At 57.8% G+C, this 130,757-nt stretch overlaps 9 protein-coding genes across 17 annotated transcripts in view; 2 read left to right on the forward strand and 7 right to left on the reverse strand.

Annotated features, from left to right (window-relative positions):
• FBXO46 (F-box protein 46) overlaps window positions 1–2,017 on the reverse strand; it is a 19,029-nt gene extending 17,012 nt beyond the window's left edge. The window contains exon 1 of the mRNA XM_084906008.1: window positions 1,928–2,017. The gene's annotated coding sequence lies outside the window, so the exon portion shown is untranslated. The remainder of the gene's footprint in view (window positions 1–1,927) is intronic.
• A 3,356-nt stretch (window positions 2,018–5,373) lies between these two features.
• MEIOSIN (meiosis initiator) lies at window positions 5,374–31,622 on the forward strand (the record flags this gene model as incomplete). Its single annotated transcript, XM_084906838.1, is given in 16 exon segments — window positions 5,374–5,444; window positions 16,038–16,122; window positions 21,945–22,056; window positions 23,772–23,882; window positions 24,717–24,804; window positions 24,806–24,829; window positions 24,831–24,901; window positions 24,904–24,921; window positions 25,856–25,955; window positions 26,748–26,842; window positions 27,718–27,873; window positions 28,246–28,319; window positions 29,602–29,805; window positions 29,875–30,107; window positions 30,767–30,856; window positions 31,454–31,622. Coding segments are annotated over 16 exon segments (1,701 nt in total).
• Window positions 31,623–32,254: 632 nt separating this feature from the next.
• SIX5 (SIX homeobox 5) lies at window positions 32,255–36,410 on the reverse strand. The gene is made up of 3 exons (XM_084905941.1): window positions 35,540–36,410; window positions 33,841–34,646; window positions 32,255–33,555 (listed from the first exon to the last, which is right to left on the reverse strand). Exons 1-3 carry the CDS (start codon window positions 36,337–36,339, stop codon window positions 32,936–32,938), a joined length of 2,226 nt encoding a protein of 741 aa, XP_084762067.1. The 5' UTR covers window positions 36,340–36,410; the 3' UTR covers window positions 32,255–32,935.
• An 805-nt stretch (window positions 36,411–37,215) lies between these two features.
• On the reverse strand, window positions 37,216–47,362 carry DMPK (DM1 protein kinase). 6 transcript variants are annotated; one of them, XM_084906002.1, is made up of 15 exons: window positions 47,038–47,362; window positions 44,756–44,847; window positions 44,451–44,534; window positions 44,270–44,365; window positions 43,681–43,829; window positions 43,373–43,466; window positions 42,891–43,097; window positions 42,555–42,803; window positions 41,867–41,952; window positions 39,957–40,068; window positions 39,140–39,297; window positions 38,954–39,051; window positions 38,740–38,786; window positions 38,370–38,455; window positions 37,216–38,038 (listed from the first exon to the last, which is right to left on the reverse strand). In XM_084906002.1, the coding sequence occupies exons 1-15, from the start codon at window positions 47,195–47,197 to the stop codon at window positions 37,879–37,881; spliced, it is 1,878 nt and encodes a 625-aa protein (XP_084762128.1). In that variant the 5' UTR covers window positions 47,198–47,362; the 3' UTR covers window positions 37,216–37,878. The 6 variants fall into 6 exon arrangements, with proteins under 6 accessions (XP_084762128.1, XP_084762126.1, XP_084762129.1 ...); XM_084906000.1 differs by having other exon boundaries at window positions 42,540–42,803; XM_084906003.1 differs by having other exon boundaries at window positions 38,370–38,459; window positions 47,038–47,361.
• A 1,097-nt stretch (window positions 47,363–48,459) lies between these two features.
• DMWD (DM1 locus, WD repeat containing) lies at window positions 48,460–55,541 on the reverse strand. 2 transcript variants are annotated; one of them, XM_084906976.1, is made up of 5 exons: window positions 55,008–55,541; window positions 53,651–53,833; window positions 50,569–51,831; window positions 49,753–49,824; window positions 48,460–49,457 (listed from the first exon to the last, which is right to left on the reverse strand). In XM_084906976.1, the coding sequence occupies exons 1-5, from the start codon at window positions 55,446–55,448 to the stop codon at window positions 49,410–49,412; spliced, it is 2,007 nt and encodes a 668-aa protein (XP_084763102.1). In that variant the 5' UTR covers window positions 55,449–55,541; the 3' UTR covers window positions 48,460–49,409. The 2 variants fall into 2 exon arrangements, with proteins under 2 accessions (XP_084763102.1, XP_084763103.1); XM_084906977.1 differs by lacking the exon at window positions 49,753–49,824.
• Window positions 55,542–58,845: 3,304 nt separating this feature from the next.
• Window positions 58,846–75,818, reverse strand: RSPH6A (radial spoke head 6 homolog A). The gene is made up of 6 exons (XM_084905971.1): window positions 75,209–75,818; window positions 71,825–72,059; window positions 66,198–66,968; window positions 64,245–64,389; window positions 62,265–62,382; window positions 58,846–59,133 (listed from the first exon to the last, which is right to left on the reverse strand). The coding sequence occupies exons 1-6, from the start codon at window positions 75,709–75,711 to the stop codon at window positions 58,896–58,898; spliced, it is 2,010 nt and encodes a 669-aa protein (XP_084762097.1). The 5' UTR covers window positions 75,712–75,818; the 3' UTR covers window positions 58,846–58,895.
• A 203-nt stretch (window positions 75,819–76,021) lies between these two features.
• Window positions 76,022–111,070, reverse strand: SYMPK (symplekin scaffold protein). The gene is made up of 28 exons (XM_084905805.1): window positions 110,935–111,070; window positions 105,565–105,641; window positions 105,012–105,132; window positions 104,800–104,865; window positions 103,580–103,633; window positions 103,419–103,492; window positions 102,473–102,599; window positions 101,123–101,372; window positions 99,295–99,465; window positions 97,641–97,880; window positions 95,784–95,938; window positions 94,411–94,561; window positions 93,338–93,542; window positions 91,827–91,977; window positions 89,448–89,683; window positions 88,429–88,510; window positions 88,077–88,190; window positions 87,074–87,221; window positions 86,033–86,193; window positions 84,030–84,138; window positions 83,624–83,724; window positions 82,413–82,503; window positions 81,417–81,518; window positions 78,083–78,270; window positions 77,045–77,221; window positions 76,752–76,847; window positions 76,294–76,620; window positions 76,022–76,180 (listed from the first exon to the last, which is right to left on the reverse strand). Exons 3-28 carry the CDS (start codon window positions 105,114–105,116, stop codon window positions 76,037–76,039), a joined length of 3,825 nt encoding a protein of 1,274 aa, XP_084761931.1. The 5' UTR covers window positions 105,117–105,132; window positions 105,565–105,641; window positions 110,935–111,070; the 3' UTR covers window positions 76,022–76,036.
• A 74-nt stretch (window positions 111,071–111,144) lies between these two features.
• FOXA3 (forkhead box A3) lies at window positions 111,145–119,304 on the forward strand. 3 transcript variants are annotated; one of them, XM_084906169.1, is made up of 2 exons: window positions 111,145–111,224; window positions 117,540–119,304. In XM_084906169.1, the coding sequence occupies exon 2, from the start codon at window positions 117,570–117,572 to the stop codon at window positions 118,560–118,562; it is 993 nt and encodes a 330-aa protein (XP_084762295.1). In that variant the 5' UTR covers window positions 111,145–111,224; window positions 117,540–117,569; the 3' UTR covers window positions 118,563–119,304. The 3 variants fall into 3 exon arrangements, with proteins under 3 accessions (XP_084762295.1, XP_084762293.1, XP_084762294.1); XM_084906167.1 differs by lacking the exon at window positions 111,145–111,224 and adding an exon at window positions 111,265–112,053; XM_084906168.1 differs by lacking the exon at window positions 111,145–111,224 and adding an exon at window positions 114,738–115,425.
• A 7,638-nt stretch (window positions 119,305–126,942) lies between these two features.
• IRF2BP1 (interferon regulatory factor 2 binding protein 1) lies at window positions 126,943–129,563 on the reverse strand. Its single transcript, XM_084906022.1, has one exon. The coding sequence runs from the start codon at window positions 129,099–129,101 to the stop codon at window positions 127,335–127,337; it is 1,767 nt and encodes a 588-aa protein (XP_084762148.1). The 5' UTR covers window positions 129,102–129,563; the 3' UTR covers window positions 126,943–127,334.
• Window positions 129,564–130,757: the final 1,194 nt, after the last annotated feature.

Below are 130,757 nucleotides of genomic sequence, written 5' to 3' on the forward strand. Positions count from 1 at the left end.
CCCAGGGGTAGAGGATGGGGAATGAGAAGCCAGGACATGGATGCACCTGGGAGAGAAAAGGAAGGAGGCAGCCCTAACAGGTTTGGCTCAGTGGGTAGAGCGTCGGCCTGTGGACTGAAGGGTCCCAGGTTCAATTCAGGTCAAGGGCATGTACCTTGATTGCAGGCACATCCCCAGTAGGAGGTGTGAAGGAGGCAGTTGATGCATGTTTCTCTCTCATCTCTCATCGATGTTTCTCTCTATCCTTCTCCCCTCCTCTCTCTAAAAAATATCAATAATATATATATATATATATATATATATATATATATATATATTTTTTTTTTTTTTTTTTTAAAGGAAGGAGGCAGCCTGGTTGATGTCTCACTCACTGGTCCCTCTCTACTGCCTTCTGTATTTCCCATTTGCGTTAAAAGAAAGAGAAAAAGACACTCTTGTACTGAGCACTTACTCCAAGCACTTTACCCATGTACCACCATGAACCCCATAACCTGGGGTTCCGGATCCCATTCTATAGTTGAGTGGGGGGCAAAAGACTTGCCCAAGGTCACACAGCAAGTAAAAGGCAGAACTAAAATTCAAGCGGAAGAAAAGTCTCTGTCCCACTCATGACTCTACTCATGACATCAAGGAGATGGGACTAAATTACGGTGGTGAAAGCCAGACTCTGAGCCCGGATGCCTAGGTTGGAATCCTAAATCTACCACTTAATGCTGGATGACCTTGGGAAAGTTGCTTCACCTCTCTGTGCCTCTGCGGCCTCTCTGTAGAATGGAAATAGCAGCGCCTACACCGTAGGAGTGTTGTCAGAATCAAATGAGTTCATGTGCACAGACAGCTAAGAACAGGACCAGGCACTTCCTGAACAATAAGTGTTAGCTTGTAATCTAGTAAGTGCTAGCTGTAACAGACAGAAGGGAGCCCCTGCGTGCTTCCGAGCCAGGGTGTGCCCAGATCAGTGTCAGGTTTACAGAAAATGCCCCCGGGGGCTGGACTGAAAAGGAGGGAATCCATTAGCACCTGTGACCCAGTCACATTCCTGGGGTGGGGAACTTCTCACCAGCAGCTCCGAGCCTGCGGACGCCTTGCCAGCCAGGGCGCCTCCCCTCTTCTCAGCGGCAAGCTGTTCCCACAATACAGATAAAAGGGCACACTGAGTTTCAGAGCGGGGACGCTTGCACGGGCCACAAAGGAGTGGCAGAACAAGAGATCTGAATGCTGGAGTACCCACACCCAAACACCACTCCACTTTCCTAAATCCCGCTGGAGAAATAAGAATGCAAAAGCTTGTCTCGAGGACCGGTCTGGTCCTATTACCTTACAGTTCTGACTGTCCAGTTGATCGGGAGTCGCTGGCTGGACTACAAAAACTATCGCTCCATCCAGGCTCCTACGAATCTCATGTTCCCATCCCAGCCCCAGTCCTGGAGCCCAGCTCACACACCACTCCTCCACCAAGGATTTCTCTTTTCCACTATCTGAACTTGCTCTCTGGTTCCCAATGCGACCCAGAGGCCCACGTTCATCACCGGCCTCTCCCTCGAAACCTCCGGACCCCCTCATTCATCTTAGCCCCGACCACCCATGCTTTTTCATATCCCCCAGGTTAACCCCCTCAAAACTGCCCCCATCAGGCCCTCTTGCCTGGACGCCTAGTCCTATCTCCAATTCAGGACTCCCTTCCCGAGCTCTGAGCCCCCTTACAGTCAATCCCAAAGCTCGACTCCCTCACCACCTCCAACACCCAGCCCCAGCCCCCATTCCTCTACTCCCTCCGGCTCCCATTCCCCCGAACCCCCTCCCCCCAGCGATTTGCCTTCGTCCAGCCCTTTCTTTAGCCCCTACCTCTTCCGTCTCGCCACCCGGTCCCGAACCCCCGCCTCGGCTTTTAAGTGCCCCCCCCCCGGCCTCCGCTCAGGGTTCTCACCATCTCCCCGCGCCGAAGCTCCCTCAGCTACGCGGGTTTCCCCCCACTCGCTCCTCTCCAGCCTCCCCTTCCGGGTTCCCGCCCCGAGGCCCGCTGGGAATTGGAGTCCGTGCGGCCGCGGACTACACTTCCCAGTAGGCAGCACGGTCAAGTTTGGAGGTGGGGAAGGAAGCAAACTGGGCGGGCCGAGGAAAAGAATGACTCTAAGTCTCTGGAGGCAAAGAGAGAGCGCTTGGCAGCGCAGGCGCAAAGAGCGCCCCCGCCAGGCGCTCTGGGAGATGGAGTCCAGCCTCCTCCATTTTGGCCCGGGGCCCTTGGAAAGAGAATTGAGAAAATTGCAAAGGGACGGTTGTGAGAGGTGGAGAATTTGGAAAGGACAAGTTTATCGATTCACTTAAACTGACTAACACAATAGTTTACAGTACCCTGTATTTTGTCAAACACTTTCCCATCCATTTCCCCCCCTGGTTTTCTTATCATCACCTCCTAATTTACAAATGAGAAAATTAAGCTTTAGAAGGGAAGATACCCTATGCACTAGGAACTTGTCCACATCGTAGGAGGAATACAAGCTCCACGAGGACAGGCACCTTTGTGTATCTTGCACAAACACCCGGAGTAGCGTAAATAAGCGTAAAAGCAGTGTAAATTCCCAACTTACCGCATGTTAATTTTATATATATATATATATATATATATATATATATATATATATATATATATATAACATATATATTTATATATGTATATGTATTTAACATATATATTTATATATGTATATAATTAACACTCTACAGACAATCCTACTGAGAATTATTCCAAAATTATAAATATGGCAAAAAGAGGTTAAACCTCTTCTCCATGGCAACACAGTGAGAAAGTGATTGGCACTGAAATGTGTTGGGACACCCGGGCCTCTATCCTGCATTTCCTTTCCAGGCCATCCTCCTCAATGGCCCTGAGTGAGCTTTCTAAAATGGAGAGTTTGCTATATCAGAGCACATATCGGGAAGGGAACTGCTATGAAGGCCCCATTCCAATGGTCCCCTTCTTTGAATGGCTTTCTCCATGTATTGCACTTCAATTAGGCCCTGCCTCGCGGTATTAAGCTCTGTGAGCCTTCCAGACAGATTGGGAAAAGCACGGCCAAATCCCCAACTTGCCGCATGGTGCTTGGGAACAGTAGGCCCTGGTTAGCTCTGAAGGGAGAAAAGATGGAAATGGGAGACTGAAGGGTGACAGTCCAATCCAGAGGTGGCAGTTGAGAAGACCCCGCCTCCTCTCCATTAGGATCCAGGGGCCCTGGACCAGCTAGAGCCCTTAGGGGGCGTGGTCTGCCGAGGCGTCGCCAGGCAGGGGGCGGGGCCCGCAGCACAAGCGTGCGGCTGACTGCGCGCTGATTGGTCAGCACTTTGGCGCGCTTCGGCGAGAAGTGTCAGGAGGCTCGAGGCCCAGTTCGCGCCTTGCTATTAGACAGGGCGCGCATGCGCATGTCCCCTTGCACCTGCCCTTTCCCGCTTCCCATCTCGTGCCCAGCACTCTTGGCGGGAACTGGGGGGGCGTGGCTTGTCCTCAGGGGGCGCACGCGGCTCGGCCTCAGGGGCGCACGGGGCTTGTCCTCAGGGGGCGCACGCGACTCGGCCCTAGGGACGCAGGCTTGCTCTCCTCAGGCCTCACACAAAGTCGCGGCGCCAGGCCATCCGCGCCTACCCCACGCCTGGAATGGGAGCGAGGTGACAGAGGCCGGCCTAGGGCCCGCACGCACCGCACCGCCAGCCTCCCAGGACCCGCAGGAGACGCAGTTTGATCCGGTTCCCAAGTGTGGGGCTGGCTCTAAACCAGAAGGGGTGCCTCACGCCATTTTGCACGTCCTGAGGCGGGTGTTGGAGGCGGAGGGGAAGTGGGGTGGGGAACTGACCGCGCTACCGGCCTAGCTCCGCTCAGGAGCAGCGCTTTGGGGCGGCCTCCCTCTGGGGGCTCCTGGGGGCGGAGAGGCCGGCGCCCACGCTCCGCCCCCCGCGCGCCTTGCAGGTGGCGGGGGAGGCGGGACGGGAGCCGCAGCGCGGGGTTGGGGTGTGAGGCTGGGCCTCGGTTGGGGAATCCGGGTGCACTTGACTAGGTTTGGGGGTCTGGGGGTCTCGGGATTTGTGTCTGGATGTAACAAGTTTTGGAATCTCAAGGTCTTAGATTTCGTGACTGGAAGCTTCCCTGTTGGAATCCGGGGGTCCTGATTTGGGGGTGTGGAAGTCGTCGTTTTGAGTTCTGGGGTGACATTTGGAGGGCCTGGGGTCGGATTTGGGAGGATTGAAATCTCAGTGTAGATTTGGGGTCCAGAGTCTCAATGTCGAGTACAGGGTGTGAGATTCAGGGTCTGGAGTCACAGGTTGGAACCTTGAGAATTATGTTTTAGGGCCTGGAGTCCCTAGAGTATGGGGCTGTAATTTTATTTTATTAATTAATTAATTTATTTATGTTGGGGGGGCTTCAATTTTAGAGTCTGGGTCTCAGAGTAGGACTCACATGCGCGATCTCTGTTTTGGGTTGGGGTCATAACATGAGGATCTGAAGCGACATTTTGACGATCTTGAGGTCTTTTTTAGGATCTGAAGTCAATTTGGAAGGGCTGAAGTTTGCTTTGCGGGACTTAGATTTCTTTAGGATTTTGGTTCTCATAAGGTTTGTGGTCTGCTATGTTAATGTTAGGATTGGGGTCATATTTCTGGATTAGAAGTTGACAGTTGATGGGTTTAGGGCATCTCAGCCTTAGGATGTAGGGTTTTTAAAGTTTGGAAGGGCTTTTTTTGGGGTTCTAAACCCTCACTTTGGGAGTTCAATGTCACATAGTTTTAGTGTTTTAGTATCAGAGCTTATGGATTTCAGGCCTGGCGGTCTCTGTTTCAGGGTCTGACATCTCACTCTTTTTTTTTTTTTTAAATATATTTTATTGATTTTTTACAGAGAGGAAGGGAGAGGAATAGAGAGTTAAAAAAATCGATGGGACAGAGACATCGATCAGCTGCCTCCTGCATACCTCCTACTGGGGATGTGCCCGCAATCAAGGTACATGCCCTTGACCGGAATTGAACCTGGGACCCTTCAGTCTGCAGGCCGATGCTCTATCCACTGAGCCAAACCAATTTCGGCTGACATCTCATTCTTAAGACTGAAATTCTGAAGTCATCGTTTGGGAATTTGCTCTTTGGTTTTAGCTCTGAATCATGACTTAGAGGCCCCCAACTTACAAAGTGGGGTTCACGGGCTTCAGTGCAGAGTTTTGGGGTAATAATTTGGTTTGGGGGCCCATATTTGTGGGGCTTTGGAACACCACTTTGGGATGCCTGGTGTTCAAAGGAGGACCGAGGGGAAATGAAGGCTGCCCATCATGCCGCCCCTTCCTCCTGGAATCCCGAGGTCACTAACAAGTCTTTCTCTTTCCCTCTTTGCAGATGTGGGGTGCCAGCAGATATTTGTGTTTCCCTGAACGCCCCAAAGCCAGTTCTCGGAGTTCCTGTGACAGGTAACCATGCCCCCTCCCAATCTTCCTTACAGCTCCAGCCACTCTTGTGGACAATAATATAAATAATGTTTACTGAGCTTTTTGTTTTGCTAGTCTTTGCTAAGCCTTCTGTTTCTTTGATGTGCTTTCTTTTTTATATGCTTTAGCTCTTTTTAAAATATATATTAAATATATTTTTATTGATTTCAGAGAGGGAGAGAGAGATAGAAACATCAACGATGAGAGAGGATCATTGATTGGCTGCCTCCTGCATACCTCCCACTGGGGATTGAGCCCTTGGCTGGAATCGAACCAGGGACCCTTCAGTCTGCAGGCCGATGCTCTATCCACTGAGTCAAACCAGCTAGGGCCATACGCTTTAATCCTAACAACAACTCCACAGGGAATATAACTACCATTTTCAAGGTTAGAGAAGTCTGAGGTGGTTGGCAAAGATCATCCCTAAGCCCTTGCAGGCTTTGGCCTTCTGAGTGTCTTAAATGCCCTTCCTTCCTTTCTTTTATTCACATATTCACTCTTCCATCAAGTACGTACCAAATGTCAGGGATCTTCTAGAGGGGATTTTCACAGCCGATTGAGGGTTGGATCACTTTCTCCTTCCCTCCAAAGTCAGGATAAAGAAAAAACAGCCCGCTGGCATGGCTCAGTGGTTAGCATCAACCTATGAACCAAGAGGTCACAGTTTGATTCCTGATCAGGGCACATGCCTGGGTTGCAGGCTCGATCCCTAGTGTGGAGCATGCAAGAGGCAGGCAATCAATGATTCTCTCTCATCACAAATGTTTCTATGTCTCTCCCTTCACCTCTGAAATCAATAAAAACATATTTTAAAAAAGAAAAGAAAACATAGTCTGCCCTTGCTGGTATGGCTCAGCTAGTTGAGCATCATCCTGTACACCAAAAGGTCACCAGTTCAATTCCCATGCAGGGCGCATTCCTGGGTTGTGGGTTTGGTTCCCTGCAGCTGTTCAATGTTTCTTTCTCCCTCTCCCTTCCTCTCTAAAATCAATAAAAACTTAAAAAAAAAAAAAGGCCCTGACCAGTTTGGCTCAGTGGATAGAGCGTCGGCCTGTGGACTGAAAAGTTCCAGGTTCAATTCCAGTCAAGGGCATGTACCTTGGTTTCGGGCACATCCCCAGTAGGAGGTGTGCAGGAGGCAGCTGATCGATGTTTCTAACCCTCTATCCCTCTCCCTTCCTCTCTGTAAAAAATCAATAAAATATATATATTAAAAAAAAGAAGAAGGAAAAAATAGCTAGAGGTCATTATATATGCCCTACTGTTCCCACCTCTCCCCATGACTTTCTGTCCATTCATCTCTTCATTTATTAACCCCCCAAAAATAAGTGTCTACTTTGTTCAAATTCTCTACTTAGGTGCTGTGCTCAGAAGGAGCACTCTGAAGAAAATGAAGAGTGCCTGTCCCGCAGCCCATTCCTCCTGGAATCCCAAAGGTCACCAGCAATGCATTCTGTTTCCCCCTTTCTACATGCGGGGTCCTTGTGTTAAGAAAGACTCTTAGTTGCAATTAACAGAAACCTAGCTGAAACCAGCTTGAGCCTAATAGGGGATTTATTGGATTCTTTTTTTTATTATTATTGATAAATTTTTTATTTTTATTTATTTATTTATTTATTTATTTTATTTTATTTTTTAAGTGGAGAAACTTTAGCAACTTAAATTGGATTCTTTAAACAAAAAATTCAGAGGCATCAGGCTTCGCTGGCTCCAGGTGGAGGTTAATGTTTGTTGACATGAAACTGCCTTTCACAGCTCAGCTATGGTCCATGCTGGCTTCCTTCTCAAGCAGGCTCTCCCTTTGTTAGGATAAGAGCGCTTCCGGCAGCTCTAAATCCAGATCTTGCTAACTTGACAACCCCAGCACAGTCTCACTCCAGAATCCAGGGACTCTAATTGGCCAAACCGAGGTTCGGACCCCAATCCTGAACCAATCGGCTTCTGTGCTCCCGAGTGAAAGAGGAGGTTGATGTTAGCCTCTCTGAACCACGTGGACTGAGAGAGGGGCAACGGTGTTCCCCCAAAGGAAACTATTACCAGAAAAAGGGGGGATCGGATTTTTGGTCAACCCAAACAACAGGCTTATCAATCACAGTCATACAATAAATACCTCCTCCCCATTCCCTAACATCCTTTATCCCTAAATCATTCTGACAAAAGACTGTTTCCCTTCTGTCTTGAACTAATCTTTCGTGAGCACTCCCTATGTTCCAGGCACTATGTTGGACACCTTCCTGACAAGATCAAACTTCCTAGCCACCTGCGTTTTATAAATGAGTTCAAAACAGGCTCAGAGAGAGGAAAGCGATTGCCAAAAGTCACACAGCCAGTGGCAGAGCTGGGATTCCAGTCTGGGTCTGTCTGCTTTAAACGTTGAAGCTTATCGCCAATTATTATGCTGCCTCTTGGGATTGCTCCCTGATTTGTTCCACTTTGGGGCAGCTCTAACCCTTTTTTTTTTTTTAATATTTATTTTTTTACAGAGAGGAAAGGAGAGGGATAGAGAGATAGAAACATCGATGAAAGTGAAACATCGATCAGCTGCCTCCTGCACACCCCCTACTAGGGATGTGCCCGCAACCAAGGTACATGCCCTTGACCGGAATTGAACCCGGGACCCTTCAGTCCACAGGCTGATGCTCTACCAGGGGTCTTCAAACTACGGCCCGTGGGCCACATGCGGCCCGCAGAGGAGTCTGATCTGGCCCGCCAGGTTTTTTGGGCAGTGAGCGCAGCCGAGGTGTTACAGTAGGAATTAGTAGTTCATATAGTCCGGACCCCCCAGCTCTCTGAGGGACCGTGATCTGGCCCCCACTTTAAAAAGTTTGAGGACCTCTGCGAGCCACTGAGCCAAACTGGTTTCGGCATGGCAGCTCTAACTCTTAAATTCCTGTGGGTGTTAGAGCAAATGTAGGATCAGGCCTGGGTTTTCCCACGCCTTACAGAAATTTGAACTGGCTCTCAGTTAAGGCTCCTTCCAGCTCCCATAAAATAAAGGAACTAGGAAATGTTTAGGTTATTTAGCTCAGGGAAGAGGAAACACAGGAATTAGAGTCATTTGTCATTTCAAAGCCCAGGAGGCTGTCACAAGGCAGAAGAAGTATTCATTAATGCAACAGTTTTTATTGAGCACCTACTAAGTGCTGAGCATTATTCTAAGACCTGGGGATCAAGTCAGGGCCACATTATGACATTCATGGCCATAGGCAATTTTGTCTTCCTGAACCCCTTCCCCTATTACAGTGGTCGGCAAACTTTGGCTCACAAACCTCATTTGCCACTCTGTTGACTAGAGTTTGCCGACCACTGGGATAGAGGCTTAATCACAAGGAACAACAACAGCCTATAATTATTGGAGTCGAGAGTCTAGGCCAGTGGTCGGCAAACTCATAGGTCAACAGAGCGGCAAACCGCGGCTCTCGAGCCGCAGTTTGCCAACCACTGCCCTATCAAAAGCACATTAAAAGTTATAGTTAATGACAGCATTGATATAAAGATGAATATAATCCAAGTTGGATTGTATATACATTTTTTCTTCTGATTTAAAATAAAATATTTTCATAAGCCCCTAAAGGTAACACGGGCCCTACTATGCCTACGGGATGTCAGCCTGAGATAAATAAAATAAATAAAAAAACAAAAAGCCTTCCCATTAAGGGAGGGTTGTTTATAATAAGATTTTGTATGCTAATAAATGATATAGCAAGTAACAAAAATATGCTTATTTAGATTGAGTGGTCAGGAAAGAACTTTCTGAAGAGGTTACATTTTAAAAAATATATTTTTATTGATTTCAGAGAGGCAGGGAGGAGAGAAATAGAAACATCAGTGATGAGAGAGAATCATGGGCCGGCTGCCTCCTGCATGCCCCAGACTGGGGATCGAGCCTGCAACCCAGGCATGTGCCCTGACTGGGATGTGAACTGTGACCCCCTGGTTCATAGGTTCAACCACTGAACCACGTCAGCCGGACAGTTACATATTTTTTAAATCCTCCCCTGAGGATAGGTTTATTGATTTTTAAATTTTTTTTTAGAGAAAGAGAAACATCTATGTAAGTTCAGTTGCTTCCCATACATGCCCCGATTGGGGATCGAACCCGCAACCTAGGTATGTGCCCTGACTGGCAACACTCCAAGTAACTGAGCCACTTGGCCAGGGCTAAAGAGGTTACATTTAAGATCAGCGGTGATTGGGGAAAAAAGAAACCATCTATGCCAAAGTCAGAGCAAAAGAACATTCAAATGGAGGGAATAGCCGAAACCGGTTTGGCTCAGTGGATAGAGTGTTGGCCTGGACTGAAGGGTCCCGGGTTCGATTCCGGTTAAGGGCATGTACCTTGGTTGTGGGCACATCCCCAGTAGGAGGCGTGCAAGAAGCAGTTGATTGATGACTATCTCTCATCGATGTTTCTAGCTCTCTAACTCTGTCCCTTCCTCTCTGTAAAAAAACAATAAAATAGCGGAAACCGGTTTGGCTCAGTGATAGAGCTTCAATCTGTGGACTGAAAGGTCCCAGGTTCAATTCCGGTCAAGGGCATGTACATTGGTTGCGAGCACATCCCCGGTAGGGGGTGTGCAGGAGGCAGCTGACCGATGTTTCTCTCTCATCGATGTTTCTAGCTCTCTATCTCTCTCCCTTCCTCCTCTCTGTAAAATATCAATAAAATATATATATTTTTAAAAACCAATAAAATATATATTTTTTTTAAATGGAGGGAATAGTAAGACCCTGAGGCAGAAATAAATTTGGCAGTTTAGAAAAACGGAAAAGGGATTCTTGTGGTTGGAGCTGACCTGTTCCCCACAGACCCAGAGGGCAGAGCTGGGGTAAGTGGGTGAAAAGTAGAGACTATGAAGAAAGAACTTGACTAAAACCATAACCATCAGCAAGGAAAGGGGCAGCCCCGGGGGGACTATCTGGCTCCCAGAGGCCCCTGTGAGCAGAGCCCAGGTCACACCGATTCAGGACGACTGCCCAGCAGATGCCAGGGTTTTATGATTCTTAATCACCCTTTTCTTCCTCTAAAAAATGTTTGCAAAGAAGGCTTTCTTGGTGCTTTGCAAAACCCAGAGGAAACACCCAAACCCTTTTGTTTAGACATGGCCAAATGTCTGACACTGGGCCTGCATATTTTTTCTTCCTTGCTTCCTGTGTTGCTCCTCTCGGCTCCTCTAGAATGGAAGAAAAGCGATATGCAAAAAATAAATATCAGGGCCAGACAGCCTACCCAGTTTTCCTCCAAGGATAGAACCCCAGACCCCCTATGGTGAATACCAGGAGGTAACTAGAGACCAATTGCTGATAGATTTTTTTCTTTCATGCCTTCATTGAATCAACTGATATGTATAGTTTTATGTATTCATAGTGGTTTTGAGGAGATGAACTAATGATGTCATCCCCTGTGTAAAGCCCTTTAATGGCTTCCTGTTGGTCTTTGAACAAAAGCAAAACTCTGTGAGCCTACAAGACCCTGCCTCTCTGGCCTCTATCTCCTTCCGCAGTCTTGTCTCACCCTACAGGACTCTTTACTTTCTATGCTGCAGTCACTACGACTTTATTTCTTTCGGATTCTCCATGCTTTCTTGTGCCACAGGGCCTTTGCACATGTTCCCTCTCTCTGAAATGTTTTCTTTTGCTCTTTACCTATATATTTCCTCTAACCCTTCAGAACAGGTTCTGGCCAGGTTTACTTCTTCAGAGAAAACCTCATTGATTAGGTGAAAGCCAATAGTCAAAGCTATGCCCTGGCTGTTTTGGCTCAGTGGATAGTGTTGGCCCATGGACTGAAGGGTCACAGGTTCGATTCCCAGTCAAGGGTGCATGTCTTGGTTGCAGGCTCTTAATTGTTTCTTTGTTTTTGGAAGAACAAAAGCTAAAATTCATTTGATTCATTCAGGTTCATTAATAGCCCATTTTGCCCTAGCTGGTTTTTCTCAGTGGTAAGAGCTTTGGCCCGTGGACTAAAGGGTCCTGGGTTCAATTCTGGTCGAAGGTGTTTACCTCAGTTGCAGGTTTAATCCCCGGCCCCTGTCAGGGCTTGTGTGGGAGACAGCAAATCCATGTCTCTCACATCAATGTTACTCTCTTTCGGTATCCTCTCCTCCCTTCTACTTCTCTAAAAATCAATAAAAAAAAATATTCTCAGGTGAGGATTAACAAAAACAAAATGCAAAACTAATTCAAGCTTCCATAACCTCGCCTTTGTCTCCATCGGATCCACTTCATGGACATGTGACTCATGTAGTCACAGGGTCCTGAGCTTAGAAGAGGCCGATGCTTGGTTTAGCGCTCTGCTCTCACCATCTTAAATTATCAGCTTTTGAACAAGGGGCCCTACATTTTTATTTTATTTTATTTTAAATATATTTTATTGATGGTTGTTTTTTTTTTTCAAGAGAAACATCAAAAGTGCTTTATTCAAAGTAATCTCCATCCCTAGCTACACATTTCTCCCATCTTTCAGGTAATTTGTGGATACCATCCCAATAGAACTTTTCTTGGTTTTTTTTGTTTTTTTTTTAAATATACATTTTATTGATTTTTTTACAGAGAGGAAGGGAGAGAAATAGAAAGCTAGAAACGTCGATAAGAGAGAAACATCGACCAGCTGCCTCCTGCACACCCCCTACTGGGGATGTGCCCGCAACCAATGTACCTGCCCCTGACCGGAATCGAACCCGGGACCTTTCAGTCCACACTCCACCACTGAGCCAAACCAGTTTCGGCAGAACTTTTCTTATTTTGAGGCAAACCATTCAGACACCTAATTTTCTACTTCTTCATATGTTTTGAAGTGCTGCTCTGAAAGTGCGTGTGCCATTATTGATGTTTTTACAGAGAGGAAGAGAGAGGGATAGAGAGTTAGAAACATCGATGAGAGAGAATCATCGATCAGCTGCCTCCTGCACACCCCCTACTGGGTATGTGCCCACAACCAACGTACATGCCCTTGACCGGAATCGAGCCCGGGACCCTTCACTCCACAGGCTGATGCTCTATCCACTGAGCCAAACCGGTTTCGGCGGGCCCCACATTTTTATCTGTACTGCTGCTCCCCAAGCAAGTTAGGTAGCTGGTTTTGGTCCTACTTGCAGTTTTATGTTTGTTTTCGTGACAGTTTGATTAATGCCTTTATCCCTGACTATACTGTGGGCCCTAGAAGGGGCTGTGTTTGTTTTTGATATTTTCACTGGAGGCCGATGCACAAAATTCGTGCAAGAGTGGGCCTTCCTTCCTCTGGCCGCTGGCACTGGCTTCCCTCTGGCACCGGGACCCGGGCTTCCCTCGCAGCCCTGGCTTCGTCTGGAAGGTCGTCCAGTCTAATTAGCATATTATGCTTTTATTATTATAGATTCCTGTCACCTATCACAGTTCCTAGCATATAGTTGGTGCCCAATAAGTAATTGCTGAATGGATGAGTGAGAAAGATATTTTCAGGAGGTCAGAGTTTGGTTAGGGGGATAGTGTGTCCCCGTTTCCTCAAGGACAGAGACAGCGACTCTTCTCCGTTTCCACGGTGTCCATCCAGCCCAGGGCCAGGCAGGAAGGCAAGGGAGGATGGGGCAGGTGACGTTTGACCTAGGCTATGAAGAAAGGAGAAAAAAAGATTAATGGAGCTGAAACTGATTTGGCTCAGTGGACAGAGCATCGGCCTGCGGACTGAAGGGTCCCGGGTTCGATTCTGGTCAGGGGCATGTATCTTGGTTGCGGGCACATCCCCAGTAGGGGGTGTGCAGGAGGCAGCTGATTGATGATTCTCTCTCATCGATGTTTCTAACTCTCTGTCCCTCTCTCTTCCTCTCTATAAAAAATCAATAAAATATATATATATTTTTTAAAAAAAGATTGATGGAGACAGGTGTTTGGGCATGCCTGAAGGAGTAGCAAAAGCAATGGCATATGTGTGTAACTTAGGAGACAGGCTCCAATGTCTTTGTGTCTCCATCTGTTAGGAGAGGGTATGGGGTGTGTGTGTGTGGGCATATTATGAATTATTAATTCAGGGATTAGACCCCAGAAGTTCTTCATCTGCCCAGGAGTCAACTGCTTTCATGCCCTTTTGTTATTGTTAATCCTCACCAGATAGTATTTTTTCCATTGATATTTAGAAAGAGTGGAAAGGAAGGGGAGAGACAGAGTGAGAGAAACACAGGATTGGTTGCCTCCCAAACATGCCCTGGCCAGGAGGCTCGGGCCTGCAACCAAGGTACGTGCCCTTGACTGGAATTGAACCCACAACCCTTTAGTCCAGGGTCTTCAAACTATGGCCCGCGGGCCACATGCGGCCCGCAGAGGAGTCTGATCCGGCCTACCAGGTTTTTTGGGCAGTGAGCGCAGCCGAGGTGTTACAGTAGGAATTAGTAGTTCATATAGTCCGGCCCTCCAGCTCTCTGAGGGACCGTGATCTGGTCCCCACTTTAAAAAGTTTGAGGACCCCTGCTTTAGTCTGTGGGCTGACACTAGCCACTGAGCCAAACCAGCTAGGCCCTTCCACAAAATACCACGTGCGGGCGCTCACATACAGTGCTATTGAAACTTTGTGGCCCAGGCGCAGAAGTCGGTGTTTGGCCTGGGCAAGTCTATTTTGAAGAAAGGGCGTTAGAACACTCAAGGGGCCGAAACCGGTTTGGCTCAGTGGTAGAGCGTCGGTCTGCGGACTGAAAGGTCCCAGGTTCAATTCCGGTCAGGGGCATGTACATTGGTTGTGGGCACATCCCCGGTAGGGGGTGTGCAAGAGGCAGCTGGTCGATGTTTCTCTCTCATCGACGTTTCTAGCTCTCTATCTCTCTCCCTTCCTCTCTGTAAAAAATCAATAAAATATATATTAAAAAAAAAAAAAAAAAAAAGAACACTCAAGGGGCCAAAGAGCCGCATGTGGCTCTCGAGCCGTGGTTTGCTGACCACTGAACTAGGGCATGCCTTTTTTTAATCGTTCATTTAGCAAACATGCACTGAGTTCCTGTAGTGTAACAGGCCCTGTTCTAGGTACCAGACCCTGTTCTAGATGCAGCTCTCAGCCCAGGTCAGGGGTCAGAGATCATGAACCCTGAGGCTGGGAGACCATATCAAAATACCTCACCTTCCTGTGGAGTTAGGGTCAGACAATGGGAGAGAACCAAAGGAAGTAAAAGAATGGCCAGCCAGGCCAGCCCATGAGGGGTATTGTAAGCCACATTGAGAGTTTTTGTGTTAAAATATTATTTATTAAATTGATTGGGGTGGCATTGGTCAACATGAGCATATAGGTTTCAGGCATGGGTTTCTATGTCATAACTTCTGTATATTGCACGGTGTGCCCACCCCCCAAATGTTGAGGGTTTAAACTTGATCCTTAATAATAGGATGGCATTGAGAGATTTGAAGCACCCATTAAACAACTAATGTGTCAGGTTCTGTGCTGGGCGATTTCACACGCTCTAATTTATTTAGTCCTGTTGCTAATCCTCTGACCCTGAATGAATATCCTCATAACCATTGCACAGATGTGAAAACTACGGTCAGATTCGTATTTAAGAAAGATCACTCTGGCCGAAACCGGTTTGGCTCAGTGCATAGAGCTCGGTCTGCGGACGGAAAGGTCCCAGGTTCGATTCCGGTCAAGGGCATGTACATTGGTTGTGGGCACATTTCCAATTGGGGGTGTGCAGGAGGCGGCTGGTAGGTGATTCCCTCTCATCAATGTTTCTAGCTCTCTGTCCTTCTCCCTTCTTCTCTGTGAAAAATCAATAAAATATATTAAAAAAAAAAAAAAAGAAAGAAAAGAAAGATCACTCTGATTCTACTAGACAGTATGGAGTGGAGGAGGACAGGTGGGAAGCTGGGAGACCATTAGTATGTCAGTAAATGGCCTAAGCCAGGAACTGCAGGGATGGAGAGAAGGGATCAGAGGAGGAATGGACAAGATTTGGTGACTGATTGGACAAGGGCTTTAGGGATGCTGTCCAGATGATGCCCAGCACTCTGTCTCAGGTGCCTGGGGTGGAGGACATACCTGAGATGAGGAACAATGAGACAGGAGGTTTGGGATTCAGATACCAAATTCCATTTTGGATGTCCTAATCAAAACCTGTTTTTGGCCCTAATCGGTTTGGCTCAGTGGATAGAGCTTCGGCCTGCGGACTCAAGGGTCCCAGGTTAGATTCCATTCAAGGGCATGTACCTTGGTTGTGGGCACATACCAAGTAGGGAGTGTGCAGGAGGCAGCTGATTGATGTTTCTCTCTCATCGCTGTTTCTAACTCTCTATCCCTCTCCCTTCCTCTCTGTAAAAAATCAATAAAATAGCCGAAACTGGTTTGGCTCAGTGGATAGAGCTTCGGCCTGTGGACTGAAGGGTCCTGGGTTCGATTCTGGTCAAGGGCATATACATTGGTTGCAGGCACATCCCCAGTGGGAGGTGTGCAGGAGGCAGCTGATCGATGTTTCTAACTCTCTATCCCTCTCCCTTCTTCTCTGTAAAAAAAAATCAATAAAATATATTAAAAACAAGATTATTAATGTTGAAAAAATCAATAAAATATATTTTTTTAAAAAACAAAACAAAACAAAAAAAACTGTTTTTCTCCCAAAACAGGAAGCAAAGAAAAAACCACACCAGCAAGCTCCATGAATTGGCATTGCTGCTACCGCTGGCCCCAAAGACCAAGAAGCTTACTAAGGTACGTGGACCGAAGGAGTGGAGGTGGATTTGGGGGGTAGATTTTAAAATGTCGGTAAGCTGGTTAACTTCCCTTGTCCTGAGAAACCTGCTAGTAGACAGACTCTTTCAGTGACAGCACTGAGATGGGACTGGGAATTCCTGGGAGTCCGAGCACATGACTGCAAGATTCTTTCTCACAAAGGAGGCAGGAGGAGCTGGGAGGGGAAGACAGGCAAGGAGCCAGGTAGAGGTCATTGCTTTGGGTTTGAGCCCTCCAGCCCCATAACTGCAGAACCCTGGGCAGGTCACGCAGGGTATCAGCCTGTCACGCTTTGCGTTTCTGAGCTGTAAAGTGAATAAAGATAACTCCTTCTACCCAGAGATATTGTGAAGCCAAAATGACATAATAACCATGACAGGCCCTGAATAAATGTCAGTTCCCTCCCTGTTCTGTGACCTGTGGGTATCATCTCCACCCGGTAGAAACAGACCAAGCTTCTCTGCGTGTCCCCGTTGGCTATTCAATAAATGTAGATGGTGCTGAGCTAACACCCCACTCCCAGGGGGAACAACTTATTGGGAGACTCGGAGATCCTGAAGGCTTGGCGTGATGTTTTCTTTCTATAGTTTATCTCGTTCAGTCATTTATTCATTCAGCAGCCATTTTATGGAAAGATTATTGGGTGTCAGAGCTTTTTTTTTTTCTTTCCAGTTTTTATTTTATTTTATTTTATTATTGATTATGGTCTCACATAATTGTCCTTATTCCACCATTCCCATCCCAAACCCCTCCCTAGATATGCCCCCCCCCAACCCCCGTTGTCCATGGCCACTGGCTAGGCCCATATGTATGCACATAAGTCCTTGGTTGATCTCTCCCCCTTTACCCTCCTTTTCCCTTACTTTCCCTCTGAGGTTTGAGAGTCTGATCACTGGTTCCCTTTCTCAGGGTCTGTTTATGCTGTTCATTATTTCCTCTAGATGTGTGAGATCATGTGATCCAAGAAATTGGGTGTCAGAGCTTTTATGATTATGACAAGGAGAGGGAAAGAAATTTGAGACCCAGTCCTCATCCTCTGAGAACTCAGAATTTGGCAGGAAGATAAAGCTTTGAACACAGGAGTAACTGGTCCCAGCTAGAGCGTGCTACTTGCCTCCAGAGAGGGTCAGAGGAGCAGGTGTTTTGGAAAGATTAGCCAAATCCCAACCCTAAGCTTCTCCCTGTCTGCCACATTCCATCAATCCCTAGTCATGTTGCTTCTCCCCCTAAATATCTCTCAGTCGTGGGTGCTTATTTTTATTTTATTTTATTATTATTTTTGTTGTTAATCCTTACCCGAGGATATTTTTCCATTGATTTCTTAGAAAGAGTGGAAAAGAGAGGGAAAGACAGAGAAATATCGATGTGAGAGAAACACATACATTGGTTACCTCCTGCCTGTGCCCTGACCAGGGAGGAGCCTGCAACCCAGGTACATGCCCTGGACCAGAATCAAACCCAGGACCCTTTGGTCCACAGGCTGACACTCTGTCCACTGAACCAAGATGGCTAGGGCCTTATATTAGTTTCTTGTTGCTACTGTAACAAATTACCACAAATTTACTGGTTTCAACCAACACAAGTTTAGTCTCCTACAGTTGTGGAGGTCAGAAATCCAAAATTAGTCTCACTGGTCTAAAGGCAGGGTGTCAGCAGACTTGGTTCTTGGAGGCTCCAGGGGAGAACGTGTTTTCTTTCCTGTGCCAACTTCTAGAGGTCACCTATGTCCCTTGGCTCACAGCCCCTCCAGAGCCAGAAGAGTAGTATTTTCAAACCTCCTCTTCTCTCTCTCTGCTTCCGTTGTCATTTCACCTTCTCTGCCTTTGACCTTCCTGCCTCTAGCTTTTAAGAAACCCTTGTGATTATCTCCTGGGCCCACTGAGATAATCCAGAATAACCTCTCCACCTGACGGTCCTAATTCAGTCACATCCAGCACATCTGCCAAGTCCCCTTTGTCATAGAAGGCAACACAATCACGGGTTCTGGGGACGAGGACATGGATGATTTGGGGAGAGGCATTACACAGAACACTATGGTGCTCAAAAATACTGGAGTATTTGCTACACAGAGGCTGTCCTAAGCTCTTGGCAGGAAGGCCAGAGATGTCTGGGACGCGGTCCCTGCTCTGGAGGAATGACCTTGTCATCAGGGGACAGGCCTAATTTTATCACTGACCAGATGGCCACATCTCCTCACGGAATTCTCCCCAGGCCTCAGCCTACTTTCTTTACCATTGATTTTCTACTACTTTAATAACCCCCCCGTCTCCCCCATCTTCATCCTTCCTTAAGTTCAGTCCTGGGACCCTGCTCCACATACAACCTGAGTTCCTGTCAGTCCCCAACTTCACACTTGAGCAGTCTGCTTAAAGTACGTCACAGTTCCTCAGGGCTATGTGACCTGCTCAGTCTGCTGCTCGGGGAACTAATGTGGGCCATCATGTGTGGCCTCTCCTGCATCTGAGACGGGCTGCAGCTCAGATCTGTGACACCCTAACGCACCATTCTGGCTGGTTAAGCGCCCCCTGCCCTGTATGATGCTGTAGCTTCTTCCTCTGGCCACCAAAGCCTTCAGCATATTACTGCTTGTTTTCGTATCTCCTATCCCCTTTACATGAAGAGTTCTGGGATGGCAAGGACCATAATAGATAAATCTCTATCCCCATTGCCCCACAGGGCCTAGCATAGAGCAGATAATAACCATTGAACAATTGATCCCAATGGACTGAGAGTTCTAGGTGTCAGACCCTTAATGCCAAATGTTTTATGTACATTTTCTTACTTAATCCTCCCCACAAGGCTTTTTTGAGATGCATATGTTTATGCTCATTTTTTGGTTTGAGGAAACTGAAGCACAGAGTGGTCATATTGTGCAGAGGAGCACAGCCGGCTTACAGTGAGAGAGAGGCAGATGTGTCTCTTTCCAAAGGTCCACATCCTCAATCACTCTGTCATTCAGTGCTCAATAGATGTTCGTTGAATGAATGAATGAATGAATGAATTTCATCTGTTGAGGAAGTTGCATCTTATCCTCCGAAGATCTCTGGTATTTGAACCTTTGGTGCAGTTCCCAAAAGAAATTTTAATTGCTGAGCCTCTGTCCTGAAATCAGAGATGAGGCCCAATACCCTCCTGCATAAAACCTTTAAACTAGTAATAATAAGTAACATTTTATATTACTTTACGGTTTACAAAGACTTCAGCTTAATGAGTGCCCAACATGTGCCAATCCTGGTGTTGGAGATACTAAGCTAAAAATTTAGTATCTGCTCTGGAAAAAAAACCCTGGTCTAGTTATAAAAAGTTAGAAAAGGTTCTCATTTAATCCCCTGAGAACTTACTGAAAGTACTCTCCTTGTCATCAACTAAACATTTATTAGGCAACTAACGTATCAGGCTCTGTGTTGGGCAATTTCACACACACTAATTTATTTACTCCTAATGATAATCCTCTGAGCCTGAGAGAGCATCTCATCCCCATTGCACACATCAGTAAACTGAGGCTCAAAGAAGTAAAACAACTACTCCGAGTACACAGCCAGGAAGTGGCAGTTTGGAACCAGGCCCTTCCAAAGTAATAGTCCCTTGCTTATGTCACATGTATTCCTTAGTTAGATCATAGCTTTCTTTCGTGAATCAGGTTAAATAATTTCAGTGTTTGCTGTATCATGTTTCATGGAACGGTTTCACATAAGTCCCCTCTAGAGACCATGTTTGGGTTTGGAAGATTACTACTAATGGCTTTATTGTTATTCTTAGGGGTCCAGTACGATTCAAAAAATACTTATTGCCAAAACCGGTTTGGCTCAGTGGTAGAGCATCGGTCTGTGGACTGAAGGGTCTCGAGTTCGATTCCGGTCAAGGGCATGTACATTGGTTGCGGGCACATCCCCGGTAGGGGGTGTGCAAGAGGCAGCTGGTCGATGTTTCTCTCTCATCGATGTTTCTAGCTCTCTATCCCTCTCTCTTCCTCTCTGTAAAAAATCAATAAAATATATTTTTAAAAAATACTTATTAATGTTCTTCCCTCATGTCTTTTTTTTTTTTAATATATTTTATTGATTTTGTACAGAGAGGAAGGGAGAGAGATAGAGAGTTAGAAACATCGATGAGAGAGAGTCTTCGATCAGTTGCCTCTTGCACACCCCCTACTGGGAATATGCTCGCAACCAAGGTACATGCCCTTGACCGGAATCGAACCTGGGTCCCTTCAGTCCCCAAGCCGACGCTCTATCCATTGAGCTAAACTGGTTTCGGCTTCCCTCATGTCTTGACGAGACTAACTTCTTCATTCTTCAGGTCTCAATTTAAATGCTGCTGCTTCCAAGGGGACTTTCTGGACATCTAAGTTTAATTGCAGAATCCCTTGTTATACTCCTTTATTCATAACTAGAGGCCCAGTGCACGAATTCATGCATAGGTGGGTCCCTCGGCCTGGCCCAGTCCTGATCAGAGCTGGCTGGCCTGGGGGAGGGACTGAGGGAAGTTGGCCTGCTGCAGGAGGTTGTTGGCGGGACTACACTGACCACCAGGGGGCAGCTCCAGCATTGGGCGCCTGCCTCCTGGTGGTTATTGCACATCACAGCAACTGGTCAACCTGTTGTTCGGTCAACTGACCATAATAATTGCTTAGGCTTTTATATATTGTATATAGATACTTAATGATAATTTTGTATGATTTATGAGTTTATTAATAACTACTGCCCTCACTATAGGGTAAGTTCCATGAAGGAAAACAAAAGCATGTCTAGGTCCTCCTTACATGCTTGGCCCTTAGTGGGAAGTAGTCTTTTTTTGTTTGTTTTGTTAATCCTCACCAGAAGAGATTTTCCCACTGATTTTTAGGGAGAGTGGAAGAGAGAGGGAAAGATAGAGAGAAACATTGATGTGAGAGAAATACATCAATTGGTAGCCTCCTGCAGGTGCCCTGACCAGGGTAGGACCATACAACCCAGGTAAGTGCCCTTGACCAGAATTGAACCTGGTACCATTTGGTTTGCAGGCTGACGCTCTACCACTGAGCCAAACTGGCTAGGGCAGGAGTAGCTCCAATGCCAATACCAATACTAATACCGATGCCCATACAAATCAATGTTTTGTGGCCGGACGGGTGATGCCTGGTGGGCAGGAGCCTTCGCACTTGGTGCTGTGGGGGATATTCACTGCTTCAGCAGTCATTGGCTGAGCCACCTCTCGATTCTGTGTGCCTGAGATATAGAAATCAACTAGTTACAGTCTCTGCCCTCAGCTAATCCAAGGTCAGCGGAAGAGAATGATGTGTAAACAGATAATTATAAGACAGTGTGGCAAGTGCCTTGGTGGAATCAGGCCCAGGGTGTTATAAGAGTGCCTAGGAGGGACCTCTGACCCAGTGTGGGCGAGAGGGGTGGGGAAGGAGGGAAAGCTTCTGGAAGCTCAAAGGAGGAGATGCCGGGGAGGGAGTATGTGGGAAGAAGAGGAAGGCTTTGCAGAAAGACAAAGCAGCGTGTGCAAAGGGCCGGGGTGGGAAGCTGAACAGTGTACGAAAAACTGGACCTGGGTTTAGATCCCAGCCTGGCCATGTCCTCTCTGTAACCTTCGCAAATGCCGTGACACCCTGAGCCTCAGTTTCCTTACTTGTATCGCTACCTTGCTGGGCCACAATGAGAACTAAAGAGCAAAATAGGGACGTGTCTGTGAATGGAGGAATTGTTGGGGTGGGGTTTGGGGTCCTGGAGCCTTTCTGCCGCTGGTCTCGGGCAGCTTCTCGTTGTCTCGGGCCCCCACTCTTGTGCATAACCCCGTCTTTCTTTGATGGGCAGAAGGAGATTCTGCAGTACATCCTGCACTACATTCAGTACCTCCAGAGGAACATCGATGTGGCCAAGGCTTTGCTCAAATTCCACGCCATCAATGGGGAAGGTGGAGCTGGGGGTAAGTCTGTTTCCCAGGGCCTGCTACGTAAGCATTGTCCTGCTGTCAGGGACCCTGAGTGCCTTCAGCCATCCCAGGCCCTCCAGGATCACACAGCCTCGCACAGGGGCACAGTCAGAGGAGGGCGCCTGGGAAGACTGTGGGGGGAGGGGTCCTGGCGCTGGGCCTTTGAGGACAGTAGAAGGGGGAGCCCTGCCAAGTTGAAGAAACAATCTGAGCAAGAGCGTGCAGGCATGAGAAGACACGTGTGGAATGTTCGGGGACCGCCAAGCAGATGGGTGTGGCTGAGGGGCCATGTAGCATTGGAAGGACAAGTGCAGGCTCTTGAGCCAGACCCTGACTCAGATACACGTTTCCATAGCCTCTCTGTGCTTCTGCTTCCTCGTCTGCAAAACGGTACTTCCCTCCTGTGTTTGTCGTGAAGATTAAATGAGTTAATACAAGAGGAGAGTATTGTTGCACAAAGCCTAGAACACGCCAGTCATCCAGTACTGTATGTGCTGGGTGCTGGCATTACTGGTGTAAAACATACACAGGCAAGAAGGGTAGGAAAGAGGAAGAAACGAGAGCCTGAAGGCCTTCGAGCACCTGCCTGAAGAGGGAGATGAGGATGAGACTTACTGATGGACGTTCAGCCAGGGCAAGCCAGGATCAGGATTGGTTTTTTTGTTTTTGTTTTGTTTTGTTTTGTTTTATTTTGTTTTTTTAATGTTCTCTGTGAAGATCTTTGACATATTTTATTTTATTTTTTAATATATTTTATTGATTTTTTACAGAGAGGAAGGGAGAGAGATAGAGAGTCAGAAACATCAATGAGAGAGAAACATCCATCAGCTGCCTCCTGCACACCCCCTCCTGGGGATGTGCCCGCAACCAAGGTACATGCCCTTGACCGGAATCGAACCTGGGACCTTTCAGTCCGGAGGCTGACGCTCTATCCAATGAGCCATCTTTGACATATTTTAAGTATATTTTTTATTGATTCAGAGAGGAAGGGAGAGGAAGAAAGATAGAAACATTAATGATGAGAGAGAATCATTGATCAGCTGCCTACTCCATGCCCCCTACTGAGGACCGAGCCAAAAACCTGGGCATGTACCCTGACCGGGAATCGAACCAGTGACCTCTTGGTTCCTGGGTTGATGCTTAACCACTGAGCCACACTGGGCTGCAGGGTTTTTGTTGTTGTTTTTGTTTTGTTTTTTAGAAAGAGGTCCCTAACATTTAGTGTGGAGGATTGGTTATTAAGTGAGAAACTAGAGTCAGGGAGATATCAGTGAACATATGTTCAGGAATGGTCCAGTCAGGAGACAATGCAGCCCCATCTGGCATGACAGCTGAGTGTAGACAGAAGAGGGAACGTCTGGGAGATGTTAATGGGGAAGAATTGAGAGGCTGAAGGAGACCTAGTGACCAGGATGGGTGGTGGAACCCTCGCTGTCTTGAGGAAGGTGGGAGGAGGAATTGGTTTGGGGTGGGGGAAATGGGGGCCAGTTTGGGAAGCACTGAGTCTGTCTTCCCTCTGCCAAGGCCCAGAATGGCCTGGGGAAGCCCCAGTGTTCGCCCTGCACCTTTGTCTGCCTGCAACCTCAGACAAGTCTGATCTCCTCCCGTGGACTGGGGCGGACCACTCGCACCCTGCCTTCACTGGGAGGCATTGTCTGGGAGGGAGGACTTGGGAGGACACGACCTCTCTCCTTCTTTGTCCTGTGCAGGGCTGGGCCGGAACGCCACTGTGGGCTCAGCAAGGCAGAGACACGTCACCCCATCCGGCTGCCCACACTCTTGTTGGAAACCTAGGAAGAAGAAGCTGACCCGAGCGTCAGGTACAAGCTGTCAGTGGAGGCAGACAGGAAGTTGGGTTCAGACGGAAGTGGGGCTCCTTCTCCAGGGTCGTCATACCCCTCGGAGGCCCAGTCAGCAATCCTGAGCCCCTAACGAGGCTTCAGAGTCAGACACGCCTGGGTTCAATTTCTGGCTCCTCCTCTTACTAGCTCTGAGACGAGGGTGCACTGTCCTCTGAGCCTCATCCTCCTCATCTGGAAATTGCAGTGCCTGCCAAAGGGAGGTCGTGAGGATTAGGAGCCTGAAAATGCCAGTTCCCAGTGAAGGGAAGCTACTGTCAGCGTTTATTGTCTTTATGGCCAGTCACCCATCCCCGGCCGGAGGATCAGGGAGCATGCACATCAGGGAGGAGAGACCTAAGAGTGAAAGACCAGTGTCCTGGGCCCAGCCTCAGCCTTCCGACATGTCCTCTCCCTTTTGCGGGCCTCGGTTTCCATGTCTTTAAAATGGGAGTTGGACCTAGTCAGTGATTTCAGCCCTGGCTGCACATCTGAATCATCCACTTGCCTTAAAAAGTGCCTGTGCCTGTGTCTCACACCAGAAGGTCGGGTCTCAGTGGTCTGAGGTGCACGCGGGGCTTCCGTCTTTTTTCCGAGCTGGCAAGATGATTCCAGCCTATTAGCAAGGGAAGAGAGTGTCGGACTGTGGCCTCTAACTAAGGACCCAGGCTTATCCAGGAGGCGCTGATGAGTGACGGCCAGGCAAAGCTTTGAGGCGGGTGGTCGGGCCCAGAGCAAAGAGGACCTCCCACCTGAGCCATCCTCTGGTGGTACTCAGGCCCATCCCCATCCGATGCCATCTCTCTGCTGTCCCAGAACGCCAGACCCGGGCCCAGAACCCTTGTTGCTGTCTGGCCCTGGACAAGCCCAAGATGCAGGTGACCCCTCCCCCAGACCAGAGGGGCCAGCACTCCTCCAAGATGCTGCATTGTCTTTGCCTTCAGGTGACAGAAATGGAGGAAGGTTCTGGCTGACATTGCTGGATGTGCCTAAGAACAGCGTTACTGTGACATTCAAGCTGGTCTCACCATTCATCTAGCCAGGCACTTGTACACCCCTTATTAGGCATCCCCAACATCCAGACACAGCCCTGGTTAGCTGGGTGGTCAACGCCTCTCACTTCATACAGCTATGGTCTCTTTCCCAGTTTTCTGTTCCCTTCAGGCTCTGCTGTGGGTGTGAGGGCGGAACAGAGTCAGTGCCACCCTTGTGTGAGGGCTGCAAGTGGCAGAACTCTAGGGACTTCCTGTCTCTGTACCAGCTTCAAAAGGCGTGATGGCTCACTCAGCAGAGTCAGGCGAGAAAGCGGGCAAGGGAAGACATGGCCTGAGCCAGTCCACCTCTTCATTCAGCCCTTACTCTCTAAGCACTGCCTCGGCCAAGCCATGTGCTGGGTGCTGGGACAGTCCAGTGAAGGAGTCACACACTATCACTGATGGTCCAGAGTGGTCCCAACTTCTTGGGCTTGTCCAGGGAGCGTGAGGGCCCCAGAGGAGGCGCCCAGCCTACCTGGGGAGGGAGGGCTTCCCAGTTTGGCTAGTTATATGGCTTTGGGCAAGTTACTTAATAGCTCAATGCCTCAGTTTACTTAACTGTAAAATGGGGGTAATGATGCTACTCTTTCACAAAGGGTCAGTGACTAGTATGTAGAATACTTACAGCTGCGCTGGCCATGGTAAGCTCTCTGTGCTTGTTGGCTATTATCATCTTCACCGTCATCATTCCACTTAAGGATTTTATCTTCCTTACACCTTCTTTTAAAGGAGTGGAGTTCCAGAAACCCAGTGCTGATTTGGGTGGCCCCTGAGCCTCATGCAGAGGTCCCAAAGCTTGAGGTTTTGCCTAGGGTGGGGAAGGGGAGGCTGTGGCAGACCCTGGCGCCTCTTCATCCCTGCATCTGTGAGTCTGGACTCCATTCCAGACAGAGGAGTGATCATCCTAAATCGCCTCCTCAGGCAAACACAATGTCCAGGATGATGCGCCTTCCCCTGCCTTCGGGGCCCAGCAAGAGGCCGAGAAGACCCGTTTTCTCTATAGAACACAGCCGTGTCCCAAGTAAGGAAAAGCCAAGGGCTCTAGGTGGAGGAGACTGTGTTTGGTCCTGAATGGCTGAGGGGCAGTGGGAAATGAGGCTGATTTACACCTGATGGTGTCTGTGCCATGAGCACAGCTGTGGGCCTAGCTTTCCACAGGCATCATAAGCTTTAAGGAGAGATGGGCCCCAGCCTCTCACCGGTGTCCCTGTCTCCCCTCTCACCCTTCTAAGCCATCCTTACTAGTCACACAAACTTTGACCATGTCAATTTGTGGCTTAACGCCCTCCCTCAGAGCCCAAATATCTTCATGGGCATTTGAGAACTTCTCTGGCCTCAGCTCACCTTGCCAGCACCCTCTCCTGCCCCTCATCCATGAAACTTACCCTTAACACCTGCAAATACTCACCCCTCCCCCTGGGAGCCATGCCTTTGCCCCCTCTGAGCTCTTCCTACTCCCATCCCTCTTCCCAGCAAGCCTGGTCCCCTCATCTACTTGGAAAACTCTACCTCCTTCAGGCCAAGCTCAGTGCTATCCTCCCTCCGGCCCTGCCCACCTGTCTGACCTCCCCAACCCCATCACTGTGTGGTCAGCGCCTGATTACAGCTGTCTCTCCTCACAAACCTTGAAGCTCTATGAGGACAGCGCCTCAAGCTGACAGCTTGCTGCCCCCAGCTCTCCCCAGCAGCCAGCATGGAGCGATCCCTGTCTTACCTCACAGTGGGCAACACTGAGCTACCCAACGGGGGGACAGCTCACTCAGGGGCACAGCAATGGGCTCCGGCTCTGCCTCTTGAATTCCACCTCTTGCAGGTACGAGCTGGTGTTCTACGATTCCAGTGAGGAGATGGACAAGGACGCCCCAGACCCTTGGCTTCCTGCCTGGACCCCAGAGGGCAGCCCTGATGGTGACTGGAACTCTGTCTCTCTTCCTTGCAGGCTGGTGTGGGGCCTTCTTGGTACCTGCCTTCTGAGGCTTTCAGTAGAAGGGGGAAAGTGGGAAGGTGACTAGATGTCCGCTAAGTGCAGGGATGGCAAGCACACGGTCACTAGCCATTGGTTGCCATGGCAGATATTGTTAATCAAGCATCACTGCTTCTGGTGATCCCAGGCACTACCTCAGAGTTCTTCTTCTTCTTCTTCTTTTTTTTTTTTAATATATATTTTATTGATTTTTCACAGAGAGGAAGGGAGAGAGATAGAGAGCTAGAAATGTCGATGAGAGAGAAACATCGACCAGCTGCCTCTTGCACACCCCCTACTGGGGATGTGCCTGCAACCCAGGTACATGCCCTTGACCTGATTCGAACCTGGGACCTTTCAGTCCGCAGACCGACACTCTACCACTGAGCCAAACCGGTTTCGGCTCAGAGTTCTTCTTAACACAGCTCTAGGTAGTGCAATCATTCTGTCAGATCTGACACATTATGATACTGACTAGAGGCCCGATACACGAAATTCGTGCAAGAGTGGGCCTTCCTTCCCCTGGCTGCCGGCACCGGCTCCCTCTGGCACCGGGAGCCGGGCTTCGTCTGGAAGGTCATCCAGAAGGCCATCCGGTCTGATTAGCATATTATGCTTTTATTATTATAGATTTTATTTTTATTGTTTTGCCCTCCATGGTATAATGACAGGCGTTGTGCCTCTTTAATGTCCTCCACCAAGCACTCAAAATGAGCAGTTGACAGTCATCTTTCCCCAGTGTCTGGCAGCACCTCCTCAAAGCCAGCTGGGGCAGAGGGCAATCTGTGACCACACGCCAAGCTTGACGTTTCCTTTTCAGGAAGCCCGCTGGCCTTGGGGCCTCCCCAGATTGACAACTGGAGTGTGACGGGCCAACCGAGCGAGATCCTAGGTCTCAGTCCTTCCCTCTTCAGCTCCCCAGGGAAACTGCTGACAGAACAGTTCTTGGAGGATGGCAGCGAGTACCTGACCCAAGGTGAGCATGCAGGGCTGGACCTGACCCTTGGTTCATTCAGAAAACACACGGAGATGCCCACCGAGTAAGTGTGCAGCCTTGTGCTGGGCAGTGCTGGATGCCCAGGGAGGAATGCTGTGTGGTCCTGCCTCGAAGAGCCCCTAGCCTAGTGGAATGTGAGGGAGCCCCAAGCCAGCGTGGGGAGCAGGAGGCGCCAGAAGCCTGCAGCAGGGACCAACTCCCTCTGCCTAGGGTGAAGGTGGCCCCAGGGAGCGGCCTGGGAGCTAGATTTGAATATGGCGGAGGAGATCCCGAAACCTAGGGAGTGGCGCAGAGCCCTGGTGCCATGAGGGAGCCATTTTCATACCAACCTCTGGCTTCCCTCCCGGACAGCTCTCTTTGAAGAAGTTTTCTTAGATCCTGTGTCTTCACCTTCTGCCTGCGGGCTGGACGTCCCACTGGAGAAGGTAGGCATCTCTCCACCCCTCCATCCACAGGAACGGCCGTCCTGCTTTCCATGAGTCACTCGCCTGCTCAATTCACTCATCCATCCCCTCAGCGTTTCCAGAGACTCATCTGCTCATCCTTTGAATGCTCACTGTTGGCCACCAGACGCCCACCCCATGCTGGGCACTTGGAATGAACTAGACAGAAGGGATGAGAGCTAAAAAGCTGTCAGGGCCTGGCTGGTGTGGCCCAGTGGTTGAGCATCAGCCCACAAACCAGGAGGTTGAGTTTCAATTCCTGGTCAGGGCACATGCTCAGGCTGTGGGCTGGTCCCCAGTAGGGGGCGTGCAGGAGGCAGCCGATCAATGATTCTCTCTCACAATTGATGTTTCTCTCTATCCCACTCCCTTCCTCTCTCTAAAAATCAATAAAAATACACATATTTTTTTTTTTTAAAAAAAACTGCTAGGTGCCCCTAAAAGACCCCACATAATATTACAACTGCTCTATGAAACCAGCGTCTCTGGGACCCCCATTTGACAGAAAATGAGCAACCTCAGGAATCCTCAGTGGAAAGAGCTCCCTCCCAAGCCCCACCCTGACCTCTGTCACCACTGTCTGCTCCAGGGGTTCGCTGTCCATCTGACAAAGGGGCAGCCCTCACCTGGTCCCCAAACCATTCTTCCTCCAGCGTGTGTTGGCGGGGGGCATGCCTCAGTGAGCAGTTGAATGGGAGTAGTAGGAAAATAGATGCCCTTAGCAGAGGCTTCAGTAAGTGTCAGGCACTGTGCTAGGTGCTTCTCAGCCCTGCAAGGCATGTAATGAGACTAGTCTGTAAATGACGTGGATGCTCAGAGAAGTTAAGACTTGCCCGGGACATCATGGCTACCAGGTGAGGTGGTAACTGATGAGATTAAGAGATATTGCCCCCAAATTAGGCAGAAGAGCCGAAACCGGTTTGGCTCAATGGATAGAGCGTCAGCTTGGGGACTGAAAGGTCCCGGGTTCGATTCCGGTCAAGAGCATGTACCTTGGTTGCGGGCATATCCCCAGTAGGGGGTGTGCGGGAGGCAGCTGATCGATGACTCTCTCTCATCGATGTTTCTAACTCTCTATCCCTCTCTCTTCCTCTCTGTACAAAATCAATAAAAAATATATATATACAAATTAGGCAGAAGAGCTCAGCCCAATAGAGTCCCCCTCTGACCCCCGGGGGAACTTGGGAACATTTGTTTGAATGTCCAGAGGGTGTTTGCATGAGGCTGTCTTGAATCTGAGACGTTTCTCACGCTCATTTCCTAGGAAAGCAGTGAGTTGGAGCATGAAGGGCCACGGATGTCTGCTCACATCCCCGCCCAGGACACACCCGCCGAGGCCCCCGAAGACCTCTGTGACTCCCACAGCCTGTGCCTGTCCTCGGCGTCACTGGGCCACCTCTCGCTGAGTGAGGACAGCTCCGAGGGCCTGGTCACCGACATGGACACCGAGCGGGTGTGGAGGCAGCAGGTGAGGGGGACAGCCCTCGAGGTGGGTCCCGCTTCTCCTGCCAGCTCTCATCTCTCTGCCCCCACCCAGGACAACCCTGCGGACCCGAAGTCCGCCAGCGACGAGGACGGAGACCACACCTGGACCCCCACCCGGCGGGCGTCCGCCTTGCCCGCGGCCAGGAGGAAGGGCAGGAGGGGCCGGGCAGACGGCCGCCCCGTGAAACTCAAGAACAAGAAAGCCCCCTGCTCCACGCAGCCGAAGAAGAAGTGTGTCAATGGCTTCATCATGTTCTGTAGGATGAACCGGAAGCAGTACATCCGGTGGGTCCTCTTTGGCTGCCCGCCTCTCAGAGCATGTTGCCCGCTGCTAGCTGACCCATGGGCACTGTCCTCAGCCACACTGTCCTCCCCCAGAAAATGGCTTACATAACCCCAAAAAAGACGGGTAGATTAGGTGCCGAGGAGGGCCCAAGCGCCCACCAGGTGCTGTCTAGAGTCCTTGTCCCATTCTTGGTGCCACTCTCTCCCAGATGGCTTCCGCCTCAGGCAGGGGGGGCGGCTGGGCGGGGCCGGTCCTGGAAGGTCCAGGCTCATAATGTCCTAGCCCCATCCTAGCAGCCTTGTGGGAGGAGAGCTCCTCACTCCTAAGGTTGCAAGACAAAGTTCTTGGGTCCGACTTGTAGATCAGGAGCCCAACCCAGAACCCATCATTGCCAGCCTGAAGCCGGGGGGTGGGAGGCCTCCCAGCCACAGGGCAGAAGAGCTGGTGCCTTACGGGAAGATGCAGGGCTGGTATTGGGAGCAGTGGATACAGGGGCGTCTTTCCAACAACCATTTATTAAGCGCCCCCTTTTGGTGCCTCAGCTCCAGGGTGTGTAATAGGGTCCTTTCAAGGTATCTAACCCAGGAGGGCACGGGTCAGGTCAGAGCTGGGTCTCTGCCCACACAGGCCTCCCTTTACCGCCTCCCTCCTGTCCCAGGGCCTGCCCGGGCACTGCGTCCACAACTGCCACCAAACAGCTGGCCCAGCTCTGGCGGGAGATGACGGAGCCGGAGCGGAGACCCTACAGGTGAGCGGCCCCGCGGCCTGCTGGGGCGGAGGGCCTCCCGCCACGCCTCACCCTGCGTGGCTGTCAGAGCCTTGAGCTTCGTGAGATCGGAAACAGGCTGGGAGTTTCCTGGGGAGGGAGTTTGGATGTTGCAAACTTTTATGAAATATTCGGGGTGACAGGTAGAGAGGTGCTCTACCTTGGAGCTTAGAAGGACAAGTACCTTAATTGGGATTGGCCCCGCTGCCCTAAATTTCCTTTGCCCTCTCTGCCGCAGGGCATTTCTCAGAGCTGGAAGCGGGAAACTGGGTCTCCCCTTTCGCTTGGCCTCCTCCCTCTCTCCCTCCTCCCTCTCTCCCTCCTCCCTCTCCCCTCGCTTCTGGAAACCACCCCCTCTTCACCTGCCTGTTTCCCAGCTGGCCCTCAGTGGGCAGAGACTGACAGGGGTGTGGGGCTTCAGCAAAGTGCCCCTGTGGAGTCCCGTTATATAGACCGGGCCAGGGGCTCCCCGCCCTGTGGGACCAGGGAAAGCCCTGGCCACTGCGGGCCAGAGCACTGTGGTGAGGCAGAGCCCCCGAGGCCGGTGAGGAACCGCCCGCCCCCTGCCTCTCCCCCCAGCATCAAAGCGCGAAGGTTCAGCCGCCAGCACAATCGGATTGTGAAGCAGGAAAGCTCCAGCAGCGAGGATGAGGACTGGGGGGTGCCCAAGCCCTTCTACCAGCTGCTGGCGGACCGGGCCCAGGGTGCCTCACAGCCCGCCGCTCAGCTGCCTTCTCGCCACAGATGAGCGGTAACCACTTCACCTCTCCTCCCCGCCCAGCTCCGCGGCCCGTCTGAAACCTGGAGCCAATGAGGAAGAGGCTGCCCCCTCCTGGGCCTCAGCCCTGCTGGGCAGGTCTCCTTGGCCAGTTCCCGCAGGCTGGGAGGGGGGATTTATTGACCCCGTGCTTTGTGTGTTTGCCTTGTATGTGGGCAGCGGAGCTCTGCCCTTGTCACAGCTCCTTCCTTCCCCGGGGATGAAATGAGGGAGAAGCTGAGGAGACGGGGCTCCCCTCTCACCTGCCTTTGTCTACCCCAGAATCAAATGGTTCCAACCCCGTTCATGCTCACCTTATCCTACTCCTCCCTCCCCTGTTCTATTTATAGGTTATTTATTGTTGCCAACAAAACAAAGTGGAACCCTTGTTACCAGCAAGGGAGGCTAGGCAGGCGGCCCTGGTCCCCCTAGCCCTGGGGGTGCGCCTTCCACCTGGATCTGGAGGCCCCAGGGCCCGCAGTTTGAAAGAAACCACACTCTCCCTCCGCACCACAGACCCGATTCCCACCCGGGCCCCTCAGGGTGCAGGGATCAGAAAGCCAGAATCTGGAATTGGGTTTTGTGTGGCTCAGTTTTGCTTTGGGAAAGTTGTTTGGAAAGTAACCCAAACTCCTGGAGCTTTTAGTTGCCTGTTAACTTTATTTTAATGAAATGTAGGCATAACATGTCCTAGAAAAATAAAGATTTAGGATACAAACTAGACACGGGGTCAAGGCTGCCCCTCGGGGGAGGGGATCTTTGGTCTGGGGTTGGACGCGATGATGCGGGCTGCGGTCCAGGGGCGGCACCCCGCCCAGGCCTCCCCACACCTGCATCGCGCTGCAGCTGGAAGAGCCCAGCTGGGAGGCTGTCCGTCCCCGGGCCAGCACTGCCCGTCCTCCACCCGATTTCCAGGCCGTTCTGAGAACTCTGGAGGTCAGAGGAGCTATTAATAGTGTTTTCGGGAGTGATAGGGATAGGGCTCAAGGGGGTTGCAAATCCAGCCATTCTGCAGGGTTTTCAGCTCACGGCTCGTACCAGGTCAAGGGGGGCAGAGCCCCTGAGTCAGGACCCCCCAGATCTCCCCACATATATGGGGCAGAATGAGGAGAGGCTGTAACAGAGGAGGCTTCCCATGCACATGGGTGAGCCCCACACGTCCAGGGCTTGGAGGTTAAGCAGCCGGGAGAGGGTGTAGTGTATGTGGAATCTTCAGATCAACAACTGTTCCTGAAAGGTTCCCTGCTCCCAGCTGTCCTGGATCTCAAGCACCATTGTCAGGAGAGGCGAGAGGCCTGGCGGGGTCACAGTTCCAAGGGCTCTTCCACGGGCACCGACTGCAGCTGGGTCAGGACCTTGGTCTCAGCTTCCAGCCCCTCCTGCACCTCGCCCCCTGCTGTGGCCCCCAGGAGCAGCCCCTCGGGGTCAGGGTCCGGGAGCCTCAGCACAGCGTGGGGGGCCTGCGTCCCCAGCCCCTTCTCCGCTTCTAGCAGCCCCTCTGTGCCCGTGCTCAGTTCCAGGCCCGAAGGCCAGATGGGCACGGCTGCAGGTGACAGCATGAGGCCTTCGGGTGGGGGCGCCGGGAAGCCAGCCAGGAGGCAGGAGGAGTCTGGGGAGAAGGGCAGGCTGGCAGCAATGGTGGCGGCAGGGGCAGCTGGTGGCTGTGGCAGCTGCTGGGCAGAAAGGGCGCCGAGGGCGTGGGCCTCTGGGAGAGCGGGGCTGGGGGCCACGGGGAGGGCTCCTTCGGGCACGGAGATGGCCGCGTCTGGCTTCAGGGGCAGGGCCAGGCTGGGGGCGGGCGGCAGGACCTGGGAGACCAGCATGCTGGTGGGGAAGGTGGCAGTGAGGATGATCTTGCCCTGCTGCACGGCCACACCCGTCACGATGGGGCTGCCAGACACGGGGTTGGCCAGGAGGAAGTTTCCTACGGGGAGAGACGGGGAGGCACAGGGTTAGAGGGGGCTGCTGGCCGGGAGCAGAGGTGGCAGTTAAGCTGCTGGAAGGCGAGAGGAGGGAGATTAGCCAGAGGCAAACTGATCCCCTTGGAGTGGGATTAAGTCTGGGTGGTTTGAGCCTCCCCACAACCTGGCACAAAGGGGTGCTGGGACATAACAGGGATGAGCTACCCTAACCCAAGCCCACCAACAGCACTCTTCCTCCCTGAGATAAACCCCCCCCCACCCAGGCTGGACGGAGGCAGAAGGGGTACCTGGGGCCGTGGCCGGAGGCAGTTGCAGGGCCGTCACGCCCACTCCGGAGTTTATCAGATGCACATTAGCAGGGCCCGCTGCAGCCGCCACCTTCACGGGGCTGCCTGGCCCAGCTGCCAACAGCTGCAGTGGCCCCACAGCTTGTGGCAGAGTCACCACCTGGGAGGTGGGCACCACCTGGGGCAGATTCAATAGCGGGGAGGTGGGGCCCAGGCCCGCAGGGTACCCAGGGGGTGGGGAAAGTGGCACCACTTGTGGAGCAGCCACAGAAGCCACTGGGCCTGGGGGCGGAGGAAAGGCGGCAGCCGGCGGGGGCCCAGGCACCACCTGGGGCAGAGGCACTGGCCCCTCCTCTCCAGGCGGTCCCAACGCAGCCGCCACCGGGGGCCCCTTGGTCTCCGGGGCCTCAGGCTGAGCTTCCTCCAGCCGAACCTCCCCGGTCTGAGGGTCCAGGACCAAGGAGGCCTTGCCCTCGCTGGGCCCCGGGGGGCTAGGCTGTGGTGGCGGGGCGCCCCCACCCCCTGTGAGCAGCAGGGGGCCCAGGCCCGAGGCTTCCCCCAGGGCCAGGCTGTTGATGATGACGGGACTCCCGTTGAGAAGCACGGCTGGTGAGCTGCTGGCCGCCAGGAAACTCCCGTTCACCAGGATGGAGGAGGAGGCAGGGCATGGCGCAGGCGGGGCGGCCCCAGCCAGGAATATGGAGCCCTGGGCAGGGGCCTCTGCCGCCACTGGAGCCACCCCCCTCTCCAGGTCCTCAGGGCTGCGGCTGGACTCATCCTCAGTGGCGGGGTTCCCGTCAGACTCGCTGTGCAGAGAGAGGATTGTGAGCGGCCGCCCTGAATGCTGGTCCCCCCACGGGCCAGCCAGCTGCACGCACAGAGCTGCAGGAGCCTCCCCATCTTTCCCAGCCCAAACTTTTGGGAACAATGGGGGGGGGGTGCTGGTGCGGGAGGATGAAGCCTCCTCTCTGAGACCACCTAAGGACCCCATGGGCAGAGCCTCTGCAAGCCCTGCTCGGGCATCACTGCAAAAAAGCCAGAGCTGCCCCAATCCGGAGTGAGGAGGCCGGAGCAGGGAGCACCCAGGCTGCCGGTCCGGGGTCAGGCTGAAAGCAGCCCGGAGGCTGCGGAGAGCCGGGAGGTGGCCGCCAGCTCAGCTCTCGGTGCCCTCCCAGGGCGTCAGAGGCGGGAGGGAGGGAGAGGCTGGCGTGCTGGGTGGGAGGGGAAGGGCTTGGGTTACAGGGAAACCGGAGCTGGGGAAGGTTCACGTTTCACAACAAAGACAGACGACCGACCACGCCGTTTGGGCCCCGGAGGGGGCGGGGGGGGGGCGGGGAAGGATGAGTGAGAAAGCCGGGGTCGGGGCAGGACCGGGCAGCGCAGCGGCCAGAAAGAAGCCCCGAAGCCGAAGCCGGGTGCGGGAACAAAGGCCCCTCCCTCTTTCCCGGAGCCCCCTTTTCTCACTGTCTCCCGGCCTAGCCTACAGGGATGGGGATCCAGGATGGGGTCCTGAGTGGAGCAGAGGGAGAAGCGGCCGGGACGTGTGCCCGTGGCATCCGCACTGTCCCTCCGGCCCGGCGGGCGCCGGAGGGAGGGTGCGAGCGGGAGGCGCCGGAGGAGTTGGCGCCGGCTCCAGGAGGGGGCTGGTGGGCAGCAAGCTCCCGGGGAAGCGGGCCCCGCGCTGCCCGGGTCCCCTCACCTCTTGCAGGGCGCGCCGCCGCCGCCCCCGGTCCGGTCGCGCTGCCGCCGGTTCTTGAACCAGTTGCTGACCTGCGTGAGCGAGAGGCCGGTGAGCGCGGCCAGGCGGCGCTTCTCGTCCGGCGTGGGGTAGCGGTTGCCGCGGTAGCAGGCCTTGAGCGCGGCGCGGGAGCGCTCCTTGAAGCAGTAGACGGTCTCCTCGCCGTCCCAGATGGTCTTGGGCAGCGGGAACTTCTTCCGCAGCCGGTACTTGTCCACGGCGCCCAGCGCGCGGCCGCGGGCCCGCTCGGCCTCGTGGTAGCGCGCGCGCAGGTAGAGGTCCTGCAGGAAGGCGTGGTGGGCCGCGGGGAAGGGGCGGCTCTCCAGCAGCCGGTACAGCTCGGCGTACTCGCCCCGCTGGAAGGCCACCAGGGCCCGGGCGCGCAGCACCGGGTCGCTGCCACGTAGGCGCTCGGCCGGGGGCAGCGCTCCCAGGAAGCGGCTCAGGCGGCCGGCGTGGCCCGCCTGGAGCAGCGCCTCGCAGACGCACGCCACCTGCTCCGGCGAGAAGCGGAGGCCCGTGGGCGGCTCGGCAGCGGCCTCGAGGGGCGACCCGGGAACGCCCGGGGACCCCGGGCCCTCCGCTCCCGCCGCCGCGTCGCCCGCCCCGGCCCCGGCCGCCGCCGCCGCCTCACCCTCCGCCGCCTGCAGCGTCTGCAGGAGCTGGCGCGCTTCCTCCTCCTCCTCTTCGGCCGCCGCCGCGGCCACCGCCTCCCCCCCTGCAGCCGGCCCCGCGCTCGGCTCGGCAGGCAAGGTAGCCATGTTTTGCAACTTTGGGAAGTTCCTCCCTCCTTCTCCTCCTCCCTCGGGCTTTCCCCAGCCCCCTCCCCCGCCCGTCCCCCCACGCCACCCCCCCCCCCCGTTCGCGCTTCCCGATCTTCTCCCCCTGTCCACCCTGCGAACCCCCCAGTGCCTGGCCCCGCGCCCCAAAAGGGTCTCCCAGGGTCTGTGTGTGCCCGTCCCCCCCTCCTCGTCTGTCCGTGATTCTCCCTTTGTTTTCCCTCCGCCTCAGGCCGCTCTTTTGGCCTCCCCCCGCGTGTGCCTCTTGCTCAGGGCCTCAGTTTCCCATCGGGACAACGGAGAAGGTAACGGGCCGTCCGGGAGGGCTAAGGGCGCGAAGCCACCTCCGCCCCGAGACTGCGCTTCTGCACGCCTCCGTCTCCAGGGTCCTCTGAATGCCCCCACACTCCCCATCTCGGCCCGCGCTCCGCCCCTCGGAATTCCCGGCTCCACAGGGGGGCGGGTCTGGCCCGGAGAAGGGGCGGGCGAAGCGGGCTAGAAAGTTTGCTGTAACTTTTCTGCAGCGCAAGTCCCTGGAGCGGATGCGCGTGGCCCGCGCAGGCGCAGTGGGAGGAGGGTGGACGCACGCGCGGCGGGCGCTGCCCACTTCTTCCCCTCGAGCCGCTCGCACAGCTGGGCCACAGCTGGACAGCGGGCGGTGTCTCGGGGGCGGGTTGCCCGTCGGCCTCCTCCATTGGTTGAATTGTTAGGCCACGCCCCCTGACGCCCGCCCACGCCCCTGATTCGCCCGCCTCGGCTAGTCCCCGGCGCGCCATTGGCCGCCTCCGCCCGTCTTCTGATTGGCCCGCCGAGCAACCTCTTTCCCGCACCGCAAACAGCAGGCACTGAGCTCCGAGCTTTGGGCAGACAAGGGAGCCTTTTATTCATCGGGGTCGGGGGTGGGGTTCCTAGGTGGGGAGAGACAATAAATACCGAGGGAGGTCGGGGTTTCAGTGCATCTAAAACGTGGGTTAGGGTGCAGGGTCCTGGAGCTTTCAGCCGGTCGGAGGACAGGTCAATAAATACCCAAACCGCCCAGGCGGGAGGAGCCGGCGGAGGCTCCGAGAGCAGCACACGTGAGCTCTAGCAGCGGGGCTCGCGCGAGACGTTCCCTCGGAGAGAACGGGCGAGCAGGGCTTCATGCACAAGGACGGGTGGTTTTCGAGCCGATGCGGGTGGGGTGCGTGGAGGGTGAAACACGGATGGCTGAGCAGCTCTGGCCCTGATGCCTTCTCTAGATCGCAGTTTGCCGATCTACGTCGCGGCCTCAGCCAGGCCGGAGGAGGTGGTCCGCGTTTCCACACTCCGGGTTACAAGCCTCCTGTCAGCCCCGCGCTCCGGCCCTGGGCCCGGCTCCTCCCTCCCCGGCCGCCAGGGGGCGGGCCGGATCACAAGGCTACCGCTGGGGTGGAGACCCGCACTTGGAGTGGGGTGAGCCGGGAGGCGATGGAAGTGGCTTCTGGGCCGAGCCCGCGTCACCCAACCCTCCAGCGGGGCCCGAGTGGAGGACAGGCCTGGGCTCTAAAGTTCAGGGGACGAAGACGGCTCCCGGGCGGCGCCAGGTCCGGGCGGGGTGGCCGGCGCTGGCCACCAGCCCAGGGCAGCCCAGGGCGGCGGCACCAGCCAGAGCAGCGGCGAACAGGAGCAGGGAACGCGCCTCCGATAGGCCAGCCCTAGGGTCCTGCGGGGGGAGAGGGCGGGATCAGCACCGTGGAAGCGGACGTCTGATTGGTTGCTGGGGCTCGCCCCGCCCCCTTCATAGATGGTTCCTCGTTCTTCCCACCCCCAACGCCTCGGGCAGCGGTGGTTGCTCGGCTTGCAAGCCTCTAGTCTTGTCTGCCCGCTGTCATTGGCTGCTTTTCTGGCGGCCTGTGTTGATTGGCTCCCAAAGCACCCTCCCCCGGAAGAAGCCCCGCCCACAGAGGTGCGGCTAAGCACAGGCGGCTTGGGGCTCGTTGAGGAGGCGGGGGACGCGGAGGCGGCGGTGGGTGGGTGTAAGCAGCCGGACGTACCCTGGCAAGGAGCAGCAGGTGGCGGCGGTGCATGGGGCCTGGCCCCACCAGCGGGCACTGGCCCAGAGCCACGGCCGGGGGGCCATCTAGCTGGAGAGAGAAGGGACAGGTGACCCAATCGGAGCCCTGGCCACCTCAGTGGGGGGGAGGGGGGAGGGAAGACAAGGAACTGAGGTCGGGAAGGGAATCGAGGGATGTGGTGAGAGGCCCGAACCGTGGGAGAGCTGGTGGGTATGGGGCTGAATGGAAGGTTCTGTTGCCTGGAACCCCAAAGGAGTAGGTGAGCCCTCAATCTGGATGGGGAGACGGGGGACAGGGTCCGCAGAGGAGGGCAGCAGGCTTTGACGCAGGGGAAAAAGAGGGGTCTTACATGGGAAGGTGGATCCGTGGCCCGGGGACTGGGGACCCCCGTGACAGCTGGAAGGAGAAGAGAGAGGTGTAGGGTGCGTGCAGTGACTGAGGAGGACAGTGGCGGGCGCGGTGTGCCTCAGCCTAGGCCACTCTCCCTCCCCCAGGTGTCCACACACCCCGGAGAGCCCACCTCCCCTGGTGCCCCGGGGGGAAGAGGCGAAGGAGGGACCTACCTGCCGCTCCCTGCGCCTGCAGCCCCTCCATCCGCTCTTGCAGCTGCTGGATGTGCGCCTCGAGGTCTCGGTTCCTGGCATCAGCCTCCCGGAGCTGACTGAGGGGAGGTAAGGACCGTGAGCCCTTTGGGGTGCCCGGGAGAGGCTGCTAAAGGTAGCGACAGGCCCCTGTGCCCTGGCCCCGACCTGGCGAAGTTCTGGTTGGCCGTGCGCATGGCCTCCAGCTCCCTGCTCAGGCTCTCCCGCGTTAGCATCTCCTCCTCCAGGGCCTCCTGGAGCTCCTGCAAGGTCACCGCGGCCTCTGCCACATCCGCTGGGATTGCCACCGGAGCCGCCACTTCAGCCTGCACACAGGGACTGGGCTTAGGGCTGCCTGTGGCTCCTGGGGCACTCGAGACTCGGGCAGAGAGTCGTGGGATCCTCTCTTGCCTTCTGCACTCCTAGATCTTTCTGGAATCCCCACAGTTCCTGCAATGATCCAGGCACCCTCCCTCCCTAACCCACCTCCCACCCTGGTCTCCAGCCTGTCATCCACCTCCTTGCAGGAACCAAAGGGTTGTTCCTAAAACACTGACAACGTGACCACAGCTCCTTGTGCCAGCAGGAGAAGGCCTGCTGCGCCAGAAGGCCCCGTTTGGTTTGGTTTGGTTTGGTTTGTTTTGGTTTGGCCTCTGCAGCCTCCCTCCCCTCACCCTTCACCCCGCTTCTGGCTTCTGCTGGAACGGTTCAGCTTCAATGCCCTCCTTTCAGGGTCAAGAACAAGCCAGCTGGTTCCCACCTCAGGGCCTTTGCCCTGAAGCTCTTCTCTGCTAACCAGTGGGCACTCCTCTTCCCACGGGTGGTCCCCGTCCTGCAGGGCTCCGCCCGCCCAGAGAGCCCCCTGAACACACACTCCACGCCCTCTGATGGCCTCTGGCTGAAGGAACATGTTTTCCACCTGTGAGTCAGCCCAGAGGGCTCAGTGCTTGTGGCACGCACCACCCTGGGATGTCCCGCAACTCACCTTCTCCTCCGGCGGGGGCGCCGCGGGCTCCAGGCTGGGCACTTGCAAAGGCGGCTCAGGCAGTGGCTCGGCCTCCAGTTCCATGGACACGGGGCCCTGGACCTCCTCGTCCCTGGGGATGGGGGGAGAGCCAGGACTCCCTAGCCTCTGGTCATGGGCAGCTAGATCCAGAGACCCGTGGTTTGCGGGGGGGCGGGCAGAGGGAAGGGAACAAGGTGCTGAGTGGGTGTGACAGGTCTTCCTGTTGGAAAGAGCCTGCCCTTTGCATGGCCTCGGCCCCCGGGAGCTGCCCGCCGCGCCGTCTGTGGGAACTCGGGGCACAACACCCATGTTCCAGGGCCCCTCCTCTCCTCCCTCTCCGTGTGACCTTTGCAGATCCCTCTCCTCAGGGCCTCAGGACAGTGAGGGGACCTCTGAGTGGAACATTGCCCGGCTCTGGCCACCTCCAAAGGCAGAGTTTTATGGTGTGTGTGGATCCCCCGTACCAGCCACCGGAGCGGGTCACGCTCCCTACCAATACCAAGTGGCAATAAAAGTTGTTTCTCCTCCAGCAAGCCCCTCATGGAACCATGTCTCTACCTAACCATCGGCACCTGCAGGCAGCCTGGCTTAGGGCAGAGGACAGGCTGACTGAGCCCTGGCCTGCCCACTAAGCAGAGTGTACACAGCGGGTCAGGATCAGGTTGTAGTTCATTCATAACAAATGGTGTTTGTAATGCATTGTCGGGTAACAAAACAGGCTAGAATGCAGCAGGTTCTCGGGGCTGTTAAAAATGTGTGTGTTGGCCGGGACCGGTTTGGCTCAATGGATAGAGCGTCGGCTTGGGGACTGAAGGGTCCCGGGTTCGATTCCGGTCAAGGGCATGTACCTTGGTTGCGGGCATATCCCCAGTAGGGGGTGTGCAAGAGGCAGCTGATCAATGACTCTCTCTCATTCATGTTTCTAACTCTCTATCTCTCTCCCTTCCTCTCTGTAAAAAATCAATAAAATATATTTAAAAAAAAAAAAAAAATGTGTGTGTTGCCGAAACTGGTTCTGCTCAGTGGGTAGAGCGCCAGCCTGCAGACTGAAGGGTCCCAGGTTCGATTCCGGTCAAGGGCATGCACATTGGTTGCGGGCACATCCCTGGTAGGAGGTATGCAGGAGGCAGCTGGTCGATGTCTCTCTCTCATTGATGTTTCTAACTCTCTATCCCTCTCTCTCTTCCTCTCGGTAAAAAATCAATAAAACATATATTTTTTTTAAAAAGTGTGTGTGTACACATGAGCCAGGGATCATCGCTGATGATGGGCTTCCTTTTATCCACATATTATAATTTACTAATGCCAAGCAATGTATTATTAGTGGGGTTCATGTTTTATTTTTTTATCAATTGATTGATTTTAGAGTGAAGAGAGAGAGAGAAACATCAATTTGTTGTCCCACTTATTTATGCTGTCATCAGTTGATTCTTGTATGAGCCCTGACCAGGGATTGAACCCACAACCTAGGTATTTTGGGGTGACGCTCACCAACTGAGTGAGCTAGCTGACAAGGGCTAGAATTAATGCTTTAAAAGGCTTCATGTGAGTGACTCATTGAATTGGTGTTGTCCTCAGACTGATTTTAAAATTCTAAACATTTTGCTTTCTAGGATTCTGAGGTCCCATGACTCTGCACTGGAAATCTCAAAGTGGCTCTGAGGTTTCACGATTGAATCTTAAAATTTCAGAGCACTGTGATCTGAGGCTTACGGCCCTACAACTCTGGGTTCCTGAGTCCTTGGTCCCAAGTCAGTAAGGTTCCAAGACCGATCCTGCAATCCTACTGGGCGCGGATGGGCTGGTGCCGTAACCCTGAGCGGCCCCCTGGGGCCTGGAGGCCGGCACCCCCAGCCCGCCCCCTCAGGCCGCTCGGGGGCGGCTCTTACCTGAGGGCCATGCAGGAGTATGAGTAGCCCACAAAAGGCAGGTGGATCCCCAGCGGCATGCCTTCACGCATGTCTGACAGCGTCTCCTAACACGAGAGAAACAGGCAGGAGGTGACCACCGGTTGCCTGGACTGGCCCCTCACCCCTTACGTCATAACTTAAATTTTCCCCAAACCCACCCTTAGGGCTCATGTAAAGTGGTGAAGTACTTTATCGTGTCCTGCTTCCCCCAGGGTGCCCGTAAATACGGTATCAGTTTATACTCCTCCCAACCGGAAGTGGGTGCGCGACCAGGGCAGTGCCCAGCACAGGGCACCAGGACGGCTAGTGTAAGTGCTGAGAGAGAGGCGGCCTCGGGAGGAAGAGTTTCCTATGTGCTTTCCTGCCTTCCACCTCCTCCTTCCGGTTCGGCCCTGAGAGTGCCCTTCTCCAGGAGGCCCTCCCCCTGGTCTCCTCCATCCCAGCCCTGATTTCTCCGGGTGTCATTGTTTGGGGACTCCTGTGTGTCCCCCGTTGGACTGTGAGTCGGGCAACCGCTGGCTTCCCAGCCCTGGACAGGCCCGGAGCAGTTGTTCAGGAGAAGAAATGATGTCAGGACCCTTGGCGGTGGGCACTGTGGTCGCCCGAGCTTTATGGGGAAGGGGTGAGGGGAGCAGGGCTCGCAGGTACCTACCCCGCCCCCGCTCACCATGGCAGTGAGCCCGTCCTCCACCACATCGAAGTTGCACGTGTCGGTGGCACCCTCAAAGTCCGGGGTAAACGGGGGCACGCTGTCTCGGAGGCCATCCCAATCGAGGCCGAAGAAGAAAGGATGCTTCCGGAAATCGCCCGCTCCGTTCCGGCCCAGCCGCGTCTCCGGCGGACACAGCAGGCGCTGGATGAGGTCGCGAGCCTCCTCGGGGACCCCTGCATCGGCCAGCGGCAGAGAAAGGTGCTCCTGCCCAGAGGGGAGGAGAGCGGGGCGTCAGCCTGGGAGCAGGTGCGGGGGGTTGGGATGCGGTCAGGGCCCCGGGGCTCCGCTCACCTTGTAGTGCACGATCTTGCCGTAGGTCTCCGCCGTGGAGTCGGCGTAGAAGGGCGTCTGCCCGTAGAACATCTCGTAGGCGAACACGCCCAGTGCCCACCAGTCACACTCGGGCCCGTAGCTGCCCGAGCCCGGCCCGCCGCCCACGGCCTGCAAGATCTCGGGGGACAAGTAGTCGGGGGTGCCCACAGCCACCAGCGACCGAACCTGGGTCAACAGAGTCAGAGTTGGGCTCAGCCCCACCCCCCGAGCCCTGGCCCCGCCTCCTGACCACGCCCAGCGCTTGGCCACGCCCCTGAGCCCTGGTCACGCCCAGTGATTGGCCACGCCCTTTGTCCGTCCTGACTGAGCCCGCCCAGCCTGAGTGGCTCCGCCCCGTCGCCCCGCCCACTCCAGGCCGGCGTCAGCCTGCCCCCCCGCTCCGCCCCGCACTCGCCCGGGCCCCACCCCTCCTGGGTGGCACCGGCGGGCGCACCGCTCACCATTCCGTCCGGCCGCAGCTTGAGGCAGGAACCGAAGTCGGCCAAGCGGATGTGGCCGCAGCGGTCCAGCAGGATGTTGTCGGGTTTGATGTCCCTGCCCGGCGGGAAGATGGGAGCGGAGGGGGCAGGTGAGCCTCCCTCCCGCCACCTCGCAGGCTCAGGCCCCTTTCTCTTGGGGACTAGACCCCCACCTCCCAGGCCTCCAGGCCTCGCCCTCAGGCTGTCTGTCTCCAGGCCCCTCTCCAGGCGCTGCCCCGCTGGGCTCCACCATTGGCCCAGGCCCCACCCTCAGCCCCCGAGGCGCCCACCTGTGCACGTAGCCCAGCCGGTGCACCGAGTCTATGGCCATGACGATCTCCGCCAGGTAGAAGCGCGCCATCTCGGCCGGGATCCGCTCCCCGAACTTGCTCAGCAGCGTCAGCAGGTCCCCGCCCACGTAGTACTCCATCACCAGGTACTGGGGGGCGTGTTCCGGGGGTCAGTAAGCCCCAGGTGACCTGGCTGACAGGCCTGCACAGACTCCCAGAGACACAGTCCTGGGCAGCAGCAGCCCAGAGGTCTTCCAGGCCAAGTCAGAGACCCTCCTCCCCTCCAACCCCCCCCCCCCCACATCCTTCCAGATGTCTCTAGGCGGCGATTCACTCCCCCGGAGAGAGAGAACCCGGGGCCTCCTGACGCTCAGTGTAGACACCCCACACAGACCCTGCCGAGCCCTCCCATCCCAGGTCAGGCCCCCCAAAGGCGGCAGCCCTCTGGAGCCCCAGCATCAGCCCTGGGGACGGACAGGAAGGAGCACTCCCCGCCCTAGAACCTCTCCCCGCCCCGCCTCCTTGGTCCATAGCCTTGGGGTGGAGGTTCGACCCCCTGGTCGCCGGGCCGGGCCGGGCCGGGCCTCACCAGGTAGTTCTCGTCCTGGAAGGCGAAGTGCAGCTGCGTGATCCAGCGCCGGTCCCCGTTCACCAGCACGTCCCTCTCCTCGCGGAAGCACGACACCTGCGGGCAGCGGGGGCTGAAGCGGGTGGGGTGAGCGGGGGGGGGGGGGGGACCCCGGGGCCCCGCGCGGCCCGCACGGCCTCACCTCGCCTCTCTTCAGCATGTCCCACTTGTTCATGATCTTCATGGCGTACACCTGGCCCGTCTGCTTCATCTTCACCACCGCCACCTGGGGGCCGGAGCGGGCTGGCTGGGGGGGCGGCGGTGGGGAACCCCCCAAAGCCCAGACGGGACTCCCCGAAACCCCGCCCCCGCCACGCCCATCGCCCGTAAGCTCCGCCCCCGCCGGTTTTAGGCTCGGAACTCATTCATCAATTCCTCGGGCCCGGCCCCCAGCCCCGGGGCCGCCCCCGGCGGGGAAGGTCCGGGCTCCGCGGCGGCGGGGCTCACCTCGCTGAACGCCCCGCGTCCGATCACCTTCAGGATCTCGAAGTCCTCCCGCTGCAGCCGGGCCTCCTTAAGCCTCGCCGCGATGGGCTCCACTGGGGGCGGGGCGGTGAGAACCGGGGGTCACCGGGACTGACAGTGGAGACGAGGAGGAAGTCCCCACGCTGTTCCTCAGCCTCCCCTCTCTGAGCCTCACTCTCCGCCTCCCCTTCTCTCGGCCCTTTTCCCTTCATGACTGTTCGCCTCCCAAAGCTTCCCACGTGAACACGGTGAGGTTTGGGGGATGCAAACTGCCCTCCTGCAGAAGTGGGGTGCCTGGGAACCCCTTTTTGGGACAAGGCGTGGGGCCAGAGGGCTCTTGTGGAGCAGGGGTGGGGTCCGGGGGACACAGGTCTGCAGAAAGGAGCCCCAGAACAGAGGGAGGACAGGCCCAGTTCTAGCTCCCTGGGCTTCAGGCCCCCACCCCCAACTGGGGTGAGGGGAAAAGGGTCAGGACGTGCACTTTCCCCGGCCCCTCCAGGCACAGAGGCGGGTGGCTCTTGGACCACACTGAGGGAAACACTGATTTGGGGGGCGGGGCTGGGAGAAGGAGCTGAAGAGGGGACAGGGCCATGGTGGACCCGCATCCACGGCTCCGGGCCCAGGTCAGACGTGTCCAGTCCTTGCAACCCAGGAGCAGCGCTCGGGACTCCCTTACTGACAGGTGTGTGGGGGGGGGGAGGGGGAGACACTCAGGCTCAGACAGATGGACGCATTGCCCAAGGTCCTATAGCTAGGAGTGCTAACCCGAGCAGTTTCGGGGGTGGGGGGAGAGGCAGAGATGCAGGGGCTTGTGAGAGGGAGGTCTAGAACCCCAGGGGTGGAAGCCACGGGAGACCTCGGGGTAGGGTGGAGAGGGGATGGGGGTGAGCAGGAGACACAGCGGTGATGGAGGGGAGCTGGGCGTCCGGATGGGGTTCGGGGAGAGTGGGCCAGCAGGGAAGCAGCAGCGAGGGCCCAGGATTGGGGCGGGAGGAGAGAGCCAAGACATTGAGCCCTTTTAAGGCAGTGGGAACCCAGGCCCCCTCCCCCGCCCCAGCCCGCAGGGGAGGGGCCCAGGATGCTGCTCGGGCCACAAAAGGAGCGCTCCTCCCAGGAGAGCCAGACCCCTGCCCCCACCACAGGCCTCAGTTTACCCTGCGGGTTAAACGTCATCCTCTGCAAAAAAAACGTCTAAGAGAGCTGCCAGGGGCTGGGGGGAAGCGGGGTGTAAGGTCCTTCCAGAGGCTGAGGGGCCCTGACCTCCACCTTCCCATCTGCAAACTGGGAAGCAGAAGGAGGGGAGCAGGGCCTGGGTTCTGAAGAGACGGACACAGGAAAGGAGGAGCAGGAGAAGGCAGAAAGGGGAAACTGAGGGACAGACAGAGCCTAAGGACCAAGAGCAAGGGAGGGACAGCCCAGTGGAGGGACAGCGTGGCGGACGGTCACAGAGACAGAAGCCCCAGTGAGCCTGAGTCCCGGGCCAGGAGAGGGTGGGGGCGGACGGGGCAGGAGGCGGGGGTTCACGCATCTTTCCTCTGGAGGCTGGGACCTATTTCTGGGGAAGATTTAGCAGAAGGGGCTTTGTGGGAGCCGCGGAGGACGGAGGTCACGAAGGAGAAGTAGCGGGTCTGTGAGCTGGGGTCAAGGCTGCAGACATAAAGGGACCGAAATGGATGGGGTTCCCCCTCCGGGGGGCAGACAGGGGCCTGGATGGCTCCTGTCTCAGAGCTGGCTGTCCCCTGGGGCCTGCCTGAGTCACTGGGCCTGTCAGGGCCTGGGCACCTGTTGGGGCAGCTGGAGAGGCTGGCGCCTAACACCTGCCCGCGGACCGCGCCCCTGGCAGCTGCCCGTCCGTGTCTGTGCTGGCCGCTGTGCTCGGGGAGCCGGGTGGAGGCCACAGGGCCCATTTTGGGGTGTGTGGGCACCTAAGACACAGGACTCCCTGCATGTCGCTAGGCCTGGACGTGGGGAAAGAGGCGCAGGGGGCCATGAGAGGCTCTTCCCAGCCCAGTCTACCATGGCTCCCAAGTCGTGGCTCTGAGTCCTGGCTGCCCTGGTCTCTGCTGACCCTGCTCTGCCCGGCTGGAGTGGCACGGGGGTAGGGGCATGTCACCCCAGACCCAGGCCCATGCTCTGGGCCCCTGAACAGGGAGCTCGTCCCATGGCTTTCCTGCCCTCCAAGAGCCACCGGTGCCCAACCCCGTCCCCTGCCTCTGCCCTGCCCCCACCGCCAACGGGGCCGGGGCGTGCTGGCGGGCACTCACCCCACTGCAGGAAGTCCGCCACATACTTGTCCTGGGCGAGGTCGGAGGCCCCCAGCTCCTGGTGGACGCCCAGGAGAAGGTCGAGCAGGGGCTCCAGCCCCAGGAAGCCGGGGTCCAGCACCAGCTGCTGGAGCCGCCTCAGCCGCACCTCGGCTGACATGTCGGGCAGGCAGCACCATGGCCCCCTCCCCGGGCCAGGGCCTGGGGTCCTCTCGTCACGGGGCCTGGCAGCCCCTGGTCAGGTCCCGGGGCCCTGGCTGCATGTCCGCCTGTCCCTGGCTGTCCCCTGGGCCTCTGGCCACTTCTCTCTGCAGGATGCAGAGGCCTCCGCCCCTTCTCCCTCCCCTTGGCCGGCCCCTCCCGCCTACCAGCCTTAACCCCTCACAAGCCAGGCCCCCCCCCCCCAGTACACTCCAGTGTGAGACTGGGGGGCAGAGAATCCCAACCATTCAACAACCCTCCCCCCCCCCCCCCAATAAAAGGCGGGGTACAGGGGAAGCCAAGACAACAGGTGGGACCGGCCGGAGATGCGCCCTCCCACTCCTCCGAGCCCCGGAGCCCCGGAGCCCCGGAGCGGGGGCGGAGCAGGGGGAGGCCTCGGAAGGGGGGCAGGAGGCCAGGACGGCTTTGTGGGTGACTCAGCTGGGACTCAGACTTTGGGACAGTTTAAATTTAGCCCGCAGGCCTTCTGCCTTACACTTTTTTTTTTTTTTTTTTTTGGCAGGAGGTGAGGAAGGGGTGGTGAGAGAATTGGGAAGGGAGGCCCTCAGGAGCCAAGACCAGGGGTGACTCGGGCCAAAGCTGGGGAGGCAGAGGAGCCCCCAAAATAGCTCCTTGGGCCCCGGCCGGCGGCCACATTCCTGCCCAGGCCAGAATTAGTAACAAACATTGGGGGGGGCGGGCGGGCCGAGAGCCGCCAGGAGGGATTTCGTTGTCCTTTCCCGGCGCAGCCTCACCCTCACCCTCCGGAGGAGGCTGGTCCGGGGCAGCGGAGGCCAAGGCCCGAGCTCAGGGGTGCTCCCTGCGGGGCTGACCGGGAGCCCCCGTTAGGGAAGACCCTGTAACGTGGAGTCAGAGTTTGGGCATTTTGGAGCCAGGCTGCAGACTCCCACTGAGGACTGAAGAGGGGGCCTGGTGGCTCTCTTCCCTCCAGGGTTAGGGGGTACTCTCCTCAGCCAATGGCCCTGAGCACATCCCTTCTCCCACCTGGTTTTCCCAGTAAAAGGGGGCGGGAGGCGGCAGGCCTGGCTGCCCCCCGCCCCCCATTAAAGTGGACTGACAGGCCCATGCTCCCCCGTGACACCCACTCCGACCTCCTTTCCAAGCGTGCTGCCCCAGGCTCCGAGGCCCTTCTCTGGCCTTGGTAACGCTTCCTGCGCCAGGCAGCCAGCTGGCTCACTTCCACTTTTCTTTTTTTTAAAAAATATATTTCATTGATTTTTTACAGAGAGGAAGAGAGCTAGAAACATCGATGAGAAACATCGATCAGCTGCCTCTTGCACCTCCCACTAGGGATGTGCCCACAACCAAGGTACATGCCCTTGACCAGAATCGAACCCGGGACCTTTCAGTCCGCAGGCTGACGCTCTATCCACTGAGCCACACCGGTTTCGGCTCTTCTCTTTGTTACTTTCCTAATCTTCCCGGAGGACAAGCTGAGAGGGAGGAAGACACTGATGGGCTGCCACGGGCCCCATCTCCCTGCCCGTGCTGACCGGGTCAGACCAGCAGCTCAGTGCACTGGGGATGCCCACCAGCCCAGCCACCCGGCCAGGGCTCTGCACCTTTCTCAATAAACTTTATCTTAAAAAAAAAGACTGCTGTAGCACACAGTGAAAGCACACACACCCCCGCCACACCTCCAAGGAAGGGACAGAGACGCCGTGAAAACAGGGAACTTTAGTATAAATAAGAGGTGCCGGGGACAGGAAGGCCCCAAAGGGCTTCCATAACTTAACACTTTTCAAAAGCACGAACACCAGCGGGGGTGGGGTCTGGGTCGCCCGCAGCCTGAGGAGGGGCGCACTGCGGAGCTGGGGCCTGGCGGGCGGGAGCTCCCCCTCCCCCGCCCACGACCAGTCACATGCTGGGGACAGGCAGGAGGGAACACTGACGTTCCAGCGAAGGGGTCGGTGTACTTGGCAGTGGGTGGGGACAAGGCTGAGGTCACATGAGCCACTACGTCCCCCCAGGGTCTAGGCCAGTCTGGGGGGAGTCTCTGCCCCCCAAATTTGTGCAGGGTGGGGGGCCGGAGCAGCCCATCCGTCGTAGTTAGTCTTGTTAATAGGTTGGTCCGTGAGGCCGGCGGAGGGTGATGGCGGGAGGCGAGGCGGGGCAGGGAGCCAGGGTCCCGGGCTCACACTGCCCCGGGCTCACACCACGGTGCCGCTCGGGGAGTTGCCCGGCTGGGAGGAGATGCCCTGGGGAGAGGAGGGAGACAGCGGGGTCAGAGAGCATCCGAGGCCCCACCACCCAGGCTTTCCCTTCAGTCCACCGACACCCCCCCCCCAGGAGGCTGCTCTGGCTTCTGGAACTTCATCTCCACTAGCTTCCCCCGCCCAACAGGCGGCACTTTCAGGCAATGATTCAAGTCCTCGGTGATGGAATCCTGAGCAGAGGAAGGGGCACGGGTGGAGGGGGGGAGGAGGGGAAAGCTGGGGTCCCTTTCTGAGGGGACCTGAGGTTCCGGGGGAGGGAACTCGGGGACAGGCCTACCTCTACCACTGACTCGCTGGGTGCCCTGGGCCAGCTTCCTTCCCCTGCCTGGGCCTCGGTCTCGTCAGTGAACTAGGGAGACAGACGGGTCTCCTTCAGGACTCGGACTCCCCAAACCCCACCCTCACCTGTGAGGCTGAGACTCGCTCTAGGCTCTAGGGACACAAGTTCCCTCCCCAGGGCCCTCAGATGTGACAGCTGGGCGCCAAGCCAGACCCGAGGAGCCGAGGCATCGGAGTCACGGGCTCCCCGGCCCCAGGCGCCGGCCTGTGCTCCACCCGAGCCCCTCGGACCCCGGGAGGCGCACCCACCACCTCCTGGCCGCCTCCCTGTCCTACGTGCGGGGCAGGTCGTGGCCGCAGTCACACAGGAGAGGTGCAGAACTGGGCCCGAGCCTGGTGTCTGTCTGTGCCTCCAGCACCGGCTCCTGCCCCGACAGCCCAGAGACAGGCTGGAGGGCGGGCCCAGGGCTCAGTCTGGCCCAGAGAACGTGACTCACAGTATCCAACATCTCATCACTTCAAAGTCACATTTCCACAGAAACACCAACCTGGCTCCAAGGAACCAGTGGTGAGACCTGGCTGTGCTGGGCCCAGTGGCTGCCCTGCTGGTAACTGGCCATGGTCCCTACCACACCCCTCTTCTACCTGACCGTGTGGTTCTAGAACTATCGGAAGATGTGGCAGGGCTTGCTGAGGCACTAATGGCCATGGTGGCCCCTCACCCTACGGGCTAGAGGCCGTGATCGGGACAAACTGCTCTCCCAAACCCGCCTCTTCCCGAGCCCCAGCCCCGGTGGCCGGTGCGGCCACTCACCGCCTTGCCCGGCCGCGCCCAGGTGCAGATGAGGCCCTCCTGGCAGGCGGTGATGATGCAGTCCTCCAGGAACAGCAGCACCGTCAGCCGCTCCTGGGCGATCTTCTTGCACACCAGCGGCTCCAGCAGGGGCACCTCGTGGATGCGCGGGCACAGCGCCGTCCCCAGCACCTTGGCCGGGTCCAGGCGGCTGTGGGGGACAGGGCCGCTGGGCTTGTCCCCGCCGCCGCCCCCGCCGCCCCCCCGGCTGATGTTGCCCAGGCTGTGGTAGCGCTTGTGCTCCTTCTCCGCCCCCCGGTCCCGCCGCTCCTGCAGCGTGAGCGTGGCGAAGCGGCCGATGCTGAACGGGGTGCCCGGCTCCGCGCCCGCGCCCGGGCCCGCCTTGCCGCTGCCCGCCGGGTGCGGGAGGCTGTTGGAGCGCGACAGCGAGCGGGGCAGGGAGCCGGGGCCGGGCTCGCCTCCCCGGGAGCCGCCGGCAGCGGGCGGGGTGGTGCTGGGCGTGCCGGGCAGCGTGCGGGTGCGGGCCAGGGGCGGGTGTGGGTAGAGCACGTCCTCGGTGAGGTCCCACAGGCAGAACTGCGTGTCCTGGCCGGCCGAGCCGAAGCGGTACGTGATGGAGCCGGCCTTGGGCATCGGGGAGAGCGGGTCGCCCCCGTTCGCGCCGGGGCCGGCCACCTCGGGCTCCTCCTCCTCCTCCACACCGCGCTCCGCGTCCCCGCCGGCCGCCGCCGCCTCCTCGGCCCTCGTGGTGTAGGGGTCGAAGGCCACGGCGTTGACCCAGGACTTGTGGCCGTGGCCGCGGGCCACCACGCGGCCCTCGGCGAAGGACCACACGGTGACCAGGTCGTCCTCCCCGCCCGTCACCACGTAGCGCCCGTCGGGGCTCCAGCACACGCAGAGCAGCCCCCCAAAGTAGCTCTTCATGAGCCCCCGCAGGAGCATGGAGTCAAAGTGGAAGACGCGCAGGCAGCCGTCCTGGCTGACGCAGGCCAGGTGCCGGCCGTCGGGCGAGAAGGCGAACTCGTTGAGGGGCCCCTCGCCCACCGCCCACTTGGCCAGCGGGTTGCGGGGCGCCTTGCTCTTGGCGGCGTAGACGGCGAAGCCCTCGCCCTGCTTCAGCAGGCTGTACTGCGGCGGGGCCGCCGCGCACGGGTGGCTGACGTTGTACAGGTACAGGTGGCCGCTGGCGTGCGATGCCAGGAACAGGCTCTCCGACTCCGGCAGCCACTTCAGGTATGTCACCTTGGTCTTGTCAATCAGCCGCTGCCAGGAGAGAGGATGGGGTTGGGGGAAGGCGATCAGACGCGGACAGACCTCCTTCCCAGCCTGCATCCCCAGCAGGCCCCCCGGCTCGGCCCAGGCCCTGGGAGAGGAGCCCCCTCTAGGGACGGGGCGGTCATGGACACAGAAGGGCGGCTTTGATGCAGCCAGAGCTCCACGGAGCCGCGATGTCCCTTAGGTAAGGGGACAGTCCTGCCTTCAGGGAGCTGTCTTCTGTCTAATGCCCCCACCTTTCCATGCCGGGCTCAAGGCCATAAACTGGCCCACAGGCTGTCAGCTCCCCTAAGGAGCCGTTCGCTCACTGTTCCGGCCCCAGCACAGGAGCTGCCTGACAAGTGTTTCCTGGACACGTGAATGTCAACCCCATCCTGCCTGCAGCTCATCTCTGCTCCTGTTCTCCACATAACTCACATATAACTCCATATAACTCTTCAATAACAAGCAGAACCTGACCTCTGCTCACCCTGAACCCCAAACACTCTGGTCCCAGCCACCATCACCCCGTGTGGCCTCACTGGTCTCTAGGCCACCACTGCCCGTGTCCGCCCTCTGCACCGTGGCCGGACAGCTGCTGTTAGAGTGAGTCAGCGCCTGCACCCCCCCTGAGCCCCGGGCAGCCTTTCTCAGCCTGGGCTTCAGAGAGCTCAGCCCTGACGCCTCAGGCATCCGCCGAATGAAAGGAATTAACTTCTTTTCTCAGAGCTCAGTTGCTTCTCATTCTTGGGAGAATTGAGAAAATCATCAGATCAAGACATCTGTTACTGGCTCAGCTGAACCCCGGGGAGAGGCTCTAAAAGCCGCCTTTCCGGCCCTCCAGCCCCTGCCCGGCCGGGGCCCTGACTGACTTCCGGGGCTCACCTACTTCCTCCGCCGCAGCGGCTGCTCTGACCAGTCCTGCTGCCGGCTTCGTCCCCGCCGCCCCCTCTACTCAGAAAGTCCTTCCCCGGTCACTCTTCTTGCCTCGTCACGTCTTTATTTCAATGTCACCCTCCAGTGAGGCCCTTCCTGACCCCACTGCCTCCCCAGACCCGCCACGCCCCTTCCCTGCCTTCTCCCTCCGCACTCAGCACCGGCGCCCGCACTCCCCCGGGGGTCACTGCCTGCCTGGCGAGGCGGGCCCTCTGGGTCCCGGAGATGAGCCGCCCCTGCCCCCGGTGCTGAGAACCAGCCTGGCCTTGAACAAAGGCTCAGGAAGTGTCCTGTGAGCGGGCGAGCTAGCGCATTTTATTCCACCCGCTGCTCCCCTCTCCCTCCCGCCATTCACGCGATTCTGTGCGGATGGAACACGCTTCCGAACAGACACAGGGCCCGGGGCCCCACAGACAGGGCTGCCCGCTGGCATTTCCTCTGTGCCACGTCTGCCCAGGACGAAGCCATCTCCGTGCGTGGTTTTACAACAGTCCTGCGGGGCAGGGGGGAGAGCCCTGTCTGCAGAGCAGAACTGAGGTGCGGCGAGGAAATGTGGGACCGCCAGGATTTGAATCCCAGAATGTGAGGACCCACGGCTCTGACTCAAACCGGTCCAAATCAGTTCTCTCACCTGCAAAATAGCCTCTCAGTACCTAACGCTTTGGTTGATGAAAACGCCAGCATGTGGCTGACAAAGCACAGGGCCTGGGCGCAGTGGGCACTGGTGTCATTGCGGGCTGGCACACCGGCTGCTGTCCGTCACCCATCCCACACAGCTGTCAGCCCGCCCCCTTTTCCGCCCTCATCCTGTCCCAAGAGCCGCGGTATAACGGCAAACAGCACGCGTGTAGCTGGGTGGGCGAGGAGGGAAGGGCACGTGGGGTCCAGTCACCTCTTCGTTGAACAGCTTGCTGGTGTCCTTCTTGATGAGGTCCAGGTACTGCACCTGGCCGGCGGAGAAGCCCACCAGCAGGGAGATGGTCTCGGTGGCAGCAGTGAACTGGTTGAAGTCGTGGCAGGTGGGCTGGGTACCCTTATAGATCCGCTTGTCGATGGGCTTGTTGAGGTCGATGGTCTTAAGCGACGGGAGAAAAGGAGTTAATGGCTTCCGCCACCGAGGAAGGAAGCGGGTGTTGAGGTTGGGGGAAACCACGAAGAGGAAGCAAGGTTAACCCCTGAGGGAAGTGGTTAGGTAGATGGGTGAGTGAGGAGAGAGGGAGCAACCACAGACAGGAAGAGGGACCCAAATATCACACAGAACAGAGAAAAAAAGACAGGAAGGCCCCCCCACCCAGGGCATAAGACCACAGTGCCTCTCCCTCCAACGTCAGGGACACCCTGACTCACAGCATCAGGGTTTGGGGTCCCCATAGTCCCTGAGCTCTGATTCCTTTCCAGTCTTACCCCATAACCTCAGCCATCTCCTCCGGGTCTTAGCAACACAATATTCCAACCCTGGCTCCTTCCCCCATCCCCACCCCCAAACTCAGGGTCACCCAAATCCCCAGGCCTCTGGAGCTCATCTCAGGAGTGCCTTCTCAGTTCAGGGACCGTTAGACCTCAGGGTGCCTTCACACCCTCTGGACTCGCAGGATCCCCACCACTTCTGGGGACCACCGTAAACTCCAGGGGTCTCATCCCTCTGGCACCTCCGTCACCGCAGAGACACCCACACACCTGAGGGTGCCCCCTCTGGGCTCTCATCACCGCCCCATCTCCCATCAGCTCAGAGACTCTCATTTCCTCCGGGAGCCCTCATTAACTCCGGAACCGGAATTTTCTCCGGGATCCCTATAACCTCTAAGCCCCCATCGCTTCCAGAGTCCTGACCTCTGGCTGCCCAGGTCTGGGGACCCCCTCCTAACACCGCCACAGACTGCAATCCCCCTGGGTTCTGCATCCCCTCAGGATCCCCGTCACCCGCAGAATGCCTGCCACCAGAACCCCGAGGATCGACATCATCTCGGATTCTGCATCACCTCCAAAATACTCACCATCCCAGAAGCTCCGCCACCCCCTCCCCCCATAGCGGGGGGTCCCACACGACCCCAAGGCTCCCCATCACCTCCAGGATGCCCGGCACCGGGAGGCCTCCGTCACCTTTCAGGATGATGCATCACCCCCCGCCCCGCCCCCACCGAACCCTTCCCCCCAGGGATGTCCATCACATCTGGATGCCTATCTCGGGGCCCCCTACCCCTTCTGGGATCACCTAGGGACCCCAGCCTCTCAGCCCCCAGGCCGCTCACCCGTTGGCTCCCGCGGCGGCAGCAGCCCGGGTAGAAATAGAGCTCGCGGCCCAGGTTGAAGCAGACGCGGTCTCCTCCGGCCCCTAGGCCCGCGGGCGTGGCGGGCGGCTCCCCGGGCCCGGCGTGGTCCGGCTCTCCGAGGCGCACCAGGCTGAGGCGCACGGCGGGCAGCGCGGGCCCGGGCCCGGAACCTGCGGGCGGCGGGGACGACGCGGGGCCCGCGGCGCCGGGGCCGGAGGCGGAGGCAGGGCCCGGCGGGGGCTGCGGCGGCTGGGGCGGCGCCGGGGTCTGGGCGGAGGCCGGACCCGACCTGCGAGCGGCGCCGTCTCCGGGCAGCAGCTTGTAGAAGCCCTCGCGGGTGCGGAACTGCGACTTGATCTCCGCGCAGTCCCCCATGGAGGCGCCCGGGCCCGAGCCGCCCTCCGCGCCGCCCGCCGCCATCTTGGGCGCCCCCCGGGCCCCGCCGCTGCGAGACCGCCGCCCGCCGCCGGGCCCCCCGCCGGAAGCCGCGGGCCCGCGCCGGAAGAGGTGGGGTCGTCGCCCCGGCGACGCCTCCTTGATTGGCAACGGGGGGAACGAGCCCGGCCGTCGCTCTGGTAACGGTTCTCGGTCTCTGGGCGGGGCGAACAGGTGGGCGGGGCCTCGGTGCCGGAGACGGCCCTGTGGTTGGCTGCGGGGGCGGGGCCGCCGGGAAGGGGCGTGGCGCTTAACAAGAACCTGTCCCTAGCAACGGCGCCCTGGGAACCGTTTGCCTAGCAACGGAGGACCGCTCCAGAGAAGGCCTGTTTCCTCCCCTGGCCTCCCTGTGACCTCACAGATGACCCCAGAGACCCCAACATCCACCCCCCCGACTCCCAGTGTTCCCACGGACATCTCATCTCCCCACTGGCCGCAGCATCGCCAGCCATTCCTCCGCACCGCGGATGAGCCCCCAAATCTCACTGATCTCAGGTCTCCATAAAACCCCTAGGACTTCATCCGGCCCACTGCTGGTTAATACCAACCCAAACATCTCCACACTTCCCACCAACCGCCATGACTCGCTATCGCAATCAGTCTCACTCGGTCCTCCAACACCCACCTTCCATTCCAGTATTTCACTGTGCCCGTAAGCCCCTCACCCCCACAATGTTCCAATGATCCGCCCGTAACCCTGGATCTTCTCCTGGTCCCAGCCGTCCCCACAGTGCCCCTGACTTCTGCTGAAGCCATTCTGCCCATCACAGATAATCCAAGTCCCACTTACTCAGTGGCCTCCCAGACTAGTCACCAAATGTCCCCGGGCGTCTTCCTCACACTCAACAAGCCCTACAATGAGCTAACTTGGCGTCTTACTCCAAATCCTGCTCCCCTCCTGTGACCCATTCTTTTTTCTTTTTCTTTAATATATTTTATTGATTTATTTTATTTTATTTTATTTTTTATTAAATTATCTGTGTACATATTTTAACATTGCCCCCCCTCCCATACCTACCCTCCCTCCCCAGAGTTTTGTGTCCATTGGTTGTACTGATATGCATGTATACAAGTCCTTCGGTTGATCTCTTATCTCCCCCAGATCTCACTACCGTCCCCGCTGTAATTTGACAGTCTGCTTGTTGCTTTACTGTCTCTATATCTTTTGGTTCATCCGTTTATAATGTTCTTTAATATCCATAAATGAGTGAGGTCATGTGGTGTTTCTCTTTCATTGACTGGCTTATTTCACTCAGCATGATGTTCTTCAATTCCATCCAGGTTGCTGCAAATGATGAGAATTCCTTCTTTTTTGTGGCAGAATAGTATTCCATTGTGTAAATGTACCATGGTTTTTGGATCCAATCATCTGCTGACGGGCACCTAGGCTGTTTCCAGATTCTAGCTATTGTAGACTGTGCTGCTATGAACATAGGGGTGCATATATCCTTTCTGATTGGTGTTTCTAGTTTCTTATTTTATTGATTTTTTACAGAGAGGAAGGGAGAGAGATAGAGAGCCGAAACATCAATCAGAGAGAGAGAGAGAGATCAGCTGCCTCCTGCACACCCCCTACTGGGGATGCACCCGCAACCAAGGCACATGCTTTTGACCAGAATTGAACCCGGGACCTTTCAGTCCGCAGGCTGACGCTCTATCCACTGAGCCGAACCGGTTTTGGCCTGTGACCCGTTCTTAGGGCCAGCACTATCACCCCCCAGACCTGAGTGTCTGTCCCCCCTCCTATCCCTAAAAATCCTCTTTTCCAGCCCCTTCCTATGCACAGCCATGATCCACCCTGCTCCGGGCCCTGAGCCAGCCGTATCCCTGCTCTCCCACATTCCTGTCTCGCTCTCCTGTCCGCCCTCCCCTGGCACCTGAGAGGCATGTCTGACGCACAAACCTGACCAGGCCTCCCTGCTAAAAGCCCCTCTGTGGCTCCCTGGTGCTCTCAGGGCGGGTTAGGCCCTGAGTGATCTGTTCCTGCCAACTGCGTTCCTGTCCCCTCTCCCACCGCTGACCGCTCACGCCGTGTCCCAAAACATGAGGTCAGAGAAGCTACCTCAGCACGTCACCCGCTCTCTCACCCTCGGGCCTCCGCACACGCTGTTCCTCTGCTGGAGTGCCCTTCCCCACTCTGTCCTTCACCCCCCCCCTTTTTTTTTTTAAGTTGAGAAGGAGGAAGGGAGAGAGAGATCGATGTGTTGTTTCACTTATTCATTCATGGGCTGATTCTTGCAGGTGCCCTGACCAGGAACCAAACCTGCAAACGTAGCAAACTAAGCCAGTGGTCGGCAAACTCCTTAGTCAACAGAGCCAAATATCAACAGGACAACGATTGAAACTTCTTCTGAGAGCCGAAAACCGACTTCTGCGCATGGGCCACGAAGTTTCAATCGCACTGTAACGTGGGCACTCACACGTGGTGTTTTGTGGAAGAGCCACACTCAAGGGGCCAAAGAGCCGCATGTGGCTCAAGAGCTGCAGCTTGCTGACCACTGCCCTAAGCAAACAGCTACCCAGCCAGCGCTGCTCCTGACCTTTTTTTTTTTTTTTTTTTTTTTTTAAATATATTTTATTGATTTTTTACAGAGAGGAAGAGAGAGAGATAGAGAGCTAGAAACGTCAATGAGAGAGAAACATCGACCAGCTGCTTCTTGCACACCCCCTACCGGGGATGTGCCCGCAACCAAGGTACATGCCCCTGACCGGAATCGAACCCGGGACCCTTCAGTCCGCAGACCAACGCTCTACCACTGAGCCAAACCGGTTTTGGCTGCTCCTGACCCTTTAAGCGTCAGCAGAGGGGCTCTGTCAGTGGTCTGGGCAACACCACCTGGGGTGTCATTGCTTGGGGGTGCTCCTGTCCCCCCTGTAGAGTCTGAGCCACGGAAAAGCAGAGGCTGCTTGCTCGTCTCTGTGTCCTCTGGGCTGGACTGAGCTGACAGGAGGCCTTTAATTTCATTTTTATTTTTTATTTTTTTAAATCCTCACCCAAGGACATTTCCGTTGATTTTTAGAGAGGGGAAAGCAGAGAGAGAGAAATATGGATGTGAAAGAGAAACATCGGCCGGTTGCCTTCCCTGGTTGCCTCCCATATCTGCCCCCTCCGGGGATCGAACCTACAACCCGGAGATGTGCCCCGACCGGAAATGGAACCCTCGGTGTCCAGGACAACGCTCCAGCCAACGGAGCGAGCTCGCAGGCGGCGGCTCCCGGAGGCGCTTCATGGCGGGGGGAGGGAACACGGGGAACGGGAGGGACTGCGGAGCGGTGCTCCCAGCCGAGCCCATCGCCCTGACGCGAAGGTCACGGCCACAGGTGGGTGAGCAAAGGAATGAATGAGCGGCCGGAGCGCCGTGGGAACATTTCATTGAAACAAACAGCTCCTCGCTCCGTCCCAGGAACATGGCGCCAGCTACCTGCGGGGCCTCAGTCATCCGGGTCCTCGTCCTCCTCCTCGTCCTCCTCCTCCTCCTCCTCCTCCGCGGCCGCCAGCGCCTGCTCCTGCGCGGCCTTCAGGGCCTGCTCCTCCTCCACCGTGGGGTCGCTCATCTCCATGATCTCCAGGCCGCTGGGGTACTCCTGCTGGATGGGCGGCGGCAGCATGGGGTTGAAGTTGTCCGGGCTGTACTTGTGGCCCCAGCCGATGTACAGGTTCTCAAACTTCCTGGAGGGGCAGGGAGACACTGGGGAGTCCTCCCTCCGAGGCCCCCGAGGGTGGGCGCAGGACGGAGGAGCTGCGTGTGGTGGGGAGAGGGTGCCCGCTGGGCTGTTCGGTTCCCCTGTTCCTTACACACCGTGCAAACGCCGAGCCCCAGGCGGCCTGCAACGGCGGGGGCGGAGCCCGTGAGACACGGCTCCCACACCCAAAACCCTGAATGTCTGCATCGATGTACTTTTCTCATTCCATCTGACCCACTGGTGGTTCGGGAATGTGCTCATTTCTACACGTGTGTGAGTTTCCTTCTGTTCCTGACTTCTGATGTCATTCCCCTGTCGTCAGAAAACTTGCATCCTCTGATCAACCCTTTGTATTTTTTAATTTTTTAAAGTATATTTTATTGATTTTTTTTACAGAGAGGAAGAGAGAGGGATAGAGAGTTAGAAACATAGATGAGAGAGAAACATCGACCAGCTGCCTCCTGCACAACCCCCACCGGGGATGTGCCCGCAACCAAGGTACATGCCCTTGACTGGAATCGAACCCGGGACCTTTCAGTCTGCAGGCCGACGCTCTATCCACTGAGCCAAACCTGTTTCGGCTGATCAACCCTTTTAAATCCATTGAGACTTGTCTTAGGGCCTAGCATATGGTCTGTCCCGGGGAGTGTTCCCTGGGCACTTGAGAAGGGTCTGTATTCTGCTGTGGTTGGGTGGAGTGGATTTTTTTGTTTTGTTTTAATTCATTGAAATTTTAGCAATAAAGCTAGTACTCAACTTAGTATTGGAAACATCTAAGTCTGACCGGGACAACTTGGGTGCTCGAGTCTACTTTTGCAATCGGAAAGGCTGTAGATGTGGATATAGGCCAAGTGTTCCCAGGTAAAATGGAGGTCCAAACTGAGGTGTGCTTGTAAGCATGAACGCAGCTCAGATTCCAAAGACTTGGTATAAAGAGAAGAATGTAAAATAGCTCATCAATCATTATTACATTATTGATTTCATGTTGTAATGTTTTGGGTATTTGGGGTTAAATAAAATATATTAAAATGAATGTTGCCTGTTTAGTTTTACCTTTTAAAAATATATTTTTTTTTATTGATTTCAGAGAGAGAGAGAGAGCTAGAGAGAGAGAGAGAGAGAGAGAGAGAGAGAGAGAGAGATTGAAACATCAATGATGAGAGAGAATCATTGATTGGCTGCCTCATGCACGCCCCACATAGGATTGAGCCCACAACCTGGGCAGGTGCCCTTGACCGGAATCGAACAAGGGACCCTTCAGTCCACAGGCCGATGCTCTATCCACTGAGCCAAACCGGCTAGGGCTATTTTTACCTTTTGAATAAGGCTACTGGGAAATTTAAAATGCCATAGGTGACTCCTGGTTCGTTTACGATGGACAGCACTGGTCTAGATGTGGGGGCTGGCTAGCAGTGACACACTGACCAGAATCCCTGTGTGGTGCCTGCGCTGTGAAGGGAGGAGAGAATACCCGGGACAGGATCGGTCGGGTTCCGGCCAGCTCGCCTCTCCCCAGTTTTAACTGGGGAAGAAAAGAGGAGAAAATAGGAGACTAAGCTGAGAGGCAGGGCGAGAGCAGAGAGAAGCAGGGAGAGAAAGACAGACAGCAGGAGAGACAGGATGGGGAGGTTGTCATGGAGCAGTTTGACTTTGACCTTGCTGATCCGGAGGCTGACTTGCTAGGAAGGCAGAGTCCTGGCCTCCAGCCTGGTCCCATGCAACCACAGCCTGAGCTTCCACCAGATCCCCCAGCGAGCCCAGCCCTAGCCCTCAGGAGGCACTCTGGTCTAGAATGTCCTTCTGCCTACTCCCCTCCCCCATTCCTTCTTTCTTCCCCCAAAGATTTCGGATCAAGGCTGGTCCGAACCCTTGCTTGATCCCTTCCAGGCAGGACAGATAAAAGCTGTCCCTCCATCGGTCCCTCCATTCTCCTCAGGGGTACTCCTCTTAGTTTGTGACAGGGTTTGGGGGAAGGTTTGCTGGAGGAGTGAGGAGGGGCGGGTGAGAGGTGTTATGCAATTAACGCCCATGCTTCCTGTGTCTGCTCCCAGGGCTGGATCCACATCTGCCTTTCCAACGAAGGGCCTGGGGCCCAGCACACAGCTGGCCAGCAGTGGTATTCAAAAAAAAAAAAAAGGATTGATGGATGGATGGATGGATGGATGGATGTATGGATGGATGGATGGATAGATGTATGGATGGGTGCCTCGATGGATGAATGATTGGGTGGTGGGTGGGAGGGTGGGTGGACGAGTGGTTAGGGGACATAGGGTGGATGGGTGACTGGTGCTCCCGATTTGGGTCTTTTGTTTTCAGAGGGACATGGACAAATTAGGATGTGGCCAGAAATGTGCCGGAAAGAGCAAGCGTGCCTCTTCCCTGCTCCTGGAGGAAAAAAAGTAGTCATCGCCAAGCATGTGGCTAAAGTATCAAGATGACATGAATTCCCGCCCCGACTGTGTATCATGGTAGCGAATAGAAAAGGAAAAAAAAAAAAAAAAAAATCTATGAAAAATCGCCCTGCCACCTGGTGGACAGACCGGGTAAGTACGCTCGCCCCGTGGCCGCAGGTGGCGCCCTCTAGTGGTTGATCAGAAAGGCTGGGATTAGCCTGGTAAGAGGGGCGGAGAGGCTGGTGGGTGGGAGTGTGTAGCTGCAGGTGGAACGATGCAAAAGTGATTGCGGCCTGAAAACCTTTGGGAGCAACTGGTGGGGAGGACTTCTGGCCCTTAGAAAGAAGACCTTCAAACGGGAAGAACTGGCAACGGGGCGCAGGACTCTGCTGTTGTCAGGGCCACCCCAAAGGGGACTCCTGAGTCCCGTCGGCTGTGACGCATACAGCGGGGGAGCCCGGGCCAGGGGACCAGAGATCCCAGTTTGAATCCTGCACATGCCCCGTTCCCTGGGGCCAGCCCCTTCCCCTCTCTGGTCCCCCATTCTCTTTTCCGGGGTGCTTCCCTCTCGGTGTGGGGTTTCTCCTTCAGGCCAGTGGGATCCCTGGAAGCAGAGTGAGGGGCTCAGCCTTGGGGGCTTCCCTCCCAACCTCTGCCCACCCTCGCGAATCGCCCAGCCGGCCTGCTGGGGCGCCCTCTGCTGGGGGGCCAGGAGAAGACCTACTTGCCCATGGCGTAGGCGTAGGCCCCGGGCCAGAGATTGGAGCGCACGATCGCCACGGAGTACTGCGGGCAGAGGCTGCAGGACAGGCGGGCGGTCCAGGGCGACATGTGCATGATTTCTGTGGGGACGGGAAGAGCGCCGGGAGGTCAGAGGCGCCACTGCTGGCTGCCCATGCCCTGCACAGCCCCCAGAGGGAGGGAGGGGAGGAGAGGGGAGAGGAGGAGGGGTGTGGAGGGAACTGTGCTGACTGACTGACAGCTCTGGTCCCTGGGGCCGCCCCCTTCCCGTGCGCCCCAGGGACCCTCTGTGCCTGCACCCCGAAGGGCCCCAGACAGGGCAGCCGCGCCCGCCTCCCTCCGGCCGGCCACTGGTTCGGACCAGAGGGCAGAGGGCAGACGGCAGCGCGCGGGTCACTCTCGGCCTCCCCTTCCTGCTTCCCCCAGGACCCGAGGCCCCGACCTCAGGAGATGACTGTCCCTTCTCCCCACATCCCGTCCAAGCCCCGCCTCTTCTGGGGAGGCCTCCCCAACTCTCTCTCTCTCTCTCTGTCTCTCTCTCTCCTTCCCCAAGCCCACATCCCCCAGGTGGGTGCCAGACGCCGCTCACAAGGTGGACGCTTTCCCGTAACCCCAGGAGGAGGCGCTGTCATGATGTCCGTTTTACAGGCCAGAGACCAGCTGAGACTCGGAGAGATGACCCTGCAATGTTGTAGCCCGTCCGTTCCCGCGCCCCCCGCCCCCCGCCACACACACACACACACACACACACGCACACACACTCACACACACACACACACTCACACACACCACACACACACACACACACACTCACACACACACACTCACACACACACAGACACACGCACGCACACACACACACGCACACACACACACTCACACACACACACACACACACGCACACACACACACACACACTCACACACACCACACACACACACACACACTCACACACACACACACTCACACACACACACACAGACACACGCACGCACACACACACGCACACACACACGCACACACACGCACACACACACGCACACACGCACACACACGCACACACAGACACACACACACACTCTCACACACACACACTTACACACACACACTTACACACACACTCACACACACACACACACACACAGACACAGACACACATGCACACACACACACACGCACACACACACAGACACACACACACAGAGACACACACACACACACACACACACACGCACACACACTCACACACACACACACACACACGCACACACACTCACACACACACACACACTCACACACACCACACACACACACACACACTCACACACACACACTCACACACACACAGACACACGCACGCACACACACACACGCACACACACACACTCACACACACACACACACACACGCACACACACACACACACACTCACACACACCACACACACACACACACACTCACACACACACACTCACACACACACACAGACACACGCACGCACACACACACGCACACACACACGCACACACACGCACACACACACGCACACACGCACACACACGCACACACAGACACACACACACACTCTCACACACACACACTTACACACACACACTTACACACACACTCACACACACACACACACACACAGACACAGACACACATGCACACACACACACACGCACACACACACAGACACACACACACAGAGACACACACGCACGCACACACACACACACGCACACACACACAGACACACATGCACACACACGCGGGCGCACACACACACACACACACTTACACACACACTCACACACACGCACACACGCACACGCACACTCTCACACACACACACGCACACACACACACTCACACACGCACACACACACGCACACACACACAATCACACACACACACGCACACACACTTCAGGCTGGTGGCACAGGGGGAGGGAGACCGGTACCTGCATCTTCTGAGAGTGGCGTCAGCAAGGGCGGCCCAATCTCCTGCTCCGCCTCCTCCATCCCCTCATCGCCCTTCTCTTCCTCCTCCCCGAGCTCCTCCTCCTCCTCCTTCTTCTGCAAAGGGTTCACCCAGGTGCAGCGGCCCTGGAGGTGGGGGAAGTGAGGCGGCAGCCGGAGGACAGGGCAGCCTGCGCTCGGGGCGGGGTGCAGGGCCCGGCAGGCCCCGGGGACCGTCCTCAGGGGCCGGGGTGTGGGCGGGAGGACAGGGTCAGGCACAGAAGTTGGGGCAGGACATGGGCCGAGGCAGTGGTTGCATTGAGGCAGGGACTCCTGCCTCCTGAGAGCCGTGTGGCCCCCTTCTGTGCATCCATTCCTCCATTCACTCATTCATCCATTCACTCATTCATCAGGTTCTTAGGAGCACCTACTGTATACAGCCCCTGCTCTAGGTGCTGGGATGCACCCATGAGGAAAGAGACCCCAAATCTCTGCCCCGTGGAGCCGACCTTCGGCAGCCCTTTTGGCCTCTGTTTTCCCATCTGTGAAATGGGGGTGTTATAGATGCCTCTCCCATTGGATTGTTGTTGGGTTAATGAGAAACCGAGGAGCTGATCCGTGTTTGTTGAAGGAATGAGTGAACCCAAGGGCACAGTACATTGCAGAGCTCAGTTTCATCAACTATGAGAAGGCAACGGGAGCTGTACAGGTCTCCAGAGGGGTTATTTGGATTCATTAAAAGCTGTGGAATCAGCCCTAACCGGTGGGCTCAGTGGATCAGAGTGTCGGCCTGCGGACTGAAAGGTCCCAGGTTCGATTCCAGTCAAGGGCACTTACCTTGGTTGTGGGCACATCCCCCGTGAGGGGTGTGCAGGAGACAGCTGATCACTGTTTCTCTCTCATGGATGTTTCTAACTCTCTATCCCTCTCCCTTCCCCTCTGAAAATATATTTTTAAAAAAACACACAAAACCTTGTGGAATCAATAAATGTTTATTGAATGAATGAATTAGTGAATGAAACCATCTTAAGCCTATAGCCAGTGTTTCCTTGAATGAGTAAACAAGTGGGCACAATCTCTTATCCACAGCTCCAAACCCGAAAAAGAAAAGCTCTGAAAATCAGAAGTTTGTCACCAGGCGTCTGGCCGCACCCATGACCTGACTGGGGGGAGGCTGTGCAGGTTTTTGTGGTTTTTTTAAAAATATATTTAATTGATTTTTTTTACTGAGAAGAAGGGAGAGGGATAGAGAGTCAGAAACATCCATGAGAGAGAAACATCGAGCAGCTGCCTCCTGCCCACCCCCCACCGGGGATGTGCCCACAACCAAGATGCATGCCCTTGACTGGAATCGAACCTGGGACCTTTCAGTCCTCAGACCAACACTCTATCCACTGAGCCAAACCGGTTTGGACAGGCTGTGCAGTTTTGCTGCAGGAATGATGCTGAGGCCTTTGAGCCTGGGCTGCAGCCCCAGCCTGGCCTGCGGTGCTGCCTGCTCCTTGGGGCATGCAGTTACCTTTTTATTTATTTTATTTAAAAAATATATATTTTATTGATCCTTTACAGAGAGGAAAGGGGAGTGTTAGAAACATCAGTGAGAGAGAAACATCAATCAGCCGCCTTCTGCACACCCCCCACCGGGGATGTGCCTACAACCAAGGTACATGCCCTTGACCGGAATCGAACCTGGGACCTTTCAGCCCGCAGGCCGACGCTCTATCCACTGAGCCACACCGGTTTCGGCTGCAGTTGCCTTTTCACAATCTGAAAAGTCCAGAACTCCGAGGTGCATGTGGCCCCACAGGGATTCTGGCTTTGCTTTGCCTCACTGACTGCACGAGGAATGGACAGACGAGAGAACGAATGAAGGAAGGAGGGCTGAGCACCATGGCCAGCAGAGGGCAGGCGTTTGCCGCGCCTGGGGGGCCGGGTCCCGGGTCCGGGGGCCTCACCTGCGGAAGGATGTGCTGCATGTGGTGCACCCAGTTGGCCATGGAGTCCACCAGCTCGAACACGGGGAGGCCCTCGAAGTCGGGGTTCTCCTCGAAGGAGTCGCGCCCGGCGCCGCCCTCCTCCTCCTCGTCGCCCTCCTCCTCGTTGAACTGGTAGAAGCCCAGCGGGCTGATGTGCGTGGCGGCCGAGATGCGCGCGATCTGGGCGCGCAGGTAGTTGGCCTCGTTGCCCGGGAAGGGCGGGTAGCTGACCACGGGCGCGTCCAGGAAGCCGGTGAGGAACTTCTTGATCTTGCGCGCCTGCACGATCTGCGCGGGCGTGACGTGCGGCAGGCGCGCCCAGGGCCGGCCCGGCTCGTTGCACACGAAGTACAGGTACTTGTTGGCGCCCGCGCGGCTCTCCTCCCGCGGGATGACGGGCGGCGGCCGCCACTGCAGCTTGGGCAGCACGTCGGCCGCCTTCTCCTCGTCCTCCTCGCCCTCCTCCTCGCCGCCGTGCGCCTCGGCGGTGAGGTCGGCGCCCTCCAGGAGCTCCTCCACCTCCTCCTCCTCCACCTCCTCCTCGCCCTCGCGGAACTCCACCTCGGCCACCAGGTAGCTGCGCCGCAGGCCCAGGACCTTGCCCCAGAAGCGGCACGTGTGGATGGGCTGCTGCTCCACCAGCTGCTTCAGCGCCAGGAAGAGGCGGAAGCTCTCGTCCGAGCTCAGGCCCACGCCGCCCTGCTCGAAGTAGAAGGCCGACTCCATGATGTTGGGCACGGCCGTGTCCGCCTGCGGAGGGGAGAGGGGAGAGGGGAGGGGAGAGGGGAGAGGGCGGAGGGCAGGGAGCTGAGGGCCTGCTCCGCCCTGGCCTGGCTTTTCTGGGGCGGCAGAGAGCGGGCCTGCGGGGTGACCCAGCTGCTCCTGCCGCCCCCCACCCCCACCCCCCGGCGTTTATTTGTTTGTTTATTTTAAAAATATATTTTATTGATTTTGTACAGAGAGGAAGGGAGAGAGATAGTTAGAAACATCGATGAGAGAGTCATCCATCAGCTGCCTCTTGCACACCCGCTACTGGGGATGTGCCCGCAACCAAGGTACATGCCCTTGACCGGAATCGAACCCGGAACCCTTCAGTCCGCAGGGCAATGTTCTATCCACTGAGCCAAAGCGGTTTCGGCCGCCCCTGGCGTTTAGAAGCAGGGCGAGTCCTCGGGGAGGATGTCCCTTGATGGAAAAGGCAAAATCACACGAAGAAAAAAAAAAAAAAAATCCCTGGTTTCTTTATCCCTCCCCTTGTTCCCGCCCGGAGTGGGCTGTGAGAGCTGGCGCTGCAGCAGCTGTGCCGGGGCCACGAGGCAGCCCCGCCTCACACCTGACTGCCTGGTCCTCACCGCATCACTGACTGCCTTACACACACACACACACACACACACCCTTTCTGGTCATGTTTACTGTTATAGCAACTAAAGGCGCTTTAAAGAGATACCCCGAGTCACACAGCAAATGAAGGGAAGAGGCTGGTCTTAAACCCAGGAATAAGTGATGTTGGAGGATGGCGGCGATAAATCCTGCCCTCACTGCCTCCTCTTTCCCCATCTGTCTTGGTGTATGAGAGAGAGAGAGAGAGAGAGAGAGAGAGAGAGAGAGAGAGCAAGAGAGAGCGAGAGTGAGCGAGCAGAAAGGGAGCAAGAACAGGAAAGTCAAGGGCTGGGACTAGACTACAGGGTGGTTTCGGTCCAGTTGCCCCTTATCCACTTTGCCACAGGCTGTCCCAATATTTTCTCATCCAGTCAGCCCATAAATCTCTATTAAAGGTCCAATGAGCCCTAACCAGTTTGGCTCAGTGGATAGAGCATCGGCCGGCAGACTCAAGGGTCCCAGGTTCGATTCCGGTCAAGGGCATGTACCTTGGTTGCGGGCACATCCCCAGTAGGGAGAGTGCAGGAGGCAGCTGATCAATATTTCTCTCTCATCGATGTTTCTAACTCTCAATCCCTCTCCCTTCGTCTCTGTAAAAAAATCAACAAAATACATATGTATTAAAAAAAAAAAAAAAAAAAAAAGATCAATGAGTACCAGGTCCAAACTAGTGCACGCACTAACAGACAGCAGAGAACAAAACGGACGTGGCCCTTCCTCATGAGGTCGGCACAACCTGGCCTTGGCCTTGGCCTTGGCCAGCCTGGCCAGCCTGGCCGAGCAGGGGAACCCACAGCCCAAGTCCGGGAGACAGCGTGCTCCCATGCCAGAACCTGAAATCAGATGGAGAGAAAGGGGGGAGGGGGTAATGGTCGCACCGGAGCAGGCCACGCGTGCACCTGGGGCCTGGGAACCTGTGAGCTTCCGGGGCCTGAGGGACACGCAGTGTGATCCACGGGGACGTGAGAGGGAGGGCCAGCTCTGGGCTGTCAGGGCGGCCCCAGGAAGCCACAACGGCCTCGATAAGAGAAAGGAGGAGGCAGGAGAGGTTGGGCGGGTGATGGCAGAAGCAGAGGTCGGGGTAAGAGCTTTGACGATGTCCCCGGCTGGTTTGGAAGACGAGGGAGGAAGGAAAAGACGGGGAGACGGGCTTTTCTCCCAGGAGCCTCCATGAGGAAGGCAGTCCTCGCCTTCCCCTTGGTGTCAGCCCAGTGAGACCCAGCCCGCCCGCCTCCGGAGCTGTCAGTCAGGGGACACAGGAAGCGCCTGAAGCTGCTAAGTCTGTGGTGACTGGTGACTGGCTCCCGCAGCAACAGGGGGCTCACCGGGGCCAACGTCTCCCTGCGGCTGGAGGGGAGACACTGCGTGTGTAAATGGGGAGCTGCTGACTCTGCACGGAGGGACGGTGGAGGCCAGGTACAGAGAGAAAAAGACAGGCCCAGGCCCAGCTGGCATGGCTCAGGGGTTAAGCATCGACCTATGAACCAGGAGGTCCCGGTTCCATTCCTGGTCAAGGGCACATGCCTGGGTTGTGGGCTCCATCCCCAGTGTGGGGCGTGCAGGAGGCAGCCGATCAATGATTCTCTCTCATCATTGATTTTTTTTTAAAACATATTTTATTGATTTTTCACAGAGAGGAAGGGAGAGAGATAGAGAGCTAGAAACATCGATGAGAGAGAAACATCCACCAGCTGCCTCCTGCACATCCCCCACTGGGGATGTGCCCGCAACCAAGGTACATGCCCTTGACCGGAATCGAACCCGGGACCTTTCAGTCCGCAGACCAATGCTCCACCACTGAGCCAAACCGGTTTCGGCTCATCATTGATGTTTTTAACTCTTGTTCCCTCTCCCTTCCTCTCTGAAATAAATAAAAATATATATTTTTAAAAATGAGAGAACTCTAGCTCCAAGTTCTAAGGGGCAGACCCTCCCAAGAGATTAAATTTCTTTCTTTCTTTCTTTCTTTCTTTCTTTCTTTCTTTCTTTCTTTCTTTCTTTTTTTCTTTCTTTCTTTCTTCTTCTTCTTCTTCTTTCAAAAAAAATATATTTTATTGATTTTTGACAGAGAGGAAGGGAGAGGGATAGAGATAGACAGAGAACTAGAAACATCGATCAGCTGCTTCCTGCACACCCTCTACTGGGGATGTGCCTGCAACCAAGGTACATGCCCTTGACTGGAATCGAACCTGGGACCCTTCAGTGGGCCAACACTCAATTCACTGAGCCAAACCGGTTTTGGCAAGAGATTGAATTTCAATGGGTCGGAGCTTCAAAAGCCACGGAGTTCTAAGGAGGCGGAGCCTCTAGGGGTAAAGCATCCTAAGGAGGCGGGGCCTTAGGGACTGTGTGTGGGGTTAGGCCGTTAGGGTGAGGAGGATAAAAGGTGCAGTCCTAAGAGGGTGGGGCCTCCCCAGGAGAGACTGTTGATTTGAAACACAAAACTATATCCTCAAATAAAACCGAACTGTCCTTTGTGCCTAAAACTTGTATTCCCAAGTGCACTCTGCTCACCAGGGCTCATTTCTTTCTTTCTTTCTTACTTTCTTTCTTTTTTTAAAAAAAAAATACTTTATTGATTTTTTACAGAGAGGAAGAGAGAGGGATAGAGAGATAGAGAGTTAGAAACATCGATGAGAGAGAATCATTGATCAGCTGCCTCTTGCATAACCCCTACTGGGGATGTGCCCGCAACCAAGGTACATGCCCTTGACCGGAATCGAACCTGGGACCCTTCAGTCCGCAGGCCGATGCTCTACCCACTGAGCCAAACCGGTTTCGGCACCAGGGCTCATTTCTTTGCCAGATTGTTGTTCCTAATTCTCATTGTCCCACCCCACTCTCGCCAAAATCCTAGCATCTCGGAAGCCAGCATCTGCAGATCAGGCAGAGCTTAGCAGGGCTTTGGAGGTCAAGGTCCTGCCTTCCTGGTCCTGTCTCCAGCCCTGCCTCGCTCGTTCCCTCTGAGCCCAAGTCCTTCTACAAATCTATCTATCTATCTATCTATCTATCTATCTATCTATCTATCTATCTAAGCCTAACTGACCGTTAGCTATGATGTGCACTGACTTCCAGGGGCCAGACGCCCAGGTGAGCTTGCTGCTGGGGACCGGCTGATTGGTACTGGGCTAGATGGGCCGGACATGCCCTGGAGCCCTCCCGCAGTCCCTCCCCTGCTGACCAACCTCTTGCCTCCCTCCCAGGCCCTGTTCGTGCACCAGAGAGGTCTCTCGGCCTGGCCTGCACCCTCTTATAATCCGGGACCCCTCAGCGGATGGAGAGCCAGTTTCAGCCTGATCCCCACAGGCTAGCCGCAGGGGTCCTCAAACTTTTTAAAGTGGGGGCCAGATCACGGTCCCTCAGAGCTGGAGGGCCGGACTATATGAACTACTAATTCCTACTGTAACACCTCGGCTGCGCTCACTGCCCAAAAAACCTGGCGGGCCGGATCAGACTTCTCTGCGGGCCGCATGTGGCCCGCGGGCCGTAGTTTGAAGACCCCTGGGCTAGGCCAAGGGACCCCCCGGGGCAGGAATCCGTGCCCTCCTCTGGTAAGAATATAATAAGCAGCAGTTGCCTTGCGGGTTGTTTCAGGGTTGAAAGAAGACCACACCCTGAAGGTCTTCACTCAGGGCGTCGGAGGCGTCAGAGGCGTCAGAATGATCAGAGACAGAGAGTCCTCAACACATGTTTCTTCAAAGTGTGAGAGCATGCTTCACCCCACGTTTCAGCGGTCACCCCATTCTGGAAACTAGTGGGCGGGAGAGCCCTTAGCAGGTCTCAACTTGCAAAAGGGGAAACCGAGTCCAGGGGCTGGGGGACGCTTCGGGGCTGCGAGGTCCCAGGAGGCAGTGTTTCACTACGTGGGAGGGAGGAGGGAGGGGTGGCGGGAGGGGTCAGCCGCCGCCTCCACTCCGCAGCTGGGCTCAGCTTCCTCACGAGCAGAGCTGACCAGCCTGTCCTCTGCTTCCAGCCCTCCCGAGGCGCCCCGTGGCCTCCGGAGGGAGCCTGCACCCCTCAGCCTGGCACCCAAGGCCCCTGTGACAGCTCCCCTCCTCCACACACACACACACACACACACACACACACACACACTGAACACACACATTGATCTGAGATCACCTGCGTTTCTGGAGTCCACATGCTCCCTCACGTCCAGGCTTCAGCACGGCTATGTCCCAGGCTGGGCTGCCCTCACCCTCCACCGCCCCACCCCTCGCACTCACCACCTCCTCCTCCATCTCCTGCTCGCCCTCGACGCCGCCGCCCTTGATGAAGAGCGTCTTCTGCTTCTCGGCCATCTCGTAGGTGGGCTGCATCTCGGGGTCGTCCCGCAGCGAGTCCAGCTTGGGGTGGAACCACTCCAGCTGTGTGGTGCGGTTCAGCGACTCCAGGATGGACAAGGGGTCCTCCGGGCGCTGGTTCAGGATCTTGGTCAGCATGTTCACCAGGTGCTCGTACCTGCCCCCGGAGGGAGAGGGGGGTGGGGGGGCGTTACTCACTCGCGCCCGGCCCTGTGCCCGCTCGGCCCTGTGCCCGGCGCCGGGGACACAGCGGAGGAGATGGGAGTGGAGCTGACTTTCTGGTGATGGAGGCAGACATTCGCCAAACAGGCAAAGCTCACACTGACAGGGGTGGTCATGTCTGAGGAGACAGGGAAGCAGGGGATGGGGCTGGGGACGCCAGGGGTGGGGGATGGTTTGCAGTGGGAGAAAGGGAAAGAATTCCATGCTGATCTCACTGAGAAAAGAGATGCTGGAGCCAAAACTGGTTTGGCTCAGTGGATAGAGTGTCGGTCTGCGGACTGAAAGGTCCCGCGTTCCATTCCAGTCAAGGGCATGTACCTTGGTTGCGGGCACATCCCCAGTGGGGGGTGTGCAGGAGGCAGCTGATCAATGATTCTCTCTCATCGATGTTTCTAACTCTCTATCCCTCTCTCTTCCTCTCTGTAAAAAGTCAATAATATATATATATATATATATATATATATATATGTATATATATATATATATTTTTTTTTTTTTTAGAGAAAAAAAAAGAGAGAGAGATGCTGGAATCTTAAGCAAAATGCCGCCCAGCAGTTGCTCAGAAGGATGACACACCCTGATTCAAGTGGATGACCTGACAGGGATGTACGACAGGACAGATGTTTGAAAATGACTATAACTCGTCGTGTTAAAGGGGATCTGTAAGGTCCCCTCAACAGGTGCGGAGAAATTGATAAAATTCAACCCCCACTCATGGTTTTTTAAAAAACTAGGAAACCCACCGAAACCAGTTTGGCTCAGTGGATAGAGCATCAGCCTGCGGACTGAAAAGGTCCCAGGTTTGATTCCGGTCAAGGGCATGTACATTGTTTGTGGGCACATCCCCGGTGGGGGGTGTGCAGGAGGCGGCTGGTCGATGTTTCTCTCTCATGGATGTTTCTAGTTCTCTCTCCATTCCTCTCTGTAAAAAGTCAATAAAATATATTTTAAAAACAACAACAACAAAAAACCCCTAGGAAACCCAAAAATAGAAGGCAAAATTCAAATAATCCGATAAAGGAGAGCTACAAGTAACCGACGGCACACTCCAAACATAAAGACAAAAGGCTAGAGCGTGCCCTAGCTGGTCTGGCTCAGTGGATAGAGCATCGGCCTGCAGACTGAAGGGTCCCAGGTTTGATTCTGGCCAAGGGCACATGCCTGGGTTGTGGGCTCGATCCCTCAGTGTGGGGCGTGAGGAGGCAGCTGATTGATGGTTCTCTCTCATCATGTGATGTTTCTATGTCTCTAAGAGCAATAATAAATAAATAAATAAATAAATAAATAAATAAAGCCTATAGTACTATCCCCAGTATGAGGTGTGCAGGAGGCAGCTGATCAATGCTTCTCATTGGTATTTCTGACCCTCACTCCCTCTCCCTTCCTTCCTGTGAGAAATATCAATAAAGCCCTGACTTGTTTGGCTCAGTGGATAGAGCATCGGCCTGCAGACTGAAAGGTCCTGGGTTCGATTCCGGTCAAGGGCATGCACCTTGGTTGCGGGCACATCCCCAGTGGAGGGTGTGCAAGAGGCAGCTTGTCGATGTTTCTCCCTCATCGATGTTTCTAACTCTCTATCCCTTTCCCTTCCTCTCTGTAAAAAATCAATAAGATTTAGAAGAAAAAAATATCAATAAAAAATTTACATATATAAAAGACTATAGTGCTTTCCACTATGCAACTGGGGGTGCCCGCTTTCACTTGTTTAACGCTGCACCGGAGGCTCCAGCCAGTGCGCTCGGACGTGAGGAAGAGCATCGCAGAGGAAGCAGCAGGACTGTCGCGGTTCACAGAGGACCTGCAGGGTGATGAGCTGAGGGTGTGGGGCGTGTGGGAGGAGCAGAGGCGGCCAGTGTGGCTGGGGGGAGTGAGGGAGGGGGCAGGCTTGTGGGAGGAGGGGAGGCCGGCACGGTAACAGTGTGGCAATGGTGTCCATTCCCCGTCCATCAGGCAGTGTGTTGGGCGCATGACCCGCGCGCTCCGGGTAAGGAAACTAGGGCTGGGGAAACGTGAGGCCATGAGGTGTAAGGGTATTCGGTCCCACGGCCAGGATCTAAAAGCCAGGACCAAAGTGGTTTGCCTTCAACGCATCCAAACGCCCGAGGGGTGGGAACCTGTTGGCTCGTCCTGGGTGCGGTGGGGCCTCCGTCGGGAAGGGTAAGCAGAGGCCAGCCTCCGGCCGGGGCTTGTCAGTGAGGGAGCATGAAGCCCTACCCGGCTGGGGACGGCGGAGGAAGTGCGACCGGTTGGTTTTGACCAGATTCCAGGAGGTGGAGTTTGGAGAGCAGGCGGGGGCTGAGCTGTTTGTGAGCCTGTGAGGAACATGGACCTCCTTTGGGGGACCCTGGCTCTGAGCTCCGGAGGGAGGGGGGCCCGCTTGGTGCTTTAGCAAGACCTGTCCCTTCTGCAGCCGCATCTCCGCCCACTGCCCCTCCTCGCCCTCGATCTCGTCACACCAGCTCCATTGCCGTTCCTCAGACACCGCAAGCCTCGGTGTGTCCCAAGCGCTTGGCTATTGGCAAGGTGTCCCCCTCGCCATTCTCCGGTCACGGGTCAGACGCACGCGGCTCAGAGGCCTTCCGGGACCCGTGCCATGGACCGTGCCCTCCCGCTCCCCTCATCCTGCCTCGTCTCCTCACCCTGTTATTCATTATATTTACTGTCCGGCCTCCCAGCAGAAAGCGAGCTTCCTGGGGAGGTAACGGGGAAGGGGCTGAGAGAAGTACCATGACTACAGCCCAGTGGCCTGGCTGGCGCCCTCCCCACGCGGGAAAGCTCGGCGGCGAGGAACAGGGCCACGGGCGCCCAATCCCTCGGGACAGGGGCCCTCACTTCTGTGTTTCCTCCTCCGTGAAGAGGGGCCGTGGAGGTGTCAATCTCGGTGTGAGAACTAGGGGTCCCTGTGTGCAGGGCCGACTGGCACCATGTCTGCCAACGACTGTCCTTCTTAGCTGCTGTCAGTGTTTGGCCTGAGTGAGACGGCTCCAGAGCCATGCCCTGGCTGAGGGGACCCCAGAGCTGAGGGGTGGGTGGGGGTCTTGGCGGGGGGCCTCTCCCCGCCGGGGCCCCGCCCTCCCCGCTCACAGGCTGAGGTCGCAGCTGATGCTGGTCTGCAGCAGGTAGGCCTTGGCGTTCTGCACGGCCAGCTCCCGGGGCTCCGGCTCCGACACCTCCATGTCGTAGGGCATGAAGCCCAGCTCGGAGGGCGAGAACTGGAGGGAAGGGTCGTCCCGCATGTAGGGCCCGTGCTGCGCCCCGCCGTACGGCTGGAACGGCTGCTCCTCCCGCTGGTAGGCGTGGTACTGGGCCAGGGGGTCGGGCTGCCCGTCCTGGAAGGCGGACTCCAGCTGCTGGAAGAGGCTGCCCTGGCCCTGCTGCAGCTGCTCCAGCATCAGGTTCTCGTCCAGGTACGGCTGGTACGCCAGGCTGCCCGGCGGCTCCTCGTACTGGCCCAGCGGCCAGCCCTGGGCCGCCAGCATCTCCTGGCTCCTCGGGGTCTCCGGCTCCGCCTCCGGGGGCGTCGGGAAGGGCTCCGGGGGGCTGCCCTGCTGCGGAGGCTGCTCGGGGTCGGACGGCGGGTCCGCCATCGTGCCCGGACGGAGGCCTGCGGACCGGCCGGCCGGTTGCCCGCCGTGCACTGGCCCGGTAGCTGCCGGTTTCCGGGGGGGAGGGGGGGCGGGCCGTTACCGGGGGCGGCGCGGGCCGGGGGGGGGGGGGGGGCCTCCGCGCAGGCGCAGCCCCGGGGGGGGCCCCCCTCCGCCCGCGCACCCCACCCCGCCGCGGGCCCCACGGCGGAGGGCGGGGATGAGAGACCACACCGCGCCCCAGAACCCGATCTTTTTATTTTTTTTATTATTTTTTGAAAGGCAAAGCACCCCCCGCCCTCCCCCTCGCCCCCTCCCCCCAGGCCCGTCAGCTGTTCCCCTTGGTCTCGGGGTCCCCGGGCTCCTCGGCGGCCGCGCAGGGCGGGCTGGGGGTCTTGGGCCGGTCCTCTCCGGCGGCGGTGCGGGTCTGGGGGCTCCTCTCCTCCTTCGCGGCGGCGCCCGGGGCTGCCTCCTGGGGACGGACAGAGGGGGTTTCTGTGGGGCGCCCGCCCGCCCCCCGCTTTGGGCCTGGCACCTGCACCCCGGCCCCCCGCTCCTTCCTCTGCCGCCCCGGCGCCGCCCTACCTTGGCCAGCGGCCCCTCGAGGCTCGAGTCCAGCAAGGCGGCCTCCGGCAGCCCCGCGTCGTCGTCCACGCTGATGAAGATGCCCGGGGTCTCCCCCTCGGGCCCCTCCTCCCGGAAATCCACCGCTTCGTCCGGCTGCGGGGGGCCCGGCCTGGCCGAGGCCGCGGCCGCGGAGGAAGCGGGGGCTCCCGCGCCCCCGGGCTTCAGCTTCTGCTCCTCCTCCAGCTGCCGCTTCAAGGCCTTCTCCTGGGCCAGCCGCAGGCCCATGAGGTCCTGGGGGGGCCTGGGGGCGGGGGCGGGGGCCGGGGCCAGCGGCTCCAGGTCATCCTGGGGGCGGGAGGGGCACACAGCGGCTCAGGGGAGGGGGCTGGGCTGGGCAGGCGGCAGGCTGGGCCTGGAGTGAGGGCAACTGCCCCCCCTCCCGCCCCCTTCCAGCAGGTGCCGCCGGGGGCCCTCACCTCCTCCAGAGGCCCCGCGGGGGCTTCCTTGGCCTCCGGCTCCTGCTTGCCGCTGGCCTCCAGGATGGCCATGATGGAGTTGGGGATGTGGGCTTGCTAGGGGAGAGCAGGATGGGGGTGCTGCAGAGAGCTCTCACCCAGAGGCCCCCCCAGGGCACCCCAGACCCCGGGCTGGTCCCTGACCCTCCAGAACCACTGCAGGGCTCCCTCTGCCCACCCCCTCCACCCCCAGGGCCTGGGGTGCCACCCCCCTCCTGGGGTACCTGATGGGGGGGTACCTGATGGGGGGGTACCTGATGGGGGGTGAAGGAGCGGACGTGGGCCAGCAGGGGCTCCCGGAGCTCCGGGCACTTGTCAAACACGGCGCCCAGCTGCTGGGGTGGCAGCTGCAGGATGACCTGGAAGCTCTGGGGCTTGGTGCGCTGGCAGCACTTGATGAAGCCCTCCCACACCTTGGGGTACTTCCACACCTGGATGGGCGGGGAGGAAGGGGCGTAAGGGGGCATGCCAGTGGCCACCCTTGGAACCGGGAGGACCGGGCCAACATGGGGCCTTGCTGGGGCTCAAATCCCTGCCATCTAACAGATTTCCTTTGGCTACACACAGCCCCGACCTCCTCAGAGGGTCAAACTTCCTCCCCCAGCTCCCCAGCAGGGGGGCAGGGCGACGCCGTGGGAAGGAGAAACAGTGGCCCCTGCACCGGGTCTCCCTGGGCCAGGCCCAGGCTGTGTTGTGAGCATCATCTCATTTCATTCCCACAGCAGCCTCCAGGGGGCGCCATTCGCCCTGCGAAACAGGAGGCCCGAGCCATGCAGGGACTTGTCCCAGGTTCCCCTGGTGACTAGGGCAGAACCAGCACTTGACCCCGGTCTGTGTGAACCTGCATTTAACCTCTACGCCAGTTGTGGCAGCGTGGCCGCCTGCAGGCTGGATCCAGTCTGCGGGCTCGTGGCTTCATCACGGTGTTTCTGAAAACCCAGACTTGTACAATAGCTTCTCCTGAATGCATCAGCGCTGGGATGCATCCTGCCTGGGTGCACCGTGGTGGGGGCAAGGGGCAGCCACGCCTCTCCTGGGATGTGCACCCCGGAGTCTCTGCCCGCTTCCAGCACCCCCCCCCCCCCCTCAGGTAGCTACCCCATGGCTGCAGTAGGACCCCTGGATGCCCAGGGCAGGGCGGCGGGGCTGGCCAGTGCGGGTGGAGCTTGCTCTCCTCATCCGGCTCCCTCTAGGGGCGAGAGGCGGCAGGCCGGCGTTCGGCCTCAGCCAGCGTTAGCTCCAGCTGCAGCCAGCCCGCTGCCGGGGCCTGCATGTCCAGGGCGGTTGGTTACCTGCTTCATGATGAGGCGGGACAGGATGTTCATGACGAAGCCCCCCAGGCGGGGGTACATGGTCAGGGACTGGATGACGGTCCTCATGAGCAGCATGGGCAGGGGGCTCTGCTCCATCAGCTGCTGCATCACCACGGCCAGCACCTCCGACGTGTACACGTTCCGCTCCGCAAAGCACAGGTTGGTGGCTGGAGGAGGCGGAGAGCGGGCCTGTCCTCTCTGCCCAGCTGCCCCGGGGGCGGGCGCACCACCACCCTCAGTGCAGCCCCGTCCTGCCCGTGGGCGCACCCGGAACGGAGGCTCCCCACCCACAGAGGGCCGCTTTCTCAGGGCACCGGCGGCTCGGCCCGAGGGGAAAGGCGTGGCCAGCTGCTGCGAGCCCCACACGGGACACCATGGGGGGACCAGGCCCTTCTCTGAGGAGACCCTTGGAGAGCCGAGGCCGGAAAGACATGTCACCCGCTGGGAACCCGTTCTGGCTTGATTTAGGCGGCACAGCACCTCCACCCCACTACGCAGCAAGGCCGCTCCGAGTCCCATACGCACCCCGTAGTGGGCAGGAGATGGCCCTCCACCAGCAAGGGGCTCCCCAAACCCACCCATCAGGGCACAGGCCATGGGCTGCTTCTGGGGCACCAGGCCTGACTGTGGGGACACGACCACAGAGCAATGAGGGGTGAGAGGAGGAGGAGCCTGGGCCCCCGGAGGGCTGGGCCAACCAAGCACCCACGAAGGCCGTGGGGAGCGGGGGGTGGCACCCCGACATCGGTGGGATGGGTGGGTGGTGCTCCGGTCTGTTGTGCTAACGGGGAGGCCCCAGCCTGAACCCCCTCTTCCCCAAACACCACTGGCCATGTGAGCGTCAACCAGGAAGTCTTTATTGAGCTACAAGGAAGGCTCCAGTACTTGAGGGGCTAGCGGAGAGCGGGCGGGCGCTGAGGACGGGCGGCTCCCAGGAGGAAAGGGGGAAGGTGAAGAGTGACAGGTGGACAGCGGGAGGAGGCTGGGCAGGGGCGGGGCGGGCCTCTGGGCCGAAGGGCAGAGGACGGTGTGAGTGAGGAAAGTGCCGGAGAGCACCTGCCGGGCACGAGGGGGCTGCTCCTCCCCTCACTTCCTGGCCGTCCCAGGTCCTTTCTACCACGTCACAACGCCTCTTCCCTCTCCCCCCTCAGCTCTGCCCAGCTCCTCCCGAGCTTCCCACTCAGCCCTCTGACCCCGCCCTCCACACGCAGGCCGAAGGGTCTTTTGAAATTCAACCGGACCTCGCACCTCCCAGAGGCCCTGGTGATCCAGTCCTGTGGGGGTTTCCTCAAGGGTCACAGGCCCTGCAAGTGTGTCCCTTGGCCTCCCATTTCTCCTCCTTTCTCTGGGATGGTCACCCCTTCTGCCCCTGCTTATCCTCCGGTGGCCTCAGCTCAGGTGTCCTCCTCCGGGAGGCCTCCCTGATACCCCTCTCCAGAGGCTGGCAGCCCCTCTGGGCGCCCTACCCCAGCCTGGCTCTCTGAGCTGTTACTGGGGCCCCTGCAAGGGCAGGGCCAGGGCCGTGTCTACCCCCGCGGGGTCCCTAGCCCAGCCTAGCACAGCGCTGGCTGAACAGAGTGCTCAGTGAGTGAATCACGGGACCCGACTTAAAGGTGCAGGTCTTGTTATAGAGAAACTCACGAGAGAAAGGGGGCATTGCTAATACCATCAGCGATCGGGGGCTCCGATGGTGCACAAAACAGGACTGACTTTGGATCTGGAGCGTAGTCAGTGGGGGTACTAGTGCCCGAGCAGAGAAACGTGCTGGGAACGGACTGGACTGGGTGCCGGGACCATCAGCTGGCCGGAGCGGGGGCTGTGGCCGGGGCTGGCAGGAGGCCTTGGGGTGAGGCCGTTTCTGCAGGCCGGGCCTCGCCGACACCTCCAGGGGCTTGGTGCCCCCGTGGGAAATCAGGCCCTAAATCCAGATCCACGAAGGGGCTCAGGGTGGCGGGGGCTGTGAGTCCCCTCAAACTGAATACAAAGCCGTGTGTGCTTATCGTCTTTGGTCGGCAAACTGTGGCTCCCGAGCCACATGCGGCTCTTTGGCCCCTTGAGTGTGGCTCTTCCACAAAATAACACGGCCTGGGCGAGTCTGTTTTGAAGTGGCTTTAGACAAAGTTTAAAGAATTTGGCTCTCAAAAGAGAGCCTGCTGTACTGCTGATATCTGGCTCTGCTGCCTGAGTTTGCCAACCACTGGTCTTTGGGAACGGATCTATAACTTTCCTCAGATCATCACAGGGGCCTGAGAACGTAGCCCACTCTGGGACCCCGGCTTCCAGACCCTTCCGAGAGGGGCCGGATCCAGCCCGAGGGCCGTGGAAGTCCGCTTTTGGTTTCATCGTGGCGTTCCTGAAAACCCCGATTCCAGCTTCTCTGGGGAGCTGGCCTGCTTCCTGCTCTGGGCTGCAGCCTGCCGGGCACCGGCGCCTCCTCGGGGGCATGGGCTGGGCATGCTACAGGCCCTCCCCGCCTTAAAGGCGCGGAGCTTGCCGGGGAAGGCCAGACAGGAAAGCAGTGACAGGAGGGGACCGCACCGCCCTGAGGGAGACAGGAGGAAGAGAGGACAGCTGTCTTCCGAGGAGAGCAAGCGGCAGGGAGGCGTCCGCTCCAGCTGCAGGGAGAGCTCGGCTTCTGGACCAGAAACCTCCCCGGGGAGGGCGTGGGGGGGGGGCCGCTGGGAGCCGAGGGAGAGCCTTCCCACGGAAGAGGTGGGACCGGTGGGACCGGCAGGACTGGGATTCCAACTCAGGCCCACTGACTTCAGATTGTCTTATTTCCGACACCACTTGGGTGCTGTGTGGCCCCAGGCAAGTTCCTTAACCTCTCTGGCCCCTCCACTTCCTCCTCTACAAACTCACCAGGTAACGGGAGGTGTGGGTGGGGAGGCACGCTGGGCGGCACCCAGGGGAGCCTGGCTCAGAGTGGGTGCTCAGGCCGGAGGGACAGCAGCTCCCGTGAAGCTGCTGACGGTGGTGAGCTTGACACCATCCCCACCCCCGCCCACGGCCGCCTGGTCCAGCCTGGCCCGGTGCCCTCTGCCCCCCCACACTAGGCTGCAGGCACCGCTTCGCTCCTGGGGCCGGGCTGGGGAGGGCAGGTGTGTGCCAGCACGTGGCACGTGCGCCGTTTTCTCAGGAGAAGAGAAGGACAGAGGAGGAGGAGGAGGGCGGGAAGACGGGGTGGGTGTTGGAGCTGAGTGGAGCTGCAGGCGGCATAGCGGCCGGCTTGGCGGTTCCAGGGAGGGGGAGAGAGTCGAGGATCTTCCTGGGTCCGGAGAGGCCGGGCCATTAGGGGGGCGGGGAGCCTCACCTTTGATGATGGACTTCATGTCGCACTTGGCCGAGTCGATGTTGTGTAACGCGATCAGCAGCTCTCCGGGGTTCAGCGGGGACAAGGCCGAGTTCCCTTCGCCTGCAGGGGAGAGAGGGGGAGGGCGAGGGGGAGGGAGGAGACAGGATGGAAGCCTAAGTGAAGAGATCTCCGAGTCTCCCCATTGGGGAGCAGAGTGAAGATGAGGCGCCCTCTGCTTCAATGGGACTGGACACACACACACACACACACAGGGCCAGCGCAGGGGAAGACTGAGGACACAGACAGAGGCCGAATGAGGAGCACTAGGCAGCCATCCCTCCGGGAAGCCCTCCTTCACAATGCAGGCCCTGCAGGTGCCGGGCGAGGGTCCCAGACCCCACGTGCACGTTTTAAATCCCCGGGTTTGAGGGACAGCCTCCAACTCCCTCTGGGTAATTTTTCCAAGTTAAACGTTTAATTTGCTTCTTTTTTTTTTTTTTTTTTTAAAGTATGTTTTTATTTATTTTAGAAGGAGAAGAAGGGAGAGTAACACTGATGATTGGCTGCCTGCATACCCCCCACTGGGGACGGAGCCGCACTGGGCATGTGCCCCGACGGGAATCAAACCCGTGACCTTTGGTGCAGGGAGGTCACTCAACCCCGAGCGACACCTGCCAGGGCCAGTCTTTCTTTCTGACCCTGACAAAAACGCCGCTCCCCCCCGGCTTGAGGGGTTCAGGCAGGAGCTGAGGAGCGGCAGGAATGCCGGAGGAGGAAGCACTTGGTCCAGGAAGGAAGACAGGAGCTCAGCCCGGGCTCCACATGCTGAACGGCCACCCAGGCAGCGGGGAGGGGAGGATGGAGGGTTAGTGCCGAGTCTGGATGGCAGCCCCAGGGAGCAGGGCGAGGCCTCTCCCCCTACAGGCACCTCGTTTCCGTGACCCCTCTTCCTGCCTGACCCCGTGAGGGCCCCAGAGGAGGGAGCGAGGCGCAGGCCGGGGCAGCGGGACCTACCGTGCTGGGTGCCCAGCAGGCGGTTGAAGACCTCCTTCACCACGATGGGGTTGAGCTTGATGAGCTTCGGCAGGGCCTGGATCACTTCTTTCTGGGGGGGGAGGGACGGGGGGCAGGTCAGCTGCCTGTGGCTCCGGCCTCTGAGCCTTTCCTCCTCTCCCTCTCTGGCCCCTTAGGGCTGAGCTTCCTCCCCAGCTCAGTGACAGCCCCACCTTCCTCACCCCCTGCCATGGAACGCACCCCTGGACCAGCTCATGATCCCCCCACGACGGGGTGTCATCATCACCCCTCCTTACACAGGGGGGACGGAGCCCACAGCCCACAGCCCACCGGGACCACACCGGGCGGGGGAGAAGGGGACCCCTCCTTACACAGGGGGGACGGAGCCCACAGCCCACAGCCCACCGGGACCACACCGGGCAGGGGAGAAGGGGGGGTTCCTATGGCTGGGAACAGATCCGCCCTGGGGTTCCTTTAGGCCTCGGGACAGGGAACAGGCTCAGGGAGGGGCGTGGCTTGCTGGAGGGCCCATGAGGCCAAGGCTGGGCTGAGACTGGTCACTGGTCTGACAGCCCCGGGTGTGCTCAGTGGGTACAGGGCACCCAGCTCCCTACCTTCTCTAGCCCGCTGAGCACACAGTGGGCACCGGGCACCCAGCTCCCTACCTTCTCCAGCCCGCTGAGCGCACAGTAGGGCAGCACCCAGCTCCCTACCTTCTCCAGCCCGCTGAGCGCACAGTGGGGCAGCAGGCACCCAGCTCCCTACCTTCTCCAGCCCGTGAGCACACAGTGGGGCCCCGGGCACCCAGCTCCCTACCTTCTCCAGCCCGTTGAGCACACAGTGGGGCCCTGGGCACCCAGCTCCCTACCTTCTCCAGCCCGCTGAGCACACAGTGGGGCAGCACCCAGCTCCCTACCTTCTCCAGCCCTTTGAGCGCACAGTGGGCCCCGGGCACCCAGCTCCCTACCTTCTCCAGCCCTTTGAGCGCACAGTGGGCCCCGGGCACCCAGCTCCCTACCTTCTCCAGCCCGCTGAGCACACAGTGGGGCAGCACCCAGCTCCCTACCTTGTCCAGCCCGCTGAGCACACAGTGGGCCCCGGGCACCCAGCTCCCTACCTTCTCCAGCCTTTTGAGCGCACAGTGGGGCAGCACCCAGCTCCTACCTTCTCCAGCCCGCTGAGCGCACAGTGGGGCAGCACCCAGCTCCTACCTTTTCCAGCCCGTTGAGCACGGGGATGAGGAAGCGGACATCGGGCAGCCGCTTGTGGTAGAGGTCCCGGACGCGCTTCACCAGCTCCGGGGAGGGCGGCACTGCAGGCAGAACGAGGAGGCGGCGCGGGTGTTGGGGTGGGAGGGGCGGGGGGGCACCGAGAGGGGAGATGGTGGGGGGGTGTGGGAGAGGAGGGGAGGAACAGCTTCAATTCGGAGCGGGAGCCGTGGCCCTCGGGTTTCAGTGCATTTAGCCACTCGCTGTCCTGGACGCAGAACTGAGGTCCGGGGTGGGGAGGGACAAGAGGTCCCACGTCAGGGGACCCAGCGGCTTTAACCAGATCCTGGGAGGGAAGCGGGGAGGCCTGGGCAGTGGAGGGAGGGAGGGCGGGCGGACTCCGGGGCACCTTTGTCCGTGAGGCTGTGCAGGCATCTCGTGACCAGAGTCTCCGCCCCCTTGGGGCAGTTCTCCACCAGCAGCAGCAGCTCCGGCGAGTTCATGCCCATTCCCCGGATCTGGAGGGAGAGAGACGGGGAGGCCTGAGCACGGGCCGGGCGACGTGGGGGAAGCTCAGGGAGACCCAAGAGTCCAGGGCAGGGTGGCTCGGGCGTGTTGGGACTCGGGGGTAAGAGCTGGTGACAGCAGACCTCACAAATTCTCATCACTGAAAGAGGAACCTAACGGGTGTGAATTAAACTTGCTGCTGCAATCGTTTCTCAACAGACACATATGTTAGGTCATTACGATGGATGCCTTAAGCTAACACCACGGTACAGGACCATTCCATCTGCACAGGCCTGGAGCGTGGGGAGAGCTGGGGACGGCGCTCTGAGGATGGGAACTCGGGGCAGAGCACCTCGGTCTCGCACCCGATCTCGCACGGTGGCGCCTCCTGGGTGTGCCGGCCTCCTGGGTGTGCCGGCCTCGCAGCACCCGCCTCCTCCGAGCAGGCCACGCCCTTTCTCACCGTCATCTCCACCCAACCGACCTTCGGTTTCTCAGGGAGCTTTTCTGGCTTCCGAAGGCTTCAGTGACACCTGCCCACCCCTCTCCGGGGCTGCTGCCCCCGTGAGCACCCAGCACAGGGCGCAGAGGGCCAGGCTTCATTCGACCGCGCCCTCCTCTGCCACGGCAGTGAGCGGGACCCACAGGCTTTGTCCTCAAGGAGCCACACTCCAGGGGCTCGCCCTCAGGCGGTGGGCTCCCCCTCAGGCCCTGGGCTCGCCCTCAGGCCGGGGAGAAGACCACTTATCCCACGTGCAGGGAGGGACAGGTGTGTGGGGATTAAGATACACACTCTCCTTTTGATCAGATAGGGCACATTCCGTAATAAAAGTATCGAAGGCAGAGACGTAAGAGTGGTTAAAATCCAGCTGCAAATTGGCAGGACAGACAGACATTCTAGATCCCAGGGGCCAGTCTGCAATTGAGTTGCTTCTCATGGGGGTGACCCTGGGGCTTGAGGCAGGGGCAGGCCAGCTCATGAGTGACATGTTTACACGAATTCCTACAACTAACTCGCGGACTGTGCCCGCCCGCCCGCCCTGCCATGTTTGCAGAGAAAGTGAGAGGCAGCCCAGCCTGTGTGGCTCAGTGGTTGAGGATTGACCTATGAAAATAGAGACCATGGTTAATTATCAGTCAGGGCACATGCCCAGGGTGTGGGCTCAACCCCCAGGGGAGTAGGTGCAGGAGGCAGCCGACCGATGATTCTCTTGGGCCCTGGCTACTTTTGCTCAGTGGTAGAGCATTGGCCTGCAGATTCAAGGGCCCCGGGTTCACTTCCGGTCAAAGGCACATGCCCAGGTTGCAGGCTTGATCCCCAGTGGGGGGCATGCAGGAGGCATCCCATCAATGATTCTCTCTTATCACTGATTATTCTTTCTCTCCCTCTCCCTTCTTCTCTGAAATCAATAAAAATATATTTAAATCAATGATTCTCATCACTGATTTTTTTTTATATTTTATTGATTTTTTACAGAGAGGAAGGGAGAGAGAGAGAGAGAGCTAGAAACATCGATGAGAGAGGAACATCGACCAGCTGCCTCTTGCACACCCCCTACTGGGGATGTGCCCGCAACCAAAGTACACGCCCTCGACCGGAATCGAACCCGGGACCTTTCAGTCCGCAGACGGATGCTCTACCACTGAGCCAAACCGGTTTCGGTTCATCACTGATGTTTCTATCCTTCCCTTCCTCTCTGAAATCAATAAAAATATATTGAAAAAAAGGAAGTGAGAGGCAGAATGTGAACTAGGTTTGTCCGACTCCAGGCTCACTGTGGGCCACCCCGCTGCCTTCTCACGAAGACGGACGCAGCCATGAGCACAAGCTGCAGCTGGGCCCAGTGACAGCCCTCAGAGCTGGGCCCCCGGGGGGAGACACAGGGGCGGGCGGGGCGGGCTCACCGGCTGCTCGATCACCCTCAGCACCGTCCGCTTGATGTCGGCGATGGCCTCCGTGTACACGGCGGCCAGCTCGTGGATCAGCTTGTGGTTCTGGGGGAGGAGGGCCAGGTAGAGGTACAGACACTGCTTCACCGTCTCGTCCGTCCAGGGCGCCGCCACCTCTGAGGGGGCAGGAGACGGGGTCAGGCTGGCCGCTCCCCTCCCACCCCTCCCGAGCCCGCGCCCGCCCTTCGTGGGGGCGATCGGAGAGAGCAGACTGTCCCTGGGCAGGAAGCCGATCGTCAGGGAAATGGGGTGGGACCAGGACTGCCCCCCTTTTGGGAACCTCAGCCCTAATTCCCACCCCGTCCCCTCTGACCACCAACCCGCAGGGCAGGTCTCCCCGCCCCCTCACTCAGGGCACACGAGTGCTCTGTGCCCTCGGCAGTAAGCCCGGCTCCTCACCTGCTCCCCCGCGAGGTCCTGTGGGGCAGCCTCTGCCCCTGGGCTCTGTGCCCTGACAGCCCCCTCCCCACCCCCTCCCTGGGAGGCTCGGCCTGGCCCGCTGCCACCGGCTCTTCCTTTGCACCTCCCCGCCTCTGGGCCACACGTGGCCAGCGCCTCCCGTGGGAGCGTCCTCAGCACCCAGGCTGGGCCAGGCCCCCGTGCTCCCCTCCCGGCCCGAACCTCCCAATTCAATGGCTCATTTCCTTAGGGCCCAGGCGCCCCCGTCTGTAGTTCCGGGGCCAGGCCTTTGCTGAGGGAACCGGCGATGATCCGGCCCGGCCCCCCTGGAGCCCCATGGCTAGCTCCCCTGCCCTCCGGCTCTCAGCCCAATGTCCCTTCCTCCAGGACATGCCCTGACCCTTCGGGTTGGGTCAGGCGCCCCCTGGGCTCCTAAGCTCCTTGGTTTCGCTCCCGGGCGTGCTGGTCTGGCTGTTCCTCCGCCGTGTTCCCCAGTGGGCGGGGCGGGGCCCAGCTTGAACCCCGCCGTTTCCGGGGTGCAGGGCAGAGCCTGGAGCACAGCCGTGCTCAACAGGCCCCGATGAATCGGCACCGAACCTGTGTCCTTGTCGGCTCCGAACAGCACGGAGGGCGGGTTGGGGTGGACCAGGAGCTGCAGGTAGTTGAGGGCAAACTTCTCCACGTACTCGCGCAGCTGCTCCTTCTCGTACATGCGCTTGATGAACAGCAGGGCCTGGGAGCGCACCTGCAGGGGCGGGGCAGGCGCTGAGCCCACTCTGGCTGCAGCGGTGTGAGTGGCCCACGCGTGGGAACGGCCGGCCAGCCGAGTTCCCTGCGCCCACGGCTGGGAGCCCACTCCGGGCCCCTCCCGCCCTGCTACCCTTCACCCAGAGCAGCTTTCCTCAGTTCCTCCGGGGGGCAGCATTCGCCCTGGCCGTGGGGCCTGGCAGAGGTGCCCACTGCTTGGGATGCCGGGCCACGGGCCATGTCCTGGGTCACTCAGACACCCCCTGCTGGGAGCCCTGAGCACGGACAGGGGCTGGGCCCCAACAGCACCGCAGGCCGAGCCGGAGCACACAGGGTCTGCCGAGCGGACTGCTGAGCGGACGGCCCCAGGACACCGGGAAGGAGCTGGCGTGAGGCTGCCGCAGGGACGGGGCCAGCCCTCTCGGCACACGCGCACACATGTTCCTTCTGCCCAGAGCACACTGTCGGTCTCGGCTCACACGCCTCCTTCTCCAGAAGCCTTCCTGGCCCCTCCCTGCCCACCTCCATCAGTTGGGCCAGGGCTCCAGCCCCCCACGCAGTGTCACTGCTGCTGACAGGCGCACTGCTCCGCCCCTGGTCGGCACCCCAGCCCGGCCCAGCGCCCCAGCCCAGCCCAGCGCCAGGCTGGAAGAGGGGCTTGCCCACACGGCGGAGTAAGAGCAGGAAGGGGACTGCCCCTCCTGGGCGGGTGAGTACACACGTGTGCACATCCTACAGCTTCATGACATCACACGTGGAAAAACCATGTCGCCCAGCAGCCGCTGTGCGCAGGCGCCGCCAGGGGAAGGGGCGGGAGGGGCTGCAGGAAGCCCAGCCGGACGGCGGGAATCACCTTGTCCTTCTCATGGGAGCTGAGGTCCAGCAGGACGTGCAGGTACTGGAACTGGCGGGATGGGCGCTTGAAGATGAGGTCCCGGAGGGTGGACATGCCCAGGTAGGTGCGACTCTGGCAAGAGGGAGGGACCAGGCTCAAGTCGCCTGCGGGGGGCCTCCGGGTGGCCTCCGGGTGGCTCTCCTGCCTCGCTCAGATCTGGACCTGCCCGCACACACCCTTCCCCAGGGTCTCGGCTGGGTGCCCCTCGGGCCCCACGCAGGGCCCCGGCCCCGCCACGGGCTGCAGCGAGCAGGGCTCCTGCCCCTGCCAACGCGGGGACAGAGGGCGCTCTGCCGCCGGCCGGCCTCACCTCGTCCTCGCAGTACTTGCGAATCACCTCCAGGGCACTCTCCGTGATCAGCGGCGCCTCCAGCACCACCTTGGTGAAGATCCTGCGGAGGGAGGACAGGCAGCGGCTGCAGAGGACACCTGCCCCCCAGTTCCTCTGACCCACCGAGCTCAGAGGCCGCCGCCCTCCGCAGCGGCGTGCAGCCCGCACATAGCTCTGCGGGCACGGAGCAGGCTCCCGCGCTGCCAGCTGGGGACCTGGGCGGAGACTCCCCTCTCTGAGACTCAGTGTCTCCCCTCCGTCCACTGGGGACTCCGAGCTCTCCTCATTTAATACCGCAGCAGGAGGGAGAGGGGGAGACGGGGTGCTATTTTAGATGTGGAGGCCACCACAGATGACGACGGAGTCAACGCTGGTGGGGGAGAAGGAGCCAGCCATGCAGTGTGGGGGCCTTCCAGGTAGAGAGAACAGGAGGTACCAAGCTCTGAACTTGGCATGTTCAAGGAATAGAGGTGTGGTGGAAGTTTGGGGGTGGCAAGGAGCAGAGGGGCACAAAACAGAGGCTGAAGAGTAGGCAGGGAGTGGATCCCACAAGGTCCCAGGGCACCGGGAGGCGCCTGCAGTTTGGAGACCCAGAGGAGGATTCCAGTGGATCTGCATTACCCAGTGCCCCTAGCTGCTGGGTGAGAACGGAGAGAAAAGCTGGAGGCTGAGGACACAGGGAGGCACAGAACTGCCTTCTGTTTGGGCTGGAGAGAAGCCTACGAGGCAGCACTTATTCACAGTGAGGAAACGGAGGCCCAATGGTGAGTGAAGGCCCAGTCAGGTGCTAACAGCCGCTGGAGATCCAGCCTGGGGTGACCAGAGGCCACACTGAGCACCCTTCTGTGGGCCTCCAGCTGGGGGGGGTTCGAGGGGGAGAGGGAGGAGGAGGGACACATGCGGACGGACTGGTGGGAGGAGCGGGCCGGCCAGGATCTGGAAAGGAGAGGCGGACGCAGGAGGGGGATGCGTGGGGAGGAGGTGCGGGCCGCCCTCACCCGTCCTTCTGGTCCGGCTTCTCCTGCAGGCCGGACAGCAGGCGGATGAGGCAGTCCTCGTACTTGTCCAGGGAGCCCGCGGTGCCGTCGGCGAGGTAGGCGTTGTACTCCTGGTACAGCCAGGCGAAGGCCAGGTCCAGGCGGGCCCGGATGTCCTCCAGGATGAAGGCCAGGACCTCGGCCTTCAGGCCGGCGTCGAACTGCGTCACGAGGCTGGCCAGGATCTTGATGCGCACCTGGCGGGACAGCGAGCGTGCTGGCAGCTCCCGCCCGGGTTCGAGCCCCCCGCCCCGCCCCCGGGGGCAGCCCCGAGGTGAAGGGAGGAAGGCAGGGCGGAGCCAATGCCCAGCAGGTCCCATGGGGGGGGGGGCAGAAAAGGAGAAAAAAGTCAATCATTACAGAATAAAAGGATGACAGTTTCTAGGAGCAAGACCGATGCACGTAAATACTCCAGAAAAGATCCTGAGGGATTCCTGGATTTGTCTAGGGACAGGGACGGGGTGCAGATATCTATCTCCATAGCCTGGAGTTCTTTAAAAGATTTTTTTTCTTTTTAAAAAATGTATTTTTATTGGTTTTAGAGAGAAAGGGAGTGGGTGGCCTCCCATCCACAACCCGACTGGTGATCGAACCTGACACCTGGGCGTGTGTCCCACCAGGAATCGATCGGAGACCTTTCGGTGCCTGGGACAACACTGGGACGGAGCCACACCGGCCGGGCCTGGAGATCTTTTTTAAACGGAGTGTTTATATACGACCTGGTTAGTGAAATCAAACCTGCCTGGCAGGTGGCTGATCTGGCCGGAGCGCTGACCTGTGCACCGGCAGCTGCAGGTCCTCCTCCTGATCAGGGCACACACCCAGGCTGTGGGCTCCCTCCCCGTCGGAGGCGTGTCCGAGAGGCAGCCCATCAGTTTCTTTCTGATACTGAAGTTTTTCACCCTTTCTCTCCCTTCCTCTCTCTAAAATCAACGAACATGTCCTCAGGTGAGGATAAAAAATAAAAACTTCAAGAAATGAGAACTCCCTAGACAGGCTACAATGCCAGCAAGTGACAGAACTGGGATTTAAACCAGGTATGTGTGTATTTAATAAAGAAAATGTAAAAAATAAAAAATAAAAAAATAAAATAAATAAAAAAATAAAAATAAACCAGGTGTGTGTGAATCTAAATAAGAACAAAAATAGTGTGAAGCACAGAGAACACAACAGCAGCCCTCCGTGTGCGAGTGTGTGTGTGAGTGTGTGTGTGTGTGTATGTGTGTGTGTGTCTCTTCCTCCGCCATCTGCGTGGATACGGAGGACAGGAGGCTGTTGAAGTGGCAGCTGATGAGCAGCTGAGCTGGGAATGAGCCGGGGAGGGGCGTCTCTCTGCGGAGAGGCAGGCTGAGGGCGGGGCCTGGGAAGATGGGTTTGGGGGGACAGGGCGGGGCGTCTCTCTGCGGAGAGGCGGGCTGAGGGGGGGGACGGGGAAGATGGATCTGGGGGGACAGGGCGCACCTGGGCCGCCCTGCGGTGAGGCAGGCTGAGGGCGGGGCCTGGGAAGATGGGTTTGGGGGGACAGGGCGGGGCGTCTCTCTGCGGAGAGGCGGGCTGAGGGCGGGGCCTGGGAAGATGGGTTTGGGGGGACAGGGCGGGGCGTCTCTGCGGTGAGGCGGGCTGAGGGCGGGGCCTGGGAAGATGGGTTTGGGGGGACAGGGCGGGGCGTCTCTCTGCGGAGAGGCGGGCTGAGGGCGGGGCCTGGGAAGATGGGTTTGGGGGGACAGGGCGGGGCGTCTCTCCGCAGAGAGGCGGGCTGAGGGCGGGGACTGGGAAGACGGGTTTGGGGGGACAGGGCGGGGCGTCTCTCTGCGGAGAGGCAGGCTGAGGGCGGGGACTGGGAAGAGGGGTTTGGGGTGACAGGGCGGGGCGTCTCTCGGGGTGAGGCGGGCTGAGGGCGGGGACTGGGAAGATGGATCTGGGGGGACAGGGCGGGGCGTCTCTCTGCGGAGAGGCGGGCTGAGGGCGGGGACTGGGAAGAGGGGTTTGGGGGGACAGGGCGGGGCGTCTCTGCGGTGAGGCGGGCTGAGGGCGGGGACTGGGAAGAGGGGTTTGGGGGGACAGGGCGGGGCGTCTCTCGGGGTGAGGCGGGCTGAGGGCGGGGACTGGGAAGATGGATCTGGGGGGACAGGGCGGGGCGTCTCTCTGCGGAGAGGCGGGCTGAGGGCGGGGACTGGGAAGAGGGGTTTGGGGGGACAGGGCGGGGCGTCTCTCGGGGTGAGGCGGGCTGAGGGCGGGGACTGGGAAGATGGATCTGGGGGGACAGGGCGGGGCGTCTCTCTGCGGAGAGGCGGGCTGAGGGCGGGGACCGGGAAGATGGGTTTGGGGGGACAGGCGCACCTGGGCCGCCCCGCTGCAGGCCACCGCCTTCTCCGCCCGCAGGATCCGCTTCACGGCGCCCAGCTTCATGGCCTCCACCTGGGCCTCCGTCAGGGGCTTCAGCACGTCGCTCAGACGGAAGATTTTCTTGCGGCCGCCGGCCCCCGCCAGCCTGCGTGGGAGACACAGAGACTCCGAAGGCCCTTTCTGGAGCTCGGGCCCAGGCGTGCCTCTCCAGGCCACGCAGACACCACACGCTGCCTGCCTAGCGCCCTGGAACCCCGCGGCAGAGCAGGGCACGGGGCCATGAGCGCGCTCTGGTTTGGTAACGGGAGTCGCAGGGAGAGCGGCCATGAGGAGCCCACGAGGGAGCGGAGGTCTGAATGAAGAGGGGACAACTGGCACAGATTCCAGGCAGAGCAGGAAGTGAAAGGCCTTCAAGAGGGGACAAGAGGGGTGTGGAGGCCTGGAGTGGCAGGGGGTCAGCATGGCCCCGCCGACTGGACCCTGGGCAGGGAGCGGCTGGACCGTGGTCTGTGAGGCGGTCATAACGGGGACAGTGATGGTCACAACCAGCAGCGCTTACGACATGTTGGGAACCACGATCATCTCAACCCTACGAGTTAATCATCTAACCATGACTGTGAACTCAATCTAATTCTACCTGATCCTTAGAGAGAGAAAATATCACTCCAGTTTTATACATAAGAGGATGTTTTTAGGTAAAAAAAAAAAAATCCCACAAACTCCTAAGGCCCTGGTCAGCATATCTAACTGGCTCTAGGCAGTATTTCCCCAACTTCTCTCATGATGAGAGTCACCTGGTGGAGTTGTTACACTACAGATTCCTGAATCCCAACTGAGAAGTGCTAAACTAGAATTTTTGGGAACATATAGGTAAAATTGTATGTGCTCTAAAACAGAGCATTAAGTTAAGTATACAATTTTACCTATATGTTCCCAGAAATTCTAGTTTAGCACTTCTCAGTTGGGATTCAGGAATCTGTAGTGTAACAACTCCACCAGGTGATTCTCATCATGAGAGAAGCTGGGGAAGCACTGGGCTAGGGCGTCAACTCAGGCACCGAAGGGTGGTGGGTTCGATTTCTGGTCAAGGGCACGCAGGTTCAAACCTCAGCTCTGGTTGGGTGGGTATAGGAGGCAACCGACCCCTTCTTCCACTTTCTAAAAAAAAAAAAAGCATCAGCCCTGGCTGGTTTTGCTCAGTGGATAGAGCATCAGCCTGAGGACTGAAGGGTCCCAACATTTGATTCTGGTCAAGGGTACATGCCAGGCTGTGGGCTTGATGTCCAATAGGGGGCGTGCAGGAGGCAGCAGGACAATAATTCTCTCTCATCACTGATGTTTCTGTTTCTCTCTCCCTCTCTTCCTCTCTGAAATCATTAAAAAGAAAAAAAGGACTCTGTCTCTGTTTATCTTTGTCTCTCTCTCTCTCACACACACACACACACACACACACACACACACACACACGCACGCGCACGCGCACCCCAGCACTGCAGGGCACTCACCGGGGCTGCGTGACAGGGATGATGGGCTCGGGCCTCCTCTTGGCCTGGGGCGCCTCCTCCTCCAGGGTGGCCATGGAGCCCAGCGAGCCCACCACCGAGATGGCCTGGCCCTGGGCGGACAGGCGGCGCTTGATCAGGACGCTCTCGGGCTTCACCACCTTCTCCTCCTTGGGCTCCTCCTTGCACTGCTTGGTCTGCTCCACACCTGAGAGGGAGGCCACACAGGCTCCAGGCCCTCCGACCGCGTGCTCCCATGCAAGACCCGCCTGTGCCCCGGGCTCTGGTCCCAGCCTCGGACACACAGGACTCGCTTAGGCCTGCACAATGCATGTCGGGAACAGGTCGGCTTTGTGTCACTTTGCAATACAACCGAGGCTCCGACTAGAAATGCCATTCACTGCTGCACAGCCACTTCGGGAAGCGGATGGACATTTAACGGCAACCAACAGACCCTGACACATGACCCAACAACTGGTCTGGCTCAGTGGGTAGAACGTCAGCCTGCAGACTGAAGGGTCCCAGGTTCAATTCCAGTCAAGGGCACATGCCTGGGTTGTGCGATCGGTCCCCAGTAGGGGGCATGCATGGAGGCAGCTGATCAATGATTCTCTCTCATCATTGATGTTTCTCTCCCTCCCTCCCTTTCCCATCCTCTCTGAAATCAATAAAAAATATTTTTTAAAAACCACACAAAACACCTGAGGCTCAGAGAGGTTAAGAAACTTAGCCCAAGTCACACAGCTCCTGAGTGACTGAGAAAGTCTGGTTCAACTTAGACATCAAACCCAGCCTGCTAGATTTCAAAGTCCAGGGTCTAAAATACTGAGCACTTAATAGATCTACAGGATTTGTAACTGTTTCATTATTATTTTGAATATGTTTTTATTGATTTCAGGGAGGAAGGGAGAGAGAGAGAAACTTCAGTGACGAGAATCACTGAGCGGCTGCCTCCAGTGGATCTAAAACCTCACGTGACTGTCATGTGCTCCACCGCAAGGAGGCGCCCTTCCAGGAAGGAGGGAGCGGGAGGCGGGGCCGACCCCCGGTCTCCGTGGGCCCCGTGTGACACTCACCGGGCCCCAGGCCTGCGGCCGTCATCTGTGTGGCCATGAGCCGAGCCAGGTGCTTGATCTGGGCTTCGGTGCCTGCCGACTCCACGGGGGTGTAGATGGCTTGAAAGGAGGCAGGCATGACCTCGGGCAGGTACACCATGCTGATGAGGACCTGTGGGTGCCAGGAAGAGGAGCCTTTCCTTACTCACTGATCTGATAGGTGCTGGCCCCATGCCCAGGCCGCCGCGGACATGGCAGTGACCGTGACAGACCCCCTGGGGCAGGCAGAGGGGCCGTGAGTCATGCAGCGGTGTGGTGTGTGACGGGGAAGGTGAAGGGGCCATAAGACACGTCAGGACCAGGGACAGCTCTGGCTCCCCAGGAGCTGGCCCCTGGGCCGAGGACTGAGAGGAGGATAGGAATCCGGCCAGCAAAGGGGGCAGTCTTGCTGTGGGAGGGGGGCTGTGTTTCAGGCACAGGAGCAGCAGGGTTGGAGGCAAAGAGGCAGCAGAGCTAGTCCCCTGCCCAAAGAGTGGAAGGAGGTTCAGCAAAAAATATAACATGGACCAGAAATCAACTTAAAAAAAAAAAAAAAAAAATATCAGCCGGACCGGTTTGGCTCAGTGGATAGAGCGTCGGCCTGCGGACGGAGGGGTCCCGGGTTCGATTCCGGGCAGGGGCATGTGCCTTGGTTGTGGGCGCATCCCCGGTGGGGGGTGTGCAGGAGGCAGCTGATCGATGATTCTCTCTCATTGATGTTTCTGGCTCTCTATCCCTCTCTCTTCATCTCTGTGAAAAATCAATAAAATATATATTTAAAAAAAATCATCAGTATCCTAACAAAGCATATCCATGTCTGTCAGGAAATCGTACCAGAAGATAATTTCAAATAAGTTTAAACTTGGAAGTTTAAGCACATACTTTTAAGTAATGAAGTAATTACAACGAAAAGATAATGAATTTCATGAGTATAAATCAAAATGTGTGGGATGCAGCCAAAATGATACTTAGATGGAAAATCAGATCCTTAAATGCTTATATTGGAAAAGAAGACAGAAAAGGCTGGCCATCCTGCTCCCGACGCTAATCCCACACCATTTAGCACCAAGTCACGGAGTTCGCTCCCTAGTTAACACGGCCCTGCCCCTGGGTGAGCGTGAGAGGGAGTGGGTTTGGATGGGAACTGACCACCAAAGAGGAGCCGTGGTGGTGGTGGTGGTGGGGTGTGGTGGCCAGCGACCCCTGGAGGAGGAAAGGTCAGAGAAGAGGTCGGAGGGCCCACGGCCCCCCCCCCCCCCCCCGAACAGAGAGTTTCGGGACTGATGCGCCTGCAGCGGTGGAGTGTGGAGAGGAGGCAGAAAAAGGACACAGACCCCCCCTCCCCCCTCCCTCACCAGGTTGGCCACGTTGTCGGGGGTCAGCAGCGGCTGCAGGAATTCGGCCGTGATGTCCGTGTCTGACTGGCCTGAGATCTGGGCTGAGGCCTTCGAGGTCCCCGAGGGGCCTGGCTCCAAGTCCTTGTCCTCGTCGTCCTCCCCCAGGTTGGGCTCTGGAGAGGAGGAGACAGGCGCCGGCTCTGGAGAGGCCGCAGGTCCGCCCGCCCCCAGGGAGCCGGCGGCCGCCTCCGCAGCCAGGGGCAGCGAGGCGACGCGAGGGGCCATGTGACCCTGGGAACTAGCTGCCCCTCTCTCCAGGCCTCAGCTCTCATCTGGGGGATGGGAGTGTCAGCCCAGCCCAGCTGATCACACTAAGCTCCAGGAAGATAAAAACTGGTTAACTAATCATTTCCAGAGCTTTTCTGTTTAAAACCCCCTATCTCTGAAATAGTGTTCAGTGTCACCAGGCTCGGGGAAATGAAACCCAGTCAGAGCACTTTGCCGGTATGATGGACAACAAAGCAAAAAGGCTGCCCAGCCTGTGCTGCGCAGTTGGCTGAGCATCGTCCCATGCGCCAAGGGATTGCAGGTTCGATCCCCAGTCAGGGCACATGCCGGGTTGTGGGTTCGATCCCCCCAGGAGGGGGCATGTAGGAGGCAGCCAATCAAAGATCCTCTGTCATCGTTGATGTTTCTATCTCTCTCCCCCTCTCCCTTCATCTCTGAAATAAAAAAAATATATATTTAAAAAAGAAGTCCTGACCGGTGTGGCTCAGTGGATAGAGCATCGGCCTGTGGACTCAAGGGTCCCAGGTTCGATTCCGGTCAAGGGCATGTACCTTGGTTGCAGGTATATCCCCACTAGAGGGGGTGCAGGAGGCAGCTGATTGATGTTTCTAACTCTCTATCCTTCTCCCTTCCTCTCTGTAAAAAATCAGTAGAATATACATTAAAAAAGAAAGAAATGTCCATCAACAGGGGGACTCGTTAAAATGGCCCACATGCCCTCCAGAGGATTACTCCATTAAAAGGAGGCAGTCGATTTCTATGTGCAGATATAGAAGGAGCACCAAGATGATTACTCAATAGATTAAGGTATAGAACACTCTGGTTTGTATGCTTAATAATGGGGGGGGAACAGGGATAGATCCCTACCTCACTCCTTATATCAAAATTAATTCCTTGTTTTTTTAAATGAAAAAACAAAACAAAACAAAACCCATATGCACGCATGTGCACACACACGATTCTTTCATACATATTCTAGAAACAAACATAAGTGATTTTAAAAAATTTTCAAGTCAGGAAGGTTGCCATGATTAATACAATTGATAAGTAACGTGACCATTAAAAATCGCTTAAAAAAGAAAATCCACATAAATAAAACAAAAGAAAGGAGAATTCTACATAGATGAGGCTAGGTGTGACACTTGGGAGTGGTTACTTTTGGGGAGAGGGGCAAGAGGGAGACTATTTTTATTGTGTTCCTTTCTGTATAATTTAAATAATTCATAATTACTTTAGAGCAGTGTTTCCCAGAGTGTGGTCCGAGTACCCCCAGGCGTTCGGGAAGAGTTTGGTGGGGATGTGCACTGCACCTTGCTTAGCTGCGCCTAATTCTACCTTCTCATGAGTACGAGGGGCACTCAGCGTTACGAAAATTATAGAAGGGGCACACATGTGTCAAAAGTTATACTGCTTTAGAGCATACTCTATACTTTAATAACTATTTTGATATTTATGTCACCACACTTACACAATGTAACTATAACATTAATAAAAATGGAGATTAGTTTGATGAAGTGACTGAAACACTGAACACGGTCAGTCCCGGCCGCCCCGCCCCCCGGCCGGCCCGCCCGGCTCTCCGCTCACCCAGCTTTATCTTCTTGAGCGAGGACTCGGCGTCGTCGCGCGGCCGCTTGCGCGCGTCCTTGCTGCTGGGCATGTTGCGGGTGATCTCGGCCTGCGGGGTGCCCAGGTCCACCAGCAGGGTGGTGATCTGGGCCTGGAACTCTAAGGAGGCCGGGTGCTTGAGCACGTTCAGCAGGTGCAGCTTGAGGTTCTTGCGAACGCTGCTCACCTGAGATTTGGCCAGCGTCGGGGGCAGGTTGGCTGAGGAGAGACAGGAGGTTTCTGCTATGAGCAGAGCCCTCGGGCCTCAGTCCCAGCAGTGCTCACAGGCGTCTCCTGAAAGTTCCTCATGCTCCGATCGAATGTGTAGCCTTCCCTCTATACCAGCTTACGTTTATAACCCCTAAGATGCCGAAGCCGGTTTGGCTCAGTGGATAGAGCGTCAGCCTGCGGACTGAAAGGTCCCAGGTTCGATTCCGGTCAGGGGCATGTACCTTGGTTGCGGGCACATTCCCAGTAGGGAGATGTGCAGGAGGCAGTTGGTCAATGTTTCTCTCTCATCAATGTTTCTAACTCTCTATCCCTCTCTCTTCCTCTCTGTAAGAAATCAATAAAACATACTTTAAAAAATTAAAAATAACCCCCCCCCCCCCCCCCCGAGAGGTTTTCATCAGCATTACAACCTAATCCAGAGAGAAAACTTACCCTTCCCTTTATTACACACAGAATCTCGTCTCCCTCCATCTCTGGACGGGAAATCCCAATATGCCTCCCCTGGGGGTGACTACAGCCTCACCGTCACCTCCAGAACGTCCCCCTGAGCTGCTCCCACGGCTCACGTGGGGCCCTGCCGCCAGAATGACACTGGAATGCCCACTAGTCACCTTGACGGGCGAACCTCCCCTGCTCCCGAGCAAACGAGGAGGCCGGAAACGGGGCCTGCCCGGCGCCCTTCCCCGCTTCCTCGGCCAACAGCACCCCCATCCTCCCGTGAGGGAGCCACCCTGGCTCCATGCTCAGTCCAAGTGGGCAAAGCCCCAGGGCCGGTGAGAGCACAGCAACCCCTGCGCCACTGTGATTGGCTCAGACGCAGGCCTGTCATCCCTTCTCGGCCAATCAGAAACAATGACCACCGGGTCGCGGAGTTTTGCTGGAACGATTGGAGAGGAGACACTCTCTCTTCCGGGGGTTGCCAAGTGAACAGAACGGAAGCCTGGAGCTACGGGGGGGCCATCTTGGCTACCCCAAGGGATGAGACACAGAAGGACCCCAACATGGAGACAATAAACCCACAGATGGAGACAGAGCCAGGGTCTGCACGCACACCTCCACTCAACTTGCCAGTTGGACGTGTGCACAAAAGCAGAGAAAACAAGGAATCACCATGTACCCATCGACGTTTTGCTTATTTTGACACATGGATCCTCCCTGCTTTTGGGGGGAGGGAGAGAGGCTGGAATGTTTAAGGCATTTCACAGACATGGTGTCCTTTCACCCCCAGGCCCCTCAATAGTGAAGCCAGCATCGAACCAGGCTTGTAACCCAGAGAGCCTTCTTTGTGCCCATCACCCACTGGATGAATGACGAATCTCTCAGGAGCCCACCACCTGGCGCCCACATTTCCCCAGCAAAGAGCCGACGGCCGGGCAGCGGGGGGAGGGGAGGACCAACCTACCATGCAGCGTCTCGTAGGCCTGAATCACCTCGGACATGAATATGGGCCTCTGGCGGGCGATGCTGGCCAGGGAGCCCAGCGCTGTGGTCAGGTTGATGGAGGAGATGGCGGGGTGCACCATGAACTTGAGGAGCTGCTCCAAGGCTGCCTTGCCCTCTTCCCACAGCACGTCTAGTGAGAGAGGGAGGGGGAGAAGGGAGCCAGTTAGCAGGAGCCTCTCTCCCGGGGCTCTGGACAGAGCAGCCTTTGGGGCCGACAGGAGAGCGACCTCGTAAGTGGAAGGCTGGGATTGGCTGAAAAACAGGAACTTTAGCACGGATGAGTCTTCTGAGACTTAATGAGTATAAAGATGTAGTGATGAGACTGCTCAGAACATGAGATAATTTTAAATATCCAACTCCCAGAATCGGACGGGATGAACTATGTTGATGTAAATGCTGAGTACTTATATATGTGTAAGTACACACAGGGAACTCAGGGTCCTTGGTACCACCCTCCGCTGCTGACCCAGTCCCAAAAGCTGACCCTTCATAACTTCGCTGGTTATCTTTCTTTGCAAAAACACTGGATAAGACATGGAATAAACCCAGCCAGCATGGCTCAGATCGACCTATGAACCAGATGGTCACGGTCTGATTCCCAGTCAGGGCACATGTCCGGGTTGCAGGCTCTATCCCCAGTGCGGGGTATGCAGGAGGCAGTCAATCAGTGATTCTCTCTCATCACTGATGTTTCTCTCTCTCTCTCCCCTTCTTAAGCCAATAAAAATATAATTTAAAAAAAACAAAAACCAAACGGGATGTAACCATACTATGGAATATTGTACAGCAACTGAACATGATTTTCTTTGTTATCCTCACCTGAGGAAATGTTTTTCCATTGAGTTTTAGAGAGTGGAAGGGATGGGGAGAGAGAAAAACATGGATGTGAGAGATACGTTGATTTGTTGCCCCTCTCATGTGCCCTGATCAGGTGACCAGGGCTGGGGATCGACCCCACAACCCAGGTACGTGCCCTTGACTGGGAATTGTACCCATTACTCTTTAGTGTGTGGGCTGATGCTCTATCCACTGAGCAACACCAGCCAGGGCGAACATGATTTTCATAGGGAAAGATAAAACTCAAGATAATATCGTTGAGTTAAAAAGGTTGTCAAGCAATACGGAAGAAGAGCAGCAGTGGAGGAATGCTTACTATGCTCACCCTAAAGTACATAATGACCCCCCATTACCAATGAAGAAACAGAATAGGTCCCAAGAGAGCAGAGATTCAAACACAAGCCACTACGCTCTAATACTCTCAGCTGGAAATCTAAAGCATGTCTCTTCTCTGTACACAAAAAAAAGTCACCAAACGTAGAAACTAGGAACGCATAGGCAGGGACCTGTGTGCACGGAATCGTCTGGAAGGAAACAGTGATCTGAGTACTTTTCTCTGGGAAGCAAGACCGGGGTACTTTCCCTTCTACCCTCCACATTCATTGCTCAACACTTGGTGGCATCGGCGTCCTACTTTTATAATTTGCAATTGGAAAAACTAGCATTTACTGGACGCTCACCTCCTCACAGGGCCTCACTGCCAACAGTGACAGGGTGTGCCATCACCTCCATCCCTCCGTTTCCCAGAGGAAAGGAAGTTCAGAGAGGGAACTGGCCCAAGTTCATACCGGGGTGTATGTGAATGGTGACGCTGGATTTGAACTTGGTGTTCAGGCGCTTGAGCACGGCATTATACTGTCCCCGGAAACTAAAAACCAAGAAGTGCGGGGGGAGGAGGAGGAGGAAGTGGGGGGAGGAGGAGGAGGAAGCACGGCTGAGGGAGCACTCACTGTACTGGATGTAGGGGTGGTCTCGCGGCACGCGGTCCAGGCTGATGTCCTGCTCGTGGCGTCGGGGTATCTCCGAGTCCGCCATGCGGGGCGACAGGGTGACGATGAAGGCCTCCACGAACTTGATGGCGTGGGTGCGGACGCCGTCGTTGTCGGAGTCCAGCAGCACAATGATGTCCCCGGCCATGGCGGACATCATGTCCCAGCAGGCCTCCTGGAGTTCGCTGATGACCCGCGATTTCACCATCCACTGCGAGCGGCCGGCAGGAGCGCAGACAGAGAAATGGGGACAAGGCATCAGCCGCCAGCTCTTCCGAACCCGGATATCCACCAACGATGATGGAAATCCCATTTGGCCCTGGCCGGGGTGCTCAGTGGTTAGAGCCGGTCTGAGCACTGAAGGGTCGCGGTTCGATTCCAGGTCAAGGGCACCTACCTGAGCTGTGGGTTTGTTCCCTGGCCCCTGTCAGGGTCTGTGTAGGAAGCAACCAGTTGATGTCTCTCTCTCACAGTGATGTTTCTCTCTCATGCTCTCTCTGAAAAGTAATGGAAAAAATACCCTCAGGTGAAGATTAACAAAAACAAATGAGAAAAATACAACTCTGTCCCCAGCCCTGCGCTAAGGGATACTGGGGACAGGACCAGTGGTGATCAAGACAGATCTGGTCCTGCCCACATGAGGGTCACCGAAGTGACCACTGGAGTGATGAAGGCTCAAATCTTAAGCAGGACAAAGGAATGAGAAAGCTGACCATAGAGGCGGAGGCAGAGACTGAATGAATTCGTCTTCACATGATCGTTAATGAATGCACCATAGTGCTCTTTTCCTTATAGCACTATTTAATATTTCTGTGATTTCTTTAAAAGTATGTTTTTATTGATTTTAGAGAGAGAGGGAAAGGAAGAGAGAACAGAGAGGGAGAGACAGAGACATCGATACGAGAGAGAAACATCCATCAGTTGCCTCCTGTATGAACCCACAACCTGAATATATACTCTGACCAGGAATCGAACCAGTGACCTTTCAGTGCATGGGATGATCCTCAAAAGAACTGAGCCACACCGTCCAGGGCCCCGTGTCTCTTTCATTAGGGTGTGTCCCCGCCCTGGGCCGTGAGCACCATGATGGCAGCACTGGCCCATCTTGGTCACAGGAGAGCTATTGGGGACCGTTTGCTGAATGCGTACATGGATCATGGTGGTCCCTGACCATTAGACCACCCTGCTGTCTGTTCCCAAAGACCCGCAGCACCGCTCGCTCAGAAGGAAGCTGATCTGACGCTGGTTTTGAGCGCTAACAGGTGAGTCTGTAACACGTGTCAGCCGGGGTGCCCCGGGCGGGAGCCCTACCTGCAGGGCCACCTTGTAGAGCTGGGTCATGGTGAGGATGGCCCGCTTCACCACGTTCACGTTCTCGTCCCTCAGGAGCATGTTGAGGTTCGCGACCAGTTTCAGCAACAGCTCGATGTCCCGCTTGCTGGGGACGGAGGAAAAGGGGCAAATCAGGCCCGTCTCTGGGCAGGTGAAAGGAACCGGGCTCCACGAGGAAAAGGAAGTCAGGGCTGTGCGGGCAGGGCCAGGGAGGGGTTGCTGAGGACAGAGGGAGGGAGGGTGAGAGCCAGGCCCCCTGGAGGCGAGGTTCCTGCAGATACACTGTTGCAGGCAGAGGGGCTAGGAAGCAGAACAGCATTTTCTGAGGAATGGCAGGGAGGCCAGGAGCCGAGGGAAGAGGAGGCCCAGGAAGAGCCAGGGCGGGTTTCAATCTCAGGGAGACTGGCCGGGAGGTCTGAGAGCAGGGGGGCCGATCCACTCCCATTCTGGCAGGATCACTGTCCGCCAAGCCCAGGAGGAAGGGGCGATGGGAACAGTGTTTCCTTTCGGGGAATGAAAGTGTTTTGGAACTAGATCCTGAATGTGCTAAATGCAATAGCAGAGTTCCCTTCAAAATAGTTAATTGTCTGTCATGTGAGCTTCACCTCAAGTAAACAGAGAAGAGGGGGGAGGGGAAGCCTGCACAGGCCACTGAGGCGGCCCGGGAGGAGGCATGGCGGCTGGAGCGACAGCAAGGGAAGCGGATGGAACGGTCAAATGCCGTTTCCATTTTAAAGGCACGGTCAGCAGTCCTCACCGGGAGAAGCAGAGGTAGTTACCCCCGGCCACTCCAAACCTCTGACTTAGTGCTGGGGACGGAGACGGGGTCTGGGAAGCAGAGGGCAGGCTCTGAGGGCAGGGCCGGGGGGGAGCTGCGGAGGGGGGCTCCAGGGGCGCTCCCAGGGGCTCCCTGCCCGCCCCATACCATGCCTCCTCGATGAAGCCGATGACGAACTTGCGCACTTCGATCGACTTATCTACTTGGAAAGCGATGATCTCCTGCCAACATCGGGGAAGACGGCGTGTCAGGGCGGTGCCAGGACCGGCCCCTCGCCGCTGCCCCGCCCCCGCCCCCATGTCACTCACATCCAGGAAGTTGTCCAGAAGCGTGGGGTCTTTGTTGATGATCAGTTCCTGGACCTGGAAGGAGATCGAGGATGGGGAGGAGGAGCACCATGTAAAACCAGGTCCGATGGGTGCAGGCAGGCGTGTGGGGGACAGGAGCACGGGGTGGGCCGCAGACAGAAGACTCGGTTCAAACCCTGGCTCTGCCATCGCACCGGGGCCCGGCAGGGCTTCTCCTGAGTCTCTTCTGGAAGGGGGGCTCTCACACAACCCCTCGGGCTGCTACAGGCCGCGTCCTGGCGGACAGGGCGTGCGGTACGCACGGGGCTAGAGGAGGGACGTGCTGCAGGGCTCCGCCTTCCTGAGGCTCGTCCGTCATCAGCTCCCCTCTGTCCTCTACTCCCCATCCGCACGGCCACAGCCCAGCAGGAACGTATGATGGCGGCAACCCGTGCCTGAGGCCCTTGTCCCTGCCCCTTGTCCTCTGGAATCAGCGCCTCCCAGACACTCTCATGTACGCCCAGCGCCAGCACAGGCCTGGCTCCTCTGACCCAAGGTGCCGCTGTTGAGTTACCTTCATAGCACCCCCCACGAGGGAGGCCCCTCAGCACCCCCCTCTGCTGGTGGGGGCGTCAGCGACACAAGGCTAGTGCTGAGCACGTAGCAGGCCTGGGGTTCGGAACTCCACCGGCTTCCTGTTTTGAACCACCCCACACCCCCACACCCCACACCCCTGCAGACTCCCAGGTCCTCTTCTGCCTTTGCACAAGCTACTGTGACCTCTTCTCAAGCCCCCCTCCCACGCCTGGCTGGTTTCCGTCCTTATCCTCCGTGTCTCAGCCCACGTCCACTCTTCCAGAAAGCCCTCCCCGTGCTCCACAGCCCCCTGGACGCCTCCTCCCAGCTCTGCTCACTCGGTCCTCACTGTCACGTGACCTGCATGTCTTCAGGGAGGAAATGAAGGATGAAGCGCACAGGATCTGAAATCCTAGCAGAGTGACCGAGGGCCGATACTTAAGCTCTGAGACTGCTTCTCTCGCTATAAAAGGGGATAAAATGACCCTGCCTCCCGGAGCTTTGGTGGGAACGAGAGGAGAGCAGCCTGAACGGCACCGAGCAGCACGGCAGGCACAGCCTACGTGCCGGAACGGGGACACAGTGCTGTCAGCACCCGTGTGTCTTCCTCACGGCTCCCCAGGCCCTCCCGCGCCCTGCCTGCCCAGCAGCGCCCTGCCCCTCACCTGCTTGAGCAGTGTGATCTTGGACTCACTGGGGACCAGTGCCGCCTGGTTCAGGAGATCAACCACCTAGAAGGAGGGGAGAGGCAGGGGGTGGTGCTAATCTGGCCAGCCCAGCCCAGCCCCTCCCACGCCCTGGGCTCGGCCAGCTGGGGGCGGACCGCCCCGACGGGGGCTGTGTCCCCACCCCGCCCCAGCCCTTCGCCCACGCTCACCCTCTCCGAAGTGGTCATGACATCGGTGCCCAGGCCCTCCTCCTGCGTGAAAAACTGTGACGCCACGCTCCGGCGGGTGACGCTGTCCCCGCTGCTGCCCGCCATGGTGCCGCCGTGTGCCCTGGAGAGGAAGAGATGGGTGGCCTTCCCTCACCGCCCGCACAGGCTCACCCTCCGCCCCAGCCCCCGGGGTTCTCCGAACCCCTCCCGTCTCAGGGTCTGTCTCGGCTGTAAGTGCACATGAGGGCTGTAATGGGGGAGACTGAGGCCTGTCCGGTCAGGGGCGGTACCAAGCCCCCTCCAGTGCCGTACACACAGCGGACAGGTGCGCACACAGCAGCCCCTCGCCGGCCCCAGGGCCTCTCCGTCTGAGCTGTATGCTCCGGGCTGGACACCAGAGCGAACTTTCTGACACGGGGACTGGTGGCAGAAACCTGCGCAGTAAGTTCTCAATATGCAAGGAAGGGCCTCGTTAAATACGTTATGTGTCAGCCACTGTCTAGAATGCTATGGAGCTGTCTTTCAAAAGGTGGCAATAATACTGTGGCCTCACCTGGTTGGTTAGAGTGTTGTCCCAATACACCAAGGTTTCGGGTTCGGTCCTCAGTCAGGACACATACAAGGAACAACCTAGAGATGTATAAATAAGCGGAACAACAAATCAATGTTTCTTGCTTTCTCTAAAAATTAATAAAACAAAAATAAATCAATAAATTAAAGAAAAAAATGTGGGGTAGGGTGGGGAGGGGAGACTTTTGGGCATCTGTCCCAAAGCGACACTGGCACAATTATGAAATAAGGATACCAACTAAAACCTATTCCTAACAGCAAAAGACTACTAGTAATCTGAGCGTTCTCAAATAAGGAGCCTGGCTAAAAAACGATGATGTATCTACATAATCAAATGCTATGCAACTGTAAAAAGGAATGAGGGAGGGGAAAGAAGGAATGAGGACAATATACACTAATAAACAGTGGGCTTCAGCACACTTTAAGTGAAAATATGCAAAATGGAAGACAATGTGTACTGTGTGTCTCCTTTTTACAAAAGAAGGAATGATGTATATATGCTTAAAAAAAGAAAGATGCCCTAGCCGGCTTGGCTCAGTGGATAGAGCATCGGCCTGCAGACTGAGGGGTCCCAGGTTTGATTCCGGTCAAGGGCACATGCCCAGGTTTCGGACTCATCCCTAGGAGAGGGTGTACAGGAGGTAGCTGATCTCATCAGTGATGTTTCTATCTCTCCTTCTCCCTTCCTCTCTGAAATCAATAAAAATATATAAAAGAAAGGAAGGAAGAAAGAAAGAAACCCTGAAAGTAGAAGAGACAGGAAATGATAAAACACAACACTTTGGTGGGCCAGCTGAAGTGGCTCAGTTGGTTGAGCATGGTCTCTGCACCAAAGTGTTCTGGGTTCGATTCCTGGTCAGGGCAAATACTTGGGTTGTGGGTTGGAACCATGGTCGGGAGGATACAGAAGACAGCCAATCGATGTCTGTCTGTCTCCCCTCCTTCCTCTTTCCAAGCAGGTCCTCAGGTGAGGATTAAATAACAAAAACAACGTGGGTGGGCCTTGGTGTAGGATCGTAAAAAGATGTCCGCGCAACCTGTTGTACCACAGAGTATGTGCAATTCCATCCATTTTGTCACGTTTGTGTATGAATACACAGCAGGACCGGAGTCAGTTTCCCCTTCTGTGGAACAGAGGTGGTAACCGTTCAACCTCCCAGGACTATCCTGGGATAGATGAGTTGGCACACCTAGTAATTACCAGAATGAGATAAATACAGCTGCCACTGTACATGGGGAAAGATCTGACCGGTACTGCATAATCTGTTAAACAAAATTTGAGGAAGGTAAAAAAGATACATCTTGCCCTAGCTGGTGTGGCTCAATGGATAGAGCATCGGCCTATGGACTGAAGGGTCCCAGGTTCCATTCTGGTCAAGGGCACATGCCTGGGTTGCAGGCTTGATCCCTAGTAGAGGGCATGCAAGAGGCAGCGGATCAATGATTCTTTCTCATCATTGATGTTTCTATCTCCCCTTTCCTTCCACTCTGAAGTCATTAAAATATATATTTTAAACAAACAAACAAATAAACAAACAAACAAAGAGCCCGGCTGGTGTGGCTCAGTGGTTGAGTGTTGACCTATGAACCAGGACTTCACGGTTCGATTCCCAGTCAGGGCACATGCCCCGGTTGCTGCCCCGATCCCCGGTGTGGGATGTGCAAGGAGGCAGCCAATCATCGCTGATGCTTCTCTTTCTCCCTGTCCCTTCCTCTCTGAAATCAATAAAAATATATACTTAAAAATATATACATCTTGCTGAAACCGGTTTGGCTCAGTGGATAGAGCATTGGCCTGTGGACTGAAAGGTCCCAGGTTCGATTCCAGTCAAGGGCATGTAACTGGGTTGTGGGCACATCCCCAATGGGGGGTGTGCAAGAAGCAGCTGATCAATGAATCTCTCATCGATGTTTCTAACTCTCTATCCCTCTCTCTTCCTCTCTGTAAAAAATCAATAAAATATTTAAAAAATATATATATACACCTTTTAAAAGGAACATATATATGTACACAGGTATCTGCTAAACGACTGACTAGCCAACAGTCTGCTTCATAGTCTCCCTCCTGCCCGTCACCCCCACATCTTCCTTCGAGTCAAAGCCAACATTTTCACCAAGGCCTAGAGGCCTCCTGTGATCTGGCCCCTCCTACCTCTGCCTTCACTTCCCTCACCTCTCTCTGCTCCGGCCTCCTGCTGTCCCTTAAATATGCCAGCATGCCCTTCCCCCAAACCTTTGTGCTTCTCTCCCTCCTGCTGGGACTACTCCTCCTCTACAGACACTGGCCCAGCTCCCTCCCTCCTCTCCCCTTCAGGTTTCAGCTGAAATGTCTTGACAGTGAGGTCTTTCCTGACCACCCTACTTCAAATTTCAATTTTCTCTCCCTCCCCATCTGTGTTGCTTTATTTATTTATTTATTTTTTCTTTTCTTTTTAAAAAATGTTTTATTGATTTTTTTTTTTTACAGAGAGGAAGGGAGAGGGATAGAGAGCTAGAAATATCGATGAGAAACATCAATCAGCTGCCTCCTACACCCCCCCCACTGGGGATGTGCCCGCAACCAAGGTACATGCCCCTGACCGGGATCGAACCTGGGACCCTTCAGTCAGCAGACCGACACTCTATCCACTGAGCCAAACCGGTTTCGGCTGTGTTGCTTTATTTTTCTGCATTTATCATCCATGTACTACCTATTAGTAAGCTCCCTGAGGGCAAAGATGTGCGTGTGTGTGTGTGTGTGTGTGTGTGTGTGTGTGTGTTTACTTTCTATTTCCCTACTATGGAACAGTGATTGACACCTAATAAGTGTTCAGTAATTATCTCCTGAGTGAATGCCAAAGGGCTTCCCCAGTCCCTGGGCTTAGTATCCCTGCCTTTGGCTCTAGAATGTTTGAAGCCCAGCCAGTGTGGCTCAGTGGTTGAGCATCCATCTATGAATCAGGAGGTCACAGTTCAATTCCCTGTCAGGGTACATGCCGGGATTTCCAACTCAATCCCCAGAGGGGCTGTGCAGGAGGAGCTGATCCATGATTCTCTCATCATTGATGTTTCTCTCTCTCTCGTCCTCTCTAAAATCAATTTAAAAATATATTTAAAAAAATTGAGAATGTTTGAAAAATAACCACTATAATTTTCTAAGCAAAATGGTTCTTTTCTTTTAAAAAAATGTTATTTATTTTATTTCTCTTAAATGTTATTGATTTTAGATGGAGAGTTACAGAAACATCTACGAGTGAGAAACCTCGATCCGCTGCCTCCTGCAGGGTTGAGCCCACAACCTGGGCATTGAACCAGCAACCTCTGGGTGCATAGGACCACGCTCAATCCACTCAGCTACACCGGCCAGGCTTAACGCTATTATGTGTGAACTTATTTAACCTCACAACGCCAACTCTTCCATGTCAGTACTACTTTTCAAATTTATTTTTATTGATTTTTAGAGCGAGAGGAAGGAAGAGGGAGAGAAACATTGATGTGAGAAACATCAGTCTGGTGCCTCCTGCAAACTCCCGACTGGGGATTGAGCCAGAAACCCGACAAGTGCCCTGCCTAGGAATCAACCAGCAACCTTTCCATCCTGGGGCGACACCCAACCAACTGAGCCAGGGAGGAAAAGTCCCCTGACCAAAGGCCCAGGGTTTGTGAGATGCAGACCTAGGAGTGAGGCCTAGCCCCCTCACCGCTGTGCTGTACTGTCTCTTTAAAAGGAACTGCTTCTGCCCTCCAGGTCTGGGAGTGCAAGCCAAGGGGCACTGCCTCCCAATGCCCACCATACCGGTTGCCCATTCGAGCATGATGAGCTTCTCATGACAGACCTTTCCACTCTTTTCATGATGATATGTTCAGATCCATCAATCTTTTTTTTTTTTTTAATATATTTTATTGATTTTTTTACAGAGAAGAAGGGAGAGAGATAGAGAGCTAGAAACGTCAATGAGAGGGAAACATTGACCAGCTGCCTCCTGCACACCCTCTTCCAGGGATGTGCCCGCAACCAACATACATGCCCCCGACCGGAATCGAACCCGGGACCTTTCAGTCCGCAGACCGACGCTCTACCACTGAGCCAAACCAGTTTCAGCCCATCCATCTTTTTTTACCTGTCCTTCCTCTTCCACTTTTTTTTTTTTTTTTAAGTTTATATCCATATTTCCCTTTTTAAAAAAATATATTTTATTGATTTTTTTACAGACAGGAAGAGAGAGGGATAGAGAGTTAGAAACATTAACGAGAGAGAATCATCGACCAGCTGCCTCCTGCACACCCCCTACCAGGGATGTGCCCACAACCAATGTACATGCCCTTGACCGGAATTGAACCCGGGACATTTCGGTCCCCAAGCCGTCGCTCTATCCATTGAGCCAAACCGGTCTCGGCATATTTCCCTTTCTTTAATAAAAAGGAAGTATATAATAAACACCACTGGACTTTTCATTACTGTATGCTGGAGCCCTCTCTAGATCAGTGTGCAAAGATTTCCCTCGTTCTTTCTTACAGCTGCATAGTGTTTTATTATGTGGATTTTTTTCCTGCCAGTCTTCCTATGAAAGGACACCAGTGACCTGTGCAGTCTTTTGCTATTATCAGTAACCACTGTTTCCCCTTCCTTCCAGCGGTACCCACCTCAGAGTACCACCGCCTCACTCCCACCTGGGAGTGCGATAAACTACCCTCACATACAGAATGGCCCCAAGAGTATCTTTCATTCATTCATTCAACAAACATCAACTGGGCATCGTCCATGTGACCAGCACTGTGCTGGGAACACAGGAGTGACCATACATACCCAGTCCCGGCCCCAGGGAGCTCACACGGTATTTGATTATTCAAATAGCCAAACAAATAAAGGTCCAAAACCAAATTAGATCCCCCTGTGACACAAAGCAAATGAACTGGGACCTAGGAGAGCGTTTAAGAGGCAGATTTCGGGACAGAGGACAGGAAAGGACGACTTGGCAGAGGAAGTGACGTTGGTGCTGAGACCCGAGGGATGAATGGGAGTTAGTCAAGCAGAATGGGGTGAGAGGATGTTTGCAGGCAGAGGGGCAGCATGTGCAAAACTCCCGGAAGGCGCAAGGCTTGTTTGAGGAACCCAAGGCCAGAGTGGCTGTTGGAAGTGAGGCAGGAGCAGAGACAGCGGAGGCAGAGCTGCGGCCGGGGGCGGACACGCCTCGGGGCCCACGTTGGAACTTTGCCCCGAGGGGAGCACGGGAGGGTCCTCGAGCAGAAGAAATCGGGGTCCCAAACGTCACTGCCGCCTTCTCTTCGAAGCGCCCCCAGCCCTACGCCAGCGCCTTGCAGCCTCAGGGTCCCTCCACCCTGGGCCCCGGGCCCCCACGCCCGCCCCGCTCACCGCAGCTCCGGCCTCCGGCCCGTGGCGCACCCTCAGCAGCACCCTTTCCCTGACGCCGCCACCGCCATCTTCCGCTCGCCGCCCGGCACGGCGCACGCGCGGTGCGCGCGGGTTCGCCGGGAAATGGAGTCCGCGCAGCAGGCCGAGCCCAGGCGCGCGAGCGGCCTCCCGCCCCAGAAGACTCCGGGCGGCTCTCCGTTTCCGGCCTTCGAACGTCGTGCCTTCTGGGAAATGTAGTCCCTCGGCGGAGGCACGGGGCGGGAAGAGAGGCTTCTGGGAAATGGAGTCCGGTGGGTCGGAGTCCCTGGACGGCTGGTGGTGGAGGGAGCGTGCCGAGTCTGGGTGGCGTGGCTCCTACGTCTTGAAGGCGGTCTGGGGCCCGAAGGAGTGCATGAGCCGAGGCCCCAATCGCCTCCACGTTGGGTCCCGACCCTTTGCACAGTTTGGGGCATTTCCATCTGTTGGAAGCATCCTTGGTCCAGCCCGTCCGATGGGAATGCGGTTTCGAGGTCTCTTACCCGTCCCGATGGCGGCGTCCCTGGAGCCATGGAGCCCGGGAGCCCCCCGCGCTCGGAGGCCCTTTCCTCCCGGCGGTCATGCCCAGCTCTGGCTCCTCTCCCTCTCCCGTCTAGACGGTGAAGCCCTCCGGGGTAGGAGGGCCCGAGTCCAGCCCTCCGGGCCTCTGTCACCAGCGGTGCCTCCCACCGGTAGCTCCCTCCCTCTTCGGCCACGTCCAGCGCGCGGTCCGCGGGCTGCGGCTCCCGGCGCCTGAGGTCTGTCTCCTCGCAGTCCTGCAGGGGGCGCCCCAGCCCGAGCGCGGGAGGGGCGCCCGGGGAGGGCGGGGGCAGGGGCGGGGGAGGGGGGGGGCGCCCCGGCTATAAAGCTGGGCCGCCTCCCGCGGCGCCGGGGACGGCGGGGACTCTGGGCAGCCGGACGGACGGACGCGCGGGCGCCGGTCAGAGCGCGGGCCGTGCGGGCCGAGGGATCGGAGCGCTCGGTTCCCCCCCCACCGGGCCGGAGCGGGGGCAGGTGGGGGCGCAGGCCCGGGGGATGCTGGGCTCGGTGAAGATGGAGGCCCACGACCTGGCGGAGTGGAGCTACTACCCGGAGGCGGGCGAGGTGTGTCCGCGGGGCTGGCTGGGCGGGGAGTGGGGGCCAGGGGAATCGAGGTGCGGGGCTTACATGGGGGCGATGATCGGGGTGCGGGCTCAAAGGGGGGCCCCAGCCAGAGCTGAGGCGCAGAGGAGCTGGAGACTCGGAGACCAGGTGTCCCGGCGCCAGGGATCGGGGACAGGAGCGGCGGGAGCGCGGTTCCCGCGGGCTCGTCGGGGTGAGGGGTCAGTGGGGACCAGGGAAACTTGGGGGGGGAGGCCCGAGGGTCAGGTCACCGCTGCAACGTGAGGGCTGGAGGTGGGCGACCCCAAATGCAAGGGAGACACAGGAACTGAACCAAAGCTAGGAAGGAGGCAGACCTCCAGGAGAGCAGGTAGGCAGGGGTAGGCAGAGCTGGGAAATTAGGAAGGGGATCAGAGTCGGGGTTGGGCGGCGGGAGGGGAGGTGGGCAGGGACGAAGAGATGGAAGAAGGGGTCACCATTAAGGGAAATGCGAGGTGGGAGCTCAGGGTTGGAAGGCAGTGCTCAAGATGCGGGTTCTGGGGTAGAGATCACTTGGAGTTCAGGGAGAGAGTGCGATCTATAAGGTAAGGTCAGAAACAAGGGTTAGGGGCTCCGGCGTGAGAGACGGAGGTTGGTTTTGGGGGAGTCTGAAGGAACAGGTGGGTTAGAGCTGGGGTTCAGCTAGGCGGGGGGGGGGGGGGGGGGGGGGGGGGGGGGGGGGGGCCCCAGATGGAGCCGGAGGAGGAGAGGGGTCCATTTCCATTCCCCGCCCCCATCCCTACTCCTGACCCTTACCCCTTCCCACTGAACTTCACTGGCTGCATTGTTTTCAGAGACCCTCCGCGGGGGTCCTCCTTGGGGCGGGAGGGTGTCAGCTTTCACACCTTCCTGTGTTCCCCAGTAATTGCTAATGTCCTCACCAGCCCCCTTCTTGCTAGACCACCCTGGATTAGGGGGCGGGGGTCTGTCTTAGCTCCCTCCCCCCCACCCCCACCCCCAAGAGCCCTTCCCCAAGTCTACCTCCCGTTCCTCTGGCTGGCAGGACTCCTCCTTAGCTCACTCTAGAGTCAGCCTTGTGGAGGGGTGGGGGGTGGAGGAGGAGGTTCTAGTTGAGGGTCATGGGCATCCGGACGCTGAGCTTCCTCACCTGGAAGGGGGCTGTGGGCTGGAGGTCCCGGAGGGAGGCCGGGGAGAGAGGCCGGAGGCTGAGGTCTCTGGGAACTGAGATCTGGGCCCTACAGGGGCCCCCCACCTGCCTGAGTTATGGGTCTGGGGTTTGAGGCTGTAGGGTGGGACTCTTGGATCCCCAGGCCTTCGGGGCTTGGCCCGGTGCCCGGGAGGGGCCAGCGCGGGGGCAGTGGAGGTGTTAGGGGCACGCGGGGCAGGCCGGCCAGGGAGGGGTGGGGGAGTGCTGAGAGGTGGAGACCCCGGGGGTCGGAGGTGTCGGGAAGCGGAGACCAGGCTGGAGCCGAGAAGGCTCCGGGGCAGTGGGGGGAATCCCAGCCGCACCACCCCGGAGAGTTCAGAGTCTGGGACTAGGATTTAAGGGAACCAACCAGAAACTGGCGTGTGGGCGGGTGGCACGTCTTAGGTAAACTGTGGGGGTCTAGGATAGGGCAGTTGCTATTTGGGCCACAGGCTGAAGTTGAAGTTGGAGGGGACCCTTGTGCCAGAAAGTGAGGGCCGGTCTGGAGCTGATCCGCGCGTGGGGGCATAGTGTGGGGACCTATTTTGACACCTGGGGCGCTGGAGATGGAAATACTGTCGGAGGGTTCCCCAGCCTTCCCCTCAGCCGAGCCCCCTTCCCCCCCTTGGGTCGGACTGCGGAGAGAGAAACATTTGCACTCACTCAGCAGCTGAGAAGAGAGAGGTCCCCGCCTCTGCTTCTAGCCCTCCACACGGCCTCGCCGGGGGTGGTGTTTGCACCCCCCAGGTGGTGTTTGCCTGGAAGGAAATTGTGCCCCCCCTGGCCTCCAGTTCTCACAGGTCAGCTGCCTCCCACCCCCTTTTTGAGAGGAAACCCTGAGACCTCCAGGAGGGTGGGGGGCTGCGGGAGGCTTCTGGTTTCACACCGCCTCCCCCTGCTCCCCGGCACACCCAGCTCCGGAGACAATAAGGAAATGAAAGGGGAGAAATTTCACCCTCCTGGGGCGGGTGGGGGTGCAGGTCCCCGGAGGGCTTCCCCGCACAACCTCAGCCCCGCCCTGGTGGCAGGGAAATCCGGCTCAGACCCGGACCCTGGGGTGCATCCCAGCCCCAGGGCGTGGGAAAGCCTCGGGTGGATTAGGGCAGCCGGGCCGCTGGAGGTCAGGCCTCAGGGAGGACTTCCGGGTGGGTGGGTTTGGGGAGCCGGGCCAAGAGGCCCTGGGGTCCCCATCGGCCTGTATCCCAGAGGAAGCCTTCCTCTGGGATACAGGCGAGTCTGCCTGAGTTGGGAACGTGGGAGGGGCATCGCAGAGGGATGGGGCTCAGTCTCACCTCCTCTCTCACTCCGGGAGGGGCGGGCGAAGCCAGGTTACCGGGCAGGGAGACCCGTGCGTGAGACTTGTGGGGAGCGTGATAGGGACGGATGGAGGGAGGGAGGCACCCAGGTACAAGGTGTGCTGAAGGAGAAAGAGATGGGGGTGGCAGAGGAGTGGGGGGGAGAGAGACAGAGGGAGAGAGAAGGTAGGGGTGGGGGTGGGGAGATGGGGAGAGAGGGTCAGGGTTAGGGAGAGCCCAGAGCAGCGAAAGGCAGAGGGGCAGACAGTGGGGAGCAGAGAGGTGGGGAGATAAAGGACTGGCTGGAGTGTGGGGAGGAGAGACGGGGAGGGACGGGCTAAGGGAGAGGGACAGACATACCTGCACAGACAGGGAGCGTCAGAGACCTGGACGGACATGGGAAGGAGGAGAGTGTGCAGCTGGAACTCGGACCTGGGTCGGTGGCCACCTGTCCCTGACTTCCGGAGTGACCCTGGCTGTCCCTTGTCCCTCTGGCCCTCGGGACCTGTGGACGCCACAGTGACAGGGGTTGAGCGTGGGCTCCTGCCAGGGCCAGAGCAGCACCGGCAGGGCCGGGGAGGAGGGAGCAGGGCGGCCGGCAGACGGAGGAGAGAGGACGGGAGTCAGTGGACGGAGGGAGTAAAGAGACACACACACAGAGAGAGAGGGCACCATGCACCAGGCTTCGTGTTTTCCGTGTCTTGCTCACTTCCTGCGGGGCTGTGGGCTCCAGGAGAGCAGGCCTGTCCGTCCGCTCGGTCACTGCTCTGACGGCGACATCCAGATCACCCGGCTGGTGCCCCTTCCCGGCCCTGTGACCCCACAGCCTCCCGGGGACTCGGCTTGCTCAGCTGTGAAATGGGCATCCAGGGAGCGGTGCCTGGCACGGAGCAGGTGGCCGGTGACTGCGTGCGGGATGGATGGGAGACCGTGGAGGGTTAGAGACGGAGCAGTCCATGTCTGCTGAATTCCACTAGTGCGCGTTTCCTCACCATGGAACGTTTCTGAAAACGGAACGGGGTTCACAGCCAGTGGTGTCTGGGGGTTATGATGGGCAGTGTTTTTGTTTTTTTCCCCATCCTGACTGATATGTAATATTACAGCTTACAATCGGTGATGTCTTAGATGGATGATGCATAGGAAGTGGATGATACGAGGTTAAAACGTGATTTCTGGGAGTCAAAACATCTTGACCAGTGAAACACTGTAATTTTATAACCTCGGGGATGGAGAGCGCACATGTAGGTTATTGGGTAAATCAGCGGGTCTGGATTTCAGGGTGGGAGGGGAGGGTGGTGGTCTCAGAATCACCAATCACTTAAAAATTATGGAGGTCCTTCAGCAGTTTTCATTGGTGTGGGTTATATCTCTTCCTTTTTTTTTTTTAATTAAACATTTTATTGATTTTTTTACAGACAGGATGGGAGAGTGATAGAGAGTTAGAAGCATGGATGAGAAAGAAACATTGATCAGCTGCCTCCTGCACACCCCCTACTGGGGATGTGCCCGCAACCAAGGTACATACCCCTGACCGGAACCGAACCTGGGACCCTTCAGACCGAAGGCCAGTGCTCTATCCATTGAGTCAAACCGGCCAGGGCGGTTATATCTCTTCATGGTTACCACATAAAAAATAAAAACTGAGGGAAAAAATGTAAATGTAGTAGATAGCTCCAAAGCAGCAATAATTTGTTAGTGCAAACAATGTGTCTTGATGAAAACGAGTATATTTTGGAACATCCGGTGAGAGGGGTGGCACTGTCAGGCCTCTGAAGATCCTTCAGTGCCTGCGCCATACGAAGCAGCTGTGTTCGTGTAGCTGCTGCTGTGTTCAGTCTGTTGCCACGTCACATGTCACATGGCCTCTGGAAACCTCCACTGTGCACTTTTTTTTTTTTTTTTTTTTTTTAAATATATTTCATTGATTTTACACAGAAAGGAAGGGAGAGAGACAGAAAGCTAGAAACATCGATGAGAGACAGTCATCGATCAGCTGCCTCCCGCACACCCCCCACTGGGGACATGCCCGCAACCAAGGCACATGCCCTTGACCGGAATCGAACCCGGGTCCCCCCAGTCCCCAAGCCGACGCTCTATCCATTGAGCCAAACCGGTCTCGGCCACTGTGCACTTTTGAGAGGAGAGTGATAGGAGGCTAGTCCATCTTAGTGTTACAGGACAATAGTTTTTTGTTTTTTTTTATGTTTTTAATTTCATTGATTTTTTACAGAGAGGAAAGGAGAGAGATGGAGAGTTAGAAACATCGATGAGAGAGAATCATCAATCAGCTGCCTCTTGCACACCTCCCACTGGGGATGTGCCCGCAACCAAGGTACATGTCCTTGACGGGAATCGAACCCGGGACCTTTCAGCCCGTAGGCGGACGCTCTATCCACTGAGCCAAACCGGTTTCGGCCAGGACAATAGTTTTGACCTCACAGATACCCTAAACCCTAAAGAGGCCCTGGCCACTCCCCAGGGTGTCCCGGTCTCCACTTGGAGACCTCTTGAAGCATGAGCGTGGGGAATGGGGGGATGGGATCAGAGAGGGGTGCACGAGGAGGAATGAGAGAAAGACTTCAAGAAACAGCTATCGCTGAAACCGGTTTGGCTCAGTGGATAGAGCGTCGGTCTGCGGACTGAGGGGTCCCAGGTTCGATTCCGGTCAAGGGCATGTACCTTGGTTGCGGGCACATCCCCAGTGGGGGGTGTGCAGGAGGCAGCTGGTTGATGATTCTCTCTATCCCTCTTTTTTCCTCTCTGTAAAAAAATCAATAAAATATATTTAGAAAGAAAGAAAGAAAGAAAGAAAGAAAGAAAGAAAGAAAGAAAGAAAGAAAGAAAGAAAGAAACAGCTGTCTGGGGGGGAAAGGATGGAAAGCCAGCAGGCAGACAGACAGACAGACGGACACACACACACACAGTGGGTCCAGCAACGAATGGGGACTCACTGACCCTCCCTCTCTCTCTCTCTCTCTCTCTCTCTCTCTCTCTCTCTCTCCATGCAGGTTTACTCTCCGGTGACCCCGGTGCCCACCATGGCCCCCCTCAACTCCTACATGACCCTGAACCCCCTGAGCTCTCCCTATTCCCCCGGGGGGCTCCCCGCCTCCCCCCTGCCCTCAGGACCCCTGGCGCCCCCGGCCCCCGCCGCGCCCCTGGGCCCCGCCTTCCCGGGCCTGGGCGGCGGAGGCGGCGGCGGCGGCGGCGGCGGCGGCGGGGGCGGCGGCTCCGGGTACGGGGCCCCGGGCGCCGGGCTGGCGCACGGGAAGGAGGTGCCCAAAGGGTACCGGCGGTCCCTGGCGCACGCCAAGCCGCCCTACTCCTACATCTCGCTCATCACCATGGCCATCCAGCAGGCGCCGGGCAAGATGCTGACGCTGAGCGAGATCTACCAGTGGATCATGGACCTCTTCCCCTACTACCGGGAGAACCAGCAGCGCTGGCAGAACTCCATCCGCCACTCGCTGTCCTTCAACGACTGCTTCGTCAAGGTGGCGCGCTCCCCGGACAAGCCGGGCAAGGGCTCCTACTGGGCCCTGCACCCCAGCTCGGGCAACATGTTCGAGAACGGCTGCTACCTGCGCCGCCAGAAGCGCTTCAAGCTGGAGGAGAAGGCCAAGAAGGGGGGCGGCGGGGCCTCGGCCGCCGCCAGGAACAGCGCGGGGGCCGCCACGTCGTCCACGGCCGCCCCCACGGGGGCGGCGGCCACGGTGGCCTCTCCGCCGCAGCCCCCGCCGCCGCCCCCGGAGCCCGAGGCCCAGGGCCGCGGGGAGAATGTGGGGGCTCTGGACTGCGGCTCGCCCCCGCCCTCCGCCCCCTACTTCACGGGCCTGGAGCTGCCGGGGGAGCTGAAGCTGGACGCGCCCTACAACTTCAACCACCCCTTCTCCATCAACAACCTCATGTCGGAGCAGACGCCCGCGCCGCCCAAGCTGGACGTGGGGTTCGGGGGCTACGGGGCGGAGGCCGGGGAGCCGGGCGCCTACTACCAGGGCCTCTATTCCCGCTCGCTGCTCAACGCCTCCTAGCGGGGCGCGGGGCGGGGCGGGTGGGGTGCGGCCGGTGCTGGTACCGTCCGGCCGGGCCGGCCTGGTCCTCCCGGGACCGCCCTGGGCCCGTCCCCGCCAGTTAACGCCTCGGCCTGTGACCCGCTGCGGTGACCGCCCCGTCTGTGGGCATCACGTCCAGCCGCCGGGCGCTGGGATCGCTGCCTCTGACGTCTCGGGGGGGCCGTGGGGGGCCGTGGAGACCCCCACGGGACTGACCTTGTTGGTGGAGCCATTGGGGGTCACTCCGATGGCCGCAGTGGGGGTGACCTTGTGGGCGCGGATGGACATCCCCATGGCTGACCGGGGTGTGTGTGTGTGTGTGTGTGTGTGTGTGTGTGTGTGACGGCAATGCCGTCTCCGTGGCATCTTCCTGGGCCGGTTGGGGGTTGTGGTCACGTCTTTTTGGGGGGCTTCCTGCCACGTCGGCCACCACCCCATAGGACACCCGCCTGGGTCCATATGGTGCCCCGATGGCCGCCATATTGGCTGGCTGACACATCCATGGACCAGCCCCTGTGTGGGCCGCGCCGCTGCCTCTTCGGGGTGCGGGCGGAGTGTGGGGTGGAGATGGGAGCATCCCGTCTCCGGTGGTTTGCTCTGAACCCTCTGGCTCCGGAGAGGGCGGAAGGCCGCCCAGGGGTGGGGAGTTTCTGCTGAGTCTGGTTCTTGCCTGGGACGGGGGACACTGGCAACGTGTGAACATTAAAAGGCGCCGTTTCTGCCTCTTCCGGAACGTCTCTTCCTTGGGGGGGCGAGAGGGGGGTCCCGTGGAGCTCCAGCCCCGGATTGCTCCTTCCTGCCCCAGGAGCCGGCTGCCTCTGGGGGAGGGGCCCGGGAGGCACCGGCCTGACCTTTGGCTGCTCGCTGTCCCTGACCCCGAGGACAGTTTGCTCACCGATAGCAGCCCCCGCAGCGCGGGGCCAGGGCGGGGGGGGGGGGGGGAGGTGGCTGTGCAGGGACCAAGGCCACGTCCCCACCCCCGCTCCGGACACACACCTCGCCTCGGCTCAGCTCGGAGGCCGGGCGGCTCGGTCTGGGGTTAAGCTGTGGAGGAGGAGGGACGAGCAAGGTGTTAATGGAAGGAGACTATTGGCGCCTGTGTGTGCCTGTGCCCGAAGGCCTCTGGGTCCCCATATGTCCCCAGTATGTCCATTGGGGTCACCATTGTGTCTATTGTTATCTGTTGTTTCTATCTCAATATGGCGTTGGTTTGTACAATATGTCTGTGCCTACCTTGGCATGTGCTTACTACGGGTGCCCTAGGACGGCGGTCGGCAAACTGCGGCTCACCAGCCACATGCGGCTCTTTGGCCCCTGGAGTGTGGCTCTTCCACAAAATGCCACGGCCTGGGCGAGTCTAGGTTGAAGACGTGGCATTAGAAGAAGTTTAAGTTTAAGAAAATGTGGCTCTCCAAAGAAATTTCAATCGTCGTCCTGTTGCTATTTGGCTCTGTGGACCAATGAGTTTGCCGACCCCTGGGCTAGGGTATCAGACTCTTGTGTGTGTGTCTGCGTGTGTGGTATGTGTTTCTCTGTTAGGAGTGTATGACTGTGCTGTGTTTCATGTGTACCTGTGTCAGCATCTGTCTGTCTGCTTGTGTTTACATATTATGGCTGCTGTGCGCTGTCCCCGCTGTACAGAGGGTCGGCTAGCCCTGGCGTGTCTGTCGCTCTTGCAGGCGGGGGTGTGGGGAAGGAGCTGGGTCCTTCAGCCATGGAGGGCCCCTGGGGGCCCCTGGCTTGGGGCCTGGGTGTCTGTTCCTCCAGGCCTCTGCCTCGGCTCGGAGACTGAGGTCTGTCACTCCCGTGTTCTGGGACGTGGCTCTCCGACCCCCGGCGGCGGCTGACAGCCCTGGTTTCACGGGGCAGAAACCGAGCCGGGATGGGCAGGGCCTGGGCCGAGGTCACGGGCCAGCCGGGAGCAGGTGGGCACGGTTGTCTGAAATGGTGTTTTCTAGTTCCCATTTGTCTTCCTTGGTCATGGGCTCTGTCACTCGTCCATGTGTTCAGTCTCTCAAAGACCAGAGGCCGTCTCTTTATCCGTGTGTGTGTGTGTGTGTGTGTGTGTGTGTGTGTGACGTCTCTCCCAGTTTCTGTGCCCATCTGTCTCTGAATGTCATCTCTCTCTGTGGCAGTGGGTCCCTAAGCTTCTCTCTGTCTTTATCTCTGCCCCTTGTTTTTTGTTTTTAAATGTTCGCTTACTCTCTACATCTGTCTCTCATATGGTCTGCCTCTCTCTCTCTCTCTCTCTCTCTCTCTCTCTGTCTCTCTGTCTCTCTCTCATTCTCTCATGGCTTTCCCTCTGTCCCTCCTCTGGGCCTCTGGGTCTTCCCTTTTCTTTCTCGGGGACTTCCTTTTCTCTCTTGGGGTCCACCTCCCCCCACTCCTCCTTTGGACTCAGCCTCTCCCCCCCTCTGGTCTCCCTCTCCCAGCTCCCGAAGTTTCCGCTTCTACCTGCCACCTCGCCCAGGCCGGGCCCTCTATTTCTGTCGCTGTGCCCGCCCTGCCCTGCCGGCTGCGTGTCACCCCCGCCCCCTGCCGTGCTGGCTCCCTGTCAGTCGTCCCTGCAGCCTCAGCCTCGCTGTCCTGGGCAGGCTGGGGAATTCCTCCGGGTTCCTGGAAAAAACAACTGGGGCCGAGAGAAAGGCCCTCAGTCTCCCCGGGCGCCCGCCCCCCTCCCTCGGGCCTGGGGGTCTCTCCCAGAGCCGGCCGGCCTGAGGCAGGAAGCCCTGCGGTTTCTGGCTTCTCCCAGGCGGCCTCCGGATCTGGCCCCCGCCCCCCGGCCAACAGCCCAAATATTATTCCGCAGGAGGAGCCGGTGGCAGCGGGAGGAGGCCCGGGCTGAAAGAGGCTTTCAGGGCGGCCAGGCCTGGGGCTTCCTGTCCCCAGGCTCGGGCCTCAGGCCGCCCCTGCGGGGACCTCAGGTGGCCGGAGAGGCGGGTGTTGTTGTAGGGTCCCGGGCGGAGGGTGGGGCCATCCGTCAGGGTGTCTAGTGGCCACCGGTTCGGCTGGCGTGGGCAGGTGTGACCCCCACCCCAGGGACAGCCGGCCAACGTCCAGCGTGGAAAAGTACCATGGCCAGACGTGGGATGCATGGACAGACACCAGGACGCCAGGGATCGGGGATGGGGAGACGGTGGCCATGCGGACCCAGACATAGAAGCCGGGGAACCCGTGGACCCAGACACAGTTGGTGGGCCTGAGGCGACACGGTCCAAAGGAGGGGCCGGTGGGGGGAGACGGAGGGCCAGGGTGGGTCCCGGCGGTGGGCCGAGGGCCATCTGCATCAGAAGACAGGACGTGACCATGGCAACAGTCATAGCCATGAGGGTCAGGGCTCCCCATGTCAGGCGTGTGGGAACCTGTTCCTGGAGGTGGACCTGGAGGTGGGAAGAGGAGGAGGGATGTGCCCCCAACCACACAGGTAGTAAGAGTCGGATAGCTGGGACTTGAACCCAGACCGTCTGGCAGACTCAGTGCCCCTGACCGCCAAGCTGTTCTAGAGCCTGGGAGGGGCAACAGCAGCCAGGGGGGCCCTGGGGTCTCCCCAACCTTCGCACAGTCACCCCCATCACCACCAGTTGCAAGGGGGGGGGGCACATTCTGGAAGCTAGGCGTGCAGGCCGCGTACGAGTGTTCACATGTATGTCCGTGTCAGTGTGTCACGGGGTGTCACGCATGTATCCTGGTGTCAGGTTGTGCCATTGTGCCTCTACGGGTTTGTGTGTTCACTCTGTGATGTGTCTCGGGTCCCCATGCTAGCGTGCGTTGCGTGTGCCTGTGTCTGTGTCTGTGTCGGTGTCCGTCCGTGGGTTGCTGTAAGGTGTTGCTGTGTTTGTCACTCTGTCTGCGCGTGTCCCTGTCCTGTCCTTGTCTTTTGTGTGTCTGTGACAGAGGGTCTTTGTCCCTGGGTCCTGTGGGTCTGTCTCTGACACTCTGGGTTCCTATATCTGTCTCTGTGTGTCACCGTGTCTGTCCCTCGATGTGTCACCATCTACCCAGGTGTCACCGCGTTACTCACTGCCCAGGCCACAGGTGGGCGTGGCGGGCCCAGTGGTGCCAGCGCTGGGGCCCACCCCATCCCACCCTCCATGGGCCCGGCCAGACGCCTGTTTGCAGAGCCTGCCCCAGGTAAACACCGAGATCCGGAACCCGAGGGCCACCTCCCTCACCTCCGCCCTGCCCCTCCGCCTGCCCCGGACTGGGCTGGACCAAACTGCCGGTGCCCCCACACCCCCCCTTAGTCACCAGCCTCCCCAAGCCCCAGCCTCGGCCCCGTCCTGTCTGCCTGCTCCTGTGTGTGCGTCTCCGGCTGTCTGCTGGCCTCTCTGTCCCTCCTCCCCTCACCTGGGTCTCTGGCTCTGCCTCTCTCTAGAACGACCGTGTCTGCATTCTGTCACTGCCCTTCCTCCTTTTCTGTCTTCTCAGTGAAGTCCGATTTCTCTGTCTCCACTCAGGCCAGGTCAGACGCTGGGTCTCTGCGCCTCTCTCTTCTCATACTTTGTAAGTTTTGCTCTCTCCTTCTGTCACTGTCCCTCTCAGTCCCAGCCTCTATTCCTGTCTCTGAGCCCCCAGCCATGACAGGCGCTGGGATATGTGCATATATATATATATATATATATATATATATATATATATACACACACACACACACACACACACACACACACACACACACACACATATATATAAAGGTATATGTACGTATTATTTATATCTGTACCCGGGGGCAGAGGGCAGACACTGGGGCCTTTGTGTAGCTGCTGCCCGCTGCCTGCCTGCCCGCCACTCCTCTCCCTTCGTCCCTGCCGCCCGCCCGCCCGCCCCCCCCACACAGAAAGGTTCCTGTGGGGCCTGCCAGCTTCCTCTGCCTGAGGTGTGAGTGGGCACGCCACGGGTGAGGCGGGCGGGGGGCCTGGGGGATTTTTCCAGCTTCAGGGAAGCTTTCCGGGTGGGGAGGGCTCTCGGAGGGACGGGGCTTCTCGGCCGGGCTGCCGCCTGTGTCTGCTGTCCTTGGGTGTCCCCGGGGAGCCTGTCCGTTCACCTAACGTCACTCTGACTTCTTCTGGGCCGGTCTGGGTCTCACCCTGCCACTGAGCACGTGTGCTAGGGCCTGTACTGAACCCTGGGCGTGTAGGTGAATGAGATGCCCCCGGATTCTTTGCCACTTCTGTCTCGTTTGCTCTGTCCTTCTCTCGGTGCTGGAGACCCTCTACCTGTTCAAGAAAAATCCGAAGTCCTTACCATGGCCTACAGCCGCCCCTCCCGCCCCCACGTCCCCTCACTGTCCCTCAACAGCTCCCCCCTTGGCCATCGCTGCCCCGGCCACACGGAACAAACCCGGGGCCTCTGCATACCCTGCTCCCCCAGATTCCTCCTGGCTCACCCCGTTACCTCCTTCCGTTCTTAGCGCCATCTTCTTCCCTCCCTCCCTCCCTCTTGAAATAGCAACCCCCATCGTTCTCTATCCCTTTCCTCTGGTTTATTATTATTATTATTTTTATTTTTTTAAAATATATTTTATTGATTTTACAAAGAGAGGAATTGAGAGGGATAGAGAGTTAGAAACGTCGATGAGAGAGAAACACTGACCAGCTGCCTCATGCACACTCCCCACCGGGGATGTGCCCGCAACCAAGGTGCATGCTCTTGACCGGAATCGAACCCGGGACCTTTCAGTCCGCAGGCCGACGCTCTATCCACTGAGCCAAACCGGTCCCGGCTGGTTTATTATTTTTTAATCCTTACTCGAGGATATGTGTATTGATTCTAGTGAGAGAGGAACATCGACTGATTGGTTTCCTCCAGTTGGCACCCCAGTTGGAAATTAAACCCTTGACCTTTTTGGTGTTTGGGACACGATGCTCCAACTGACTGAGCCACGGCTGTCCCATTTGCTGGGTCTGCCCGTACCTCTCACCCGGATGTCAGCTCCGGGAGGGTAGGGACTGCATCTGGTCCTGGCTGTGTCGACAGCACCCAGGGCGGGGTCTGGCCCTCGGTGGGCGCTGTACACACTGACAGGAGGGGACAGGCCCTGGGCTGCGGGGACACAGTGGTGACTTCACTGTCTTCTGTCTCCTCACGGGCCAGCCTCCTCCTCTACCAGGTCAAACCCTGGGCCTCTCTCTGCCTCTCTCCTCTTATACTTCATAAGCTTCTCTCTCTCCCTCTGTCACTGTCCCTCTCAGCCCCAGCATCTCAGTCCCAGCCTCTATTCCTATGTCTCTGAGCCCCCAGCCACAACAGGGGCAGGGCTGGGAGATGAGAAGGGTCAGGGCCCAGAAATGGCACCCGATGCAGCCTGGAGGTCCTGGAGGGCTTCCTGGAGGAGGTGTCCGCTGAGCTGAGACCTGGCGGGGGAGGAGTTGGCCAGGCCTTTGCAGGGGACCAAGGGACCAAAACAGACGGAGCCTGTCCTTCACAGAGCTCCATTCTGTCCCCGCCGCACGGAACTCTCCAGCTCAATCCTGCTCCTTCTCGGTTTCACAGGGTGTCCATCTCACTGGCTCTTTATCCCCCTCCCAACCTTAGGCTCTCTTTCCCTCCTTCTATCTTTATTGTGCGCCAGGCTATTTCTCTTCTTCTGGAAATATCCATGGACCTGGACATTCCGCTCCTTTTTTTCTGAAGTTCGTTTCTGCCTCACCTTCATCTCAGAGGGTCTCTTGAGCTCTCCTGGTCCCTCGAGGTGTGCCTTCTCTCAGGGAGCTGGTCTCTGCATCTCCCTGCCACCTGCTGTCTCCCCTGCCCCCCCAAGTCTCTTTTGTGTGTCTTTAAGAGCCTGGTCACCTCCTCATGATCCCCAAATACATCCAGCTCCCCTTCACTCTGGACCCACCCTGGCGTGGGGGGGAGGGGAGCCGATCCAGCCCCTCACACCCACACAGGTCAGGTCCTGTTAATGGTTAACCCACCTCTATCTAGAATACACACACCGACCAGGCTGGGGGTGACTCCCCTGCCCCCCCACCCACCCACCAGCTGTTCTTAAAGGACCAGGTGTCCTCCACAGCTCTTTGGCCCCGCGGAGAAGGAGGGCCCTGGTGTTTGGAGCCCGAGGATGGGGGAGGGGAGCCGCCCAGCGCCTGGCTCTGCAGAGCTGTGTCCGGGAGGCCACGAGATGGCCAGGAGGGGTGCACAAGCAGGGAGCTCCATCCAGTCTCTCTTGCCCCGGGCTTATCACCTGGTGTATTTAACCAGGGGTGGTTTTCCCAGCCCTGCCCAGAGCCCAGGCTGGCAGTGCCAGGGTGACTGAACACCTGAGACCAGATGGCTGGGGGAGGGGGAGGGAACCCTCAGTCCAAGAGCTGGGGGTTTAAGAGCTCAAGGTGTAGACCCCCCCGCCCCCCCAATATCTGGAGGTTGGGGTTATATGGTCTGCAAGCTGTGTGTGTGTGACACCTGAGTGACCCAGGTCCGAATGTTAGGCTTTTCCAGATTTAGTGACTAACACCTGGCCTCCTGAGATGGGGCAACCGTGGGTCTGTGTGAGACAGGGCTGCTCAGTGGCCGGACTACCATCCCCCAACTGCCCCCCCCCAGCCTTTGTGCCGGGCATCCCCCCTCCCCTCCCCGGAATTGCCACTTCAGGGTCACAGGGGAGGCCACTGGGGTGGGGGCTGGGCTTCGGGGGCTGCCCCTTCCCCTTAACCCCTGCCTTGCCACAGGCCCTGCCCCCTGACGTCAGCGAGCAGGAAGTCCTAGTTAATGATCAGCCCACCTGACAGGTGCGGGGCAAGGCCTGGCACATCAGAGGCGGCCGCCAGAGGGAGGGGTATGGGGGGGAGCATAGGGGGCGGTGCTTTCCCGCTGCCGGTGAGTGTTCTAGGATGGCCCCCCTTGAGGCTGGTCTCCCGGATGCACACGAGGAGCCAGTTCGGGTTTCCCAGGCGCCTGCCTCTTGCGCCCCAGGAAGCCAGCAGCAGCCAACGTGCGTCCAAGGCCCCCGTTAGTGACCCACGGAAGTCCGTCTCCTTCATGGAAGTCCTATAGGGATCTTGCCCAATTCTGACTCTGCCCGCAAGCCTCGCTCCCATCCCTCCTAAAGGCCTCCTGATGCACCTCCCCTCCCATCCCGGGCAGAGAGTCCGCCCCCCTATATCCTCGGTGAATACGGGGGAAGCACCGGGAAAGAAACCTAATCCCCAAGCGCGGCGATGGCTCCCAGGCCGCTCCATCTCCCCGCAGCCTGTTCTGTCATCTGAAAAGCGGGCGATGACCAGGGGCGGGCATTTGCCAGGCTCGCCATGGGCCTGCCTGGGCGAAGAGCGACACCTGGAGGACACAAGCAGCACCCTCCCTGCAGGGCCAGTCCCGTCCCAAAGAGGGCGCAGCGGCTCACACAGGGACCACGAAGGAAAAGAAACCCACGTTTCGGTTTATTGAAGGGGGACAGGGGGCAGGAGAGGGAGCGATAAATGCTTTTGCTTCATTGATAAGAGCGACATGTCCAGGAGGCCCGTCTCCAGGAGGAGGGGCCGCCTCTTCCCCAACTACGAGCAGCAGCGAAGCCAAGCGGAGGAGGGAAAGGGAAACGGGAGGGGCCGAGGGACCCCGAACGCCGCCCTCAGACCGAGGCCACGGGCTTCTCCCCCCACCCTCCACGCGTGTACCCAGGGGACCCCTGTGGGAGGAGGACGGGAGTATGTACACGGGCGGGGGCACTGGGCTGGGTGAGGGAGGGAATAACTTATCCGCAGCAGCGGTGGGGCCAGGGGACGGGGGCAGCAGGCTGGTGGCCGTGGTGGTCTAGGGGTCCCGTTCCTTCTTAACCTTGATGTCTCCGGCGAGGATGGTGGCGATCTCGCCCTGCATGAAGGCCCAGGGCACAGAGGAGCCCACCAGCGGGCACTTCTCCCCGCTGGGGCAGTACACCTCGCCGGCCGGGCCCTGCGCCTTGATGAACTCTCTGGAGCAGGGGAAGCAGAACTTGTGTCCGGGCACGGAGGGGCACTGGACGAAGTGGGTGTCTTCCAGCCGCTCCCGGCACAGGGTGCAGCACAGCGGGGCCCCGGGGGTGGCCCCGGCGCCGCCGCCCCCGCTGACGGCTTCTGCCCCGGTGGTGGGGCTGACTTCGGCCTCCCCGTTTCGGGCCACCAGGCGATGCTGGGCCACGGGCTGGGCCGTGGAGGAGGCCGCGGGGCTGGCACCCCCCGCGCGCCCAGGGCCCCCGCCCCCGCTGGGGTCCTTGGGGGAGTGGCCCAGGGCTTCGGCCACGTTCTTCAGGGCGGCGATGGGCGAGGGCATCCCGGGGGTCTCGGCGGAGTACGGCCCGCCCGGGGCCACCCAGTGTCGCTGCTGCTGCTCCTCGCTGGTCATCTTCCCGGCCGCCTCGCCCTCGGGCTCGGGGGACGCCTTGCGGCGGCGGGTGGCGGGCGCCAGGTTGCGGGACGGGGCCCTCGGGGGCGGGCCGCACAGGGCCGCGGGGGCCGGCTCCGGGTACTGCTGGGGCAGGGCCTCGGCGGGCGCGGGCTCCCGGAAGCTCCGGACGCCGTCGGTGAGCAGCTCTCCTAGCTGGCGCCACTCCCCCGAGCCGTGCCGGCGTTCGTACTCCAGGTACTTGAAGCCCGAGGAGGCCAGGGCCTTGCCCGGCTCGCGCAGGGCATCGTGGAACATCTGGCGGGCCACGGCCAGGACGCCCGCGTACACGTTGCCGGAGCCGCAGGGATACTCGGTGAAGAGCTTCAGCTCAAACTCGTAGCCCGGCGGGCGGGCGGCGGCGTCGAAGGCGAACACCCGGCCCACCAGCCCGTGATCCTTCTTGAAGCGGACGTTGAAGGGGGCGCAGGCGGACAGCGCCAGCAGCTGCTCCCGCACGGCTTTCGGGCGGCCGTGCCACTCCTCCGCCCGGCCCCGCATGGCCTCGTTCAGTTCCGCCAGGCAGTCCGCATTCCTCTGCTGCTTCTCCTTCTCGAAATCGGAGCCGAAGATGGGGCGGGCAGGGCTCAAGCCCGGTGCCAGGGTGAGAGCTCGGCTTCCCAGGCCGGTCACCGCAGCTGCCAGCAGCCCGGGGGGCACCAGGCCGGGCATGGAGCCAAGCAAGGCCCTTCTCGCCCCCTCCACCACCACGGCGTCCTCGCGGCCCAGCCCGTTGGCCAGGCGGGACCCCAGCGTGTACTCCAGGGCGGGCGAGGGCAGCGGGAGGCGGCCGGACGAGGTGGCCCTGTCGTAGCGGTCCTGGCCCGAGGTGCTGCCGCCGGCCCCCGAGGCCTGGGCCTGGGCCTGCGGCGGCGGCAGCTGGGGTCCCTGTGCGGCGGCGGCGGCGGCGGCAGAAACCAGGTCCTTGGAGGTGGGGTGCTTGAGGGCCGGGGGCCCCGGGGAGCGGCCCTCGGGGAGCACGTGGCTGCGCTTGAGCTGGCGGGCGGCGTCGATGAGCAGCTCGATGCGGTCCGCGCCCTCAAAGTTCACGCAGCCGCGGCACACGGCCTCGCTGAAGTCCCACACCATGGCCCACGGCATCTTGGGCAGGTCGCACAGGTAGCACCACTGGCGGCGGGACGCCTGCACCGACGCCATGGCCCCCCGCGCGCGCGCGCGCCGCCCGGCCCCCGCGCTCCACCCGCCGCCGCCGCCGCCGGCGTTCGATCCGCCGCCGCCGCCGCCGCCGCCGTCGACGACGACGCTCCTTCTAGCCGCGTCCCCGGGAAGCGCGAGCCGCAGTCGGGCCTCGGGCTCGGCCTCCCCGCGGATCCAGGCCCGGCCCCCCTTCCCCGCCCCCTGGGCCCTAAGCCTTTTTCCTCACTCCCGCCTCCTCGGAAAGGCAGACACAGAGGCGCGTCGGCGCCCCCGTCCGGTCCGGGCTCCGGGGCCGAGGCGCGCACAGCTGGGGCCCAGGGATGGGCCGCGGGTGCCGCCGCCGCCGCCCTCAGGCTCCCGCCGCTCGCGTCGCTTTCGCCGCCGCCGCCACCACTGCAACGGCCGCCGCCGCCGCCTCCACCTTCTTCTGCCCCAGAGGCCGCTTCGCAGGGAAAGTTACATAACGCGCCGGCAAAGCCTTCTGGGAAACGTAGTCCCGCCGGGGCCGGTTCTTAAAGGGGACGGCGGCGGCGGAGGGAGGGGGGGGCGTTTCTCGTCGCTTCCCTGCCGCGCGCATCCCTTTGCCACTCACTCCTCCAAAAGGGCAGGGAGGTCGGCGCGCTGCGAGGAGCTCGGGCACAGGAGTTGGGGGTAAGGATGTGGTACCAATGGTCAGAGGTACCACGAACCCAGAAATGGTAGGAGACAGACATGTTTCCGCTTTCTGATCCGACTTGCTGTGCAGCGTTAAGCACCGGCCTTGCCCTCTCTGAGACCGGGTTCCCCGCCCGTCAAAGGTAAACCAATGGCCAAGTAAAGGAGGCAGGCGCTCCTGGGTTGGGGTGGAGGGGCCCTGATTGGATGGTTTCTGGGTAGGGGACGGGAAGTTGGCAATTGGATGGTGGTGGTGGGGAGATTGTCCACTTGGCACTTTGTTTCCCTCAGACTCCCGGGTATCAGCCTCTGAGCCGGCCCAGCAGCAGCCAGCTACAAAGAGAGGCGCAGGCCTCTGCCTCAGTTGCCTCATCTGCCCTCCAACTCTGTTCCAGCTCCGACAGCGCGCTCTGGCGTCCAAAGGGTTACCACGTCCGTTTCTCCGCCCGCCTCCAACTTCACTACAACTCCCACAATGCTTTGCGGATCGGACAAACTGACGCACTTCCGCTGTCTGGGAGGTCTGGGGGAGGCCTTCCCTGTTCCCACAGACTGTCCTACCTCCGACACCCCCGTCAATTTGGTGGTGGTGGTGTTGGGGGGCGGGAGGCGGCTTTCTCCCGTGTTTTCGGAGCACGGAGTTGAGGGGATCACCACCTTCTACTGCTCCCCAATTGGAGGGAGGAGAAGGAGGCCAGAGATGGCGAGCAGGAGTCGGGGTGGGGGTGGGGGTTAGTCTCTGGGAAGAACTAGCGCCAGACCACCTTTCAACAACCTTCAGTGCCTACTACCTGATAGGCCCAGCCAGGCTTTGGGGCCCCCGTGTTTTTTTGTGTGTTTTTTTTATTGATTGCAGAGAGGGAGAGAGACAGAAATAGAAACATCAGTGATGAGAATCATGGATTGGCTGCCTCCAGCAGGTCCCCTACTGGGGATGAAGCCTGCAACCCCAGCACGTGCCCTGACCAGGAATCAAACCCTGACCTTCTGGTCCATGTTTTT

This window comes from Pipistrellus hanaki (assembly GCF_964339955.1).
Source record: "Pipistrellus hanaki genome assembly, chromosome: 15".
NCBI classification, from domain to species: Eukaryota; Metazoa; Chordata; class Mammalia; order Chiroptera; family Vespertilionidae; genus Pipistrellus; species Pipistrellus hanaki.

Bases quoted from the DNA above. Each gene is read 5' to 3' on its own strand.
- SIX5 (XM_084905941.1), bottom strand. From the start codon at position 36,339: ATGGCTACCTTGCCTGCCGAGCCGAGCGCGGGGCCGGCTGCAGGGGGG. The intron at 34,647-35,539 runs GTGAGGGGACCC...CTCTCTGCACAG, and splicing joins GGCGGCGCGCCCTGCAAGAG to CGAGTCTGACGGGAACCCCG. The intron at 33,556-33,840 runs GTACCCCTTCTG...CTCTCCCCGTAG, and splicing joins GCCTCCGGCCACGGCCCCAG to GAAACTTCCTCCTGGCCAAC.
- DMPK (XM_084906000.1), bottom strand. From the start codon at position 47,197: ATGTCAGCCGAGGTGCGGCTGAGGCGGCTCCAGCAGCTGGTGCTGGAC. The intron at 44,366-44,450 runs GTGAGGCCGTGC...CGCTGCCCGCAG, and splicing joins ACATGCTGAAGAGAGGCGAG to GTGTCGTGCTTCCGCGAGGA. The intron at 40,069-41,866 runs GTAAGAGCCGCC...CCCCATCCCCAG, and splicing joins TACTCCTGCATGGCCCTCAG to GGACGAGGAGGTCCAGGGCC.
- DMWD (XM_084906976.1), bottom strand. From the start codon at position 55,448: ATGGCGGCGGGCGGCGCGGAGGGCGGCTCGGGCCCGGGCGCCTCCATG. The intron at 51,832-53,650 runs GTGACTGGACCC...CTCTCCTGGCAG, and splicing joins GCAAGCTGTTCAACGAAGAG to CGGCTGATTGACAAGACCAA. The intron at 49,825-50,568 runs GTGAGTGGCCGC...CTGTCTCCCTAG, and splicing joins GGGCGCGGCCGGGCAAGGCG to TTCACTGACGAGACCGAGGC.
- RSPH6A (XM_084905971.1), bottom strand. From the start codon at position 75,711: ATGGCGGACCCGCCGTCCGACCCCGAGCAGCCTCCGCAGCAGGGCAGC. The intron at 72,060-75,208 runs GTGAGCGGGGAG...CTCCGGGGGCAG, and splicing joins ATCAGCTGCGACCTCAGCCT to GTACGAGCACCTGGTGAACA. The intron at 62,383-64,244 runs GTACCGGTCTCC...CCGTCCCCACAG, and splicing joins GCCACTCTCAGAAGATGCAG to AAATCATGCACATGTCGCCC.
- SYMPK (XM_084905805.1), bottom strand. From the start codon at position 105,116: ATGGCGGGCAGCAGCGGGGACAGCGTCACCCGCCGGAGCGTGGCGTCA. The intron at 93,543-94,410 runs GTGAGTGTCACA...CCTCCCTCTCAG, and splicing joins GGCCGCAGGCCTGGGGCCCG to GTGTGGAGCAGACCAAGCAG. The intron at 78,271-81,416 runs GTGAGGCTCCCC...CGCCTCCTCCAG, and splicing joins CATGAAGTCCATCATCAAAG to CCACCAACCTGTGCTTTGCG.
- FOXA3 (XM_084906167.1), top strand. From the start codon at position 111,985: ATGCTGGGCTCGGTGAAGATGGAGGCCCACGACCTGGCGGAGTGGAGC. The intron at 112,054-117,539 runs GTGTGTCCGCGG...CTCTCCATGCAG, and splicing joins ACTACCCGGAGGCGGGCGAG to GTTTACTCTCCGGTGACCCC.
- IRF2BP1 (XM_084906022.1), bottom strand. From the start codon at position 129,101: ATGGCGTCGGTGCAGGCGTCCCGCCGCCAGTGGTGCTACCTGTGCGAC.